Here is a 123,600-nt window from a genome sequence, read left to right as displayed (position 1 = left end):
GGACAAAGGCTCAGGTGTGATGCTGAAGCCCTGCCCTGAGCTGCCCATGGGTTTCCATAAATTGAAGTGAAACCTCCTGGGCTCCAGTTTGTGTCCACTGCCCCATATCCGACCCCTGGGTACCACTGAGAGGAGCCCAGCCCCATCCTCCTGGCCTCCACCCTGTAGATATTCACAGCCACTGCTCAGCTCCCCTCTGGGGCTGCTCTGCTCCAGGCTCTCAGCCCCAGGGCTCTCAGCCTTTGCTCCTCACAGAGCTGCTCCAGGCCCCTCAGCAGCTTTGGAGCCTCCACTGGACTCTCTCCAGCAGTTCCCTGTCTCTCTTGAACTGGAGACTCCAGAACTGGACCCAGTCCTCCAGATGCAGCCTCACTAGGGCAGAGGAGAACCTCCATTGACCTGCTGGTCTCAGACTTTTTAATGAACCCCAGAAAATCACTTTTTGGGGCTTAAAACAAGGGAGCCAGGCTCAGAGCCCGACAGGGAGAGGGCAGCTGCTCTGCTGGGTGCTGGAGCCCCACAATCCTCAGCCAGGACTTGAGCAGTGGGTTCTCTTTGGGTGCTAAAATGCCTCAGTGCACCTCTGGGAAGTGAGGGAGGAGGAAAAAGGGATGGCAGGGGTCTGAGGTTAGGCAAAGGCTGCAGCACTTCAGGGGAAAGTCTTTTGTTCTGCTGTCATCTCCCCCTCAGGCTGTGCCAGGTTTGCCTGGCAGTGAGTGTGGGAGGTGTGAACTGGGGCTGCTGAGGTGGTGACGTCCAGAGAGCTCACCATGATGTTCATCAGGTTCCCTCCTCAACTAAGGTGTGAGCAAGCACAGTGGAAAAAAAAAACCCCAACCCAAAGGGAGATAAATTTGTCTTTCAAGAAAAACAAACCAAACCCCAACCCCAACCCCAGAGCTGGGAGAGGACCTCCTCAGCAGAAGCTGTTTCAGAGCAGGGAGCTTCGCCTCCGCTCGCCCAGGGCAAGTGTTAACCTTTAAAGGCAGCCTTTCCCCTGCCTCCCCTTTCACTTGAGTGCCTTCCTAGCATCAACAGACTGCTGGGGGTTGGAAGGGACCTCACTGAGTGCAGCCCACCCCGCTGCCAAAGCAGCTCACACAGGAATGCATCCAGAGGAGTCTGAAAGCCTCCAGAGAAGGAGACTCCACTGCCTCCCTGGGCAGCCTGCTGCAGGGCTCCAGCAGCCTCACACCAAAGATGTTTCTCCTCCTGTTGAGGTGAAATTTCCTGGGTTCCAGTTTGTATTCATGGCCCCTGCTCCTATCACAGAGAAGAGCCTGGCCCCCTCTTCTTGACACCCACCCCTCAGACAGTTGCAAACATTGCTCAGATCCCCTCTGGGGCTGCTCTTGTCCAGGCTCGACAGCCCCAGGGCTCTCAGCCTTTCCTCCTCACAGAGATGCTCCAGTCTCTTCCTCATCCTTGTAGCCTCTGTTGGACTCTCTCTGGTACATCCTTGTCCCTCCTGAACTGCAGAGCTCAGGTCTGGACACAATACCCCAGCTGCAGTCTCACCAGCACCGAGTAGAGGGGGAGGAGAACCTCCCTTGCCCTGCTGGCCACACTCTTCTCAACGCACCCCAGGAGCCCATTGGCCTTCCTGGCCACAAGGGCACATTGCTGTCCCAAGGAGAACTTACTCATCCCACTCAGCAGAGCAGAAAACAAACACAGGAAGAGGTAAACCTGAAGATGAAATGGGACCTCGAGTTTCTATCACCCAGAGCCTCCTCTAGGGTGCTTGGCATCCCACCCCTGGTGTTCTCATGCAGTGATGTGGTTAACAGGGGGGATTTCTCCTGTTCAGAAGGAGACAGACACCCATGCACAATCACAGCCCTCCTCACACCTCTTCTCATGGTGCAACTTGTTGAACTGCAAGCAAGAAACCCTCTCTCAGGCTTCTCCTCTGCCTAGGCAGCACTTCCCTCACACCCAGGGTGCAGAATCATGGAATGCTTTGGGTTGGAAGGGACCTTGAGGACCACCTAGTTCCTTCCAGGTGGAGGGACACCTTCCACTGGATCAGGACAAGGAGAAATCAGATGGAGGTGCCTGGTTTAGTTCCTGCCAGAGGTTTTGGGACTGAGGCTGACTTTGGGGACAGGTTTTAGTTAGCTGCTGTTTTACTTACACCCAGCCCTAACCCATCACAACTGCGAAGACTTTCAACGTCTGAACCTCCCCCTTCCCCCCAAAAAAAAAGGGGAAAAAATAAGAGTGAGGGAAGGTTTCATTCCCCTAGAGTGTTGCTATTTGAGTAGTTTCTTTGAGGTCAAGGAGTTGTCAAACCTCCCTGGGTCCCTCTGATCTTTGAAGACTCTTATCAAGTAGGAGCAAGGCTACGTGCGAGCGCTGAGAGATTGCGGTCTCCAGAGGAACTGATATCAGAGAGGCAGAGCAGGGCTGAGGAGCTTCGTGCACTCACACTTCTCAGTGGGGTTTGCCTCATCGTATTTACAGCCTCCCAGGAGGGTCTGGCTTCTTTTGGTCTTCTTTCTGTTGTTTGGGGTTGATTTTTTTCCCCTCTTCATAGTTAGGCACGAATTTCAGAGCCTGGGCCTCCCGTAAGAGAGAGAGAGGAGCTGGAAGGCAGCTACACAAACACTGGCTCCACACACCCGAGACACAGCACCACTGAATGCAGCAGGTTGGAAGGGACCCTCCAAGGTCATCTTGTCCAGCACCCCTGTGGTCAGCAGGGACACCTCTAACTAGAGCAGGTTGCTCAGGACCACATCAAGTCTGAGCTTGAGTATGAACACCCCCAGAGCTCCCTCAGCTGCTCCTCCCCAGCCCTGTTCTCCAGACCCTTCCCCACCTTTGTTGCTCTTCTCTGGACCCACTCCAGCCCCTCAATGTCCTTCTTGGAGTGAGGGGCCCAAAACTGAACCCAGGACTCAAGGTGTGGCCTCACCAGTGCTGAGTGCTGGGGGACGATCTCTGTCCTGGTCCTGCTGGCCACACCATTGCTGACCCAGGCCAGGATGCTGGTGGCCACCAGGGCACACCGTGGCTCATCTTCAGCTGCTGCTGACCAACACCCCCAAGTCCTTTTCTTCTGGGCAGCTTTTCCAGCCCCTCTGCCCCCTGCTTAGAGCCTTCAGGGGGTTGTTGAGACCCATGCTACAGAGCAAGGTGAGCTGACCTAGCCCCAGCTCTGCCATCAGGCTGCTGCCTGCACCCACATCACTCACAGCCACTTGCTGTGTCCTGCCCAGGGGTGACAAAAGCTGCTCCAGCAGTGACAGGGAAGGGCAGGAGCACAAGGGAAGCAATTTCTTGTGGAGAAATAATTTCTAAGCCACTTTCTCACTATGGGCTGTCCTTGCCTGTTCTGAAGGGAAGAGGACAGAGGGAAGAGGACAGGAAATCGAAGCTCTTGTGGTTTCTTTGAATCTGAAAGCAGCACTGCCTCAAGTTTCACACCTGAAGAGTGGTTGCCACGCTCTGGTTTCCCTTCATGCCAGTGAGTACAGTAGAGCTGACCTCCTCACACTGCACCCCAGGAGCTTCTCTGCCTGCAAGCATCATGCTCTGTCCCTGCCTCTGCACGGAGATCACTGACTGCCAGGTTAAAAGGGACCCCACAGATCATCTGCTCCAACCTTTCTAGGTCACAGTGCAGCTGGAATGAGCTGGCCCAGCACCCTGGCAAGCTGAGTCTGAGAACTGTCCAGCGGAGAGGACTCCCCTGCTTCCCTCGGGAGTTGATTCCAATGTCCTGCTCTCCTGGGGAAACATTTTCTTCTGGAGTCCATCAGGAATCTCTCCAGCAGTAACTTGTCCCCATCAGCCCTTGTCTTTTCCATCTGACCCCTTCTAGAAAGGGCCATTTCCCTCCCACCCTATCCTGCACAAGCCTCCATGTCCCACAGTGGCTTCCTCAGTGGGAGTCCAGGCTGCTCTCCTCCAAGCCACTGAGGGCTTTGGTCTTAATCCGCAGCTTGTGAGGTAGGGCCACGGAGCTTCGCCCCTTCAGGTGCTCTTCTGGAGGGCAGGGCAGGCTGCCTGGGGGCAAAGGAGAAGCTTTAGGCACTTGTTGCTCATCATCTTCATCCGAGGCAGCACCGAGGCCTTCTTTGCTCACCTCGGCTGGGCGAGGGGAAGGGCACAAGAAGCAGGCACCGTCTGGCAAGGACGGACGGAGAGCACAGCTGGCTGGGCAGCGGCCATCGAGGAGCGGAGAGCAAACCGGGGGGCTGAAGGACGCCTCCAGCCCCTTGGGCTGCTGCAGGCCAGGCGTGCCCACGGGAGCCGGCTTGGAGGCACAGCCCAGGATGTTTCTGGCAGGGCAAAAGGTTTTGCAGGAAAAGCCTCCCGGCTCCAGCACCTCTGGCACAAAGCTCTCGCTGGCGAGCAAGCAGGAGTCCCCCCCAAAGGGCTCCGCCTCCAGGAGCGGGGAGGCCGCTCCGTGCCCCCCGAAGTAAGCCCCCAGCAGGTGCCACAGGGCCTGCCCCTGGTAGGGGTCTCCGCCGGGGCCGAGGAGCCCGAAGCGCAGCTTGAGGGCCAGCAGCTCGGTGCGCAGGAGCGCGTTCTCCCGGCGGAGCGCAGCCAGCTGGCTCTCCATGGCGCAGTCGTTGAGCCTCCTCTTCTCCCGCGAGCGCTTGGCCGCCTCGTTGTTCCTGCGCCGCTTCTCCCAGTACCTGGTGTCCTTCTTCTCGGCCGGCATGAACCTGCGCTGCCGCCGGCAGGCTCTGCCCGGCCGGCAGCCCTCGCCCCGCGGCGCCTCGCAGCCCAGCGGCGCCAGGAAGCTCTCCATGCCGGCCAGCTCGGCTGGGTCCTGCCTGGTGGATGGAGAGGAGGGGAGAGGAGGGTCGTAGGATCACAGAGTCATTGGATCACAAAGTCATAGAATTGTCAGGGCTGGAAGGGACCTCAAGGCTCAGCCAGTTCCACTCCCCCTGCCATGGGCAGGGACACCTCACACCACAGCAGGTTGTTCACAGCCACCTCCAGCCTGGCTGCAAACACCTCCAGGCAGGAGGCTTCCACCACCTCCCTGGGCAACCTGTGCCAGGCTCTCACCACCCTCCTGGGGAACAATTTCTTCCTAACATCCAATCTCAATCTCCCCACTTCTAGTTTTGCTCCATCCCCCCCAGTCCTATCACTCCCTGACACCCTCAAAAGTCCCTCCCCAGCTTTCCTGTAGCCCCCTGCAGAACCTGGAAGGCCACAATGAGGTCTCCTCTGAGTCTTCTCTTCTCCAGACTGAACAGCCCCAGCTCCCTCAGCCTGTGATGTTGTGTGCTGGAGAGGTCTAATTGGGATAGAGACTTCTCTGCCTTGGAGGTTCTCCAGCTCTTGGCTGACTACCTCCAGGGATTCATAGGATCATAGAATAGTTTGGGTTGGAAAAGACCTTTAAGATCATCATTTGAAACTGAAATTTTTGAGGCTGGAGATCACAGCATCACAGAATGTTAGGGGTTGGAATGGACCTCGAGAGGTCATCCAGTCCAACTCCCCCTGCCAGAGCAGGGTGACCTATACCAGGGCACACAGGAACACACCCAGGTGGGTCTTGAAGATCTCCAGAGAGGAAAACTCCACAGCCCTGCTTCAGTAGTGGGTTTGGACCCAATGATCTCCAGAGGTCCCTTCCAACCCCTACCACTCACAGAATGTTAGAGGCCTGCAGAGATCATCAAGGCTCCTTCTGTGGCTCTGTGACTATGTCAAGGTTCTGGGAGCAAGCAAAGACCAAAACAAAGAACATCCCTCAGCAGCAAGAGGTTTTGGGGCAATTCCTCTGGCTTGTGATCAAAACTGCTTCTGATCTGCCAGCATCAAAGAGTGAATGTGAAGTGAGCGCTGCTGTGGTTTCTGACAGCGTCAAGAGGCAGAAATTTGTGATCACTTCAGGGCTTAATCACTTACCAGGAATTTCTCAGGTCCCTGTCTGACGTGACTGCTCTGCTGAATGAGTCAAAGATCAACAGGTGGCTTTTTCACTCTGTGAACTCAAAACCCACACCAGGCACAGCAGTCCTCCTCTGGCTCCCTCTGCCCTGTCAGAAGGAGATCCCGTAAGGAGTTTCAAGCTTTACTGTAACCAACATTCAGGGCTTGATGCAGCTGGGAAGGGCAGGAAGGGAAAAGAACCCCAAAAATAGGCATTTGGGAAGACAGAGCAAAGAAGAAACCAAGGACCTGACTGCAGACTCCTTCAGCACATTGGTTTAACCTCTCCCACGCTGATCCCCCACGCCTGAATCCACTCTGCCAAGGTGGGAACCTCCTTCAAGACCCCCACTTAGTGCTGTGTGGGTCGAAGCAGGTGGAAGTGAAACAGTGAGAGGGGAGGGCTGAGTCCGGGAGAAGAGGCAGGAGTCAAACCAGAGGGAGGGCACAGCTCCAGCTCCTTACTTGGAGGAGGGGAAGATCTGGAAGGTGCAAAGCAGGAGGCAGGGGAAGCTCTTTTCGGAGGCAGGCTCTGGCCTTTTAAGGGCAAGGATGAAGATTTAGCTGGGCCAACACGTGAAAGCATCAAGTTTTAGGCCACAGGGTCTAAACTATACCTGGTATTTACATCTGCAGCCCACAAAGTCACACCTAAGCTCACACATTTGTCTTGAGGCTCTTGAGTGCAGGCTGCAGCAGGCAAGCAGAGAATGTGAGACCCAGCGTGTACCCACAAGGGGAAGCATCAAAGGCAGCAGTGACAGGTGAGCTGTGTTGGTCAAATTATGCAACTGCCACTTCCTAAGCTGCTTTGCTCTCTGCTTTTCTGCAGCTAGAAGTGTAGAAGGCAATTGCTAGCCTCTTGCCAGCGCATCAGCCACGCTCTGCTCACACCTCTCTGACAAGTGGGAGATGTTCTGCTGAGGTTTCTGTCCAGGCACTTTATCTACCTGGCCAAAAGGTCTTCGTTTCTGCTAAAGCTGATTGCCTTCCACTAACTGAAGACCAGCTCAGTGTTCAGAGATGTGGTTCAGACCTACCTTCCCTTCTTTCTCTTCTCTCCACCCAGAGCAGCAAATCAGAGCAGGCTCTGGTGAATTGTACTTTCCAGCAGCCCTCCAAGAAAAAGTTTGTACCTGACAGGAACTGATTCACTGCAGATCTCGGGGATGATAGCCACTTGGCTTTAATCAAAGCACCAAACAGTTGCTGAGTCTCACTTCACTCTGATTGCAATCAGCCTCTCAACCCTGAGATTATTCTCTTTCTTCCCCCCCTGCCCAGGATCCTCCCCTCCCTCAGCATTCCATCTCTGCCTGTTTTCAACACCTCCAGGGATGGGGATCCAGCCACCTCCCTGGGCAGCCTGTGCCAGGCGCTGAGAACCTTTGCAGTGAAGAAGTTTCTTCATGCCTCTCTTTTCACAATCCCTTCCCCAGCAAATGCCAATCACCTCCTCTCTTGGATCTTCCCGATTCCTTTCTCCCTCTTCTCACACCTTTTCAACACTCCCAGCCCAAAGCATTTTGTTGAGCCACTAAGACCTCCAGGAACTTCTTCATTCCTTATTCTCCCACTTGTTGTGGCACCACCTCCAGCAGCAGCCCCAAATTCCTCCTCATTAGGCCCTCAGCTCATTGCTGAGCCAGAGACACAGCAGAGCCCTGTGGGGTTGTGCTAACCCAGCAGGGAAATCACCCAGCCCTTAGAAATCACTTTGCTTGAAGGAGGCAAACCAAAGCCAAGCTCTCCCACTCTTTGTCCCAACCCTTTCCTGCTCCTGGCTCCAGCACAAGCGCTTCCAGAATGCAGGATGTGGATCAGAGCATCCCACTGGGGAGTAAAGAAGTTTTCCTTCGTGATCCTCGTGCCGGTGTGGGTTCATCCATGTGTGCTGGCAGGTGTGGCAGGGAGGAGTGTGGAATGGGAGAAGCTCAGAGGAAGAGGTAAAGTCAGGGACAGAGCAGGGGGAAGCACTGAGATAACACACAGGAGAAAGTGAAACAGGAAGGAGGAAAAGGAGAAAGGGGAAGGAGGGAAAGGGGAAGGAGGGAAAGGGGAAGGAGGGAAAGGGGAAAGAAGAAAGAGGAAAGGGGAAAGGAAAAGGAAAACCAGAAAAAGACTAAAGGAGAAGAAAAAAAGTAAGAGAGAGGGAAAGGATGAAGAAAGGAGGGGGAAAAGGAGAAGAACAAATGAAGAGGGGGAAAAATGGATCCATTTTCTCAGGCAAAGCCATCCCCTTGCCAGGCAAGCTAGCAGGGGCACAGGGACAAGCACAGACATGGCCTTCTGCTAAGGTGTTGCTGCCTTCTCTAACCCCTGAAGAAGCCCCAGAGCCATCCCCTCCCTGTCACCAGGGACTTACCTTCAGCCTGGCCACGACACCTGCAGCCCCTCCACGTCAGCTCCTGGCCCGAGAGCCACCCGGGCAGGGCGCGAGGCTGGCGACGAACTCCTGCCCGACGCTGCCTCACCACACAGCCACTTGTGACAGCCCTGCACCAGGACATGTGGCTGTGGGTCACTCAGGATGCTTATTTTTTTGCCTCTGTGTGTGTGTGTGTGTTCACAAGCAGGTCCCAGGAAAGCTGGAGTCATGTAGTGATTACGTAAGAGGCGGTGACATGTGGTGGCAGAGAAGGCAGCATCACAGGGGGTGTTCAGGTGGCTCCCACCCAGCACCACAGCTGCTTTTGAGCTGCCCTTTAGCAGTTACACTTGAAAAGTGCAGCAGGAGGGAGGGAAGGGGGTGGCCTCCCTCCTGAGCTTGAGGTTTATAAAAGCTGTTGTAGGTGTTGAGTCACTCAGAGAGCCAGGCAACAAGTGCTGTGAGAGGTGGAAGCAGTGGCTGGAGGTGGCACAGGGCAGCCCCATGGGGAAATGGGCACCAGTGTGACATGGAGAGGAGGAGGAGGAGGAGGGCTCCTGGATCAGCCAGAGAAACCTTGGGTTAAATAAGAGGCAAAGCAAGTCAGTACAGCAGGGATAAAGAGGGAGATGTAGGGCTGTGTCTCCCCTGCCTCCAGGCACTGCTGTCAGAGCCCTCTGCACTGGCACTGCCCCCACACCCAGCAGCCAGCTGCTCCCACTACCTCACCTCTTAGAAGCACATCCTGGTTTGGGTTGGAAGGCACCTTCAAGATCATCCAGATCCAACCCCCTGCCATGGGCAGGGACAGCTCCAGCAGCCCAGGTGGCTCAAGGCTTCATCCAGCCTGGCCTCGAACACCTCCAGGGAGGGATCATCCACGACCTACCCAGGCAACCTGTTCCAGTGTCTCTCCACCCTCACTGTCAAGAATTTCTTTCTCATCTCCAGTCTCAATCTGCTCCTCATCCTGTCACCACAGAGCTGGATGCAGCACTCCAGGTGGGTCTCACGCTCTCGGGTGGCAGATTTTATGATGCACCTATGGGACCCACTGCAGCTGCCCAGACAGCCTTAGGGCCTTAGTTGTGCCTTTGTGGTCTGTTGCAACACAGAGGTGAAACCCTGCTGGCGCAGGTGTAAGACTCCGGGTGCACACCCTGAGGACAGACAACCAAGGCAGGAGCTCAGCTGCTGCAGTCCAGCAGCGCAGCAGTGACGCTTGTGGCCTCCTGCCTCATTGCCTGCCTGCGGTCCCGCCCGGAGACTGCGCCGCCTGCTGGACACCGCCGGGAAGACACCGAACTGCTCTGCAGCGAAAGCAATCAAGAGGGCTCCGGTTGGAACGGACCTCAGAGCTCATCTACTCGAGCCCCTCTGCCACGGGCGGGGATGGCTCTCAGCTGGACCCGGATGCTCAAGACCTCGTCCAGCCTGGCCTAGAACACATCCAGGGAGGAGCCATCCACAACCTCCCTGGGCAGCCTGTGCCAGAGTGTCATCACCCTCCTACTGAGGAACTTCTACCTCAGCTCCACTCTAACCCTGCTCTCCCTCAGCTTCAAACCATTCCCCCTTGTCCTGTCTCTAGACACCCTCACGAAAAGCCCCTCTGCAGCCTTCCTGTAGGATCCCTTCAGCTATTAGAAGGCAGGTCCCCCCAGAATCTTCTCTTCAGGCTGAACACCCCCAGCTCCCTCAGCCTGTCCTCATAGCAGAGCTGCTGCAGCCCTGAAAGGTCTCTCCCAGCCCTGAAAGGTCTCTCCCAGCCGTGAAAGGTCTCTCCCAGCCCTGAAAGGTCTCCCCCAGCCCAAATTCTTCTGTGATTCTGTGACCAACTCCATTTCAGCTCTGCAGAGCTCAGGTAAGTTCAGCCCATGGCTCCTCTCTCCCCATCTGCCCTGCATGCCAAGGGCTCTGGGAAGTGTTTTGTCCAAACCACCTTTTCCACAGAGCTTTGTGTTGTCATCAAGGAGAAGTTTTCCACAGCAAATATCAATTTTCAGTTCAATTTGAACTTTCCTAATAGCCACTTGGAAAGCTCTCTTCTTTCTTCTGCCTCTCCCCAGCGGGTTTTCAGCTTGGACAATCAAAACCTTGCAGCCAAAAGATCTCCAAATAGATTTTTTTCTTTGCAATGTTTTTGTTGTTGGGTTTTTTTCCCCCCCCACACTTTTCAGCCATGGAGTTCTGAGGATGCCTCCAAAGAAAAAAGCTTCTCAACAACCCAGCCCAGCCCTTTCTTTTTTGGCTTGTTTGTTTGCTTTCTGCTTTCTGTTGTCGAAGTCACTGCCAGGAAGAGCAAATTTGCCAACAGCTCTGAATCCGCAGTCATGGGACCACAGGGCAGTGGCAAGGACAAGATCTGCCCAGCTTCCCCCGGGGGCTCTTTTGTGTCTCTCAGACTTGCAGTCCCTCACTCTTTCATGGTCTCTCAGTATCACTTAGGTTGGAAAGGACCTCGAGGATCATCGAGTCCAGCCTATCAACACAGACCCCATGACTAGACCATGGCACCAAGTGCCACGTCCAATCTCCCCTTGAACGCCTCCAGGGTGCCCTCCTTGACTCGTGGCAGAGCTCAGCATGCTTGGTGCTGGCACCAGGAGCAGGGACCCTGCCCCCCCCCACGCCAGGTGACACCCTGCCTGCTGAGAGGCTGTATCTGAACCTCATCTTCAAACCTCAGCCGTGCACCCACACAGGCAACCACAGCGTTCCTGCCCTGCACTCGAGGCTGGGGCCTTGCCTCCCTGCTGCCTTCTTTGTGCTCTGCCCCTGAATGCCAGCAAACAAATCACTGCTCTGCCCCCACCTTCCCTCCAGGCTTTACCTGCAGGGAGGTTTCACTGGCCTCAGGAGGGATCCCTGCTGCGCTGGCAGCAGAGGGGGAGAGGGAGCAGCAAGGGCCGCAGCAGCATTTGTTTTAGGGCATAGCTGCCTTCAGTGGACATTCACCCAGGCTACCAAGAAGAATAGACTCTGTCTGCAGCTCCTCAAACGGTTCTGCCAATTGCTCCAGGGACCTAACGAGGAGACACTGCACATTGTAGCCTAAAATGAAGGACAAACCTTCACAGAAGAGTAAGTCCTGGAGTGGGCTGACACAGGAGGGAAGGAAACTCAGCCAGGAGGGGAGAAGGGATGGGTGGTGGTGATTTGGATGTGGACTGCAAGGGTGAGAACACTTAGCTGGGTTCTCACTACTCTGGGCTTGCAGACTGCTGGAATTGGGATGGATTTTGCTTCCCTCACTGCAGTCCTGTGCATTCAGTCAAAGGTTTTGGCAGGAATTATCCCTGGGAAGTAGTTGGCCTGAGGGACTGGAAAGCTCCTTGGTCCCTTCTGTCATGCCTGAGCCATTGTTTAAGAGCTGGCAGCAGCTCCTGGTATTAAACCACTCTGCCATCTGTAGTGTCAGCGCTGTCACTGTGGGACCAGGCTCTGCTCTGGGGCCTCGTTGCACCCTTTTGCTGCTGGGCTAAAGGATGAGGCTGTTTGGACCACTCAGGATGAACTCAGGGGCAGCACAAGAGGCCTGGAGCAGACAGGGGACACTTTGCTGGATTACTCATGCCCACAGGACACCCAAAGGAGGTTTCCACTTTGGGTAGCTAACAGCTGCTGTGTGAGCAGTGCAAACCAAAGAGCAGGCTTTGCCCTCATGTGCATGGAAACACAGAGCTGCACAGGGGTGTCCCTGTGTCCCTCTGTGCATGGACACACACCAGAACCTCATCTGCACCTGCCATGGGCCCTGCTGAGCTCTGCATGGGCAGGAGGTGCCACAGAGAGGCTGGGCTGCAGTCTGAAGGGTCAAAACTACAGAACTCAGAAAGGGAAAAGGAAGATCAGCCTTGATCTGACTGCAAGTCACACTGGCCTTTGGAAACTCCTCAGAAGGAACATTTGCATCCTGCTTCCACTGCCTTGCTGGGAAGAATGAGCTCCACAAATCCCAACCACTTCATTCCCTCTTCATTTGAACTCTGCTTCTGAAATCTCTTTTCCCTTACTCCTCCAGAGCCTGCCACAGGGGGAGGACTATGGGAGCTGTGTCCTTCTCCAGTCAGTGTCAGAGTGAGCTCCCATTTCCACCTTGCCAAGCTGGTTGTCTCCATCCTCATCATCTCACCCCTGCACAGAGAAGGGGCAAACCAGGCTGAGCACGGGAAGCAAAGGAGGTCCCTTTCAGGAGCCTTTGCTTGCTTTGCTGCCTGCTTTGCTGCCTGCTTTGCTGCCTCCATGCAGAGAAGCAAGGCAGAGAATCCCTGACTGCCAGTGCAGAGAGCAGGAGCCCTGGAGGAGGGGAAGCTGCAATCAGGGAGGGTGATGGACTTAGAAAACACCACAGAGAAAAGCCAGGGGAGAGATCTTTCTGCTCATTCCTGAAGTCACATGAAGGGAGACAAGAGAGGTGAGTGGACAGGAGAGGGGAGCTTTGCTGCAGGGATGAAGTGAGCTGTGCCCTGCTGGGGAGCAGCAGAGGCAGAGGGATAGCTGAGAGGCAGAGCTGGATGTCCACACGCTGCTCCGTGCCTGGACAGGATTTCCTCTCCACTTCATTTCCAGGGCTCTTCCCTGTTTGTCATTCCATCCCTGTTTCCCAAACCTCCCTGGCATGTGGCCAGAATCCATTTGCTGTTTGTCCAGGCTGCCCCAGCTCGCTGGGGCTGCAGGCCTCGGGGGGAGCTGGTCCTCCGTCACCTCTGACACCGCATTTACGTCACGCCAAAGGATGTGGCAACTGCTGCAGCTCTGACATGGCCATGCCTTACACCCACACCACACTCATCTGTCCCAGGAGTAAATGACTTCAGCTGGATGGAAATTTTCCTCCAGAAGAGTTTTGCTTCTGAAAATGCTGAGCAGGCTGAACCCAGGGGTTCCGTGGAAAGGTTTTGGTTGCGTCAAAGCTTTCGGTGGAAACGAAGCAAACCTTGGCCAGGATGTCTGATGGGCAGCCCTGCCTCGGGATCCTGCCAGCTCACCCAGCTGCCTACATGGCCCTGGACTTGCTGGCTGCGAGGTTTGGGATGGAGTTACCCAGCAGAAAAGGACCTGGGGGTGCTGGCTGGCAGCTGGCTGAACAGGAGCCAGCGTGTGCCCAGTTGGCTAAGGAGGTCAAGAGCATCCTGGCCTGGAGCTGGCACCCTCACAGCAAAGGAGTTTCTCCTCCTGGTCAGATGGAACCTCCTAGCTTCCAGTTTGTGCCCCTTGCCCCTTGCCTTGTCATCTGCATCATGAAGAGCCTGGCCCAATCCTCCTGCCCCCCACCTTTTAGCCCCTGCTGAGCATTGATCAGATCCCCTCTGGGGCTGCTCTTCTCCAGGGCTCTCAGCCTTTCCTCCTCACAGAGATGCCCCAGGCCCCTCAGCATCTTCCCAGCCTCCACTGGACTCTCTCCAGTAGTTCCCTATCTCTCTTGACCTGGTGAGTCCAGACCTGGACCCAGTGGCCTAACAGATGTGCCTCAGCACCTCGATGTCCTTCTTGGAGCAAGGGGCCCAAACCTGAGCCAGCACTGCAGGTGTGACCCCACCAGTGCTGAGGACAGGGGGACAGTCGCTCCCTCTTGCCTTGGGGGGAGGAGGAATCCCCCAGCAGCAGGTTTGAAACCACTTTGGGCTGGCTGAGGAGCTGGCTGAGGGCTGTGATTCCCAGGTCAGTGAGCATAGAGCTGGTGCTGTGCGGCTGAACAGAGCCGAAGCCCCGAGATAGCTGAGGGAGATAGAAGGTCAGCGTGGCCTTGTGATCTGAGCAGCTGATAAGCAGGCGTGCACTGGTGATCAGAGCTTCTTGGTGATAAGATAGCCTGGAAGGAGATAGATCTGGGGGGAGGAGGGAGTGTTCCACGGTGCTGATCAGACCCCAGCACCACCACCTCATCCTGTCTCACCTTATCGTTCTGCCTCTGACGTTCATCTGCGAGAGGCAGGGAGCAAAAAGCAGAGGAGCTTTAAAGGCTCAGCTAAGCCAGAGGGGAATGAGTGAGAGGAGAGAAGGAGATAAAGAGAGGTCAGCAAGGAAAGAGAGGATTTGAGGAAATTGGCCTGAAGAAAAGGAGGCTGAGAGGAGATCTCCTTGCTCTTTACAGCTACCTGCAAGGAGGTTGGAGGGAGGCTGGTGCTGGCCTCTTCTCCCAAGTAACTGAGGACAGGACAAGAGGTGGTGGCCTCAAGCTGCTCCAGGGGAGGCTTAGGCTGGAGATTAGGAAGGATTTGTTTGCTGCAGGAGGGGTCAGGCACTGGAACAGGCTGCCCAGGGGGGTGGGGGTGGAGTCCCCATCCCTGGAGGTGTTCAAACAAACAGTAGATGTGGCACTTTGGGATGGGGTTTAGTCATCAAGGAGGCAGAAGGTTGCACCTGATGACCTTAGAGGGCTTTTCCAACCTTAGTGGTTCTATGAGTCCAAGTTTAGGGGAGAGCAGAAGGCAGCAAAGAGCGCTGAGCTCGGAGCCCCTGCTGCCAACCGCCTCTGCCTTTATCTTATCAGTGCCACAGCTCTTGCTCCAACACCCACAGCCTCTGGGAGCAGTCAGCAACAGCTCTCAAACGTCCTGCAGAAGTGTTTCATCATTTGGAGCTGCCAGCAGTGGGTGAGGAGAGAGGACAGAGCTGGATGTAGCCCTGCTGTAGATCTGGGAGCAGAGAGACTTCTGCTCTGTGCTGTGGGGCCTGGGGCTGTGCATTACGGGGTGGGGGCTAAGCCCCTGCTGTGGTGGCAGACTGGGAATGCCCTGGAGGGAAGGACAAGGAATGACCATCAGAGCCTGCACACACCAAAAGCAGGAGCCACAGACATGAGTCTCAGAGCCCTGTGACCCCAGACCCTGCTTGTCTCACTCCCAGCAACTCCTGACATTTTGTGATGCTCTTGGAGCAGCATCCACAGCCCAGGCAGCTTCCCTGAGGAGCAGTCCCTGCCCCTTACTCTTCTGCCACGATCTCAGGGGATTCATGTCCTGTCTGCCAGGGTGTGGACACTCAACAGTCACTTGAAATGGTCCCCACTGAAACCAGCAGCTCCTCTGGGCACACAACCTCTCTGGTGCTTCCCTTCCCCCCTGGAGCAAACAGCAGCAAGCAGTGAGCTGAGAATCTAAGCTGAGAAATCACTTCAGACCAGAAAGCTCCAAACAAAATGTGCTGGCAGTGGTTTGCAAGTGGAAAGCAACACCAAACCTCCTCCTTTCCAGCAGAGGAGCTGCTTTCTCTGGGAGGAAAAGATGACAGAGGGGATAACTCTGGGTTTTTTCCCTGTCTCTGCCACTGGCTTGCTGAACAAACAGGAACAAGGCTCTGGCTCCTCTGAGGTCTCTGCTTCCCCCTCTCCTGGTAGGGGTCAGAAATCCATAGCTCCTAAGCATGCAGGACAGGCTGATGTGACTGAGAGAGAAAACGCTCTGGTGAGCAAATAGTTGGTGTCAGTGGAGGCTGGGGGGGCTGGGAGGGACCTCAAGGCTCAGCCAGCTCCAAGCCCCCTGCCATGGGCAGGGACACCTCACACCACAGCAGGTTGCTCACAGCCACCTCCAGCCTGGCTGCAAACACCTCCAGGGATGAGGCTTCCTCCACCTCCCTGGGCAGCCTGTGCCAGGCTCTCACCACCCTCCTGGGGAACAACTTCTTCCTGACATCCAATCTGAATCTCCCCACCTCTGTGTTTGCTTGCTGTCTAAGCAAGGAAGGGGAACACCTTGATTGCCATCAGACCTCAGCTCTCTGACTGCTTGCAGAGGCTACACCAGGAGGTTAATCTTGGCATCGTCCCTGATGCTCCCCAGAGCTGCTGTCTTCAGATCAAATCCACCTCCCATCAAGCTTCTAGATAAGGGCTGTGCCCTGGCCTGGCCTGTAGCTGTTTATTTTACCTCTGTGAGCTAGTGGGTGGCTTTCAGATAGCAGCAGATGGTGCCTGATAAGCTTTGCTACTCACTGTATCTCAGAGCTCTGATCTTCTGCTTCCCCCCACTCCCCCTCAGCCTTCACAGCCAGCCCTGTTCTCTGCAACAGTGAAGACCACAGTCCCACCAGCATGGGGGGGACCACTGCAGGCCTTGCAGATGGGCTCAACTGAGCATGTGGCATCAGCTGCAGGCAAGCCCCAGCTCTGCAGGGGAGCCAGCCCAGGGCTGACCAGGCTGGTGACTCTGCAGGGCTCTGGGGAGCACCAGGGAGCTGTGGAGTCTTCCTCTCTGGAGATATTCAAGACCCATCTGGATGTGTTGCAGTGTGATCTGCTCCAGGTGATGCTGCTCTGGCAGGGGGGTTGGACTGGAGGAGCTTTGGAGGTCCCTTCCAGCCCTTAGCATTCTGTGAGGGAAACTCTGAGCTACTTGCAGCTCCTTTCTTGTCAGCCTGAAGCAGCTGCAAACGTTTGTGCTGGTTTCAAGAGCCTGAGCCACAGGTATGTTAAAAAAATAGAATGGTTTATTTACAGGAGAGTGGATTTTCAGGCCTGAAAAGCAAGGTATCTACTCCATTAGCACAGAGGGACCAGATGGGATCCAGGAGCCTTAACCACCACGCTCTGTGCTGAGCAGACACATGGCAGTGCCCTGGGATTTAAGAGCTGTGGCTGGCAGGGTGGTCAGAGGACAAAGCAGCAGCGCCATGGGGCTCTGCTCCACTGCTTCTCCCCAGACCCAGCAGTGCACCAACTGCTTCTTGCCCCAGGGCAAGGAGCAGGGCACTCAGAGGCTCCCTCTCCCTTGTCACAGCCCATGGGAAGCTCAGCAGAGAAGTGCACTTGGTGGTTCCCTGTGGAAGGGAGCTGGGGACATCCAGGTCTGCTGGAGCCAGCTCATCCTTCCTGAGCCTGGCTGAGGGCCTGAGAGCTTTGGAAGTGGGTAAGAAGGAGCCAGAATGCTGTGTGTGCTGTGTCCTGTGCTGCAGCTTGACCTCATGGGCAGCTGCCTGGCACAGCTGAGTGCCCCTGGCTGCTGGGGCAGCCTTCACCTCCCAGGGTCTTAGCTCTGGAACCGCTTGAGGCACAAATCCTGCGCTGGAGAGGTCAAAGCAAACTTCACAAAGAGCCTTCCCCGGTGCAGGAAGGCTGTGTGCTGAGGAGCAGAGAGGGAAGCTCAGGGCAGAGCTGCCTTGGGCTTGTCCTCTGGCTCTGCCCCATTCTCTGTCTTGGTGGCAATGCTGTAGTAGTAGGAGCGGATGAGGGTCTCCACAGCCACAAACCCTGGGCGCTCCTCCCACCTGCCAGGGCAGAAAGGGCAAAGAGAGAGAGGATCAAAGGGGATTGACCCAAGGAGGACATAGAACCTGGGGGAGAAGGGCAGCACAGCTGTGCCAGGGCTTAGGAATGCAGCTGGGACTGGGGAGGGTCCAAGGCACAGAGCCTGTGGCATCTTTGCTACAAGTCCTAAACCTCCACAGCTCCCTGAAAGGAGGTTGGAGTGAGGTGGGGTTTAGGTTTCTTCTCCCTTGTATCAGGTGATAGGAGAGGAAATGGCCTGAAACTGTGCCAGGGGAGGGTTAGGTTGGAGATGAGGAACAATTTGTTTGCTGCAAGAGTGGTCAGGGACTGGCAGAGGCTGCCCAGGGAGGTGGTGGAGTCCCCAGCCCTGGAGGTGCTCAGCAAACCTGTGGCCGTGGCAGCTGGGGCCAGGCTTTGATGGCTGTGGTGGGGTTGGGTTGCTGCTTGGGCTGGATGAGCTTTTTCCAACAGCCCAGACCCTAGAGGCCTCTTCCAACCCAAACAGTTCTGTGGTTCTCTATCTTCCAGGACTGCCAGAGGCAAAGGCAAGGCTGTGACGCTGAAGCAGCAGAGGCATCACTCACCATGGAGTGGGGGATGAGGGCAAGGCATTTGCTTTGTGTTGCCACCACCCAGGCAGGCTGTGCTGCTCTGGTGGAGCTGCTGCCCAGCAAGCAGCTGAAGAGGGGCAAGCCTCACCTGTAGGTCCAGCACTGCTGCATCAGGCTGTACATCTCTGCTGGGCAGCCTGGGGGGCACTCCATGCGCTTCCCCTGCTCGATGAAGCTGGTGACCTCTGGGCCTTTCATTTTCTAGGGCAAGTGGGAAATGCTTTAATGGTTTGGGAGCTGGCAGCAGGCTTAGGAGAGAGAGAGAGATGAGAGCTGGGCCTGGGTTCTCAGCCACTGGAACAGGCTGCCCAGGGAGGTGGTGGAGTCATCAGCCCTGGAGGGGTTTTGAAGGGCTGGGAGCATTGCCTCAAGCCATGCCAGGGGAGGTTCAGGTTGGGTATGAGGAACAATTTCTTCCCAGCAAGAGCTCTCAGGCACTGCCCCAGGCTGCCAGGGAGGTGGTGGAATCCCCACCCCTGGAGGGGTTTAAAAGCTGCATGGATGTGGTGCTGAGGGAGGTGGTTTAGTGGCAGTGGCTTAGCAGCACTGGTGGCACTGTGAGCTCTGGGTGAGCTTGGACTTGGTGCTCTCCAAGGTCTCTTCCAACCTCAACCTCAGCACTTCTCTGATCTCCTCCCCCCTCTGCTCAGAGGAGCACCCAGCCAAGGAAGCAGAAATTGCAGTTCCAGTGTGTCTCAGCCTGTTAGGGAGGGGAGACTCTGCTGGGGGAGGCTCTGCTGGGGGAGACTCTGCTGGGGGAGGCTCTGCTGGGAGAGGCTCTGCTGAGGGAGGCTCTGCTGGGGGAGGCTCTGCTGGGGGAGACTCTGCTGGGGGAGGCTCTGCTGTGGCATCCAACCCCCACGGCCCCCAGCTCTGCCTCACCTTGTATGGTTTCTGCCCATAGCTGAAGGCCTCCCACATGGTCACACCATAGCTCCACACATCACTCTTGCTGGAGAACTTGTGGTAGAGGATGCACTCTGGGGCATACCACTTCAGGGGCCACTTGCCTGCTGTCCTGGCCTGCAGCAAAGCAGAGAAGGTCATTTCCACCCTGAGACACAGCCAGCCTGGAGCTGAACCTGAGTTCTGCCAGGCTCTGCTGTCTTGGTGGCTCTGCTCAGCCAGCCTTGGGTGCAGGACACTGTCCCACGGTGCCACCTTCCTCTGACACCCCAGGGCTCAGTGCAGGTCTGTACACAGCTGCAAAGCTCAGCCCTGGCTTGCTCTTCATCCCCTCCTCCCTGCCCCCTGCTCTGGCTCCTCTCCTCTCTCCTGTCACCCTTGCACTGCATCCCCCTCTGCCTTCATCTGAGCTTCCACCTTGCCACCCAGAGCTCTGCAGAGCCCCTTGCCATGGCTCAGCACTGATGCCAGCCTGAGTGGGATGTGGTCATGCAGCAGGGAAGAGCCCAGCCCCCCCTCTGGGGAGCCCAGCCCCCCCAGAGCCAGGAGGGCTCCTGCCAGCTGCAGACCCTCTGCCCTGCTGACACTCACCTTGTAGTAGCTGTCATCAGCACCCAGAGCCTTGGAGAGGCCAAAGTCACTGATCTTAGCATAGTGCTGGTTGACCAGCAGCACATTTCTGGCTGCCAGGTCCCTGTGGACAAAGTTTTTTTCCTCCAGGTACTTCATGCCCATGGACACTTGGTGCATCAGCTCCACGATGTTGCTGACTGCAATCTCATCCCTGGGCAAGAGGAAAGGGCAATGCAGGACCTGCCTCTGCATCAGGGTGCCCTCCAAGGTGGGCATCCCTCCTCCAGAAGCATCAGTCCCTGTTGTCTCACATGAACAGACATCTGCCTGCTGCCCCCAGCTGCTGTTAGCAGCTTCTCTCCACCTACAGAGCTGCACCTCCTGGCAGCAGGGAGCCTGAGAAGCCACAGATGACACCGAGGTGTGAGGGGATATTGATCTGCCTGAGGGGAGGCAGGCTCTGCAGAGGGGTCTGGCCAGGCTGGAGCTGTGAGCTGAAGCCAACAGGCTGAGGTTCAGCAAGGCCAAGGGCCAGGTCCTGCACTTGGGTCACAACAAGCCCAGGACCATCTGGCTCTCTACAACTCCCTGAGAGGAGGCTGGAGTGAGGTGGGGGTTGGGCTCTTCTCCCAAGTTAAAAACGAGAGGACAAGAGGAGATGGCCTGAAGTTGCCCCAGGGCAGGTTCAGGTTGGACATGAGGAAGAGTTTCTTCCCCAGAAGGGTTGTCAGGGGCTGGCCCAGGCTGCCCAGGGCAGTGGTGGAGTCTCCATCCCTGGAGCTGTGGCGCTGGGGGCCGTGGCTCCACAGCAGGCTTGGGAGTGTTGGCTCAGTGGCTGGACTTCAGAATCTCAAAGGCCTTTGCCAGCCTCAGCTATTCTGAGATGCTGAGTGCAGATTCTCAGCCAGCCACATTTCATTCACTCACTTCTTGGAAGCCAAGAACTTGTTGAGGGGCCCTCCAGAAGCCATCTCCATGACGAGCATCAGGGACTCTGCCTCGCAGACCCCGATCATGCGGACGATGTAGGGGTTGTCCAGCTGGTGCATGATCTGAGCTTCCTTCATCATCTCATCCTTCACTGTCCTCTCGTTGTTGTTCTTCAGCACCTTTATGGCCACATCAATCTGCTTCCTGCACGGGGCACAGAGGATGGAGTCAGCAGCAGCAGTTCATGGGCCCCAGCCTGCGAGGGGAACGCTGCCCAGGGGATGCTCTGTCATCTCCTAGTGCTGATCTCAGGAGCCTCTTGGGGTGGAGCTCTGTGCTGTGCTGGGGTCCCAGGCCTGCTAGAAGGTCACAGAGGAAAGGATCTCCTCACCCTTACAAGTGCAGGCCAGTGCTTGGCATCTGCAGGTCTGAAGGTGCTTCCCCCCCCCCGAGGGCTGCTTCCCCCCCCCGAGGGCTGCTTCCCCCCCCCGAGACCATCTCTGTGAGCTCACAGACAGCCAAGGATGGCTCCCCAGTCTCACTCCCTTGCCCTGACACAGAGCAAGATGACCTCAGAAGCCTGGAGCTCCGAGCCCAGCAAATGCCTTCAGAGGTGGCAGGCAGGGCCAGGAGCATGCAGTGCAGATCACAGCCTCAGGCCGATGCAGCTGCCCCTGAGAGTCCATGGAAAGCCATCTCTGACCTTCCAGAGCATCTCTCACACCTCCACCCCAGGAGCACTTTAGGGTCCATCTAGCAAGGGCCCCCTCTGAGCTCAGCCTGGAGCATTCTCCTCCAGCACCCTTCAGGGCACCACTCACTTCCTCATTTTGTAGACTCCTTTCTTGACAGAGCCAAAGTTTCCTGCTCCCAGTTCCACCTCATCCATCAGCAGGTGGTCCCTCTTCAGGAACAGTTTCTTATCCTTCAGTTCCTCAGGGTCACTGTAGGGGCTCTCATAGACGCTGGAGTCCATGGGGAGCAGCTGGGAGCTCCCTGCACCTTGCCAGGAGGAGCAGTTGTCAAGGACAGAGAAATGACAGAGCCTTCCCCATCCCCCTCTCCCTCACTGCCTGGGAAGCTTTCCTCTAGTCTCTTGGCCAATTCTCCTTCAAGTTCCTGCATCCAAGCCTCCCTCCTGGGCATCTCCCTTCCTTTCACACCCCACAGCCTCTCCTGCTGCAGGAGTCAGGATGGGCTGAGGTGTCTGAGCACTCCCAGTGCACACAGCAGGACCTCAGGAGCTCAGCCCTGGATGCAGTGGGTGTGGGGTGGGAGATGGAGAGCAGGGCAGGGCTTGGTTTGCTGAGTAACATGGGGCAGAGTGAGAGTGCCTGGGAGCTGAGGATGGGCAAACAGCTTTGCTGTGTTCTTGTCTCAGGACCCTGGGATGATTGGGGTGCTCCTGGGTGCCTGCAGTGCTGGAACCAGCTCTGGAGTCCTCAGCAAGGACATGGAGCAGGTCCAGAGGAGGCCACAGCAAGGCTGGGAGGGCTGGAAGCTCTGTTTGCAGATGTCCCTGCTGACTGCAGGGGGGTTGGACTGCAGGAGCCTTAAAGATCCCTTCCCACCCAAACCAGCCTGGGATTCTGTGGCTCGTGAGGGATTTGTGGCACAGCTCCCTGACCAGGATGTGGCCACACAGAGGTGTCAGGTAGCCCCCGTGTGGCATCAGCAGGTCCTGTGTGCTCTCAGGAGCTGAGGGCTTCCAACGGTGCTCACCCACAGGGTCTGGTGTGTATCCATCTGCATTGAGAGGGCCAAGGTTTCTCTGCAAAAGAAGCAGGGCTCGAGTGGACAAAGGAGCCAGGGGAAGCTGCTTCAGCTTGAAATGGGGAAGGAGAGGGCTGAGGAGACTCTGCAGCTCAGCTGCTGGTCCCCTCTAACAGGCACAAGAGACTGGAGTGGTATCAAGGTGACTTTTCTCTTCCAGACCTGGCTGGCAGCTCCCTCCCCTGCAGCTGCCCAGCAGGGATCAGTGCCTGGGGGGTTCAGTGCCACAGAGCCTGAATGCAGCATCGCCCTCCAGCTGCCCAGGCTGTGCAGCATCAGCTGCTAAGGACTCTGTGGTTTCCTCAGCAGGGAGAGGATACTTCAGAGCTGCCTGGATGTGATCCTGGCCAACCTGTTCTGGGTGACCTTGCTCTAGCAGGGGGGCTGGAGGCTGGTGTTGGCCTCTTCTCCAAGTAAGTTCCAACAGGTCAAGAGGAAATGGCCTCAAGCTGTGCCAGGGGAGGCTTAGGTTGGAGATGAGGGAAAATGTCTCTGCTGCAAGAGTGGCCAGGGACTGGCACAGGCTGCTGAGGGAGGTGGTGGAGTCCCCAGCCCTGGGGGGCTTGGAAAAATGAGTAGAGGTGGCACTTGGGGCCATGGTTTAGTGGTCATGGAGGTGGTAGAAGGTTGGACTGGATGATCCCAGAGGGCTTTTCCAACCTTCCTGATGGTATGACAGGCACCCACTTGTCCAGCAGAGCTTTGAACAGCAGCACTGCTTGCTGCAGAGCCCCCATGGCATGGGAGCCCAGCACAGATTGTGAAAGCTCTCTGAGGAGATGGCTGAATGCTCCAAACCTTGCTGTAGCCTCCCCTGGGCTCTGGGCTGGGCCACTCCAGTCTCCCAAACCAGTTGGTTTCAACACTGCTCAGCACTGGGAGCAGTGACTGAGCCCAGACACAGCCCCAGGGCAGGGAGGTGGAGGGAGCACAAAGAGCTGGCTGGGGGCCAGCAGCCAGGCTGAGTGTTCCCAGAATCCGACTGTGCCTTCCTTGCTCCTGCCTGGCAAAGCAGGGCAGGGAGGAGAAGGCTCCCCTGGGACAGGCCCACATGTTGCAAGGAGCTCAGTATGAATGGAAACCATTTGCAGATCTAATGGTAGCTGTGCCCAGCTATTCCTTGGCCCCATCCAAGCTGGAAGGGGGACAGCATTGCAGCTGGCCTTAATGTGTTCCAGTTGAGTTATTGAGTTGTAGAGAGCAGCAGAGTTGGAGCAGCAGAGTTGGAGCAGCAAGCTTGAAATGCAGGAGTATGAAGCCACTGAAGCACCAAACAGCCCCAACCCCTCCCCAAAACTTACACTGATGGAGGGGTGGGTTGGTGGGACTGGTGCTGCAGATGCTGTGAAGGAGGGGAGAGAAGTTATTGAGAGCCTGCCCCAAGGAGGGTCAGAGATCAGTCCTTGAAGAACTCTGTGGTCACCTGTGGCTGATCCTCCCCCCCCAAGGGCAGGTTTTCCACAGCTTTAGCTAAAACAGGGTGTGAGAAGTGCCTGGGTGTGGGTGGTGCTCCCAGGTGAGCCCTCAGGGCAGAGGCAGCCCCACTGCAGCACTGCTCTGCACTGCTCCCAGGGCAGGCACTGGCTGAGCTGTGCCCCAGCAGAGCAAGGGCCCCATGGGCAGGCTCTGCAGTGATGCTGGTGACACCTGGACTGGGACAGAGGCACCCATGGCTTCGAGTGTCCAGCTCCAGAGCCCCCAGCAGCCAGCCTTGCAGGGCATCTCATTCCCAGGTCACCTTTCAGAAGCCACCTGTTTGGCACCAGAAGCCTCTAATCCATTTGGAGCACCGATTCTCCTCCTGCCTCTGGGCTGCCCTAGGACAAGCCTGGACCAGAGTGGCCACTTTCAGCAGACAGCACCATGTGGGACCTGCCCAGAGGAGCTCACTGATCCCTCAGCACCAAGGTCTGAGCAAGGTGAGACACGGGGAAGGAAACTTGGGCTGGTGTCGCTCCTCTAGGTGGTAAAGTGAGGCCAGGGTTGGCTTTCAGAGCTGTCAGCTCACCTGGCATGTTGGGGTTGGGGCAGGCTTCCCTCAGGGAGAAAATCAGCCCATCTGATTTGAGCTTTAGGTACTCCACCAACTGGGAAAGGAATTGGAGGAGAAAGAGATGGTTGTGAGGAGAAGAGCAGCTCCTTTCCCTGCAGCCAGCTCGTGTGCCAAAGGTTTCTCTCAGATTTATGGCACACAGGGACCAGAATTTTCCTTCCAGTTCCAACCCCCTGCCATGGGCAGGGACACCCTCCCACCAGCCCAGGATGCTCAAGGTCTCATCCAGCCTGGCCTTGGACACCTCCAGGGAGAGGGCAGCCACAGCCTCCCTGGGCAGCCTGCTCCAGGCTCTCCCCACCCTCACTCCCAGGAACTTCTTCCTCATCTTCAGTCTCAGTCTCCCCTCTCCCAGCTCAAAGACATTCCCCTCATCCTGGCACTCCCAGCCTTGTCCAAAGTCCCTCCCCAGCTCTCCTGGAGCCCCCTGGAAGGCTGCTCTGAGGTCTCCCTGGAGCCTTCTCTTCTCCAGGCTGCCCACCCCCAGCTCTTGCAGCCTGCTCCCGGGCAGCATTTCACACACATCCCAGAAGGGGTTGGGTTGGAAGGGAGCTTCAAGAGCATCACGTTCCAAACCAGCTGCCATGGGCAAAGTGCCTTCTCTTGCTGAGGACTCCAGGGGTCAGCATCCCAGCGTGGTACCTGCCAGAGGGTGTCGAACTTGGTGCCCTCAGGGATGGAGTACTTGCCGGACTTGTCCTGGTCGATGCGGTAGTGGTAGACGGTCTTGCCGTAGACCAGGGACAGGGCATAGGCACTGCTCTCCTTCCTTTCTCTCAGCCTGGGAGGAAGCAGAACTCTTAAAACCAGCTCCAGGCTCTTTTCCTGCAGGCTCTCATGGCTGCAGTGGTGGTGGGTGAGCACCTGGGGCCGTGTCATAGAATCATTGAATCACAGAATCATCAGAATCATGGAATCATTGAGTCATTGAATCCAGCAGGCTGGGAGAAACCTCAGAGGTCATCAAGTCCAACCTGCCAACTGACACCTAACCCCTCCTGACAACTAAACCATGGCTCACAGTATCACCAAGGCTGGAAGAGACCTCGAAGATCATCAAGTCCAAGCTGTCACCACAGACCCCATGACCAGACCATGGCACCAAGTGCCACATCCAATCCCCTCTTGAACCCCTCCAGGGATGGGGACTGCACCACCTCCCTGGGCAGCACATCCCAGTGGCCAGTTCCTCTTTCTGGGAAGAACAGCTTAAACTTCCCCTGGCACAGCTTGAGACTGTGTCCTCTTGTTCTGGTGCTGCTTGTCTGGGAGAAGAGACCAACCCCCAGCTGGCTACAACCTCCCTTCCAAGTCTCCTGTGCCACTTGCCCCAGAAGGTGCTGTGCTGCAGCTGTGCAGCAGGCTGGACCCTCTGCAGCCCCTCTCCCCTGGTGCATCAACAAACATCCTTCAGGGAGACATTGAAAAGTGAGAAGCAAGTAAAGCTCAAGGCTGGATCCTTATGGAGGCCAGAGGCACTGGCTGGGCACTACCAGGCCTGGGCTTTCAGACCTTGTCTTGGATAGATCTCTAACCACAGGCTGCCCAACCTCCTCCCAGCAGCATGAAACCAGCACCCACAGGGCAGGTAGCAAGCCCAGGAGCACACAGCACTGCCAGGCTTGGGCACACTCACAGGAATTTGCCATCAGGCTGTGCCCCTGAGTAGAGTCTCCTCTCGGCCTCGTCCCGGGCGATGCTGCCGTGGTACCAGGGCATCCTCTCGTGGGCTGTGGTGGCGATGAGCTTCTCCACCTGTGGGGCTTGGCTTATGATGGCCTGTTCCAGGGCATCCCCCTGCAACAGAGGGAGAAATGAGACCTCCTGGCAGCCTGCAGAGCAGGGCTCCTTGCTTATCTAAACTGGCCCCATCCTGAGCATCCAGCTGCAGTCCACTGGCTGGAAGTGAGGGAAGAGAGAAGTCACCAGGCTCATGTGAGGGACCTTCCCACCAGGCTCATGTGAAGGTGCAGGTACAAAGGAGGCTCAGTTGGTAGCACATAAGACCCTTAATGGGAAGGTTGTGAGTTCAAGCCTGCAGTGGGCAGTAGTGTCCTCCCTACTCTAGTGGTGAGGTCTGTGGTGACTCGATGATCTTTGAGGTCCCTTCCAACCTTAGGAATACTTAATACCTTCCCACCAGGCTCATGGAGTGTCCCCCAGCCTGGGAGGGAATCCACTCCTGCAGGGGTAGGACCTCCTTGCAGTGCTTCTGCCCTACCCTGGCTGCTCCCTGTCCCCAGACACTACAAGTTGTCACTCTGGAAACCGGGGGGAGCTCTAAATTAAGGTCCCTGGCCCTGCACATCTGCTCAACAGCTCTGCCTCTGGCTTTGCCAGTAGATGGCAATGTCCTGTGGGTTATCTACCAGCGTCCCCAGATCAGCCTCACGGAGCCGCCCTGGAGAACATCTCCTTCACCTCAGCACCTTTGGGCCAGAACAGGGCAAACTGGGAGATCTCTCCTAGAAAAGCTCCCTAAGGAGAAGGTCTGAGCTGTCCTTCTGCCAGGACGTGGAAGTGGCTGAGAAGCCAGAGCCAAGGATTGAACAAATGTTTAGCAGTATCTGAGGGCTGAGGGTCAGGAGGGAGGGGACAGGCTCTGCTCAGTCACACCCTGTGGTAGGACAAGGGACAATGGATGGAAACTGCAGCACAGGAGGCTCCACCTCACCATGAGGAGGAACTTCTGCACTGTGAGGCTCACAGAGCCCTGGAGCAGGCTGCCCAGGGAGGTTGTGGAGTCTCCTCCTCTGGAGCCTTTCCAGCCCCTGTGTGACCTGAGCTGGATTCTCAGGTCCTGCTCTGGCAGGGGGCTTGGACTGGATGACCTCCAGAAGTCCCTTCCAGCCCCTAGCATCCTGTGAGCCGGTGAAGGTGGCAGCAAATCCATGCTGTGGCTGGCTGGCAGTGTGGCCACTGGCAGAGCTTCCATAGATTCCACACATGGTTTAGGTTGGAAGAGACCTCCCAGAGCACCCAGATGCCACGGGCAGGGACACCTCCCACCAGCCCCACGGGGCAGCACTCCTCCCAGAGCCCTCCTTGGGGGCCACATCCAGTACCTCCAGCCTCCAGGTCTGCCGGACGTACTCTCGCACCATGCTGTCCCTGATGCTGTCGAAGACGCCAGGCCGGGGCTCCACGCCCGCGGGGCGGTTGCAGGGCTTGCGGAGGCTGCAGCAGAGTCCATCAGCATCCTTGGAGTAGAACTCGCAGAGCTCCTCGGGGCCGCAGTGCGCTTTGCCCCCGGCGATGGCGTAGGTGCCGTTCAGCTGCCGCTCGATGGCGTAGTGATAGAACTGCAGGTCGCAGACCATGGAGAGGACGTAGCCCCCCAGGCTGCGCAGGCACTGCCGCAGCAGGAACAGCCCATCCGACATCCCCCCCAGCTTCAGGTGCTCCTCTGCCTCCGACCTGCCGATGCTGCCGTAGTAGAAGGGCAGGTGAGCCGCAGCGTCTGGCATCCCTGGGCACAGGCTGGGCTGCCTTGGCTCAGCTTGCAGGGTGCTGGGGCTTGGGCTGGAGAAGAGAAGCAAAAGAAACCTCTGCAGTCATAGAATCATCAGGGTTGGAGGGGAGCTCAAGGCTCAGCCAGTTCCAAGCCCCCTGCCATGGGCAGGGACACTTCACACCGCAGCAGGTTGCTCACAGCCACCTCCAGCCTGGCTGCAAACACCTCCAGGCAGGAGGCTTCCACCACCTCCCTGGGCAGCCTGTGCCAGGCTCTCACCACCCTCCTGGGGAACAACTTCTTCCTAACATCCAATCTCAATCTCCCCACTTCTAGTTTTGCTCCATCCCCCCCCCCCCCAGTCCTATCCCTCCCTGACACCCTCAAAAGTCCCTTCCCAGCTTTCTTGTAGCCCCCTGCAGATCCTGGAAGGCCACAATGAGGTCTCCTCTGAGTCTTCTCTTCTCCAGACTGTACAACCCCAACTCCCTCAGCCTGTGATGTTGTGTGGTGGAAAGGTCTAATTGAGATAGAGACTTCTCTGCCTTGGAGGTTCTCCAGCTCTTGGCTGACTACCTCCAGGGTGGTTTCTGGCACTGCATGGAGAGTAGCAGGGGAGTCATAGGATCATAGAATAGCTTGGGTTGGAAAAGACCTTTAAGATCATCAACTCCAACCATTCTCTAACTCTACCAGGGCTGGGGCTGAACCATGGCCCTCAGCACCACAGCTCTGTGGCTTTTAAACCCCTCCAGGGATAGGGATTCCACCACCTCCCTGGGCAGCCTGTGCCAGTGTGTGAGAATCCTCTCAGTGAAGAAGTTGCTTCTAATATCCAACCCAAACCTCCCCTGGTGGAACTTGAGGCCATATCCTCCTGCCCTATCACTTGTTCCTTGGGTGAAGAGACCAACTCCCACCTGGCTCCAACCTCCTTCCAGGGATTTGGGTTGCAGAGAGCCAGAAGGTCTCCCCTCAGCCTCCTTTTCTCCAGGCCATCACTGCCAGGTGAGTTTAACCTCAGCCTCTCTGTCAAGCTACATCAACCAGACCCCCCCCAGCTCAGAGCAGCCTCAAATCAGAAACCACCCAACCTACCTCTGTGCTGCTGGGCACCAGTTTGGGTGGGAATCCAGCAAGCACTGGAGCTTTGTCTGTTGGCTGAGTCAGCACAGAGCCCCTCCTGCCAGCGGGCTGCAGGTCTTGCATCAAATCACCTCCGGGGCTGCCCACAGAGAGGAGCCAATTTCCGCTGATCAGAGGGGAGATTGGCAGAGGGCAAGGCACTCAGTTGTTCCCTGGGACCTGCTCTTTGCTTGAGCAGGAGCTGACCCCAACAAGATCTGACTCTCTGTCTGCAGCCTGCTCTTGCTCTCTCCCCCTGTGTCGGTCACCCGCAGCGCAAAGGCAGCAGGAGCTCTCCGGGCAGGGTGCTGGAGCTGATCCCTCCCAGTCTAACTCATCTCTGCACACAGAAACAGAGAGCCACAGAGCAGTTGTGGCTGGAAGAGACCTCCAAGGTTGTGAAGGCCAAGCCAGCACTGCCAGGACACCACTAGACCATGGCCCTCAGCACCACATCCCCATAGCTTTCATTCCTTCCAGGGATGGAGACTCCATCACTGCTCTGGGCAGCCTGGGCCAGGGCTTGACAACCCTTCTTGTTTCCTCATGTCCATCCTAAATCTCCCCTGACACAACTGGAGAAGAGAAGGCTCTCCAGGGAGATCTTCTGGTGGCTTTTCAGGACTTCAAGGGGTGAGCAGAAAGCTGGGGACAGGCATTTGAGCAGGGCCTGCTGGGACAGGACAAGGGGGGTGGTTTGAAACTCATAGTGGGAGATGTAGATCAGACACAAGGAAGCAATTTGTGATGCTAAGGCTGGTGAGACCCTGGCCCAGGTTTCCCAGAGATGCCCAATCCCTGGCATCACTCCAGGTCAGGTTGTTTGTGGCTCTGAGCAGCCTGCTCTGACTGGGGATGTCCCTGCTGACCACAGGGGGGTTGGACTGGCTGATGTCTGAGAGCCTCTCCCATCCCCAACCATTCTATGATTCTGTTTATTTGGTGCCTTCATGAAGCCCCAGGGTGGCTCTGATGAGAGCAGGAAGGGAGAGCAGGCTCTGCTGAGGGGGGGTTTAGTTGAGGCAGGAAACCACAGCAGGAAGCTGTCAGTGGAGTCTGCAGCTTGGGCAGGGGACTGGTGTAACCCAGGCCAGGCACAGCACAGAGCAGCCTGGGCTGTGAAGCCACTTCCATCAAATTCATCAAAAGAAGCCAAGTGGGGGCTTGGCAGAGCTGCCAGCCTGGGATACAGGAGGCAAATGAAACCACTCTGTAGCTCAGGCCCTAACTGGAGGCAGTGCTTGGAACCAAAGCAGCTTGGAACCAAAGCAGCTGAGCTAATCCCTTGATGCCACCAGCAGCAAAACAGCCCAGACACTGGGCAGGTGGCTGCCCCAGGCTCAGCTCCTGAGCTGAGCTGACTTCCAGGTCTCCCTCACCCAGGGGAAGAGCAAGTCCCAAGGAGGTGAGCTGAAGGATGTGAGGGGATGAGGATGGGCAGCTCCTGGCTGTAACTGCAGAATCAGCCTCATGAGTCACGTTCATGAGTGAAGGAAGAGGAAGCACTGAGTGGGCAGTGGAAGCTCTGTGGCCTTCTTGACGTGCTCCTGCTTTCCACAGGCTGCCTGAGATAAACAGTGATGAGGACCCTGCACCCAAACCTGCTGGCTCCCTGCTGTGGAAAGTCCAGGAGCAGAAGGTGACAGCAGATGGAACACATCTGACAGTTGTTGAGCCAGGTGAAAATGAGAGGGCAGAAGCCATTGATCACCACCAAGCTCCCACAAAGTTTCCAGCTGCCCACACAGGCAGCTCTGTAACAAACAGCCTGGGTTTCCTCTCTGAGCACAGGGCTGGGAGGCAAGAAAGCCTCAGGGAGGTGTGAGAGCAAAGCCAGGGCTCAGAGGCTGGTTCAGGCAATGCCTCCCATTTCACCCAAGCTTTGCTACCACAGGGGAGCCCTGCCAGAAGATTATTCTGTGTAGAGAAGGCTGCAAAGTCCCCAGCCAGGAGGGAAAGTCACCTCCTGGGCTCTGAGAGCAGACATGAAGAGGCCAATTTGCAGCCCCTAGAAAGCACTTGCTCTACTAAAGTTTCCCCTACCACCCTGGCTCCCTTCTGGGTGTAGCTCAGCTGCTCTTCCCCACTGCAGCTCTGTTCCTTAGCACAACCTCTGAGCAGCCCTGACACAGCCTCAAGAGAGCTGCCCAAACCTCAGCCAAGCCTCTGTAAGGTGCAGATGAAAACAAGAACCAATCTCATGAGTTGCTTTCCTGAGCAGCAACTGGTGCCTGGAAGAAGCTGTGCCAGGGACCCTCCACCACCATTCATTTCAAGCTACAGGACCTGATGGTTGGATTTGATGTCCTTGGAGGTCTTTTCTGACCCAAACAATTCTGTGATTCGATGGTTTTTCCAGCATTGGATTCATCTCTGTCCCTTGGCTTGTACCAACCCAGGCTCTGGGTGTTCTGGTTGGCAATAGCACCCAGGGAGAACGGAGCATGAGTGCAGGGCTGGGGTGGTAATGGCCAGGTCTGCAAGTTGGTGTCATGAGGCAAAGATGCACTGAAAACAGCAACACCCAGGTGGGAAGGAGTCAGATCTGTGCCCCATGCAACACAGGAAAGTCAGGCAGGGAGCTGTTGAGATGTCAGTCAGTCAGCTCTAAAGGTAGCTGCCCACCTGCTTGTGCTGAGATCAGAGAACCACCAGGACCTGGCATCCCCATCCCTTGCCCTGGGCTCCCTTCTGTTCCTGATGTGATCTGAGATGGAGCTGTGCCGTGCAGAGCTTGCTGCAGGGTGTGAAGGGCTGGAAAGTGGCTGCAGTGCCCAAGGTCCCTTCCCAGCAGGTTCCCCTTTGCCCTTGGGCAAGAGGCTGAGCTGAAGAGCTGAGCCCTGGAGCTCAGGCGTCAGGTCTCTGAAAAGCTTTAAACAGCAAAAGCTTTGACCTAAGTTTGACTCAACTTGAAATGTTTCTTAGGTCAGAGAAAAGAACTGGGGGGGGGGGGGGGGGGGGGGGGGAGGAGGAGGAGGAGGAAAGCCTCAACCCTGACCTTCTAATTGCCCCTTGATTAACATTTAATTGTTGTCTTTGCACCCCGTGGCAGCTCTTCCCAAGGCTTCCTCACGGGCACTTGGATCCCTGCTCTCCTCACCTCGCTGCTGCCTGCTCGGTAGAGCCTCAGCTCCCCAATCAACTCCCCACGAGTGGGAGTTAATGAAAGTGTGAGCCCAGTGCTGTTTGCCCTCATTACCAGCAGTGCCTTCTGCTTGCCTGGGAAGATAATCATCTCCTCTGCTTCTCGGGGAGGGTCCCTGACTCAGTCCTGCCTGCCCTGGTGGTGTTTACAGGAACTCCACAGACAAAGCTGCCTCATTTCCACCAAGGACCTGCTCTGCCCTTGCTGACCTTGCAGCAAGCAGGTGAGTCCAAACTGCAACTCCTCTGCCTGTGGATTCCAGGCCAGGTGTGGAAGTGCTTCATGTACCTCCTCCCACTTCGAGGTGGGACACAGGAGCCACGTGGGGACAATCCACCCTGCCTCTTGGAAGGCAGAAGGCTGTTAAGTGCCCCAGCAGCACCTGCAGTGCCCAGGGAGGGACCTGCTGCTCTGTGATCCACTGGGTGTGGAGGCTCCTGGCAGGGACAGGACTGTACCAGACACAGGCTCTGAGAGCAGCTGGCTCTGTGGAGCTCAGTCCCCATCCCTCCCCCTTCTGAACCCTTGGCCAGAGACCCAGTGCCAGCCCACCACAGCGCTGGAGAGAGAGGATGGTGCTGCTCAGAGGCTGCTGGCCTTGGGCTTGTGGTGTGTGTATGCTGGAAGCAGGCAGTGCTGACCCAGGGGCAGGGCATGGGTGGCTGGTTCCCTGTCCCTCTGTCCCCCCAGCCTCCAAGCTGGGCAGGCTGCCTTGGGTCCCCTCAGCTCTGCTCAAACAATTCATTCCCAGGAGCCAGTGCCCTCCAGCAGTTAAGTGAGGGTCAGTGCCTGAGCTGCCTCCAACCCTTCCTGCAGAGCCAGCCTGGCACTCACATCGTGCCCAGAGGCTCCAGAGCTGCCATGTGTCACCTTGCAGCTCTCAGAGGCTTCCTTCTTGCCTCTCCGTTTTGCCTTGGCCCCTCTGAGCCTGCCCTGGTGAGGCTGAGGGTGCTCCTCCCGATCCCGAAGGGAGCAAGGGGGCAACAGAGCATGGAAAATCGGTGACATGCTTGCTTGGTGCAGTCAGCTGGCACGAAAGGCCTGAGCTCATTCAGCCCCTGCTGGGGACTTGTTTGCCCTCGGTGCTTATTTGTCAGATGCTAATGAGCGGAAGCAATTTGCTCCCTCAGCTCCGAGAGCAGGAGATGGGGAGGGGGCAGGGCAGGGAGAAGGCCACCTGCCTGAGCTCCTGGCGGGTATAAGCCTCTGCTTTTTCGTTGTTGTTGTCGTTCGAGCCGTTGCTGCAACGGCTGGGATCACCTTGTTCCCAGAGAGCAGCTTTCTGCTGCTTCCTCTGACTCTGGCACTGGTGGTGCTGAGCCTGCAGTGCAGCTGCATCAGGAGCAGCCTGGGGCAGGGCTGGCTGCCTTCCCCCAGGAGCCTGGGGCAGGTTTGCCTGCAGTGCCACAGCAAAGAAGTCAAACAGGCTGAGAGGAGTCCCCTGAGCCAAAGCACGGTGAGAAAGTTTGAGCTCCCAGCCCAGAGCCAGCTTGCCCTGGGCAGGAGGGGCAAGGAGGGGATCCTGCCCCTGTGGTGCTGGGGCAGCTCTGGGATCCTGCCCCTGCGGTGCTGGGGCAGCTCTGGAGTCCTCAGCACAGCCAGGGACCTGTTGGAGCAGGGCTAGAGGAGACCACAGCAATGCTGGCAGGGCTGGAAGCCCTCTGCTGTGAGGCCAGGCTGAGAGAGCTGGGGCTGCTCAGCCTGGGGAAGGGAGGAGATCCCTTCCAACCCAACCCATTCCATGATTCTGATGGTGCTGAGCAGGTGCCATGTCTGGAAGGACTGAAGCTTGCTGAAGAAGGTGGCCTGCTCTCCCCACCCCCTCTCCCTGCTTCAGGTGGTGGGGTGGCTGACAGCTCTATTTCCAACCACAAACTGGGGATGTTTGTGCTACAGAAACATCTGCAGTTGTGCTTTTGCTTTTGCCACTTGAGAATAAATCCAATAGCTGAGCTGCAGGGTTCAGCAGAGCTGCTTTTTGAGAAGCCTGGAGGCTCCCTGGAAGACCTCAGCCACCCAGGAGTGTGCAGTCCTGGTCCTGAAAAGCCCAGGAAGAAGAAAGGACTAAAGGAGAAAGGAATAGAGGTCAATTGAGGAAGGGAGAACTTGGGTTCAGTTTTGGGGCTTTCACTCCCAGAAGGACATTGAGAGGCTGGAAGAGGTCTAGAGAAGGACAACTAAGCTGGGGAAGGGTCTGGAGAGCAGGGCTGGGGAGGAGCAGCTGAGGGAGCTGGGGGGGGGGGGTGTTCAGCCTGAGGAAGAGGAGGCTGAGGGGAGACCTCATTGCTCTCTACAGCTCCCTGAAAGGAGGTTGCAGTGAGGTGGAGTTGGGCTCTTCCCACATGCAACAAGTGACAGGACAAGGGGAAGTGGCCTCAGGCTGTGCCAGGGGAGGTTTAAGTTGGATATTAGGAATCATTTCTTCCCAGAAAGGGTTCTCAGGCACTGGCAGAGGCTGCCCAGGGAGGTGGTGGAGTCCCCATCCCTGGAGGTGTTCAGGAACCCTGTGGCCATGGTGGGGTTGGGTTGCTGGTTGGGCTGGGTGAGCTTGGAGGCCTTTTCCAAGCCAAACAGTTCTCTGATTCTGTGACTCATCAGGGGGTGGAAGAGGGGAAGCAGTGGAAGTGCCATTGCCAGTCACTGAGAAACTGCAGTGCAGGGAACAGTCCTCTGCAGGCAGGGAGAAGTGGATGAGCTAATTGGACTTTCCCCTGGCTGAGTTCTGCTATTCCAGGTTCCATTAGGGAAAGTGAAGCTCTCAGTTTCTTTCTCTGGCCAGTGCAGTTTCCAGGTCAGTCAATGTTCCACAGAGAGCTGAAGGACACTGAGTGCAGAAGCATTTCTGGTGGTCTTGTGGCTGCAAGGAGGGGGAAGCCCTCTCCTCACAGGCTGGGGTTAGCTGCACAGCAGTAAAGATTCTCTGGCACATTTTGATACCTCCTGACCCATCAGGCTGCCATGGGAGGTTGTGGAGTCTCCCTCCCTGGGGATACTCCAGCCCCACCTGGATGCATTCCAGTGTGACCTGCCCTAGGTGACCCTGCTCTGGCAGGGGGGGTTGGACTGGATGACCTCTGGAGGTCCCTTCCAGCCCCTAACCTTCTATGATTCTGTACAGCCCCAGCTCCACACAAGTGATGATGCCAACCTCAGAGAGAGCCCCACAGCCCCTAACCCACACCAGATTCCTCCTGAAGCTGGCAGAAAAGCCAAACTGGTGCTGTGGTGAAGCAATCCAGATCTGTCCACACCAGGACCCCCCAGGTTCTCCTCTCCCACCACCAAACCCTCGATGCCACCAGGGCTGTGCAGAGAGAAGTGATCCAGACCTGTCCACACCAGCACCCCCAGGTTCTCCTCTCCCACCACCAAACCCTCGATGCCACCAGGCTGTGCAGAGAGGTACAAGACAAGGAACAAAGCAGCCATGACACCCAGCAGCCACCTCCAGCACCCACAGCCAACAAACTTCCTCTTACCTGCTCTGAGCTCCTCCTGGGGCTTCGTTTGCAGCAGTTTGGGAGAAAGGAAGGAGAAATGAAGGGAAATGTTCTCCAGGGAGTGAGAAATGAGTTGATTTGGGGGAGAGCAGATGAGGCCACAGCACCCAGTGAGCTGTCTGGCATTTGCCCACCCCTGCTTCTTTGCAATGTGACCTATTTCCTTTGTGCACAGGAAAGGAAAGAAGAGAAAACAAAAGCTGTGTAGAGTTGGAAGAGCTCTGAGACCTTCTCAGAGCCAGGGTCTTCCCTGGAAGAAAACAAATCAGAGGTGGTAGAGACCTCTTGTTCCATGAACAGCTGAGTTTGAGTGAAGAGATCTCTCCTCTTGCCCGTTGAAGAGAGGTGGGTGGGGAAGTGTGTGGCCACCTTTGTCCTTTGGAAGCCACAGGGTGGGTAAGAAGAGCTTTGTTCCTTTGGATCTTCCACACCCAGGCTTTGGAGTTGTGATGGTCAAAACCTCAGCTCTATGGAGGGCTGCTTTGGAGTTGTGATGGTCAAAACCTCAGCTCCATGGAGGGCTGCTTTGGAGTTGTGATGGTCAAGACCTCAGCTGAGTAACCCAAAAGGCCCCAAGAGCTGGGCTGGGAACCATCCTGCACCAGTGCCCCCAAATGGTGCTTGCTTCTGGCAGGACTTCCAGGTGCTCCTCAGGGCCACGTCTGCCCTAACAGCAGGGAGAAATCTCCCTGGGTCATCCCCAGCCATGGTCAGCAGGGCACAGCTGGTGGTGGCTTGGGAGAAAGGCTTTGGCACCAGGAATTCTGCTGTCCCAAGGACTCCTCTTCCCAATGGGAATCCCAAAGTGTCTCCCTGCCCTGGGCAGAGGGCTCTGAACTGCAGAAGAAGTTTGGGCTAGGGCTTTAATGGTGGCCTGGGGCTAGGGCTTTAATGGTGGCCTGGGGCTAGGGCTTTAATGCTGACTTAGGGCTAGGGCTTTAATGGTGACTTAGGGCTAGGGCTTTAATGGTGGCCCGGGGCTAGGGCTTTAATGCTGACTTAGGGCTAGGGCTTTAATGGTGGCCTGGGGCTAGGGCTTTAATGGTGGCCTGGGGCTAGGGCTTTAATGGTGGCAGGCTGAGCTTGCTGGTGATTTCTTTTCTCTTTAATTAAAAGAGGGAAATTCAGGTGAGAGAGAAGGAAGAAAAATTTGGTGCTGAGGTTGGTGAGAGCCTGGCCCAGGCTGCCCAGAGCGATGGGAGAGGTCCCATCCCTAGAACCGTTGCAGGTCAGGTGCTGAGCCTGGCCCGGGCAGGATGTGAGCACACAGCCTCTGCCTGTAGCCACAGGAGGGTGCAGTGTCACCAGGCTCTGAGCTCCCAGGACTAGGTCCTGGTGCTGAGCTGAGCACAGGGCCCCCTCCATCCCAGGAGGGAGTGAGCATGCAGGGCAGCTGGAGGGAGAGGATATCAAGTGCCTCCTGGAAGTGTATCCTCATCTCCCCACCTCGGAAAGAGGAAGCAAATGGTTAGCACTGACTGATGAAGAAAGGCTGAGGGAGTTGGGGTGGTTCAGCCTGGAGAACAGTAGGTTCCAGGGAGACCTTCTGGTGGCCTTTCAGTGCTTAAAGGGGCAGAGAAGGAAGCTGGGGACAGACATCTGAGCAGGGCCTGTTGGAACAGGACAAGGAGGGATGGTTTGAAACTGGAAGAGGGAGATTCAGGCTGGAGAGAAGGAGAAAACTGTTCCAGGCTGCCCAGAGAGGTGAGAGCTGCCCCATCCCTGGAACTATTCCAGCTGAGGTTGTTTGGGGCTCTGAGCAACCTGCTCAGCATATTTACCATCCACGAGGGGCTGGAGACCCTGCAAGGCAGGGAAAAGCAAACTGCCCTGGGAAAGGAGAGGGACAGGGAAGGCAGAGGGACAGGCAGGGCCAAGCTGCTCTCTGCTGAGCGGGGCAGATGTCTGCAGGGTGTGCTTGGAGCCAAGCTGCAGCAGGCAGAAAGCCTCTGGCATGGCTCTGGGCCACGCTTCCAGCAGCTCTTTCTTCCCTGGCCCCAAGTGGCACCGTTCAGTTAAACCCCAAACTGCTCAGCTGCTCCTTTGTGTCTGTGCTGGGGGGAGCTCGGGTGGTGGCCAGCACGGCCTGGGGAGGAAGGAAACCTCTCTTTCCACCCAGGCAGGGAAGCAGCCAACAGTCCAGCCCAGCAGCTGCTGAGGTCCCTTTGAATTGGGTGTTCAAGTGGAGAGAGCCTTCCCTGTCTGAGGGTCTGGAGGGAAGAGCGGCTCCTGTGCTTGTGTTGGGATTCCCAGGGGTGGGGGCTGTGCTCCCACCACCTCCTGGGAGCAGTGGATGCTTTCCCCTCTTTGCTCAGGGCTGTTAGGACAAGCACCCCTACCAGACTACACCAAATAGCTCAGGAGGTCCTTCCTGGGCACCTCCTGCTCAGGGCACGCTGCTCCTTCTCCAAGGAGTGGAGTTCAGAGGGCTTCAGTGGGGGTCCAGACAAACTCATGGAAGAAAACTCATTGTGGCTGTGAAATGCAAAGATGCAGCTCCTGGCTTGGGAGCAGCCCTGCACTTGGTGTGCTGCTGGTGGAGGATCCAGCAGGATGCACCACAAGAAGCACCACAGCTTCTTACTCTTCTTTTAATCCCTTTTCTCAGGCTCACCACGAGCAGCATCCGACCAGGGTGCTGAGCTGGCCAGGCCTTTGTGGCTTTTCTTTTCTCCCTTCTCATCTAATGGTCAGATGGTTACAGACTAAGTGCTAGGTCAGCCTGGGTGGCACCCAGGAGCACTGCCAAGAGCCCTGGCTGCTCAGGCCTGCCAGGCTGGATCCTGTGGCTTTGGCAGTGACCGCAGCTGGAAGGGCCACGGCAGGACACGCAGTCTGGAGGAGCTGGCTGCCCTCCAGACCTGGCATCCATGCCATGCTTCACAGGGCTGCAAAGCCTTCAGCTGCCTCCCAGAGCCTCCCCTTGCAGTCTGCTCCTGGACAGAGCCATCTCACACTCAGGGAGCTTAGTCAAAGACTTAGCTGACACCTTCCCCCAGTGCCCCACTTAGTCTGCACTCAGCTCCTCCTAAAGCAAAGCCACTGACGGCAGAGGAGCTCCATCAGGTGAGCTTTGAATGTCCCTCCCAGCTCAAAGCTTTCTATGGTTCTAAGAGGCTCCTTCAGGATGGTTTTGGAGTCTCCCTGTCCCCAGGGGTGGGCTCAGGCTGGAGGTCCTGGTGCTGTTGTCCTTTCTCCCCTCTCTGTCTGCAGGGGAGAGCCAAGCACTGCAGGGCAGTTTGGGAGGGCTCCTTCTGGTACCAGCTTCCTAATCTCAAGAAGGTGACTTCAGAAGGAAGAAGGAAATGAGCTCCTGCCCTTTCTTGGTGCTGATTGTTTTTTATGTATCCTGAGAGGGCTTTGTTTCTCAGCAAGCAGCATTTGATCCCTTGCAGTGTTTATTCTCTGCTTGAGCAGTGCATTGTCCTCGGTGGGACGCTGCAGGGTGGCAGCAGAACAGCTCCATGGTGGAGCAGTTGTGGCATCCCAAGAGCCAGCAGGGCAAAAGTGATAGAACTGGGGAGGGAAGGCACTTAGAGAACCATGGAGTTGGAACAGACCTCCAAGATCATCGAGTCCAAGCATCAACCTAACACCACCATGGCCACTGAACCACGTCCCCAGCTGCCATGGCCACAGGGCTCTTGGACACCCCCAGGGATGGTGACTCCCCCGCCTCCCTGGGCAGCCTCTTCCTAACATCAGTGAACTCTTGAGAGCCTTTTCAGCTGGAAAGCCAACACCTGGCAGTGGAGCTCAGCTGCCTTTCATCAAAGCATTCTGAAGGCTGGGGTTAAAATGAAGGCTGGGAGGGGCAGTAGTGGTTGTTAGGGGTAAACTTCCCTCATCCCAGTTTGCCTTTGACTGGCAGCAGCAGTGTGACCTCTCTGCTTTCTCTCTTCCCTTGGGCTGTTTGATCAGCCAGGGGCATCTCCTCTGGGCTCTGCCTGCTCCTCTCTGTTTTATCTCTTCCCTTGGGCTGTTTGATCAGCCAGGGGCATCTCCTCAGGGCTCTGCCTGCTCCTCTCTGCTTTCTCTCTTCCCTTTGGGTGTTTGATCAGCCAGGGGCATCTCCTCAGGGCTCTGCCTGCTCCTCTCTGCTTTGTCTCTTCCCTTTGGGTGTTTGATCAGCCAGGGGCATCTCCTCTGGGCTCTGCCTGCTCCTCTCTGCTTTCTCTCTTCCCTTTGGGTGTTTGATCAGCCAGGGGCATCTCCTCTGGGCTCTGCCTGCTCCTCTCTGTTTTATCTCTTCCCTTGGGCTGTTTGATCAGCCAGGGGCATCTTCTCTGGGCTCTGCCTGCTCCTCTCTGCTTTCTCTCTTTCCTTGGGGCTGTTTGATCAGCCAGGGGTTTATCTCTTCCCTTGGGCTGTTTGATCAGCCAGGGGCATCTCCTCAGGGCTCTGCCTGCTTCTCTCTGCTTTCTTTCTTTCCTTGGGGCACTTGATCAGCCAGGGGCATCTCCTCTGGGCTCTGCCTGCTCCTCTCTGCTTTCTCTCTTTCCTTGGGGCTGTTTGATCAGCCAGGGGCATCTCCTCTGGGCTCTGCCTGCTCCTCTCTGTTTTATCTCTTTCCTTGGGGCTGTTTAATCCCCCAGGGGCATCTCCTCAGGGCTCTGCCTGCTCCTCTCTGTTTTATCTCTTTCCTTGGGGCTGTTTGATCAGCCAGGGGCATCTCCTCTGGGCTCTGCCTGCTCCTCTCTGTTTTATCTCTTTCCTTGGGGCTGTTTAATCCCCCAGGGGCATCTCCTCTGGGCTCTGCCTGCTCCTCTCTGTTTTATCTCTTTCCTTGGGGCTGTTTGATCAGCCAGGGGCATCTCCTCTGGGCTCTGCCTGCTCCTCTCTGTTTTATCTCTTTCCTTGGGGCTGTTTAATCCCCCAGGGGCATCTCCTCAGGGCTCTGCCTGCTCCTCTCTGCTTTATCTCTTCCCTTGGGGCTGTTTGATCAGCCAGGGGCATCTCCTCTGGGCTCTGCCTGCTCCTCTCTGCTTTCTCTCTTCCCTTTGGGTGTTTGATCAGCCAGGGGCATCTCCTCTGGGCTCTGCCTGCTCCTCTCTGCTTTATCTCTTCCCTTGGGGCACTTGATCAGCCAGGGGCATCTCCTCTGGGCTCTGCCTGCTCCTCTCTGCTTTGTCTCTTCCCTTGGGGCACTTGATCAGCCAGGGGCATCTCCTCTGGGCTCTGCCTGCTCCTCTCTGCTTTATCTCTTCCCTTGGGGCTGTTTGATCAGCCAGGGGCATCTCCTCTGGGCTCTGCCTGCTCCTCTCTGCTTTATCTCTTCCCTTGGGGCTGTTTGATCAGCCAGGGGCATCTCCTCTGGGCTCTGCCTGCTCCTCTCTGCTTTATCTCTTCCCTTGGGGCTGTTTGATCAGCCAGGGGCATCTCCTCTGGGCTCTGCCTGCTCCTCTCTGTTTTATCTCTTCCCTTGGGGCTGTTTGATCAGCCAGGGGCATCTCCTCTGGGCTCTGCCTGCTCCTCTCTGCTTTGTCTCTTCCCTTGGGGCTGTTTGATCAGCCAGGGGCATCTCCTCAGGGCTCTGCCTGCTCCTCTCTGCTTTCTCTCTTCCCCTGGGGCTGTTTGATCAGCCAGGGGCATCTCCTCTGGGCTCTGCCTGCTCCTCTCTGCTTTATCTCTTTCCTTGGGGCTGTTTGATCAGCCAGGGGCATCTCCTCTGGGCTCTGCCTGCTCCTCTCTGCTTTATCTCTTCCCTTGGGGCTGTTTGATCAGCCAGGGGCATCTCCTCTGGGCTCTGCCTGCTCCTCTCTGCTTTATCTCTTTCCTTGGAGCTGTTTGATCAGCCAGGGGCATCTCCTCAGGGCTCTGCCTGCTCCTCTCTGTTTTATCTGTTTCCTTGGGGCTGTTTGATCAGCCAGGGGCATCTCCTCAGGGCTCTGCCTGCTCCTCTCTGCTTTGTCTCTTCCCTTGGGGCACTTGATCAGCCAGGGGCATCTCCTCTGGGCTCTGCCTGCTCCTCTCTGCTTTATCTCTTTCCTTGGGGCTGTTTAATCCCCCAGGGGCATCTCCTCTGGGCTCTGCCTGCTCCTCTCTGCTTTATCTCTTCCCTTGGGGCTGTTTGATCAGCCAGGGGCATCTCCTCTGGGCTCTGCCTGCTCCTCTCTGCTTTATCTCTTCCCTTGGGGCTGTTTGATCAGCCAGGGGCATCTCCTCTGGGCTCTGCCTGCTCCTTCTTTTTCCACCCATGAGCTTTATACTGGTGCAGGCAAGACCTGCCTCCTGCCCTGATGTCAGCAGTCAGGGCGGGGACTTCTGCAGCCCTCTGGCTTTGGGGATTTTTATGATTATTTTTTTTTTCCCTTTTCTTTTATTATTTTTCTTTTTAATTTATTTTCTTTTTTTCTGGCTAATCCTGGCCAAAAAAAAAAATAAATTCCTGAGCACAGAGAGTTTTGTTTTGTTTTGTTTGCTTGTTTTGGGGTTGGGATTTTTTTTTTGCCTTTGGGTTTGGGTTTTGGTTTTTCTTCTCTCTCTCTCTCTGTCTTTTTTTTCCCTTCCTCTCTCTCTCTCTTTTTTTTTTTCCCCCTCCTCTCTCTCTTTTATTTTTTTTTCTTTTCTTTTCTCTCTCTCTCTCTCTTTTTTTTTCTCTGAGCTGCCCCTATACATGCTGCCTCCGAGCTGCTCTCTTATTACTGCTCACTTCCTGAAAGGAGACCTCTTTTAAAGCAAAGCCCTTGAGCTCCAGCGCTGCCTGGGTCTGACAGAAGAAGGTTATTGAGGAAGGCGACAGAAAACCCTCAGCCTTGGAAACTTTCTGACACGCAGAGGACTGAGAGAGAAGAGAGAGAGAGAGAGAAAGAGAGAGAGTTTATTATTTTTGGTGGAGTTTTTTGGCTGCTGCTGGGGAAAGAAGAAGAAGAAGAAGAAGGGGGGAAAAAAGGAAACAACAACAACAACAGCAACAAAAAGAAGCTGAAGGAATTAAAAGGGGAGGGGGGGAGAAAAAAAAAACCCACCCAAACTCAAAAGTAAATAAAAAAGGAAGAAGAAGAAAGAAGGCAAAACACTAGAAAAGGTAAAACACTCTTTAAAACAACTTCTCTTTTTTTTTTCCTTTCCAGAGAAGGCTCTTGGAAGTGGGGTGGTCTGAGGTGGAGGGAAAGGGGAAATGTTCTTTGAAATCAGAACCTTCTCCCCCGGAGGAGGAATGAGCCCGGAGAGCACTGCACGCTGGAAAAACATTTCTGAGAATGAAAACCATGTTCACCCCGCTCCAACATTCAGAGTTTCCATTAAAAACCCCAGGGTTGTGTTTCAAGAGCGGCGGCAGGCAGCGGCGGGCGGGCAGGCAGGCAGGCAGCGGCGGGCAGGCAGGCAGCGGCGCTCGCCCTCCCGCCCGCCTCGCCTGTCCCCCAGCCCCGCTCCGCTTCGCCTCTCGCACTCAGGCACCGGAGCCCCATGTTTGCTGCTCTGAAAACCTCCTTCTCCCCTGCACGACCGCTGCAGGCACAGCTCTCGATTACGAAAGGCAGCAGCTTTAATCTCTCCTTGCAGATCCAGACGTTCCTGGCTGTCCTCACTCCCGAGGATAAACACAGCTTCTGCTCCCTCTCCTCCTTTTCCCTGCCTCTCCCCATCTCCGGGAGCTGCCAGTGCCTCTTCTTCTCTCTCTCCCTCCCTCCCTCCCTCCCGTCTTGATGTGCTCAGAGGATCGTAAGCTGCCTGCTCTGCAGAAGTTGCAATGTCATTAACTCTGTGTGCATCAGCAGGCATCCAGCCCCGTGGCTCCCAGCGTTTGCTCCTTTGCTTCGGTTCTGGTTTACAGGCTGGGGTTTGGGGTTGTTCGGGGTGGGTTTCGCTGTTTTGTTTTGTTTTGAAAGGATCAATCCCTTTGAACGTGTTGTTTTAAACATCAAAGTAAATATTAACGAGGGGGGGGGGGGGGGGGGGGACACGCCAGCAGATTATCTCATTAGAGCTGAAGGAGCTGTGCTATAAATAGAGAGGAGTTTATAAACCAACCTTGGCAAACGACTGCCAGGGGGGGAGAGAAATCAACCGAGAAGGGAGTGGGGGGAGAGCCAAGGCGGTCAGGGCTGCTCTCACAGAATTGTCAGGGTTGGAAGGGACCTCAAAGATCCCCCAGTCCCAACCCCCCTGCCACGGCCAGGGACACCTCGCACTAGATCAGCTCTCTCCAGGGCATGGACCCTGTTTTGGGGCCAGCCACAGCTTTCAGGCAACATTTCCCATGGAGACTGACTTTTTTTCATCTCTCTTGGGGTGGGGGGAGGGGACACGCACGACACTTCTCTGCTCAAACCATCCCCAGGGCTGTTTTGTTTTTCCTGTTTCGCTCCATGCCAGTCCCCGCGGTGGCTGGAGGGAGCTCAGCCCCCCCAGGGCTCTGCTCCCCTGCTCTCTTCATTAATGCTCTCGTTAGCAGAGCTCACGTGGTGACAGCGTGCAGCCTGGCGATGGTCTACTGCCTGATGGGTGAGAGAGCAAGAAGAATTTTGCAGTCTTTTGTTCATTTCTGGTCTTCCTTCCCCCACCCCACCCCCCGCCCCAGAAGACGTTTCCCAAGGGGAAATGCTTTGTCGGGCGCCCAGGTAATTCCCCAGCCGGAGCAGGGCTGTTCCCCCGGCTCCGCTCGCCACAGCCTTGCCCGGACTAGTCTGAAATGCCTCTTGTCAGGGAGGCTTCCTCCGGTTCTCTGGGAGGTTGTTCCAGTGTCACCAAGTTTCTCCATATATGGAACGTGCCGAGCGCTCGGCTTGCTCCATCCTCGGCTTCCCCTCGCTCTTGCTTTGCCCCCCGGCAGCAGCCTCTCCTTCCCTTCTCCTCCTCCTCCTCCTCGGCTCCCCAAAGCATCCAGCGCTCGGCGGTGTGTCTCCACTTGCATTCCTCAGGCAGCTGCTTGTTGGGTGGAATGGGAAAGGTCCTGTCATCCCCTGTAAATCAGCCTTGTCCCAGATAAGACCCTGAGGGCTGAACTGTTTCACTTGGCAGAGGACGACCCCCGATAAGCCTCAACCCAGCGAGCGGTGGTTGGGGCTGAAGTGGAGCCCTCGGGGGAGAGTCTGCCAGTCACGGCAGAGGCCTTTTAACCACTGACACCCAAACCTGTAACGTGAGAGGCTCTGTTATCTCGGAGTGAGAGGTCTTTGTTATCTCTGATGGCCACCCAGAGAGGAGTGAGTGTGTTCATCATCATCATCATCATCACATCAAGCCCTGCTCCAGGGGCAGCGTGGGCTCAGCTGCCCACAGGACCCAGCTCCACCGAGAGCTTTTCAACACAGGTTGCATCAGGCCCACCCAGGGGGATGGTTCTATCCAAACACTTCTCTAAAGCTTATCTTGAAACCCCCCACTCCAAAAGCCTACTTTTCTTGCCAAGTTTCCAGCAATTAGTTCATTCTAAGCCAGAAGCACCACAGGATGTGTTTGTCACGTCCTGTCCTGCCTAGATCTCAAGCTAGCACGAATGAACTTCCAAACAAACAGAATTTGGACCAAATTTGTCCAGTTTTCAGCAAGAGTTCCCTAGGGAGTCAGCTGATGTCACCTCAGATGGGCTGGGAGGGAAAGAAATGCCAGGCAGAAAGGTCTCTTGCCCCCAGCACTGTGGGAAAGGTTTGCAGGGGGAGCAGTTACAACATTTCCTGGGAAACTCTAAGCAGGTGAAGTCTCCTTGGGGAGTGGGAAGCATGGAAAACCACCTGGGTCCAGGCTCCTTCTCCAGCACTGAAGGAGGTGTTTGAAGGGACACCTTTAAAGCAGAGCAAATATTCCCTTTCGGGTTACTGGGAGAGCCTTCAGTTAAGGTCTGCCCCCAGCTCAAGAGCTGGGAGGATTCTCCACTGAGAACTTCTGCCAGGGAGAGTTTAGCTCCATCTGGGTTGGCCTGGCAGTGGGGTGGGTTTGGCAGTTGGACTTAATGCTCTTCAAGGTCTCTTCCAGCCCAAATGGTTCTGTGATTCTCTGACTTCAGTGGAACAAGGTCAGGATCTGTGGTGAGGGCAGGGCCTCCATCCAGCTGCTCCCTTGCTGCTGCTCTCTCATGTTCTCCACTCACCCAGGCTGGGAAAAGACTGCTTGGGATGTGTCCTGTCTGCCTCTTCAGTGTCTGCCCCTTCTGGTCATCACCTCCAACCACTGCTACTGCTGCTGTGTTTCCTACTCTTCCACTGTAGCTTAGTTTTTCATGGGCAAGTTGAGTTAGGATCAGTTTATTCCTGGGCAGTTCTGCAAATCCTTCTGAAGTCAGAAGTTCCTGAGGGTGGGCTCCAGCTGAGCTGAGCTCAGCAGCTGAAAGCAGGACAGTGAGGTGCTGGAGCACACCCAAAGAGCAGCAACCAAGCTGGTGAAGGGCCTTGAACACAAGGCTGATGAGGAATGGCTGAGGGGCCTGGGGCTGCTTAATCTTCAGAAGAAAAGGCTGAGGGGAGACCTCATCACCCTCTACAACTGCCCCAAAGGAGGCTGGAGCCAGGGGGGGTTGATCTCTTCTCACATGCAACAAGTGACTGAACAAGAGGGAACAGTCTCAAGCTGTGCCAGGGGAGGTTCAGATTGGATATTAGGAAGGATTTCTTCCCAGCAAGGGTTCTCAGGCATTGGCCCAGGCTGCCCAGGGAGGTGGTGGAGTCCTCATCCCTGGAGGTGATTAAAAGCTGCATGGATGTGGTGCTGAGGGATGTGCTTTAGTGGCAGTGGCTTAGCAGCAGTGGAGGGCTGTGAGCTCGGGGTGAGTGCTTGGATGATCTCCAAGGTCTCTTCCAACCTCACCAGTTCTCTGATTCCATGACATGGAAGCTCCCTGCTGTGTGACTGTGCCACTGACCTCAGCAGAGCTAAGACTTCAGCCCAGAGCAGCTTCAGTCAAACCCAAAGATGAGTTCAGTCCAACCCAAAGATGAGTTCAGTCCTGCCAGGGTCAGCAGCTCTGCATTCTCTGGCCATGAGCTGAGGCAGCTCCTCCACAGCTAGGCACAGGGCAATGGACTTGGTGGCTTCTGGGCTGCAGCCTCCTTGTTAGGGGAGGCCACATGTGCTTGGGAGTCGGCAGAGTTCTGCCATGCCCCACCAAATCCAAAGCAGCTGGGCCATCTGTTTCCTTGAACAGAAAACCTGCAGGGAGGGGAAGGAGGGCTCATAAACCCTCTGCACAGATCTCACTGAGCTTGCTTGAGGGAGCTGCAGCCTGGAAACCATCTGCAGATCTTCCAGGTCCTTAAGGGCTGGAGGGAGTCCACAGCTCCATGTGGTCTGCAAGACTTCATCACCCTGCAGAGCTTCCCTGGTATGTTCCTCCAGATGCCTTGGGGTCTGTAGGTGTCTTTGGGGTCTTCTAACATGTTTGGAGGTCTGTGAGTGCTCTCTGTAGTGTGGTCATGCTGCCTTGCAAGAAGGGGTCATTAGGGTGACTGCATGGTGGGGTCCCCATGCTCTTGCTTGGCTGTCACCAAATCCCTTCTTCACTCAGCTGGGTTTGCCCTGCTCTGAAACAAAGCCAGGAGCTTTCAGGGAAGCTGCAAAGAGCCAGGAGGCTTCAGGGGTGCCAGAGGCTGGGCTGGAGGGTTTGTTCTCGTGCTCTGGGTGCTGCCCCCATGTCTGAAGAGGCCTTGTCTCAACCCCAAGGTGCTGGAAGCATGCAACCAAGAGGCAGGTAGGGCAAACCAGGACAAGCCACCTCTCTGGCCAGCCAGGGCTGCTCTCTCTTGCTCTGTGTCACCATGATGCAGCCACTTCCCTGAAGGACAACATAGTCCCAACAGACTCTGATGCTTTGGGGTCCTGCTCCACAGCTCACTGCCTGAGACAGCCTGGGGTGTATGATCCAAACCTGATCCAGTGTCAGAGTGAATCCTCTTCTGAGTGAGATGGACCCAGAGATCCTCTAACCTCAGGTATTCTTTGATTCCATCTGGCAGGACCAAATCAGCAATGGGTGCTGGAAACAGGCAATGCTGTGGGTCCCACAGAATCCCAGACTGGTCTGGAAGGGACCTTTAAGACTCATCCAGTCCAACCCCCTGCAGCCAGCAGGGACATCTGCAAGCAGAGCAGGTTGCCCCAGACAACCTGACCTGGAATGGTTCCAGGGATGAGACATCTCCCACAGCTCTGGGCAACCTGGGCCAGAGTCTCACCAGCCTCAGTGCAGAAAATGTCATCCTTCCCTTCAGTCTGAGCCTCCCTGGTTTAGTTTAAAACAAAAGGGGCAGTGGTTTGAAGCTGGAGCAGAGTAGCTTTGGGTTGGACATCAGGAGGAAGTTCTGCACAGTGAGGCTGGGGAGACACTGGAACAGGTTGCCCAGGGCTGTGGTTGAGGCCCCATCCCTGGAGGCATTCAAGGCCAAGCTTGATGTGTCCCTGAGCACCCTGCTCCAGTTGGAGATGTCCCTGCTGACTGCAGGGGGCTTGGGCTAGATGAGCTTTGAGAATCCCTTCCAACCTGATGCATTCTCTGATTCTATGAAGGCAGCCACACAGATGTGGAGCTGCCAACATGAAGCCAGCATCCCTGCCTGGCATAACCAAAGGTGTTGGTGGTGCATGATGGCGTGGAGGGGAAGGTGTGGGTCCCCACCACAGAGGGGCCTGCAGGGCTGTGCACAGCCACACAGAGAGCTGCAGTCCTGGTCTGCACACCTGTGGCTGAGTTGTGTCCTCAGGCACACGGTGCCTGCCTGCCTGCCTGCAGCTGACAGGGGCACTTCCTCACTTTGAGGCTGGCAGAGCTGCCCAGAGAGGTGGTGGAGCCTTCTGTCTCTGGCGAGATTCCAGTCTTGCCTGGATGTGTTCCTGTGTGGCCTGCCCGAGGTGACCCTGCTCTAGCAGCAGGGGGGGAGGCAGGAGGAGCTGATCCTCAGAGGTCCCTTCCAAGCCCTGCCATTCTGTGTGTGCCTGCATGGCAGGCCAGAGGAACTTGCTTTTAATGACTGCTTGGTCCTCCTTTTAATTCCAGTGTTTTGTGCTATGGCTGAAGCCAGCAAGGAGAGCAGTGGCAGGGGGCCAGCAAGTCTGGGTCACATGGAGCAGCTCCAAGCTATTGCATAAGTCCTGTCTGAAAGCAGACCTGCTTGGTGGAGTCATCTCCTTAAAGCAGAAGAAGTCCAAGGCCTGGGAGCATTGGGTGGCTCAGTGGCCACCTTACATCTGGCTGAGGTGGTGCTGGTCCAGCAGCTTGGGCTTGGGCACTGCCCCTTGCTGAGCAGCCTTCCCTTGCTCCTGCTACCAGCTGGCTCTTCTCTCCTGCTCTCCTGCTGAGGACCTCTCCGAGCAGTTTACCACGCTTGGAGCAGTGCAGTGACCCCAGCTGCCCAGATAGGGCCAGATCCTTATGTAACACAGAGATAGGATTTCCAGAGAGCAAAGCAGCTGGTGTCAGAGAGAGGTCGGAGCTCCCAGCTCTCCCCTCTCCCTCACTGCCTCGTGGGCTCCTTTTGGACCCCACTGGATCATTGGAGAGGAGCTGAGGGGGGATGAATTCAGTCCTTTCCTCACCACCATGGCACTGAACAGGCTCAGCTGTAAAACAATTCTTGTGTTTTGGATTAAAAAAAAAAAAAGAAAGAAAGAAAAAGAAAAGAAAGGGGGAAAAAGGCAAAACCCAAACGTAGTCCACTCCCACGCAGTCCTGGAGGGAGCCCAAAGCCCTCTGAAGTTGCTTGCACAAAGGGCTGGAGGGTGTGCCCGGCTCCAGCGCTGCGTGGAGCGCGGCAGCCAGCTGGGCAGAGGGCAGTGAGGGTGAGCCCTGCTCGCCCAGGCTGCTGCCAGGGGCACGATGGAGACCTGGGCTCAGCCTCCCTGCCTCTCAGGTTCAGCCTGGCAGCAGCGGTCTGCATTTCCCACGTTGCCCTGGGACTGGGGATGGGTTTGGTGCCGACAGGGTGACAGCAGCAGCGTCCCCTCCCCGCGGGCGAGCTCTGAACCGGACCCCGCAGGCGCTGGGCTGGGTGGCTGCGAGAGAACCGCTCAGAGGGTGAGCTGGGAACAGCCCTTCCGAGCAGGGTGGGCTGCTGTCACAAGTCCCCCCTCAGCCTGGGGAGAGGAAACAGCTCCTTGTCCTTCCTCCAGAAGCAGCCGGAGGGATGGCAAAGGGATCCGAAAGGGTTGCTGGGGAGCAGCGCGGGCAGGAAGCATCCCGCGGCTGGAGGCTGCTGTGTTCTGGTGAGCAGTGATAACTACGTGCTTCTAATTCCTTGCTTGCCGTGCCCCCAGAGAGGCCAGGCTCGGAGCAGCAAAGCAGATTGAAGGTTCAAGTTCTTGTTTTCAGTTCTGCAGAGCAGGGACTTTAACCCTTTTATTCCCCACACACACTCTCTGCAGCTGATGCTGATCGTCCTTCTTTTTCCTGGGTTCAACCCATCCTGCTGCTCCAAGAGCTGAGAGCTGACTTCCCAGTGGGAATCCTGTCCTGCTGGCAGGATGGCTGCGAACCCCAACCCCCCACACCCCCAAACTTCTACCATCTGCAGCTCAGTGGGGTTCCAACTTGGCAACCCAGCCAAATATTTGCTCAGGACTATCAGGACAGCCTCTTGCTGAAAGCTGAGGAGGTCTCAGGAAGCTTTGCATCCCCCAGCACGCTCATCACCCACTGCAGCAGGCTGAGGGGGAGCAGCCACTGTGTGCTCTTGGCCTCAGGAACGTGCAGGAACCTGCTGGGAGCTGGGGGGTGGTGACTCTGCACACCTGGAACAGCCCCCAGAAGCCCCCAGCTGCCTCCCTGGGCAACCCAGAGGGAAGGAACCTGGGTTGAGGTGGTGAGAAGGAGGGAGGTAGCAACGATGAGAAGTGATCTGGGAGGATTTCAAAGAGAGGAGGCAGGAGTGGCAGTTGGTGGCTCTGTGCTGTCCATGTCCCCCCCCTCCCCCAGCTCAGCCTGAGAAGGACATGGACCTGCTGGAGCAGGGCTAGAGGAGGCTACAACAACGATTGACCCCTCTGGACCCCTCTGCTGTGAGGCCAGGCTGGGAGAGTTGGGGTTGTTCAGCCTGGAGAAGAGAAGGCTCCAGGGAGACCTTCTGGTGGCCTTTCAGTGCTTAAAGGGGCAGAGAAGAAAGCTGGGGACAGACTTCTGAGCAGGGCCTGTTGGGACAGGACAAGTTGGGGATGGTCTGAACTGGAAGAGGGAGACTGAGAGTGGAGAGAAGGAAGAAATGTTATGCCGAGGGTGGTGACACAGAGGTGGGAGCTGCCCCATCCCTGCAACCATTCTAGGTCAAGCTGTTTGGCAGCCTGCCCTTGCTAATGGCACCTCCCAGGAGCGCTGCTGGGATGCAGCGCTGCAGCCACGGGACGCTGCTCACAGGCTCTGCACGGAAGGGAGATGTCAGTGGAAGGGTTGGGGGCTGGGGGGAAGGCGGTGGGGGGTGGTGCCCTGCGGGCATTTCCTCCCACCAGGGAAAGCTGGGAGCCGCAGGCTCTGTTTGTATTTATTCCTCTCCAACCCAAAACCAACCCAAAACCAGCCCAGACCCCTCCAGAACCCAGGGAAAGGGACACCTGAGCTCCTAATTTGCAAAAGTTGGACGAGAAACCTGGAAGCTGCCGGGGCCCTGCATCTTTAAAAGCAGTTAAATTCCTTTTCTTTGCACTAGGAGGCACCTTGAACCTTCCTCTTGGCCCCAAGTCGAGCCCATCTGCTTCCTATTACCTTCCCATAAAGCTTTCTCTCCGGCCAAGCCTGGCTTTCAGGGAATTCTGTCTGCAGCCCCGATGTTGAAATTAGTAACAGTTGTCATCTGCTTTGCTTTTTTGCTTCTCTCCTCCTTTTGCTTTATTCCAGCTCGAATTTTAACCTCCCAGCCCTCCTCTTTCTCCTGCGGGTTTGCATTTTTGGGGTGGGTTCTTTGCTGCTGCTGTTGTTGTTGGGTGGGTTTTTCTCTGTCGGGTTGGTTTGGGGGTGGTGGTTTTGTCGTTGTTTTTAGTGCAGGAAGGTGTGACCTCGCAGCCGCACCGCTGGGGCATCCTCATCCCCTTTGCTCCCCTCAGCCTCGTCCCCTGCTGCCCGCGGGGTTCGCGGCGGCGAGAGCCACCCCTGGCGCGGGGAGCCGGCAGCGGCGGCCGCCCGCCGGCTCCTGCCAAGGACAACGAATTCCTTGGGAAGGAGCAAGCTGGAAGGAGCCCAGGCGAGGGAGGCACGAGACCAGAGAGGTCACCTCATGCCCCCAGGCCTCTCCCGCGGTCCCGTCCATCCCCACCGCCCTCGGCGTGGGCTCGGGCTCCCCGGGGCACGTCCGCGCCTGCCCGGTCGCTGCCGCAGGGGGAAAGGGGGAAAAAGCCTGCAGGGAGAGGTGGTGGAAAAGTTTGTGAGGAGCTGTGGAGGCTGAGCTGCTGCAGCCTCTCTGCTCCAACTCGTGGGGTCCTGCTCCTGCGGGAGATGGGGCCGGTGGGGGTCCCGGGAGTGGAGCCCTGCTGGGAAGGGGCCGTGTTCGCCTTGCTGCAGGGAGGACTCGCAGCCCGGCCCTTCCCCCAGCCCTGCTGACAGGAATTTTGCAGCTGTAATTCCTGACTTTGTGCTGTTCCAGGCGTCCCTCCTTCCCTCCAGGCTTGGGGCTGAGGGGTCCTGGTGCCCGCAGCCCCCTCCCAGCCCTTCTTCTGGGGGGATGCTGAGGAGCTGGGACCGAAGGGGAAGGTCAGAGGATGGGAGACAAGGGCACCAACCATGCCTGCCACAGCTCAGGGTCGTGGAGAGGCTGAGGAAGGATGGGAAATGAGGAGAGCCCTGAGAAAGCTGAGTTCAACAGCTGGAAAACAAGGAAAATTAGTAGTGTGAAGCCCAGGAGAAAATACACTTCAGCTGAGCAGCTTTCTGTCCACAGACCTTGGAGCCCTGACAGGATTTAAAAGCTGGAATCTCAGACTTTAATAGATGCTGAAAAATGCTGACTGAGGAGAGGGCTGCTGCAGGCCTGGCTGGCAGGTCACCTTCTTCCTCTTCCAGTTGACTTCCCACAGCCCTGCGGGGAGCAGGCATGGAGCAGCTGGGCTGTGCATTGCTGTGGGCCTGCCTCTGACCCCTCCGTGCCCCACTCAGGGGTGAGGCTGCAGAAGATGCTGTCCCCAGGCAGACCTAGCCTGAGAGAGCCACGGTGCTGGTCTCAGCATCCTCATGTCGTGAGAGAGCTGGGGCTGCTCAGCCTGGAGAAGAGAAGGCTCCAGGGAGAGCTTAGAGCTGCATTGCAACATCTGAAGGGGACCTGCAGGAGGGACTGGTCAGAAGGGCCTGTGGGGATAGCCCCAGGGGCAAGGGTTTGAAACTGCAGCAGGGCAGATTTAGGTTGGACATCAGGAGGAAGTTCTGCACAGTGAGGGTTGGGGAGACTCTGGAACAGGTTGCCCAGGGCTGTGGTGGAGGCTCCATCCCTGGAGACATTCAAGATCAGACTTGATGTGTCCCTGAGCCTGTCCCTGGGCACCACTGAGAAGAGTCTGGCTCCAGCTGAGCATTGCTCAGCTCCCCTCTGGGGCTGCTCTGCTCCAGGCTCTCAGCTCCAGGGCTCTCAGCCTTCGCTGCTCCCAGAGCTGCTCCAGGCCCCTCGGCAGCCTTGCAGCCTCTGCTGGACTCTGTCCAGGAGCTCCTTGGTATCACTGCTCAGATGTTTGGTAGTTCCTTGGCATCCCTGCTCAGACGTTGGGGATTCTCCAGGCTGTGGTTAGGTTTGTGCCATCCTCATCTCATCCATCATCTGCTCTCTGGATAGGAACGAACCCCACAGGCTTTCTCCAGCACTCTGTGAGTTCTGTGTAATTGTCTCAGCCTTGAGTGGAAATTCCCTCCAGCCAACAATCTTTCACTGGAGCAATTAGCAAATCATTTAAAGTAACAAATACAATTGGAGTCTCCCGATCTGTCTGGGGATGGGGCTGAGGAGCAGGGGTGAGTCCCCTGAATGGTTCCTTTGTTCCCGGGCGCTGGGGTGGGTTTAGCCAAGGCGCTCCGGGGGTGAGCGCCTGTCTCCACGCAGGGACTGTCATTAAAGGGGGTTTTAACACCAGGGAAACTGGAGCAGGGAGGATTTTGAGGCTGCTGCTCACTACCTCCCTCCTGGTGCTTTGGTTTCCTGCTCTCCTTTAAGGGATCAGGTAACCGAGACCAGGTCACTCTTCGGTCCGTGCTTCCTCATGGCCGTTCCCGCAGGACAAAGGGCTCCCCTTTGCTGTCAGCTCCTTCCCTCAGGTGCAAGGTAAATTGCAGCCCCTCAGTGCCGCTGTGGGAGCGGAGCAGGGACTGGACTGGGAGCAGAGCTCTCCCCCGGGAGAGCAGCTGGGTGTGCAGCGGCCCAGGGGCAGTTCCCATGCCGTGAGCTGCTTCGCTGCCTTTGCAATCGCTTCCCATCCTGTTCTCCCCTTTTCCTTTCTTTCCTTTCTCCAGGCTCAGGCTTTCCTCCTTCCCCCTGCCCACCGCTTTCTCCCTCACCTCCTTCTCCTCCATCCTTTGTTTCCCACCCCTCCACTCACTCACCCCCACCCTCTCCTGTGCAGGGGCGATGCCACCGAGAGCCTGCGCTTCCGACTAGCCCAGGCTGAGCCCAGGCTGTGCTGGCCCGGGCACGGCACCCAGCACCCACACCACCAGCCTGGGCACAGCACCCAGCACCTGCACCACTGGCCTGGGCCTGGGCACAGCAGCCAGCAGCCGCACCAGCAGCCTCGGTGCTTTGGGGACACCGCGGAGCAGCCGAGGATGCCTGCGGAGGGCCCGAGGACTCCTGTCCCTACATAAGCCGTGGCCAAGGGAGAGACATGTTGGGACAGTGCCCTTCCAGCTGGCACAAGACTCCCTGCACTGAGACAAGCAGCACCAACCATGGCAATAGCTTGGAGGCTTCTCACCTGGACTGTCACCTTCACTGCGGCTCTGTGCGGCTCTCCTGGCTACATGTTCCAGTCACAAGGTAGGGATCAAGGGCTGGGGGGTGGGTCAGGGGAGCTGGATCCACCCAGAAACCACAATGCTGGCCCCGAGGGAGGTGTTAGGAGGATGTTGTGCTGAGAAGTAGGTGGAGACACCTCAGACTGCTCGCTGCAGGGCTCCTCCTCACCCCTGAATTTGCACCTCCAAGGGGAAGATGTGGAGTGGGACAGGATGGAGAGTTGGGTGAATGGGAGCTGCTGTGGGTGCTCTGCTTTAGCAGGGGGGTTGGACTGGGTGATCTCCAGAGGTCCAACCTCCACCCTGCTGGGATTCTGGGATGTGTTTAGCTCTCAAAAGTTCCCTTCCTTGACTTTTGACATCAGAGCAGTGTGGTCTGTGTAAGAAACGAGCTGCAGGCAGGCAGGGAAGGTGCAGGAGATGTGGCAGCAGTAGAGGAAGCTTCCCTTCCCGTGCTGTGGAGCTGCTCATCCTCAGCTGAATAGAGGCTTTGTTCTGTGGAGGGCTGCCTGTGTGCAGCCACTCCTCTGTGCCTGCAGGGATGGACACTGCTGGAGCAGAGGAGGCTGCTGGAGGAGCAGGGTTAGCTCCTGCACAACCTTCTGCAAGGGCTACCTCTGGTGAGAGGAGCAGCAGGATACCTCTCCCCACATCCCTCCTCTCCTGCTTCCCAGCTTCCTCCCTTGCCTTCTCCTGGCAGCTTTGTGATCCTGCAGAGGTGCCCAGAGTCCCACAGAGCCACGAGGAGGTTTTCCTGGAGAAAGGCTTTTTATAGCCTCTCTTCCCAAGCAGTCTGACAGCTCTCTGCAGACACCAAGGCTGCTTATCACGGGCACAAACCCCACTGATACCATGGGTGCAGCACTGCACGTTGCAGACCCAGGGCTATTAATACAGCCTGAGGTGGCTGAGGGGTCAGAGGAGACTTGGTGGCTTCTGGAAGGAAGGAAGGAAGGGCTAAGCAGTGCTGCTCTTGCTGTTGGGAGCTCCTAGTATGGTCTGGAATAGAAGGCAAGGATGAGTTAAAGGAGGGAAGGAGGGAGGAGCTGGGATGCTGGGTGGAGCACACAGCTTCAGGGAGCAGAAGAGCCAAATCTCTTCAAGCCTAATCTAACCTTTGGCATCTCCAGAGGAGCAGAAGGAGTCATTGTGACACTGGAGGAGGATTCTGCTGCTTCCCTGGGTGGGCAGTCCCCCAAGGGTGTTCATCCTTCATTCTGCTGTGAGCACAGGCTGAGGGAGTTGGGATTGCTCAGCCTGGAGGAGAGAAGACTCCAGGGGAACCTTAGAGCTGAAGGGATCCTACAGGAAGGCTGCAGAGAGACTTTTCCTGAGGGTGCCTGGAGACAGAACAGGAAGGAATGGTTTGAAGCTGAGGCAGAGCAGGGTTAGGCTGGAGCTGAGGGTGAAGCTCTTCAGTAGGAGGGTGGTGAGACCCTGGCACAGGCTGCCCAGGGAGGCTGTGGATACCTCCTCCCTGGGTGTGTTCAAGGCCAGGTTGGATGAGGCCTGGAGCAAGCTGGGCTGGTGAGAGGTGTCCCTGCCCATGGCAGGGGGGCTGGAACTGGATGATCTCTGAGCTCCCTTCCAACCTAGGCCATTCTGTGATTATTTTACCCATGCCTGGCATCCCCCATCCAGAGCTTCACTTCCTAACTCTTCCAAGTGATGCAGGGCACTGCCCTTAGATCTTTCTTCCTGTGCCTCAGCTTCTAGAGTGAGCTCCCTGGGAGGTGACCAGCACCCCAGCAGAAGCAGCTTCTCACACACCACCTCTCCCCCAGGCTCTGGGCACTTTTTTATCCTCCTGGAGGTACCTCAGGGTCAGAGATTGCAGCCCAAGGTCCCAGCTCCTTTCTAAGCTGCTGCTTACCTAAACCTCCTTCCAGTTCAGTGTTTTGCAAGCCCCTGTGGGCTGCAGAGAAGGAAAAAGAAAACCCCAGACACTTCTGAGAGCAAATCTTTCCAAGCCTGAGCTCATGGCTAAGGGCAAATAGTGGCTGCTGTTTGCCTGGCTGCTTGGGGTGATGCAGGGGAAGCTGAAGCACAGGGAGGTGCAGAACTCATCATCATTTCTGGCTTGTGGAGGCAACAGAGAGGTGCCAGAAGTGCTTTGGGTTTGGAAGGATGGGAGCTAACCCCTAACCCCAGCTGGTGGGAGGCTCTGTCCCATTGCTGGTGGCCAAGCAAATCACTCCTCAGGCTCCCACACTGGAAAAGACACCAGAGGAAAAAGGAAACCTTCCAGGGCTGCCATGTGGGAAGGGTGAGCCCAGAGAGGTGATGGCTGGGGAGGGTTTGAGGGTGGGTGCTGTGGAGCCAGGTGAAATGCAGCCACAGCAGAGCAGCTCAGCCTCTCCCAGCTGCTTAGGGAACAGCTGCAAATCATCATAGAATCAGCAAGGTTGGAAAAGACCTCAAAGATCATCAGGTCCAAGCTGTCACCCAACACCTCCTGACACCCAAACCATGGCTCCAAGTGCCACATCCAGTCCCCTCTTGAACACCTCCAGGGATGGGGACTCCACCACCTCCCTGGGCAGCACATCCCAATGGCCAATTCCTCTTTCTGGGAAGAACTTTCTCCTCACCTCCAGCCTAAACCTCCCCTGGCACAGCTTGAGACTGTGTCCTCTTGTTCTAGTGCTGCTTGCCTGGGAAAAGGACATTGAGAGGCTGGAGAAAGTCCAGAGAAGGGCAACCAAGCTGGGGAAGGGTCTGGAGAACAGGGCTGGGGAGGAGCAGCTGAGGGAGCTGGGGGGCTTCAGCCTGGAGGAGGCTGAGGGAGACCTCAGTGCTCTCTGCAGCTCCCTGGAAGGAGGCTGAAGCCAGGTGGGGTTGGGCTCTTCTCTCAAGTAACAAATGATTAGACCAGAGGGGATGGACCCAGGCTGCACCAGGGCAAGTTTAGGCTGGACTTTAGAAGCAACTTCTTCACTCAAATGGTTCTCAGACACTGGCCCAGACTCCCCAGGGAGGTGGTGGAATCCCCATCCCTGGAGGGGTTTCAAAGCCCTGCAGATGTGGTGCTGAGGGCCATGGCTCAGCCCCAGCCCTGGCAGAGCTAGAGAGTGGTTGGAGTGGATGCCCTGCACGGTGGCTTCCCACCAGAATGATTCTGTGAGCAAACCTCCAGCCGGGAGGGGCTCAGAAGGACACCCCAAAGATGGGGGCAGCTCTCCTGCCCAGGCCATGGGAGCTTTTGCATCCTCTGCTGGAGGCTTTGGTGCTGCCAGGAAGAGGCAGAGCTGCAGCCACATCCAGCCTGGCAGCCCCTGAGCCATTTGTGCTTGGACAAGGAGCCCTTGCTGCCGAGGCTGCAGAGTGCCAGTTTCTTTGACAGCCTGAAGTGTTGGCTTGCTGGGTGAGTGCAGGCAGACAGCTCTGACAGTGCCCCTGTCAGAGCACAGCTCCTGAGTGGTATGAGGCAGGCTCAGAAGCTCAAGTGCCCCAGGAGAAGGTGCTAAGCCAGGCTGATATGCTAAAGAGCACCAAGCTGGGGAGCTGGGAAGGCAGGATGGTGTCACAGAGAGACCTGGCTGGGGAGCTGGGCTCTCTGCCTTCTCTTCTTGCTGCCTTGTCAGCACAGCTGGGGAGCTCTGCTGACCTCCTTTCTTGTTTGGACTGCAAGATTGGAGCTGCAGAGATGATTTTGTGCCTCTCTGCAGGATGCTCAGGACCTAAACACAGAATGGGGGCAGCCACAACCTCCCTGGGAGACCTGCTCCAGTGTCTCCCCACTCTCACTGGCAAGAATTTCTTCCCCATCTCCAGTCTCAATCTCCCTTCCTCCAGCTCAAAGCCACTGTTCCTGGTCCTGTCACTCCCAGGCCTTGTCAAAAGTCCCTCCCCAGCTCTCCTATAGCCCCTTCAGGTACTGGAAGGCTTCTCTTAAGTCTCCCTGGAGCCTTCTCCAGGCTGAACAGCCACAACCCCTAAGGGGAAGTGCTCCCCTGTGGCAGAGATGGGGAGAGGAAGTGGCCTGAAATTGTGCCAGGGGAGGGTGAGGCTGGAGATGAGGAGAAGTTTCTTTGCTGCCAGAGTGCCCTGGGAACCATGGTTGAGTTGTCAGGAGGTGCTGGGTGGCAGGTTGGACTGGATGATCTCTGAGGTCTTTTCCAACCTTATTGATCCTATGATAGAATAGAATAGAATAGAATAGAATAGAATAGAATAGAATAGAATAGACCAGACCAGGTTGGAAGAGAACCTTCAAGACCATCATGTCCAACCTATCCAAACCTAATCAACTCACCCATGGCACCAAGCACCCTATCAAGTCTCCTCCTGAACACCCCCAGGGATGGGGACTCCACCACCTCCCTGGGCAGCACATCCCAAGGGCCAATCTCTCTCTCTGGGAAGAACTTTCTCCTCACCTCCAGCCTAAACCTCCCCTGGCACAGCTTGAGACTGTGTCCTCTTGCTCTGGTGCTGGCTGCCTGGGAGAAGAGACCAACCCCCAGCTGGCTACAGCCTCCATTCAGGGAGCTGTAGAGAGCAAGAAGGTCTCCCCTGAGCCTCCTCTTCTCCAGGCTAAGCAACCCCAGCTCCCTCAGCCTCTCCTCCCAGGGCTGTGCTCCAAGCCCCTCCCCAGCTCTGTTGCCCTGTGTTGATCCTGTGGTGATTCTGCTTGCCCCCCCCAGAGGAGTTCCTCTCCAGCCTGGATCACTATGAGATTGCCTTCCCCATCCAAGTGGACCAGAACGGAGACTTCCTGACCTTCGACATGAGGAGGCAGCAGCTGAAGCCGCGGCCGCGGCGCAGCCTGGGCGCCCTGCCCCCCCAGCCCCCCGAGCGGCAGCTCTTCTACAAGGTCTCTGCCCACCGCACCCAGTTCCTGCTCAACCTGACCCTGCACTCCAACCTGCTGGCCGAGCACTTCACCGTGGAGTACTGGAAGCGCGACGGAGTGGACTGGCAGCACGACTTCCACGAGGACTGCCACTACGCCGGCCACCTGCAGGACCAGCACCTCAGCTCCAAGGTGGCCATCAGCAACTGCAACGGGCTGGTGAGTGCCTGGCGTGGCAAGCACACCCCCCAGAGTGCCCAGCCCCACTCTCTGGGGCGGGCTGGGGGAGGGGCTGGGGGCATGGTGGTTCTGCGACCTGAGAGAGGACCAAGCGGGTGGGAGTGCGGTGGGGGAGTGAGGGCTGAGCTGGGAGAGCACCCAGGAGTCTCAGCTGCAGTCCTGTGTCCAGTTCTGGGCCCCTCAGCTTAGGAAGGAGGTTGAGCTGCTGGAAGGTGTCCAGAGAAGGGCAACAGAGCTGGGGAGGGGTCTGGAGCACAGCCCTGGGAGGAGAGGCTGAGGGAGCTGGGGTTGCTTAGCCTGGAGAAGAGGAGGCTCAGGGGAGACCTTCTTGGTCTCTACAACTACCTCAAGGTAGGTTGTAGCCAGGTGGGGGTTGGTCTCTTCTCCCAGGCAAGCAGCACCAGAACAAGAGGACACAGTCTCAAGCTGTGCCAGGGGAGGTTTAGGCTGGAGGTGAGGAGAAAGTTCTTCCCAGCAAGAGGAATTTGCCATTGGAATGTGCTGCCCTGGGAGGTGGTGGAGTCCCCATCCCTGGGGGTGCTCAAGAAGCTGGAGATGTGGTGCTTCAGGACACAGTTTAGTGGTCATGGGAGCTGGGCTATGGTTGGACTGGATGATCTTAAAAGCTTTTTCCAACCTTGGTCTATGAGCCTGTGAGAAGGTGTTCAAAAAAGGCTTGGCTGTGGCTCTTGGAGCCATGGTTTAGTTGTCAGCAGGTATTAGGTTGGACTTGATGATCTCTGAGGTCTTTTCCAACCTGGTTGATGATTCCATGACAAAGAACACAGCCAAGGTCAGCAAAGCCAAGCAGGAGGCAGAGCCTAGAACCTGCTAGAGAGAGGAAACTGAAAAGAGAGAAAGAAAGTTACTCTGAACCAACTTTGTTAGCAGCCTCTATCCAGTGGGATTGTTCAGACCTTATCCTCATCTTCCTTTTCACATCCAGGGCTGATTTATTTACAGTCCACCACTTTCTGTTCAACATCTGTGGAATACTTTCAAGGCACAGCCTGAAACCACCACACCAGCCAAGGGCAGGAGCAAAGTGGAGCTGCCCACAGAGCAGAGCTGGTTGCAGCCTCTTTGAGCTTTAGTTTGGGACCTGGTTTGGGTCCCCAGTGGGTCCACAGTGGTGGGAAAGGCTTGGGGTTGGTGTCAGATTATTGCATGGTGCTATGGAACCTCATGGTTGGGGCCACAGTATTGCCTGGTGACCTCAAAGCTCAGCTGGACCTCATGCCTGGGGTCACAATATTGCCTGGTGACCTCAAACCTCAGCATCATGGTTTTAAATATCAGCAAGAAAGCTCAGTGGTGGATGTCAGTGGTGAGGAAGCTGAGCTCTGGGCTGGGGGTGCTTGGAGGGCACCTGGGCCCTGCATCACTGGAGAGCTTACAGTGAGGGTGGGGAGACCCTGGCACAGGCTGCCCAGGGAGGCTGTGGCTGTCCCCTCCCTGGAGGTGTTCCAGGCCAGGCTGGATGAGCCTTGAGCAGCCTGTGCTGGTGGGAGGTGTCCCTGCCCATGGCAGGGGGGGTTGGAACTGGATGATCTTCCAACCCAACCCCTTCTGTGGTCTTTAAGAGGGCAGGCAAAAGCCTTTCAAAGCCACTCCAGGTATGATCCATGAGCTCTTCCAGCACTGGGCACAGGCTAAGGGCTTCCATCCTGACTCTTGTGTGATTTCTTCCTGCCATTTCTGGCTCACCACAGACATTTCCTGCCATGCCAGATGGAGGCATGGAGCAAACCTACCCCACTGGCAGACCCCGAGGGGGCTGGCTCCCTTGGAGGGCTGACATGGGGCAAAAACCTGAGAGGCCAGCTGCCTGTTTCTGCTACAGCTCCACCTCCCTGCAGCCTTCTGGCAGGGTGGAAGAGCTTCCAAGTGGGAATGGATTCCTGTTTGATTTATGGCTCCCTTGCAGTGCCAGAAGAGTGCTGAGGGTTATTAAGAGGAATGAGAATCTGACTCATTATATCACAGGCTCTAACGTTTCCACCTCAGCGCCAAAACCCAGAGCTCCATCAGCTCTCCAGTCCCCACTGAGCTCTTTGTTTAGACATGGGAGCTCTGCTGCAGCCCAGGATGATTTCCTGGTGCTCACAAAAGCACTGAAGGGTGAGCTGGAGGTTGAGGTCTTCTGGGTTAGTGAACATCCCCAGCTGCTCCTCACCAGCCCTGTTCCCCAGGCTGCTCAGGGCAGTGGCAGAGTCCCCATCCCTGGAGGGGTTTCCAGCGGTGTGGATGTGGTGCTGGGGGCCATGGTTTGGTGCTGACCTGGCAGTGCTGAGTCAACTGTTGGACTTGATGATCTTAAAGGTATTTCCCTACCCAGATGACTCTGTGATCCTGTGAGAGTCACCCAGGCTTTGGCTGTTGGAGGCAGAGGGTGAAATGGTCCAGGCAGGACAGACAGAGCTGGGAGCTGCCAGCAGAGCCCAGCTGGAGCCTGCAGGGAGCAGCCCAGGGGCAGCTTTGCCTCAGCCTGGCCAGGAGCTGAAATTCCTGGCAGAGCAAAGGCAGGTTTCATCCCTTTGCCTGCAGAAGATCCTCAGGACCTGTGTCCTACCAGTGTTAAAAACCAACAAGAAATCCCAGCAAGGAGAAAAGCAACTTCAGGGCGGAAATGCCACTGCCTCTTCTCTTGTGTCAGAGCTCACCAGAGGACAGGTCAAAGGGCAGGATTTCAGCCCCTTGTGTCTCTGCTGGGATGGTGCTCTCACCTGAGAAGCCCTCCTGAAGCCAGCATGGACCTGGAGCAAGGCAGCTGGCCCTGGTGTGCCTGCAGGAGGAGGAGGAGGAACTGAGCTGCAGCCTGTGGCTGTGCTGCTCTTACGTGCGGTCCTGAGCTAATAGCATGAAGCATCCTTGCTCTGCAGATGACCTGGGTGAATCACAGACAGGATATCCAGCTGAGCTCCCCCACAAACCACAGGGATCTCTCCAAGGGCCTCTCACCACCCCCTTTCAACAGCCTTCTGTCAACGTCCAGCGCCTGGACCTCAGCGCTTGGTCTGTGAGGGTCAGCGCTGGGGCAGCTTCCAGGCTCCTCTGATAGCTGAAGGACGTCAGACAAGCAGAGGAGCCTCCTGCTTGGGGGGTGGTGAAGCAAGGATGACCCTTTTCCATCCACACAGGGGTTTGGGGGGGGGCAGGGGGGCAGGATTTGCTCTGCCCCAAGCTGGTGGTGACCTCCTTCTCCCCGTCCCAGCACGCCGGCAGCCAGCTGGCTCCGCAGGCTGCCGCTCGGCAGCCCTCGCCAGGCTCACCTCACAGTACCTCACTTGTGCTTGGAACACTGGAGCTGAGCCAAGAGCAACAGAGCCTGGTGCAGGAGGAAATCCCCCAGCACTCCTGAGATGGGGACTTTGCTGAGCACACACTGCCCCGATTCAGCTGTTGGGGCAGGGAGGCAGAGGGGCAGAGAGCTGTGGTGGAGGCAGCGTCTGCCCCGGAGGGGCTGTCCCCCACCAGCACCCTCCATGCAAGGTGGTGCCTTCCAGGCAAGGACCTCGAGGTGTTTTACAGAGATCTGCTTCCTCCACTCCCTGTCCTGCCAGACCAGGGCTTCTGTGCCCCTTGCACAGAGAGGAGCTGGTGGCATCCAAAGGACAGCACCAGCAGAGAGCTGTCAGTGGTGCCCCATGGCAGGACCAGGGGCAACTGGCACAAGCTTGCCCACGATGTGATGCCCATCCACTTCTCTGCAGCTCTGAGCCTGAGCTTCCCAGCTGGTGGGGATGGTCCTGAGCTGCTTCCAAAGGTGCTTTGGTGAGGCTGAGAAGCAGGGGAGGTAGCTCTCACTGCTGAGTGGTGCTGCTAGCTGTAGGGATGGGATTCAGGATCCCACTCGGGCTGAGTGGGTGGGGTAGGAAGCAACTCATTCATAGCTCTGCAAGGAGAAATGGTCATTCCCAGAGGACTTCAGGGAGCACAGCTGGCCCAGGGCACCCACAACCACCTGGCTCAGTTTGCTCTGCTCTGCCCTCCAGGTTCCTCCAGGGAGGATCCCTTCACATCCTCCAAAGCGTTTGTCAGGCCTCAGCTATTTGCTGCTTCATCATCTGGAAGCTGGCTAGGAGGAGCCACCAGCAGGTCACCCCAGCTCTCCTCCACCTCTTTCATTGCCTTTCCATCCCTTCCCTCCTGCAGCATGGGGTGATTGTGGCGGATGAGGAGGAATACTTCATCGAGCCGCTGAGCCCGGGGGCCAACGTCAGCGCAGGCAGCGAGGGCAAGGGCAGCCCCCACGTCGTCTACAAGAGGTCATCTCTGCAGTACCCACACATGGATGCAGCCTGTGGCGTGCTAGGTACCTCCACCCCCACCCAACACAGCCTCAGTGCAGCCTGGGAGGGTCCCAGTGGCTCTGATGAGCAACACTGCTCTGCCTGGCGAGGCAACAAACCTGAGCCACAGCAGCCCACAATGAGGGGGATCAGGAGGGGGATTTGGAGGTCACCCAGGACACCCCCACTGCTAAAACACTCCCTCAGGCTGGCCCCTGGGCAGTTCCCCTGCAACCAGGCAGGGGCTTCAGGGCAGATGTTGTCCTCCTGTGTCTTCCCTCCCCCTCTGTTGGGCTCTGGAGGAGTTGAGTTTGCAGCCACAGCTCTTGGTGCACCCAGAGCCAGTGGTGCAGGGAGTGCTGTGGAGCTGGGGATGTCCAGCAAGCCAGGCTGGAGCTGTGGAGCATCCTACTGAAATGGAGAGTCCCATCCCACATCTGCACCTGCCTGGATGCCTTCCTGTGTGCTCTGCTCTGGGTGATCCTGCTCTGGCAGGGGGGTTGGACTGCAGGAGCTTTTGAGACCCCTTCCAGCCCTTAACATCCCATGATTCCATCATCCACCCTTGCTGGGAACGGTGGAGGATACAAGTGGAGATCTTACAGTGGGGAGGGGCTGTAAGAGCTGGGGAGGGACTTTTGACCAGGGCCTGGAGTGACAGGACAGGGGTGATGGCTTTGAGCTGGAAAAGAGGAGATGGAGACTGGAGATGAGGAAGCAATCCTTGCCAGTGAGGGTGGGGAGACACTGGAGCAGGCTGCCCAGGAAGGCTGTGGCTGCCTCCTCCCTGCAGGTGCCCAAGGCCAGCTTGGAGGAGCAACCATGGGCTGGTGGGAGGTGTCCCATGGCAGTGGGGGGTTGGAACTGGATGACCTTTGGGGGGGTTGGAACTGGATGACCTTTGGAGGGGTTGGAACTGGATGACCTTTGGGGGTTTGGAACTGGATGACCTTTGGGGTCCCTCCCGACCCAACGGTTTGGTGAATCTCTTTCCCTCCTCAGACGAGAAGCCGTGGAAGGGGAGGCACTGGTGGCTGAGGTCACTGAAGCCCTCCCCCCTGAAGCCATCAGGCAACCACAGCCAGCGGGGGCAGCTGCCCCTCAAGCGCTCTGTGAGCACGGAGCGCTACGTGGAGACGCTGGTGGTGGCCGACAAGATGATGGTTGGGTACCACGGGCGCAGGGACATCGAGCAGTACATCCTGGCCATCATGAATATTGTAAGTGTTATAACCACAGCATGAGCCAGGGGGGCAGGGGGCACCCCGGGCAGCAGGCAGGGATTCAATCCTGCCCATCCCCACTCTCTGGGGCGGGCTGGGGGAGGGGCTGGGGGCATGGTGGTTCTGCGACCTGAGAGAGGACGAAGCGGGTGGGAGTGCGGTGGGGGAGTGAGGGCTGAGCTGGGAGAGCACCCAGGAGTCTCAGCTGCAGTCCTGTGTCCCAGTTCTGGGCCCCTCAGCTTAGGAAAGAGGTTGAGATCACAGTATCACAGTATCACTTAGGTTGGAAAGGACCTCGAGATGCTGGAAGGTGTCCAGAGAAGGGCAACAAAGCTGGGGGGGGGTCTGGAGCACAGCCCTGGGAGGAGAGGCTGAGGGAGCTGGGGTTGCTTAGCCTGCAGAAGAGGAGGCTCAGGGGAGACCTTCTTGCTCTCTACAACTCCCTGAAGGGAGGTTGTAGCCAGGTGGGGGTTGGTCTCTTCTCCCAGGCAAGCAGCACCAGAACAAGAGGACACAGTCTCAAGCTGTGCCAGGGGAGGTTTAGGCTGGAGGTGAGGAAGAAATTCTTCCCAGCAAGAGAGATTGGCCCTTGGGATGTGCTGCCCAGGGAGGTGGTGGAGTCCCCATCCCTGGAGGTGTTCAAGAGGGGACTGGATGAGGCCCTTGGTGCCATGGTTTAGCTGATCAGATGGTGTTGGGTGACAGCTTGGACTTGATGATCTCTGAGGTAATTTCCAACCTGGTTAATTCTATTCTATTCTACTGGGTTCAGCTTTGGGAGCCTCACTCCAAGAAGGACATTGAGGTGGTGGAAGTGGGTCCACAGAAGGGCAAGGAAGCTGGGGAAGGGTCTGGAGAACAGGGCTGGGGAGGAGCAGCTGAGGGAGCTGGGGGGGTTGAGCCTGGAGAAGAAGAGGCTGAGGGAGACCTCATTGCTCTCTGCAGCTCCCTGCAAGGAGTCTGGAGCTAGCTGGGGGTTGGTCTCTTCTCCCTAGTATCAGTTTATAGGACAGGAGGAAATGGCCTCAGGTTGCCCCAGGGGAGGTTTAGGTTGGACAAGAGGAACAATTTCTTCCCCAAAAGGGTTGTCAAAGCCTGGCCCAGGCTGCCCAGGGCCGTGGTGGAGTGCCCATGCCTGCAGTTGTGCAGATGTGGTGCTGAGGGGCATGGTTTAGCAGCAGACTTGGTAGTGTTGAGTTAATGCTTGGACTTAATGATCCTGAAGGTCCTTTCCAGCCTGAAGGATTCCATGATTCTGTGGCAGTGGTTTCTCCCCATCCCCATCCAGAGCAAGAGGCTTGGGTCAAAAGTCCCAGGCTGCTGCTGCTGGTGAGCCAGGGACGCTCTAGAGCCTGGAGGGATGGGTTGGGTAGGGAAGGCTCTGCAGGAGAGGTAAAGCCTGGGCTGCCTGGCCATGCTGCAGGCCAGAGCTGCAGAACAAAGCCCTTTCTTTGAGCAGCATCTCTCATCTCGAATTAGCATTGCAAATGGGGCAGCGGGGCTGAGGAACACATGGGAAAGCAGAAGGCCTCGGAGCTCTCACGCCTGGGGGGCTGATGGGTGTGATGGGGAGGCAGTGATAGCCTCCTGCTCCCCAGCCCGCCGCTGAGGAGCTTCCTCTGATGATCTGATGAGTTGGGTCACTGCTGGTGGCAGGATACCAGGCTGGATGCATTAACAGCCTGAATCGGCCGTGCTGAGTCCTCCTGTGAGGTGAGATGGGTTTGGAAGTTATCCATCAGCCGCTGAAAGCCCCTCTGTGATGGTTCTTTGTCCTGGCCTCGGCAGGAGCTCTTTTCACGGGCTGCTCTGTTTGCATTTCTAAAGCAAGATGCCAGATTTCAAACCATTCCCTTCCTGGCTCTCAGCTGCTCTGAAGCAGCCGCGGGCTGGGGGCAGAGCTCTGGGGGATGCTCTGTGTGTCCTTCCCTGCCGACGGGCAGCCAGCAAAGCTTCCTCCAGGACCAGGAGGCTTCCCCTTCGCCACCTCAGCCCCAGGCAAGGAGCAGGTGTGGTGAGATCACAGAACCACAGAGTGGTAGGGGCTGGAGGGGACCTCTGGAGACCATCCAGTCCAACCCCCTGATGACACAGGAGTGCCTGGATCAGGTTGCTCAGGATCATGTCCAAGCAGGTTTTGGAAGCTCTGCAGAGAAGGAGACTCCACAACCTCTCTGGGCAGCCTGCTCCAGGGCTCCAGCAGCCTCACACCAAAGCAGTTTCTCCTCCTGCTCAGATGGAACCTCCTGGGCTCCAGTTTGTGTCCACTGCCCCATATCCTACCCCTGGGTACCACTGAGAGGAGCCCAGCCCCATCCTCATGGCCTCCACCCTGTAGATATTCACAGCCACTGCTCAGCTCCCCCTGGGGCTGCTCTGCTCCAGGCTCTCAGCCCCAGGGCTCTCAGCCTTTGCTCCTCACAGAGCTGCTCCAGGCCCCTCAGCAGCTTTGCAGCCTCCTCTGGACTCTCTCCAGCAGTTCTCTGTCCCTCCTGAGCTGGGGAGATGCTGGCTTCACTGCTTCAGTCTCCCCAGAAGGAGACAGTGAGGTCTGAGCATGGTTTGGGAGGTTCTGCAGTCCAGGGGCTGCCATGGAGCCCCACACTCAGCTCTGCTTCCTGACAGGATTGTGCCCAGAGCCTGCAGCCCGGTTGCCCTCCCCTGGGTGCCCAGCAGATGCCAGCTCCCTGCCTGCCCACAGCACTGCCCAGCCAGGGAGCTCATTTTTAAGACTCCTCTTTTCTTGTTTCTTGGAGGTCAGGTTGCCAAACTTTTCCAGGACTCGAGTCTGGGCAATATTGTCAACATCCTGGTGACCAGGCTGATCCTCCTCACCGAGGACCAGGTAAGGTGACCTTGGCTGAGCTGCTGCCATGGGGCTGTGTCACCCTTGGGTGCACCACACCCTTCCCATGGCAGCTGGGCACTGGCTCCAGGGGCTGGGCTGAGGAGACCTCTGGGACTCTGAGCAGTGTGATGAGATGGCTTTAGGGAGGTTTAAGTGGGAGGGAGCTGGAGGTGCTGGAAGGTGTCCAGAGAAGGGCCACGAGGAGGAGCAGAGGGCTGGAGCTGCTCTGCTGTGAGGACAGAGTGAGAGAGTTAGGATTGTGCAGGCTGGAGAGGAGAAGGCTCTGAGGAGACCTAATTGTGGCCTTCCAGGATCTGCAGGGGGCTACAGGAAAGCTGGGGAGGGACTTCTGAGGGTGTCAGGGAGTGATAGGACTGGGGGGAGATGGAGCAAAACCAGAAGTGGGTAGATTCAGATTGGCTGTCAGGAAGAAGTTGTTCCCCATGAGGGTGGTGAGAGCCTGGCACAGGCTGCCCAGGGAGGTGGTGGAAGCCTCCTGCCTGGAGGTGTTTGCAGCCAGGCTGGAGGTGGCTGTGAGCAACCTGCTGTGGTGTGAGGTGTCCCTGCCCATGGCAGGGGAGTTGGAGCTGGCTGAGCCTTGAGCTCCCTTCCAACCCTGACAGTTCCATGATTCTAAGTAGCTTTAGTGCTCTCTGGGTCCTGCTTTCTCCTGGCCTCCAGGCGAGGGGAGGGCAGCTGGCGTGGTGCTGGCACGGGGACAGGCAGTGCCTTCGCCTCAGAGCTGTCCTGGGGGCACACAATGTCCTGCTGCTTCCATTCCAGCCCACACTGGAGATCAACCACCACGCTGGGAAATCCCTGGACAGCTTCTGCAAGTGGCAGAAATCCATTGTGAACAGGAATGGCAACGGGAATGCCATTCCCGAGAACGGGATCGCCAACCACGACACCGCCGTGCTCATCACCAGGTGAGGGCTGGCCTCACCCTGCAGCCCTGGGGGGGTTAGGAAGAGCCTGGGTGGGCTGCTTGGTGCCAGGGTTGAGTTGATCAGATGGTGTTGGGTGAGAGGTTGGACTCCCTGATCTCAAAGGTCTCTTCCAACCTGCTTAATTCTACTCTGTTCTACTCCTGCTCTGCTCTGCTCTACTCTGCTGCTCTGCTCTACTCTGCTGCTCTGCTCTCCTTCTCTTCTTCCCTTCCCCTTCCCTTCTCCTTCCCTTCTCCTTCCCTTCTCCTTCCCTTCTCCTTCCCTTCTCCTTCCCTTCTCCTTCCCTTCTCCTTCCCTTCTCCTTCCCTTCTCCTTCCCTTCTCCTTCCCTTCTCCTTCCCTTCTCCTTCCCTTCTCCTTCCCTTCTCCTTCCCTTCTCCTTCCCTTCTCCTTCCCTTCTCCTTCCCTTCTCCTTCCCTTCTCCTTCCCTTCTCCTTCCCTTCTCCTTCCCTTCTCCTTCCCTTCTCCTTCCCTTCTCCTTCCCTTCTCCTTCCCTTCTCCTTCCCTTCTCCTTCCCTTCTCCTTCCCTTCTCCTTCCCTTCTCCTTCCCTTCTCCTTCCCTTCTCCTTCCCTTCTCCTTCCCTTCTCCTTCCCTTCTCCTTCCCTTCTCCTTCCCTTCTCCTTCCCTTCTCCTTCCCTTCTCCTTCCCTTCTCCTTCCCTTCTCCATTATCCCCTCTGTGCAGCTGCCTTCCATCTGCCTGAGGGCTTCATCTTGCCCATGCCACCAGCTGCCTGGCAGTGGTTGTTCCCTCAGGCTGGCCCCTGGGCAGCTCCCCTGGGTGCTAGGTACCTCCACCCCCACCCAACACATCTTCAGTGCAGCCTGGGAGGGTCCCAGTGGCTCTGATGAGCAACACTGCTCTGCCTGGTGAGGCAACAAACCTGAGCCACAGCAGCCCAGCACGAGGTGGATCAGAAGGGGGATTTGGAGGTCACCCAGGGCACCCCCACTGCTAAAACACTCCCTCAGGCTGGCCCCTGGGCAGCTCCCCTGCAGCCAGCCAGGGGCTTCAGGGCAGATGTTGTCCTCTGGTGTCTTCCCTCTGCTTTTCCCCCCTCCCAGGGCTGCAGCCTCTGCTTTTCCCCCCTCCCAGGGCTGCAGCCCCTTCCCTCCCAGCACACATATGGGATGTGGATGCCTGCTCCGAGTCCTTCAGCCTCCCACCAGATGTTTGAGCTAACCCAAAGCAGCTCTGCAGGCTTGGACAGCACCAGCACATCCGGTCTCTAATAAATTCCCTGTCTCCAGATAACATCTTGCTGAGCTTTGGGCTTTTTCCTTCCCCACACCCCCGCTCCTTGCAGGGCTGTGTCAGACCCAGAGCCTCCAAAGGCTTCAGCAGAATTTGCTCAAAAAACAAAGCAACAAATGGTTTGCACTCAGCTGGGTCTCCTGCCAGGGGTGAGAGCTTTGGACACTTCCAGGGGCCAAAAGGACAGCAGCAAGGATGCTGTGCTTAACCCATCGTGTGCCCTCAGCTTGCTGCTTGCCCACTCTTGCCCCCTGGGTGCCACCAGGGTGAGCAGTGCTGGGTGTCCCCCAAAACCCACACCACGGTTGGCATCTCAGGTTAATTCCTGCTCTTGTGTCCTGGGTGTCCCCCCAAGCCCACACCAGTGGTGGAGTCTCCATCCTTGGAGTGGTGTAGAGGTGGTGCTGAGGGCCATGGCTCAGTGGTGTCCTGGCTGCTGGTTGGACCTGGTGGTCTTCAAAGCCTTCTGCAGCCAAATCCGTTCCAGGATGCTGTGATTCAAGGAGGAGCCTCAGCCTTGTGCTGGACCAGAGGTGCCTCACCTCTTGCACTTGGCACTTTCCACCCCAAAAGTGTTGCAGGGAGCTGTGGGCTGCTCTGGGGGTGGTTTAGGTGTGGTTCAGGTGTGGTCTGGGTGTGACCACACCAGTGGGATGGAGCTGTGCTAGTTGGGAGCCTTGGCAACGCCCTTTAAGGTCCCTTCCAACCCAAAGCATTCAATGATTCTTAACTGCTGCCTTCTCTTCCTTGCAGATACGACATCTGCATCTACAAGAACAAACCCTGTGGCACTCTGGGTAGGTGCTGGGGACCTTGCAGGCACCTGGGGAGGTGCTGGGGACCTTGCAGGCACCTGGGGAGGTGGTGTAGGGAGCTGGCAGGCACCTCCTGGGTAGGTGGTAGGGACCTTGCAGGCACCTCCTGGGTAGGTGTGGTGCTGAGGGCTGTAGTTCAGTGGTGCTGGGTTAAGGGTTAGACTGGGTGATCTTGAAGGTCTCTTCCACCCAAACCAATTCTGTGAGCCTCTGGTGACTGCCAAGAGAGCATCCCAAAGCTCCCTGCTGCTGCTGGGAAGAAGCCAGCAGGCTCTGCTCAAGGTGCCAGTGAGCAAGGAGGGGATCAGATAGTGCCCAAACGCCGCCTGTGCCCCCGACAGCTGCTCTGTGCTGACCTCCTGTGGCATCCCTGGGGCCTTTGTGACAATCTCTGCCTGGCTTCCCTAGGCCTGGCCCCCGTGGGTGGGATGTGTGAGCGAGAGAGGAGCTGCAGCATCAATGAGGACATTGGGCTGGCCACAGCCTTCACCATCGCCCACGAGATCGGCCACACGTGAGTGCGGGGCCGGCCGGCGCAGGGCAGGGCTCCTCTGCCTCTGTCCCTGCCCACAGGAGCTGAAACCTCCTTCCTGGGGACGACCCAGAGGTGCCCAGGGCAGCACAGCTGAGCTCTCTCTCTTGCCTTGGTGATGCTCTCAGGTTTGGCATGAACCACGACGGGGTCGGCAACAGCTGCGGCTCCCGCGGGCAGGAGACAGCCAAGCTGATGGCTGCTCACATCACCATGAAAACCAACCCCTTTGTCTGGTCCACCTGCAGCAGGGACTACATCACCAGCTTCCTGGAGTAAGGATCCTTCCCACCTTGCCCTCCCTCCTACCTTGCAGCCAGCAGACCTCTCCCAGCCTCTCGCGGAGGTGGTAGAGCCCAAGCCAAGCCCCCGAAGCGCAGGGCCCCAGCACCTCCTGCCCTGCCTGCCAGCACCCATCCTGCCCCCAGAGCCAGCTGCTTTCCTTCCTTCCTGGAGGTGCTTCCATGATTTGCTTGCCTGCAGAAGGCACCAATCCCACCTGCCTGGCACCTAGGAGACCTTGGGTTAGCTTTCCCACTCCCAGAAGCTTCACAAACAGATCCTAGGAACCTTCCTTCACCTCCTCCTGTAGGACACTCTCCTAGGAACCTTCCTTCACCTCCACTTGTAGGACACCCTCCTACAACCTCTCACCTCCTCTTGTAGGGCACTCACCTATGAACCTTCCTTCTCCTCCTGTAGGACACTCTCCTACAACCCTTCCTACCACCTCCACTTGTAGAACACTCTCCTATGAACCTTCCTTCACCTCCTCCTGTAGGACACTCTCCTACAACCCTTCTTGTCACCTCCACTTGTAGAACACTCTCCTATGAACCTTCCTTCTCCTCCTGTAGGACACTCTCCTACAACCCTTCTTGTCACCTCCACTTGTAGAACACTCTCCTATGAACCTTCCTTCACCTCCTCCTGTAGGACACCCTCCTACAACCTCTCACCTCCTCCTGTAGGACACTCTCCTAGGAACCTTCCTTCACCTCCACTTGTAGGACACCCTCCTACAACCTCTCACCTCCACTTGTAGGACACTCTCCTATGAACCTTCCCTCACCTCTACTTGCAGGACACTTTCCTCCAACCCTCCCTCCCCCCTCCACCTGTAGGATGCCCTCCTGTGAGCCTTCCCCTGCCTCCTTTTGTGGGACACTCAGCTATGAACCTTCCTTCACCTCCGCCTGTAGGACACTCTCCTAGCAGGACGCTCTCCTCCAGCCCTTCCTGCCACCTCCACCCGTAGGACACTCTCCTCCAGGCCAAGCCTTCCTGAGCTCTGCTTTCTCCTCTCTCTCCCACGTGCAGCTCAGGGATGGGACTGTGCCTGAACAATGCTCCTCCCAAGCAGGACTTCCTCTACCCGACGGTGGCGCCGGGGCAGGCGTACGACGCGGACGAGCAGTGCCGCTTCCAGTACGGAGTCAAATCTCGCCAGTGTAAATACGGGGTAGAGAGCCTTCCTGCTTTACTATGGTTCCCAGGGGCTGGAGGAAGGGGGGAAGGACAAAGGACACGAGTGCCAGCAGCAGTGTGGCCAGCAGGAGCAGGGAGGTCATCCTGCCCCTGCACTCGGCGCTGGTGAGGCCACAGCTCGAGGGCTGTGTCCGGCTCTGGGCTCCTCAGGTCAAGAAAGAGGTTGAGATGCTGGAATGTGGCCAGAGAAGGGCAGCAGGGCCTGGGAGGGGGCTGGAGCACAAGGCCTGGGAGGGGGCTGGAGCACAAGGCCTGGGAGGGGGCTGGAGCACAAGGCTGGGGAGGGGGCTGGAGCACAAGGCCTGGGAGGGGGCTGGAGCACAAGGCTGGGGAGGGGGCTGGAGCACAGCCCTGTGAAGAGCAGCTGAAGGAGCTGGGGGTGTTTAGCCTGGAGAAGAGGAGGCTCAGGGGAGACCTTCTTGCTCTCTACAGCTACCTGAAGGGAGGCTGTAGCCAGCTGGGGGTTGGTCTCTTCTCCCAGGCACCCAGCACCAGAACAAGAGGACACAGTCTCAAGCTGTGCCAGGGGAGGTTTAGGCTTGACCTTAGCAAGAAGCTCTTCCCAGCAAGAGAGATTGGCCCTTGGGATGTGCTGCCCAGGGAGGTGTGGGGTCAACGTCCCTGGGGGTGTTTAAGAAGAGCCTGGATGAGGCACTCAGTGCCATGGTCTGGTTGATTAGATAGGGTTGGGTGATCAGTTGGACTTGGTGATCTTGGAGGTCTCCTCCAGCCTGGCTGATTGTGTGAAAGGGCTCCTGGGGGGCTGCCCACACAGCTTTGCTGTCCTGCTGCAGGTGAAGGGCTCCAGCCTGTCCCCCCCTGAGCTCGTTCACGTTGCTCCCCCATGAGAGCTCACAGGAGGTTGGTTGCTGTCCACTGTGGTTGGCCTCAGCTCACTTTGGATCAGATTAGGCCTGAAGCTGTGCCAGGGGAGGCTGAGGTTGGAGATTAGGGGAAATGGCTTTGCTGCCAGAGTGGCCAGGGCCTGGCACAGGCTGCTCAGGGAGGTGGTGGAGTCCCCAGCCCTGGAGGTCTCAAGGAACCTGTGGCCATGGCACTCGGGGCCAGGGTTTGGTGGCCATGGAGGTGTTGGGCTGCTGGCTGGACTGGGTGACCTCAGAGGGCTTTTCCAACCCAGACAATTCTCTGACTCTGTAAGAGATCTCTTGCCTCTGTCTAACACCTTGGCTGCTGCTGGTCTCCCAAGGTGGCAGCTGACAGCCAAGCTGCAGCCCCTCAGCCAGGCCCCCCTGGGCTGCTGTGGTGTCTGATGCCAGCTGCTACCCCCTGCAGCCTGTGCCTCCCCTCAGCTGAGCCAGAGGCAGTGGAATGGGAGCTCCCCACCTCGCCCTGCCTCTTTCCCAGCTCATTTTTAGCTGGGACAGACACTTCCTGTATGTAGCCAAGGCTCACAACGGCACAAGGTGTCCTTGTGATGACCCTTCCAGCCCAGCCAGCCTTGCTTGCTGCTTGGGAGGAACCCAGAGGCTGGAAGGGCTCAAGTGTGTGTGGATAAACCTGGGCAGATGTCTAGGGCCACCCATCCTGTGCTCAGGGTGAGGACACAGACACAGCAGGGTCCTTTCCTCCATGGAGTTCCAGACTGGCCTGGCTTGGAAGGGAGCTTTAAAGCTCATCTAGACCTACCCCCTGCAGTCAGCAACCAGAGCAGGTTGCTCAGAGCCCCAGAGAGCCTGACCTGGAGTGGTTCCAGGCATGGGGCATCTGGCACCTCTCCGGGCAACCTGCTGGTACTGAGCAGGTAATGAATAGGGATAACGAAGACAGAGGAAGCAGAAGTCACTGGGCAAGGCTTGGAAGACCTCTCTCTTGGTGACACAGAGGGAAGAGACCTCAGAGGAGCTCCAGTCAGGCTGGCTCTGCAAGAGCAGTGAGGGGGTAGATGCCTTCTGAAGACTGAAGAGACCTTCTGCTCTGCTTTGGCAGAGGAGCTGGGACCCCAAATCCTTCATGTCTCAGAGCTGCTCTCCTTGGCCCAGACCCTGGGGGGGTTTCCTTGCCCTGTGGCACTCTGCCCTAGGACCAGGAGGGGAGCAGGGAAGTCCTGAGCTCATCCTTTCACCCTTCTTGGTAGCAGTGAGGAGGATTCCCAGTGGCTGCCAGCTGAGCTGCAGGGCTGTCAGTGGCTGGGGAGAGCCCAGCCCTGGGCAGGCTGCAGCAGTGCCTGGCTGGAAGGCTGGGGCCAGGCTGCAGGGGTGGGGAGCAGGCTGCAGGGGGGGGAGCAGGCTGCAGTGTGAGGGCTGCAGTGTGGGGAGCAGGCTGCAGGGGTGGGGAGCAGGCTGCAGGGGTGGGGAGCAGGCTGCAGTGAGGGGAGCAGGCTGCAGGGGGGGGAGCAGGCTGCAGTGTGGGGAGCAGGCTGCAGGGGTGGGGAGCAGGCTGCAGGGGGGGGAGCAGGCTGCAGTGTGAGGGCTGCAGTGTGGGGAGCAGGCTGCAGTGTGGGGAGCAGGCTGCAGGGGTGGGGAGCAGGCTGCAGGGGGGGGGAGCAGGCTGCAGTGTGAGGAGCAGGCTGCAGTGTGAGGAGCAGGCTGCAGGGGGGGGAGCAGGCTGCAGGGGGGGAGCAGGCTGCTGCCTGGCTGGAAGGCTGGGGCAAGGCTGCAGGGGGGGGGAGCAGGCTGCAGTGTGAGGAGCAGGCTGCAGTGGGGGGGAGCAGGCTGCAGTGTGGGGAGCAGGCTGCAGTGGGGGGAGCAGGCTGCAGTGTGAGGAGCAGGCTGCAGTGAGGGGAGCAGGCTGCAGTGGGGGGAGCAGGCTGCAGTGGGGGGAGCAGGCTGCAGGGGGGGGGAGCAGGCTGCTCCCTGGCTGGCAGCTGCCCTGTGGGGGACACTGCCACAGGGGCAGGCAGGAGGTCACTGTCCCAGCACCCCACAGCAGGTCCCTCAGCCCACCCTGGTTGGAGTGGGGCCAGCAGAGGCTACAGCAATGATCAGAGGGTGGAAGCCCTCTGCTGTGAGGCCAGGCTGAGAGAGTTGGGGTTGTGCAGCCTGGAGAGGAGAAGGCTCCAGGGAGACCTCCTGGTGGCCTTTCAGAGCTTAAGGGGCTGAGCAGAAAGCTGGGGACAGGGCCTTTGAGCAGGGCCTTTGTGACAGGACAAGGGGGGATGGCTTGGAACTCAATGAGGGAGATTTAAGCTAGAGAGAAGGAAGAAATTCTGCACACTGAGGGTGGTGAGAGCCTGCCCCAGGGTGCCCAGGGAGCTGGGGGACTGCAGCTGGCTACACCTTGCAAGATCTGATCCTGCTTTTCCCCTACCCCCATGCTGAACCCCCCCTGTCCCCCCATGTCCCAGCCCAGCTGGTGCTCCTCAAGCTGCCCCAGCCTCACAGCCCCTTGCCCAAGCCAATCCTAATCCCAGCTGTGTTTCTTTGTCTCTTTCTCCCTCTTTCCCTCTCCCCTCTCTCTGCTCCCACCCCAAAATCTCTCTTTCAGGAGGTCTGCAGCGAGCTGTGGTGTCTGAGCAAGAGCAATCGCTGCATAACCAACAGCATCCCTGCTGCTGAGGGCACCATCTGCCAGACCAACACCATTGACAAGGGGGTAAGGAAGCCTGGGGGCACCACAGCCAGTGGGCAGGGAGGGCCTGAATCCCTCTGCCACTCACAGCCAGCAGTGTTGGTCCTGGTAGTGAGCGTGGAAGTGATTTAAGGGCATGCCAGCAGCCTCTGCTTCTGGCTCCCAAAGCACCAGGGGGACCTGATCTCCCTGAGGATGCCTCTGCTGGCTGCAGGGGGGCTGGACTGGATGACCCTTGAGGTCCCTTCTGACCAGGGTGATTCTATGACACCAGCAGGGCTGTGCCTGGGGAGCATCTGCTCTGCATGGCATCCCACATGGCTCAGGGGGCACTGGCTGGGTGTCCTGGGAGCCCAGGCCGCCTCTCTCCCTGCTGGCTGCGCTGCCCATGGAGAGCCTGGCTGGGGAGGAGCTGGGAGAGGCTGTGCCAGCAGCTCCAGGGTGGGTTATCAGCCCCTGGAAGGAGCACACAGCAGTTTCTTCCTTCCTGGGATTATCTCAGCCCCCGAGGTCTGGTGTCCGGCACCGTGCCCGGAGAACGGCAGCAGGTCTGGCACTGTCCTGCTCCTTGCATCACCACTGACTCCAGGGGTGCAGGACTCTTGCCAGCTCCAAGGGAACTCTTTCAGAGGCGAGTTTCCATCAGCATCTGTCACTCAGCAGGACAGGGACAGGCAGGTTCTTGAAGGATCCTTGGCAGAGCAAAGGGCACAGCAACGCTGCTGCCACAGCCAAGACTTCATCTTTTTAACCTGGAGCCTTTGCAGATTTGGGGCATTTTTAACTCATTCAGCACAGCCTGAGCTCCCAGGAACACTCCCCCCAGAGTCCTGGGAGGGGGCAGATGCTGCTGAAGGTGTCCATGCCCCCCGGGGGGGATCCCTGGCCCTGCTGCCCAGCAAGCAGCAGCCGCAGCCCCCCCGCGGGAGGCTGGGAGGGTGCCCGGGGGGGGGTTAAAGCTCTGTCTTCCCACAGTGGTGCTACAAGAGGGAGTGTGTGCCCTTCGGCACCCGGCCAGAGGGTGTGGATGGTGCCTGGGGAACTTGGTCCTCCTGGGGAGAGTGCAGCAGGACCTGCGGTGGAGGAGTCTCCTCGTCCGTCCGCCACTGCGACAGCCCACGGTGGGTGGCCGTCAGCGGGGCCCTGGCTGCAGGGAAGGGCTGCTGGGGATCAGTGGGGAAGGCAGCAGCTGTCTGGGCAGCTCCATCTTCAGTTCCCAGCAGGATCTTGGCTCCTGCATGGAAATCCCTTCCCCTGCTTTCCCGGCGGCCTGGTGCCCTTGCTTCGGTGTTGGGTCTGCAGCTGCTGGGCACAGCTCCGTGTGTGGGGCTGGGGGCTGCTGGGGGCTGCACTGCTGCAGCAGGTGGAGGGAGGGGATTCTGCCTCTCTGCTCTGCTGAGGCCCCCCCTGCAGTGCTGGGGCCAGCTCTGGGGTCCTCAGTGCAGACAGGGACCTGTTGGAGCGGGGCCAGAGGAGGCCACAGCAATGCTGGGGGGGGCTGGAAGCCCTCTGCTGTGAGGCCAGGCAGGGAGAGCTGGGGCTGTTCAGTCTGAAGAAGGCTCCAGGGAGACCTTCTGGTGGCCTTGCAGTGCTTCAAGGAGTGAGCAGGAAGCTGGGGACAGAATGTTGAGCAGAGCCTGTTGGGACAGGACAGGGAGGGATGGTCTGAAACTCAGAGAGGGAGATTCAGACTGGAGAGAAGGGAGAAGAAATGTTTGACACTGAGGGTGGTGAGAGCCTGTTCTGGGCTGCCCAGAGGGGTGGGAGCTGCCCCATGCCTGGCACCGTCCCAGGTCAGGCTGCTGGGGGGCTCTGCTCTGCTTGGGGCTGTCCCTGCCGAGTGCAGCGCGGTCAGGCTGGAGACCACCTCCAAAGGTCCCTGCCCAGCCCCCAGCCAAACCACTCCCTGCCTCTCGGCTTTTCTGGCAAGCCCTGGTGCTGCTGCAGCCTCAGGGCAGGGCAGGCAGCAGAGCTCGGTGCCCTAAGCTGGTGGTGCCCCCCCCTTGCAGGCCAACCATCGGGGGCAAGTACTGCCTGGGCGAGCGCAAGCGCTACCGGTCCTGCAACACCGACGTGAGTACCGCCGGGCACGGGGCGCAGCAGCGGGGCCCGAGCCCCCCCGGCGAGCAGCTGGGCATGGAGCTTCTCCTCCTGGAATTCCTCCCCGGGGCTGTTTGTGTGGAGCTGGGGAGGGGGGAGCTGCGCTGTGCCGTGTGCCCGCAGCAGGGCAGGCTGAGCAGGACGCCGCACGCCTGAGCTGGCTCCGGGGGGGGCTGCCTGGGGAGTGGGTGGCTGGGTGGTGTCTGCCTGCAGGGCTTGCAGCATCGAGAAGGGGCCCAAAAGAAAGATAAGGAGGTGAAGGAGGAGGGAGCAGGGAGTTCCAGCACAGGCATGACAGAGGCTGCCTCTTGCACGCTGCCAGGGCAGGCTGGGCAGGGGAGAGCAGCTCCTGCAGTTCCCAGGGCTGGGGGTTAAGCCTGAAGAGGAGCTGAGGAAAGCACAGGGCTGCAGGGAAGCTCTGGGGAGCTTGGCACCTGGGAATGGGTACCTTGGCATCCACAGTGACAAAAAGATGGCTGCCCACTGCTCCCCCTGGGCTTGGCACCCAGGCTTTTGCTCACCACAGCAAGGGTGGCATCAGCAGACAGCCCAAGGGGGGCCCAAGAGCTCCTGCCAGGAGCCTTCAGCAGTGTCTAGCCGGGCAGGAAGGATGCTCCTGCCATGCTGTGGTGCCCAGCTGCCAGGGCTGGTGCCATCCCCTCACAGGGCTGGGCACTAGGGGTGGCTGGGAGGGCTGTGGCAGCTCCTGCCAGGAGCCTTCAGCAGTGTCTAGCCGGGCAGGAAGGATGCCTCTGCCATGCTGTGGTGCCCAGCTGCCAGGGCCGGTGCCATCCCCTCACAGGGCTGGGCACTAGGGGTGGCTGGGAGGGCTGTGGCAGCTCCTGGTCTCCTGGCAGATGAGGTGGGCTGCTGCCCCCAGCCCTGACCCCTGGCTGTGTGGCACAGGACTGCCCCCCGGGCTCGCAGGACTTCCGGGAGCTGCAGTGCGCCGAGTTCGACAACGTCCCCTTCCGAGGGAAGTACTACAGCTGGAAGACCTACAGGGGAGGTGAGTGCTGGCCTGGGGCCCTCAGCAGCACCACAGCAGGGCTCTGCAGGGGCTTCCACCTCCCCAGCTCTCTGCAGGGCAGGGCTTGTGCCCTCTTGCTCCTGTGAGCTCCCAGTCGCCGTGTCCATAGCCCTGTAGGAAGGGAAAGGACCTTCGAGGTCACCCAGCTCCAGCCCCCTGCCATGGGCAGGGACTCCTCCCACCAGCCCAGGTTGCTCAAGGTCCCATCCAAGCTGGCTCTGAACACCTCCAGGGAGGGGGCAGCCACCACCTCCCTGGGCAGCCTGTGCCAGTGCCTTCCCACCATTGCTGTCAAGGATTTCTTCCTCATCTCCAGCCTCAGTCTGCCCTCTCCCAGCTCAAAGCCATTGTCCCTCATCCTGGCACTCCAAGCCCTTGTCACAAGCCCCTGCTGAAGTGTGTGGTGAGGAGATGGGGCAGGAGGAGGAGGACTCTGGGGCAGAAATCTCTTAATAATGAGGAAGGGCAGCACTACTCCCTGGTGGAGTTAATGAACTTGACTGGGGAAATCCTCCCCAGCTGGGTAAATAACCACAGCTCCCAGCTGCAGCAGATGTGCTGAGGCTGCAGGGGATGCATCAATAAAGCTGGAAGTGATCTGCAAAGCAGGAAAGTCACACAAGCTTCCCAAGGGGGAACACAGCCCCCAGGGCTGGATCTGCCCTTCCTTGGACCTCTCTCCCTCTTTTGAGTCCTGGGGATGTTTGGCCATTTGAACCTCAGCCCTTGAAATGGGCAACCTGGGCTGGGGGGAGGTTGGAACTTGGATGATCTTCCAGGTGCCTTCCAACCCAAACCTCTCTGCATCCTTGTTGGCAGCCTCACTCCTGCCCATTCTGCCCTCCAGCTGGGAGCACATCTGCTCCTTGAGCTGTCTGGGGGCAGGTGTCCCTGCTTTGGGGGTTGGAAAGGACCTCTGGAGATCATCCAGTCCAACCCCCCTGGTAAAGCAGCTTTGTCTAGCTCAGGCTGCCCAGCATCACAATGTCCAGGCAGGTTTTGAAAGCCTCCAGAGGAGGAGACTCCACAACCTCTCTGGGCAGCCTGCTCCAGGCCCCCAGCAGCCTCAAAGTAAAAGTTCACCACCCTGGACCTCTGCTGAGCCTCTTCCCTCTGCTGAGCCTCTTTGTTGCTCAGCTCAGCCACTGCCCCTTGGCACTGCCCCCTCGAGCCCTTCCTTTGCCCAAAGGTGTGGTGGTGCTTGTGCCCTTTGCCCATCAGACATTGTCCCAAATGTGGCTTGGGGAAGTGTGCTGGGCATGGAGGATTGCTCCTCTGGCTTGGATGTGGGAGGAGACAGAGGGGAAGGGAAAGGGGGAAGGGGGGAAAGGGAAAAGGGGAAAGGCAGGGGGAAAGGGGAAGGGAGAGGAGGAAGGGAAAAGGGAAAGGGGAGGGGGGAAAGGGGAGGGGGAAAGGAGAAGGGAACAGGGAAGGGAAAAGGGGGAGGGGGAAAGGAGAAGGGAAAAGGGAAGGGGAAAGGGGGAGGGGAAAGGGAAAAAAGGAAAAGGAGAGAGAAGGAAAAAAAAGGGAAAGGAGTGAAAGGAAGGGAAGTGGCCACCCCCTGAATGCCTGCTGCCAGCCATAGGGTCCCTGGCAAGCTGGGGTTGGCTGCACAGGGCCAGCACAAGGTGTGCTGGGGCTGCTTCCCACCAGTCCTGGAGGCCAGAGCCCAGGAGGGCAGGACACAGCCCCAGTGAGAAGTGCTGAGCTCAGCCTTCCCCAGCTCAGCAGTCAGCAGAGAGCTGCTGGAATGCAGCTTTAATTGTTTGCTTATTTTGCTTTATTCCCTCAGTTCTCTGCTTTGCTCTTGGCAGCTGCCAGAGCTGAGGGAGAGTGGAGTGGCTCAGGGGGCTGGGGCTGGGGTGGGGAGGAGCAGGAGATTGCTGCTCATAAATTATAAGGCACTCTAATTCCTGCCTGGGACAGGGCAGGCAGGAGGAACAGAACATCCTCTGAGGCACCACAGAGCCAGATGAGAGACTCTGCCCTGTCCTGATAGCTCTGCTAGAGATTAAAGAGAGGACCCTTTAGGTGCTGAGCTGGAGAGCTGTGAGCAGGACCAATAGCTCCACACAACCTGCTGCCAGCTGCAAGCTCACTGAGGGGTGGCCTCAAACCCTTTGTCCTGAAAGAGAACTGCCCCAAACCTGAGCCCTGGGGAGCACCACTGGTGACCAGCCAGCAGCTGGAGCTGCCTCCATTCCTCACCACCCCTGGGGCCCAGCTGTCAGCCAGGCTTTTACCCAGCAAAGTCTCCCCCCAGCCAAGCCATGAGCAGCCAGTCTCTCCAGGAGGATGCTGTGGGGAGACAGTGGCAAATGCTTCACTAAAGCCCAGGCCTTCACTGCCCCCCTGGGGGGCCCTGGAGCTCCCTCCCTAGGCAGGAGAGAGCCTGGGATGCTGTGGAGGGGCTTGGCTCTCCAGAGGTGGGCTGGTGGAACACCTTCTGAGGGGGCTTGCCCTGGCATCCTGCTTGGCAGCACGGCTGCAAGCTGCTGAATTCCCCTCTCCTGTCTCCTCCTCTTCCTCTCTCTCCCAGCTCTGCTCTTCCTTCTGCACCAGCTGCATTTGGGAGCTCCCAGGCTGGGCAGGAGGCACAGTGCCCCACCAGGTGTTGGTGCCCAATTCCAGGGTCTTGACTTGGTGCTGATCAATTGGAAGAGCTCCCCTGGGGGTCCCTCTGCTTGCTAGGGACATTCTCCTGGGCACCTGGGGCTGTGCAGTGAGCCAGGCACAGGATGGAGGCCTGGAGAAGCTCCAGGTCTGGCTCTTCACTTCTGTCCTCTCCTGGGGGGCATCATTTGAAGCTCTTCTCCTTGCCCAGGGGGGGTCAAAGCCTGTTCCCTCAACTGCCTGGCCGAGGGCTTCAACTTCTACACGGAACGAGCGGCGGCCGTGGTGGATGGGACGCCCTGCAGGCAGGACTCCAACGACATCTGTGTCAATGGGGAGTGCAAGGTGCTGCCAGGGGAGCCTGGGCTTGGGGGAGGGGAAGGACAGAGCTCTGGGCAGGGAATGCTGCCCTCTGCGGGACATGGGCATCCCCCTGCCCAGCAGCCAGTGTGGAGCAGGAGCATGTCCCTGAATCCCAGCATGCTGGGGTCGGAAGGGACCTCGGGAGCTCATCCCCCTGCTCCAGCAGGGCTCCCACAGCAGCTTGCCCAGGAGCACAGTGCCCAGGGGGGGTTGGGAGCTCTGCACACCAGGAGACTCCACAACCTCTCTGGGCAGCCTGGTGCAGGCCTCCAGCAGCCTCACACCAAAGGAGTTTCTCCTCCTGTTCAGATGGAACCCCCTGGGTGCCACTTTGTGCCCATCCAGCCCTGGCACAAAGGTGGAGCTGGGCAGGGGAGATGTCCCTGAGCGCTGCCTGGGGGTAGGGTGAGATGGAGGGGGGCGAGGTGGAACCCAGGGGTGGGGTCTGTAATGTACTGCAGGTCAGGTGTGGGGAGCAGAGGGACCCCCCCAGGACCACTAACTCCTTGCTTCTGCCTCGTCCAGCACGTGGGCTGCGACCGTGTCCTGGGCTCCGACTCCAAGGAGGACAAGTGCCGAGTGTGTGGGGGAGATGGCAGCTCCTGTGAGACCATCGAGGGGGTCTTCAACCAGTCCCTGCCTGAGGGAGGTAGGCAGCAAGCAGCCTGGCCCCCAGCAGCCAGAGTCACCCCCCCTCGATGTCACCTGCTCCTGGGGGCAGGCAGGACAAGCAGGGACAGATCCCACAGGGACCCCCCCGCAGCAGCTCCCTGCTCTCCCCCAGCCCAGCAGCACCACTGCCACCCCCAGCTGCAGAGGCCACCAAGCTCCTTCCCTCTTCCCCCAGCTCATGCTGCCCTCAAGCCAGGCTGTGGAGATGCCCATGGAGACCCCAGCCCCACAGCACCTCCAGGCCTGGAAGCTGAGCACCACTGCTGACCAGCTCTGGGTTGTCTCACAGGTTACGAGGAGGTGATCCAGATCCCCAAGGGCTCCGTCCACATCGACATCAGGGAGCTGAACCTCTCCATCAACTACCTAGGTGAGCTGGGGCTGGGGCAGGCTGCAGCTCCTTGCTCTGCCAGCCCCCTGAAGTCTGGGGAAGGACCAGCAAGGGAAACCTCCCTGCCCAGCAGGGAAGGGGGTTGGGGATCTCAGCTTGGGTGTGGAGGCAGTGGGAGGCAGCAGGGCAGTGAGTCCCTGGCCAGCTGTGACCCACACAGCCCTTGTGCCACCACACCATTGCCTCCATCCTGCAGCAGGGCAGTGAGTCCCTGGCCAGCTGTGACCCACACAGCCCTTGTCCTACCACATTGCCTCCATCCTGCACTCACTGCTTGGCAGCATAACCCTGATCCAACCCCACACTTCGTGTTCCTGACCCCCTGTGGTCTTTAGCATCCCCCCTCCACCAGCATCTTGGGTTTTGACCAGCCCTGCTCACACTGTCCTTGGGCTCCAGGTTGCAGCCAGCCTCTGGCTCCCTTTCCCAGCAGGCTGGTTCCCTTCCCCCTGTCCTCTCTCTGTCCTCCAGGTGATGGTCACGCAGGGGTGGGCAGGCTGCTCGCTGCTGCCTTGCTGCTGGGAGCCTCTGCAGCAGCTCCCCAGGAGCAGAAGCCTGGCTAGGAGCTGACACCAGTGGGAGGTCACAGCAGGGTTCTCCTGGTGGCATCTCTCCAGGCCAGGTTCCCTTTGCTGGGTTCAGAGATGTCAGCCTCCCTCCCTGCCCAGCCCACGTGTCCTGGGGGCTCCTGGTGCCCACCCAGGCTGGCTCCCTGTGCTCTGGAGGCACAGCTCAGACAACCGGGCAGCAGTCACTCCAGGATCTGTCCCTACACCCCAGTGGGAGCAGAGAGAGAGCATCCTTCCTCCTCAGCCACCTGGCCGTGGCGGTGAGGCTGGCAGCAGCGGTGCAGAGCTCCAGCGCCCTGCTGGCGGCAGGGAGCGAGCAGGGAGGGTGTGGGAGCCGGAGCAGGAGCCCAGGAGCTGATCCCCCTCTAGTGCCTCGCTCGGGCAAGCACAGCCAGGCTGCCGGGGCCGGCCTCCTGCGGGAGCCGCAGCGGCACAGCCCCAGGCTGGGTTTGAGCTCGGCGTCGTGGGCACAGCCTGTCCCACCGCCAGCTGTGCCCCACCACCCCCCCAGGCAGCTGCCCTGCAGCAGCAGCCTCCCACTGCCAGCTGGAGGGCAGGCTGAGAGAGGGTGATGGGGACACTGAGCCATGAGGGGGACACCAACCCCACCTCTGCTAGTGACATCCTGGCTGAGCCTGGCCCAGGCAGCTGCTTTGTTTGCCTCATCTGCTCCCTCCTGATGAGTGGAGGGTGATGTGCTCTTGTCACTCAGTCACAGGGTTGGTTTGCATCGGGAGAGACCTTTTAAGACCATCCAGCCCAACCTTAAACCCAACCTTGTCAGGTTGGTCACCACGTCTCCACAGCTTAGAAACCCCTCCAGGCATGGGAACTCCACCACTGCCCTGGGCAGCCTGGGCCAAGAAGAAATTGTTCCCCAATGTGCAACCTAAACCTCCCCTGGGGCAGCCTGAGAGCCTTTCCTCTCATGGTTTAGTAGTCAGGAGGTCCTGGGTGACAGCTTGGACTTGATGATCTCTGAGGTCTTTTCCAACCTGATTGATTCTGTGATTCTCTTGCTTGTTCCCTGGGAGAAGAGACCAACCCCACCTGGCTCCAGCCTCCTCTCAGGGAGTTGCAGAGAGCAGTGAGGTCTCCCTCAGCCTCCTCTTCTCCAGGCTGAACCCCCCCAGCTCCCTCAGCTGCTCCTCCCCAGCCCTGTTCTCCAGACCCTTCCCCAGCTTGGTTGCCCTGCTCTGGACCCTCTCCTGTGCTGTAACCATGCTCTGGGCCTGGCAGCTGAGATGTGTCCAGCTGAAGCTAGCTCTGGGTGCTGAGTTCAGCAGCTGCCCTTTGCTCTCTCATCCTCACAGCTCTGAGGGGGGAGGGAGGAGAGTTCTACCTCAATGGGAGGCTCTCCATCGACCCTCCGCGCCGCTTCGACGTCGCCGGCACAACCTTCCACTACAGGAGATCCCCAGAGGAGCCTGAGTCCCTGGAAGCCTTGGGCCCCACCAACATCACTCTCTTTGTCATGGTTGGTAACCTGGTGCCCTCACACCCACCCCTGGTATGGGGTCTGCTCTGGGCCAAGGAGCTCCTGCCATGACTGCCTGGGAACTGGAGCTACCCAACCCCTGCCACAGCTCCAGTCCTGCCCTGCTCTCCCTCAGCTCCAAACCATTCCCCCTGGGCTTGGCTCTAGATAGCCTTATGGAAAGTCCCCCTGCAGCCTTCCTGGAGGATCCCTTCAGGTACTGGAAGGCAGCTCTGGGGTCCCCCTGGAGTGCACAGCCCCAGTTCCTTCAGCCTGCCCTCACAGCAGAGCTGCTCCAGCCCTGGCAGCATCTCTGTGGCCTCCTCTGGCCTCTCTGCAGCAGCTCTGTGTCCTTCTCCTGCTGGGGACACCAGAGCTGGAGGCAGGATTGGAGGTGAGGTCTCAGCAGAGCAGAGTCAAGGGGCAGAATCCCCTCTGCTGCCCTGCTGCCCACCCTGCTCTGGCTGCAGCCCAGGGTCTCTGTCTCTGATGGTGCCACCTCCATGGCTGCACCACTGCCAGCACTGCTGGCTCCCACCTCAGTGGTGCAAGGGCCTGGAAAGGGAAGGTGAGGACACTTCAGCTGCCCTGGAGAGCATGCTGAGGCCATGGGGTGGTGACAGTCACCCTCATGATGGGCTTGGGTGGCACTGATGCCTGGGGGGGGTGGCACTGATCCTTGGGGGGTGGCACTGATGCCTGGGGGTGGCACTGATGCCTGGGGGGGTGGCACTGATGCCTTGGTGCTGCCTTTCTCCACAGGTCCTGGTGAGGACAGAGCTGCAGGGGATCCGCTACAAGTTCAATGCTCCTGTGGGGAGGGACAGCTCCAACCTCTACTCCTGGCACTACACCCCATGGACCAAGTGCTCTGTGCTGTGTGCAGGGGGTGAGCCTTGACCCCGTGCTGGCTGGAGAGGGGGGCAGGGAGGGGCCATATCTTCACTCCTGTGCCCCCCACATGCTGTGTCAGGGCCTTGTGGGGGGCAGCACATGGATGTCAGCAGCTGCTGTGCTCCAAAGGGGCACTCAGGCTTCTACATATTCCCACCCTGGGCTCAGCCACATGCAAGCTGGAGGCCATCAGTGTGATCCTGAGGGCAGAGGGGCAGGGCAAGCAACCTGGATCACAGATCACAGGATGTTAGGGGTTGGAAGGCACCTCTGGAGATCCTCCAGTCCAACCCCCCCTGCCAGAGCAGGACCACAGAATCCAGTACAGGTCAAAGCCTCCAGAGAAGGAGACTCCACAACCTCTCTGTTCTTCAGCTGGATCCCAGGTCTGGGTGGTAGAGGTGATGGAGGATGGCATGGCAGGCTTGAAATCCATTTACTTGTGGGATGCAGGACAGGTTTGCCCATCACAACAGCCCCTCTGGCCTTCAGAGCTACCTGCTGGGGAGATGAAACACCTCTGGTGCTTCCCTGCACCCCCTGGGCTGGCTCCCCTGGGGATGGACACAAAGGGTTGCACCATGTGTGAACCTGGCTGTGGGTGGTGGAGCTGGCATTCAGCACAGGCAGTTTCCAAAGCAAGAGCCACTGCCTGGTCTTGTGTAGGCTTCAGCAAGGTGTTGCCACCTCCTCTTCCACCTCCTTCCAGCAGTACTGCCCAGAAGGTGTCACAAGACCAAGGTTAGAAGAAGTTTATTCAGGGATAGGATCCTTGGAAGGCTTTGGCTGGATCCTGGATCCTCTGTCCTGGCTTGGTGAGCCTTCAGGCACCCCAACCATTTTGCTCTGGAGGGGCTAGAGCTGGAGGAGGCCTTGGTTACCTGAAGTGTGCAAAAGAATGGTTGTAAAGAAGTAGGCTCAGGCTTGCTGAGCTGCCCCCAGGGACAAGTGGCTGTCCCCACCGCTCGCCCACATGGGAGCAGGGCTGTGGGGCTCCCACTGCAGCCTGCCTCAGCACAGGACCCTCCTCTCTTTCCCCTCCCTTGCCTCTTTCTCTTGACAGGCAGCCAGGTCCAATCTGTGGTGTGCAAGAAAGCCTCTGATGGCTCAACTGTCCTCAACCACTTCTGCAGCCCCGAGACCAAGCTGCCGGAGCGGCAGCGGCCGTGCAACACCGAGCCCTGCCCCCCGGCGTGAGTGCCAGGGCAAGCCAGGGGGAGTCACACATCCCTGCCACAGGGGCAGCAGGCTGGGAGAGCTGCAGAAGAGAGCTTTGAGCAGCCTCCCAGTATCTGAAGGGGGCTCCAGGAGAGCTGGGGAGGGACTTGGGACAAGGGCTGGGAGTGCCAGGGAAGGGCAATGGCTTTGGGCTGGGAGAGAGGAGATGGAGACTGGAGAGGAGGAAGAAATTCTTGAGAGGCACTGGCACAGGTTGCCCAGGGAGGTTATGGATGAGGCTGGATGAAGCCTTGAGCAGCCTGGGCTGGTGGGAGGTGTCCCTGCCCACGGCAGGGGGCTGGAGCTGGCTGATCCTGAAGGTCTCTCTCGCTCCTCTCCCGACGGAGAAAGGGAGATGTAAAGGAACTCCACGATCCACCCAGAGCTACCTGGGAGAGCTGTGTTAGAGGAGTTATGGGGGCACCCCTGGAGCCCCCCTGCCTCTCAGAACGCTGCTGTTTTGCCTGCCTGCAGCTGGGTGATTGGGAACTGGTCTGAATGCAGCCGGAGCTGCAACGAGGGCGTCCGCAGCCGCAGCGTCCTCTGCCGGCGCAAGATCTCTGCCGCCGAGGAGAAGACCTTGGATGATGCTTCCTGCAGCCAGCCACGGCCCAAGGTGCTGGAGCCTTGCAACAACCAGACCTGCCCTCCAGAGTGGGTGGCTCTGGACTGGTCTGAGGTGAGTGCTCAGCGCTGGGCCTCCCCTGCAGCTCGGGAGGTCAGGGAGCAGGTGCTGGCTGCTGGCCTCGGAGAGCATCCTGTGGGAAAGTGCAGCTCTGGAGTGCTCAGCACAGCACAGGCAGAGACCTGCTGGAGCTGGGCCACAGCCATGAGCAGGGCTGAAAGCCCTCTGCTGTGAGGCCAGGCTGAGAGAGTTGGGGTTGTTCAGCCTGGAGAAGAGGAGGCTCCAGGGAGACCTCCTGGTGGCCTTTCAGTGCTGAAGAGGCTGAGCAGAAGGCTGGGGACAGAGTTTTGAGCAGGGCCTGTTGGGACAGGACAAGGGAGGATGGTTTGGAACTGAAAGAGGGAGATTGAGACTGGATGAAAGGAAGAAATTTGTGATGCTGAGGGTGGGGAGAGCCTTTCCCAGGTTGCCCAGAGGGGTGGGAACTGCCCCATCCCTGGCACCATCCCAGCTCAGGTTGTTTGGGGCTCTGAGCTACCTGCTCTGGTTGGGGCTGTCCCTGCTGAGTGCAGGGGGGTTGGACTGGGTGAGCTTCAGAGGTCCCTTCCAACCCACTCTGTGATTCTGATTCAACACTGTTCTGGTAGCTGAGGGTGGGAGCAGAGGTGGGGGAGGGCAGTGCTGCCTCTCTTTGCTCTACATCCTGACCAGCTGTGTCATGGAACAGTCACAGAACTGTCAGGGCTGGAAGGGACCTCAAGGCTCAGCCAGTCCCAACCCCCTGCCATGGGCAGGGACACCTCACACCACAGCAGGTTGCTCACAGCCACCTCCAGCCTGGCTGCAAACACCTCCAGGGCTGAGGCTTCCACCACCTCCCTGGGCAGCCTGTGCCAGGCTCTCACCACCCTGCTGGGGAAGAGCTTCTTCCTGACATCCCATCTGCATCTCCCCACTCCTGGCTTTGTGTCCTCTCCCTGCAGTGCACCCCCAGCTGTGGGCCAGGCTTCCGTCACCGCATCGTCCTCTGCAAGAGCGGCGACCTCGGGGCCCCCCTGCCCACCGCCCGCTGCAGCCAGGCCGCCAAGCCCCCCACCAGCATCCGCTGCAACCTGCGCCGCTGCCCCCCGCCCCGCTGGGTGCCTGGCGAGTGGGGAGAGGTAGGCACCGGCCTCCGAGGCGAGACCCTCCCTCACCTGCCCCTCCCTCACCTGCCCCTCCCTCACCTGCCCCTCCCTCAAATCCCAGCCCACAGCCAGCTTCCACCTGCCCGGCAGAGCCTCCTGGGGCCGCCGCAGCTGCCTGGGGAAGTGAGGACAGGGAGCAGGAGTTGAGCTGTGGGAGGGTAGGAGAGCTCTGCAGAGGGACATTGCCAGGCTGGGCAGGTGGGCAGAGGCCAAGGGCAGGAGATTGAACACAGCTAAGTGCCAGGTTCTACACATTGGCCACAACAACCCCAGGCAGTGCTGCAGGCTGGGGGCAGAGTGGCTGAGAGCAGCCAGGCAGAGAGGGACCTGGGGGTACTGATTGACAGCTGGCTGAACATGAGCCAGCAGTGTCCCCAGGGGGCCAAGAAGGCCTGCATCAGGAGCAGTGTGGCCAGCAGGAGCAGGGAGGTCATCGTGCCCTGTGCTCAGCACTGGAGTCCTGTGTCCAGTTCTGGGCCCCTCAGTTTAAGAAGGGACATCGAGACTCTTGAAGGTCCAGCCCAAGCTTTTGGGGACGTGAGGCCACAGTGCTCAGCCGAGGTGGTGAGGCCCAGGGCAGCTGCTGGGGAGGAGCAGCTGGGTGCAGAGCCCTTTGGCAGCTGGGTGCAGAGACTTTGAGCAGCTGGGTGCAGAGCCCTTTGGCAGCTGGGTGCAGAGCCCTTGAGCAGCTGGGTGCAGAGCCCTTGGGCAGCTGGGTGCAGAGCCCTTTGGCAGCTGGGTGCAGTGCCTTTGGCAGCTGGGTGCAGAGCCCTTGGGCAGCAGGGTGCAGAGCCCTTTGGCAGCTGGGTGCAGAGCCCTTTGGCAGCTGGGTGCAGTGCCTTTGGCAGCTGGGTGCAGAGCCCTTTGGCAGCTGGGTGCAGAGCCCCTTGAGCAGCTGGGTGCAGAGCCCTTTGGCAGCAGGATGCAGAGCCCTTTGGCAGCTGGGTGCAGAGCCCTTTGGCAGCTGGGTGCAGAGCCCTTGGGCAGCTGGGTGCAGAGCCCTTTGGCAGCTGGGTGCAGAGCCTTTGGCAGCTGGGTGCAGAGCCCTTTGGCAGCAGGATGCAGAGCCCTTTGGCAGCTGGGTGCAGAGCCCTTTGGCAGCTGGGTGCAGAGCCCTTGAGCAGCTGGGTGCAGAGCCAGAGCCCTTTGGCAGCTGGGTGCAGAGCCCTTTGGCAGCTGGGTGCAGAGTCCTTTGGCAGCTGGGTGCAGAGCCCTTTGGCAGCTGGGTGCAGAGCCCTTGAGCAGCTGGGTGCAGAGCCAGAGCCCTTTGGCAGCTGGGTGCAGAGCCCTTTGGCAGCTGGGTGCAGAGCCCTTGGGCAGCTGGGTGCAGAGCCCTTTGGCAGCAGGGTGCAGAGCCCTTTGGCAGCAGGGTGCAGAGCCCCTTGAGCAGCTGGGTGCAGAGCCCTTGGGCAGCTGGGTGCAGAGCCCTTTGGCAGCTGGGTGCAGAGCCCCTTGAGCAGCTGGGTGCAGAGCCCTTGGGCAGCTGGGTGCAGTGCCTTTGGCAGCTGGGTGCAGAGCCCTTTGGCAGCTGGGTGCAGAGCCCCTTGAGCAGCTGGGTGCAGAGCCCTTTGGCAGCAGTATGCAGAGCCCTTTGGCAGCTGGGTGCAGAGCCCTTGGGCAGCTGGGTGCAGAGCCCTTTGGCAGCTGGGTGCAGAGCCCTTTGGCAGCAGGGTGCAGAGCCCCTTGAGCAGCTGGGTGCAGAGCCCTTGGGCAGCTGGGTGCAGAGCCCTTTGGCAGCTGGGTGCAGAGCCCCTTGAGCAGCTGGGTGCAGAGCCCTTGGGCAGCTGGGTGCAGTGCCTTTGGCAGCTGGGTGCAGAGCCCTTTGGCAGCTGGGTGCAGAGCCCTTTGGCAGCTGGGTGCAGAGCCCCTTGAGCAGCTGGGTGCAGAGCCCTTTGGCAGCAGGATGCAGAGCCCTTTGGCAGCTGGGTGCAGAGCCCTTGGGCAGCTGGGTGCAGAGCCCTTTGGCAGCTGGGTGCAGAGCCCCTTGAGCAGCTGGGTGCAGAGCCCTTTGGCAGCAGGGTGCAGAGCCTTTGGCAGCTGGGTGCAGAGCCCTTTGGCAGCAGGGTGCAGAGCCTTTGGCAGCAGGGTGCAGAGCCCTTTGGCAGCAGGGTGCAGAGCCCTTTGGCAGCTGGGTGCAGAGCCCTTTGGCAGCTGGGTGCAGAGCCCTTGGGCAGCAGGGTGCAGAGCGTTTGGCAGCTGGGTGCAGAGCCCTTTGGCAGCTGGGTGCAGAGCCCTTGGGCAGCTGGGTGCAGAGCCCTTGGGCAGCTGGGTGCAGAGCCCCTTGAGCAGCTGGGTGCAGAGCCCTTGGGCAGCTGGGTGCAGAGCCCTTGGGCAGCTGGGTGCAGAGCCCTTGGGCAGCTGGGTGCAGAGCCCTTTGGCAGCAGGGTGCAGAGCCCTTGGGCAGCAGGATGCAGAGCCCTTTGGCAGCAGGGTGCAGAGCCCTTGGGCAGCTGGGTGCAGAGCCCTTGGGCAGCTGGGTGCAGAGCCCTTGGGCAGCTGGGTGCAGAGCCCTTTGGCAGCAGGGTGCAGAGCCTTTGGCAGCTGGGTGCAGAGCCTTTGGCAGCTGGGTGCAGAGCGTTTGGCAGCTGGGTGCAGAGCCCTTGGGCAGCTGGGTGCAGAGCCCTTTGGCAGCAGGGTGCAGAGCCTTTGGCAGCTGGGTGCAGAGCCCTTGGGCAGCTGGGTGCAGAGCCCTTTGGCAGCTGGGTGCAGAGCCCTTGGGCAGCTGGGTGCAGAGCCCTTTGGCAGCAGGGTGCAGAGCCCTTGGGCAGCAGGATGCAGAGCCCTTTGGCAGCAGGGTGCAGAGCCCTTGGGCAGCTGGGTGCAGAGCCCTTTGGCAGCAGGATGCAGAGCCCTTGGGCAGCAGGGTGCAGAGCCCTTGGGCAGCTGGTGCAGCTGGCTGTGCCCTCTCCCACCGCCGGCGGCCGCTGCAGGTCGGTGCTGTGCTGTCTCCCGCAGTGCTCTGCGCAGTGTGGCCTCGGCCAGCAGCGGAGATCCGTCCAGTGCCTGGCTCACACCGGGCAGCCGTCCAGCGACTGCCTGGAGACCCTGCAGCCCCCCAGCATGCAGCAGTGCGAGACCAAGTGTGAATCAGGACCTACAGACAACCCTGAAGGTGAGGTGGGGGGGGCAGGTGGGGGCATGCAGCACTGCCGTGGGGCTGCGTGGCACAGGGGTGCCAGAGCTGCACGGGCAAGGCTCTCCTGGGGACTACTGATGCTGTCCCCTCTGGTCCCAGACCCAGCTGGCATGGTGTGACCCTGCTGAATGAGGTGGCAACATCTCTGTGAGGAGCAAAGGCTGAGAGCCCTGAGGCTGCTGAGCCTGGAGAGGAGCAGCCCCAGAGGGGATCTGAGCAATGCTCAGCAAGGGCTGGAGGGTGGGGGGCAAGAGGCTGGGGCCTGACTCTTCCCAGAGGTGCAAGGAGACTGGAAAAGGGGCAGCAGGAACAAACTGGAAGCCAGGAGGTTCTATGAGGAGAAACTTGTGGGTTTGAAGAGTCCCAGATCCCTGCAGCAGGCTGCCCAGAGGGGTTGTGGAGTCTCCTCCTCTGCAGAGCTTCCACCCCCCCCCAGCCATTGTGCTCCTGGGTATTGTGCTGTGGGTGCCCTGCTGGAGCTGGGTGAGCTCCAGAGGTCCCTTCCAGCCATGCTGGGGTTGTGTGAACTGCACCTTGACAGAGAGAGGCTTTCAGCAGTGAGTTTCTCAGCAGCTTCTCCAGCCTGGCTGCACCTTGCTGCTCCCTGGCCAGGAGCTCCCCCCGCCAGGAGCTGAGCTGTCAGGGTGCAAACCCAGCTTGGGTGGGCAAGGAGGAGAAGTCCCTCGGCCCCTGGGGCAGCTGTAACCCTTCCTTCCCTCTGTGCCCCCCTTGCAGAGTGCAAAGATGTGAACAAGGTGGCCTACTGCCCACTGGTGCTGAAGTTCAAGTTCTGCAGCAGGACCTACTTCCGACAGATGTGCTGTAAAACCTGCCAGGGGCACTAGGGGCAGTGCCACCCCCGTGGGAAAACTGGAAGGCAGAAGCTACACCAGAGGGCTCACCCGGCCATGCCCTCCCTCTCCGCCTCGGGCATCCCCCCTGGCCCCACCACAGACACTGGTTGTGCTTCCAGGGGGAGCTGGTGGCGCCCCCGAGCCCCCTCCCCCCCAGACCCAGCACCCTTTGACACCCCTCCCCCTCCCCACCCCCAGCTTCACAGGAGCAGGTTCCCAGCTCAGCTGCTGCCAGCTGCCCTGGAGACCACCAGAGTGCAGGCTGGCAGAGGCCAGGGGAGGGGTGGTGGCAGGGGGGAAGCTGGGCAGAGCGTGGCAGCAGGGGCAGGACCTGAAATCCTGAAGTTGTTATTTATTAGTAGAGGAAGCCAGGTCCTGCAGGGGCTGAGAGCCACCAGGGAGGCACCACTTGCCCCCCCCTGCCTCCCCCTGCCCCGTGCCCACCTCCCAAGGGCACAGGGGGGCATCGTGGGGGCATCCCCAGGGGAGGCCAAGGGGCTGCTGCCCTTCCCTCGGGGATCCCAGGGGAGACAGGGAGGAGGCTGCAGGTGCCACAGGTGCCAAGGGTGGCCTCTGGCTGCTGGCTGAAGAGGAGCTGCTGTGGGGCTGGGGCAGCAGGAGCTGGGTGCCCTTGGTTTGCTCCCTGGCACCTTGGGCCCTGGAGTGGGGCGCAGGGAGCAGGTGCCCCAGCCAGCAGGGGAGGTGACACCGGTCTGGCTGGGAGGGGGTCACTCAAGCTCTGCTTTGCCTGGGGTCTGCCCTTACTCCCCCTGGCAGCCCTGCTCCCTCTCCTCACCAGAACTCAGCCCAGAGACACCTCCAGGCAGAGCTGAGGTGCAGGCTGAGGGGTGCTCAAGGCTGGGGTCCCCTCATGGGTGCTCAGGGCACGCTGGGCTGCAGGGAGCACAGGAGGATGTGGGTCACAGTGTCCCCACGGCTGAGCCATGGCTCAGGACCAGTTTGCCTGGTGCTGGTGGGGCCCTCCCCAGCGAAGGCCACAGCCTGCAGGGCTGCCTGGCCTCCAAAGGTGCTTTACTTCCAAAGGTGCTTTGCCTCCAGACGGTGCTGTGCCTCCCGGGGCAGGGGGGTGCTGGTCCCGGTGCCACCTCTGCCCCAAGGAGACCTCCAGGGATGGGAACAGAGCAGGCTTGGGCTTCCTCCAGGTCACCTGCTGGCCACACCTGTGGGCCAGGACACATCTTCTCCATGGGGCAGCACAGCCTGCAGGGGAGCCCTGGCTGTCAGCTCCCCACAGCCTGCTTGGCTGTGCTCCTCCTGAGCATTCCCAAGCTTCTCTGCATCACCAAGATGGAGAATCTTGCCCAAAGCCCTGCTGGGTTCCCCCTGGGTGGGGGGGAGCTCATCCCTAGGGTGCAGGGAGGTGGAGAACCCTCTGTCCCTCCAGCAGACCTCTCCACCCTGCCAGCCCTCCCCCAGCTGTGTTGCCTTCCCCCTCCCCCCCTCTCACCAGCCCCAGCACAGCTGCCCTGGTGCTCAGCATAAACCAAACCCCTTCTGGCTGTCGAGTGGGACCTTGCTGTGTGTCCTTGCTGGGGCCATGCTCCAGGCTGAGGTTGTGGGGAGGGGAGGGGATGGGGATGTCCTCACCTTGTTATCTAGATAGCTATATCATGACCAATGTTTAACTTACTAACTCTGAGGAGGAGCGACGTAAACGCCAGCATCTATAATAAAGGAGTAGCTACCACCCCAGCTGCACCTCCTGCTCCCACTCCTCTGCCTCAGGAAGCCAGCCTCAGCCACCTCACTTCACACAGCAGAGTCTCTCACACACACACAGAGCACAGCTGGTTGGAAGAGACCTTCAGGATCATCCACTCCAAGCCCTGAGCTACACCAAACCACAGCCCTAAGGGCCAGGTCCACACAGTGCTCAGTGCTGGAGCACCCCCGGGGGTGGTGACTCCACCACTGCCCCTTGCAGACCATCCCAGAGCCTGGGAACCCTTCCAGAGAACCTTTCCAGTGTTTGGGAACCCTTACAGAGAACCCTTTCAACGTTTGAGAACCCTTTCAATGTTTGGGAGCCCTTCCAGAGAACCTTTCCAGTGCCTGGGAACCCCTCTGGGGCCTGAGCACCCCCAGGGGTGGTGACTCCACCACTGCCCCTTGCAGACCACTCCAGAGCCTGGAAACCCTTCCAGAGAACCTTTCCAATGTTTGGGAACCCTTCCAGAGAACCTTTCCAGTGTTTGGGAACCCTTCCAGAGAACCTTTCCAGTGCCTGGGAACCCTTTTTGTGCCTGAGCACCCCCAGGGGTGGTGGCTCCACCACTGCCCCTTGCAGACCATTCCAGTCTCTGGGAACTCATTCAGTGAAGAAATGTTTCCTGCTATCCAGCCTGGAGCTCCCCTGGCACAGCCTGGGAGCAGTCCCTCCAGTCCTGCTGCCCCCTGCCAGGACCTCCCAAGGAGCTCCTTTTGACTGCACCACCTCCTAGTGAGGTTGGAGCTCCCTTGGGGCCCCTTCCAGCCTGGCATTCTGTGCTGGCATGGAGCTGGGCAGCCCCACACAGCTCCTGGTGCTGCTGCTGAAGGAGGGGGTTGAGGGGCAGGGGTGCTTCTCCCTGCAGCCTGAGCGACCAGAGAAGGTTGGAGCTGCCCCAGAGCTGCTGCCTGGCACAGAGGAAGAGGCTTCTCCTTGGCAGCCCCAAGGGCACACAGCCCCCATGCTGGTAATGCTGCTCTGGGATCCTAGGGGTTGGTGTTTGGAGGTCTGTGACCCTGAAACGCTGCTGGGGAGTCCCTGGATTGCCTTGGGCTGCTTCCCCTGGGGCTGGCACAAAGGTTTGTGCCATGTCAGAGAATCACAGGATGAATCCTCAGGGTTGGAAGGGAGCTCAAGGCTCAGCCAGCTCCAAGCCCCCTGCCATGGGCAGGGACACCTCACACCACAGCAGGCTGCTCACAGCCACCTCCAAGCCTGGCCTTAACCCCCCCAGGGATGAGGCTGATGCCTGGGGAAGCAGAGGGACAGAGAGCTTCAGCAGGACAGGACAAGGGGAGGTGGTTTGGAACAGAGAGAGGCAGATTCAGGCTGGGAGAGGAGGGAGAAATCTTCACCCTGAGGGTGGGGAGAGCCTGCCCCAGGCTGCCCCGAGGGGAGGGAGCTGCCCCATCCCTGGCTCCATCCCAGCTCAGGCTGTCTGGGGCTCTGAGCTGTCCCTGCTGAGTGCAGGGGGGGTGGACTGGGTGAGCTTGAAAGGTCTCTTCCCACCCAACCCATTTTGTGATCCTATTGCTCCCAGGAGCACCTCAGGGCACAGCTGCCCCCAGCACTGCCTGGCTGCTCCTGGAGCCACACCAGGCTCTCACCTTGGGGCACCAAATTGTCACCTCGGGGTGGGGGGGGAGGATTTGTGGCAGCTCTGAGCATCTCTGCCAGGCTCCACCCAGCCCTCACCTGCTCTCCCAGCCCAGCGACCCCCCCCCAGCACCTCTGCAGCAGAGATGGGCAGTGCCACCTCAGTGTCCCCCCCCAGCAGCCACCCTCATCCTCCCCACCCCCCCAAAGCAGCACGAAACGAGGAAGTGGGAGGGGAGAAGCAAAAGAAGAAGGGGACAGCAAATTGAGCAGCAGGTTGCAGCTGCAGCAGAGGCAGAAAGGCAAAGGGATGGCCCTGAGCCCTCGGTGACAGCAGCCCCAGGACACAGGGACACCATGGTGAGTGCGGGGGGGACCCTCGCCGGGCTCCCCCCACCCTGCCCCCCTCGGGCACCCTCTCCTCCTGGCACCTCAGAGCTGGCACTCTCCCCTCCTGCTCCCTTCGTGGTCCTCTGCTGCTCTCTGGGAGGTGCCAGCAGCTCACCCCAGGTCCCCCCTGGGGAGGGCACGGCGGTGGGCAGCAGCTGGGGCTGGGGGCAGGGGGCAGGGGGCAGGGTCGGTGCCCCCCCGGGAGCAGGTGGGGCACATGGGGTGGGGTGAGGCCAGGCTGGCACCCAGAGGGCTTGATGCTGCTGGGAGTGCCCACAGGAGAAACTTGGTGTTCCTCTTGGCCCAGCTTCCCACCAGCACTTCTGGTTTCAGGGCAGGTGGTGCTGGCAGGATGTGGGCAGAGGGCTGCAGGGGGGCAGCAGGAGCCCCCTGCCCAGGCCAGCTCATGCCTGGAAGGACCCTCTGGGTATCAGTGCCAAGGGCTGGACCTTGCAGCCTGGCAGGCACAGGGCACCTGGGAGGGCAGCAGCCGGAGCTGGAGGCTGATGTGGAGGCAGAAGAGGACTCAGAAGCAGCTGAGGCATGGAGTGAGGCTCTGCAGGGGTGGCCACAGCTCTGCCCTCCAGCTCTGGGGCCGATGCTGCCCCCAGCCCCTTCCCCTTCCTGCGGGGGTGGGAGGTGGCCAGGCTGGGACAGAGCCTCCTCCACCCCGTGGCTGTTTGCCACCCCTGAGGAGCTGCCCAGGGGCTGTCCCTGCAGGATGCCAACCCCCCCACCCCTGGAGCTGTTCTGTGGCTCTGTGAAGGGCTCCAGAGCCACAACCTCAGCTGGGAGCCAGCTCTGGGGGCAGCCCCCAGCCCCAGAATGCTGCAGGAACCTTCCCATCCCCAAGCCCTGTGCCTGGGGGGTGGTGGCCAGGATGCAATCCCCTCCCTCCCCCCATGCCTGCTCTTCTCAGGGCTTCCTGTGGTTTGAAGGTGTTGGCTGCCTCGGGCTTGGTCTGTCTCCAGATCAAAAGCTGCCACCTTGGGCTCCCTCTGCTTCCTGCCCAGGGCTTGCAGCCTGCTGGTGAGGGCTCAGGGCTGCAAACCAGATGATGTTTTGTCATCTCTGCCACGGGGCTGCTCCCCTCCCTGCCCCAGCACTCACATGTGGTGGCAGTGATGGTGGCAGCGATGGTGACAGCGATGGTGACAGCCTCCATCCCACAGCCCTGGCCTGGGAGGGCTTAGGTTGGGCATAAGGAAGACTCTTTTGCTTTTTCTTTCACTCTGAGGAGGGTGAGAGCCTGGCCCAGGCTGCCCAGAGGGGTGGGAGATGGCCCTGAGCCCAAGGGCAGGTTGGATGAGGCTCTGAGCAGCCTCACCTAGCAGCAGATGTCCCTGCCCATGGCTGGGTGACCTCTGCAGGTCCCTGCCAACCCAACCTGTTCTGTGGTTTCTGAGGGTCTTGCTGGGGCTCTCCAGGCATGCACCCAGGAGAGCAACAGCACAGCAAAGGCCCTTGGGCAAAGCAGCTGCAAACTGCCCCTGGATGCCCAGGCCAAGGGCAGCTGAACCCTGCTGGGCTCAGCTTGAGCATCAAACTGAGGTGTTTGGCCCAGGCCACCTTCCCTGGGGGTCTCCCCATGGTGCTGCTGCTCTCTGGCTCATCCCTGACCCTGGCCTGGGGCAGAGGAAGGGACAGAGGAGCCACTGCCCCCAACCTCGGGCAGCAAACTCAGGTTGTGGGACCCCTGCCCCCTGCCCCTGTCCTGTGCTTGCTGGGCACTGCTTCTGGGGGAGAATCCTTCCTCCTCATCCTCCTCCCAGCTTAGTGAGCCCCAGCCCCAGGCCCCCCCTCCTGTGCCACCTCCTGGGGCATGCTGAGGGAAGCCAGGCAGCCTTTGTGCTCCCAGGAACCTGGGGGGGACACATCCGGAGAGGACCTTCCCCTACAGCCAAGCACTGAGTGCCCTGCAGCTGGCTGGCACCAGGTGCCCCAGCCCGGGGCAGGAGAGCCCCAAACCTGTGCCCAGAGGAAGAGGAGGTGTGGGGAAGGCCACTGCTGAGAGCTCTGAGGGCACTCACTTGGCTGAAAGAGAAACTCTGGCTGCCAGCTCAGGTGTGGCAGAGCTGACAGCACGGGAAATGCTCTTCTTTGCCTTAATTTGGTGTCCTGAGTGGGCAGCCCAGCCCAGCCCAGCCCAGCCCTGCCCAGCCCAGCCCAGCCCAGCCCTGCCCAGCCCAGCCCAGCCCTGCCCAGCCCAGCCCAGCCCAGCCCAGCCCAGCCCAGCCCAGCCCAGCCCAGCCCAGCCCAGCCCAGCTGCCTGTGCCAGGGGGCTCAGGGGCATGGGGGCAGGGCACAGTGGTGGCTTCTCTGTGGGCTCCTCATGACCTGCTCCTTTCCACCCTCCCCAGGGGTTTGGCCAGGTTGGATTGAAGCTGAGCAGCTCCCTGAGGTCCCCAGCAGCTCCCTGGGGTCCCTAGCAGTTCCCTGAGGTCCCCAGCAGTTCCCTGAGGTCCCCAGCAGCTCTGGGGGTCCCTAGCAGCTCCCTGAGGTCCCTAGCAGCTCCCTGAGGTCCCCAGCAGCTCCCTGGGGTCCCCAGCAGCTTCCTGGGGTCCCCAGCAGCTCTGGGGGTCCCCAGCAGCTCCCTGAGGTCCCCAGCAGCTCCCTGGGGTCCCCAGCAGCTCTGGGGTTCCCCAGCAGCTCCCTGGGTGACCGGATGGTGACCTGAGCCCGGCTGTGCTTTTCCTGCTGGCTTTCCTAGGGGCTTACCAGGGAGGAGGGGAAGGCAAGGGAAAAGCTCACCAGCAAGCAGCAGGAGGAGGAGCACAACCCCCTCACACGGTTCCAGGCTGTGTGAGCAGCCCCCCTGCAGCCTCTGAGCATCCCAAGGGCAGAGGATGGGAAGCCAGCAGCTCCTGCACCAGGGCTTGGGCTGCGCTCGGAGCCAAGAGCCCTCCCAGCTCCCCGGGGGCTTGGGTGGCACTGGGGTCTGGGAGGGGCATGGATGGTGGTCTGGGTTGCAAAGCCCAGCAGGGAAGGAGGCAGGCAGGAGGTGCAGCAGCATCCTGCCCCACGATGGTCCTTCTGCCCCCATGGTGCTGGGGGGGCTGGGCTGAGCCGAGCCCCCGCGGGGCAGGCAGGAGGCTGCCAACAGCTCTGGGGCTGGAGGGCTGAGAGCCAGCAGGAAAATGAAGCAAAAGGGGAAGAGAAGAAAAGGGAAACGGAAAGAGTAAGAGGCTGGGGGTGAGGAGGGGGTGGAGGAGAAGTGAAATCAGTACTGGGAGCAGTGGGGGGAAAGAGGAACAGGGGGGGCCAGGGGCGGCTCCGGCTGGGGTGTCCCCCCCTGGGCACCACGGCTGCCTGCAGCAGGTTTCTTCTGTGGCATCCTGCACAAGGAGCCTTTGAGTTGTTTCCTTCCTCCACCCCCCCTCAGCCCCCCCCAGCCCGGGGCTGTGTGTGCCCCACAAGGGTTAGATCCCAGCCCCCCGAGGATGGAGCCAGGAGAGCTGGGAAGCAGGTCCTGGCATCCTGGTTTGGGGCTGGCTCGCTGTGGCCCTGGGCAGCCTGCAGGAGCTGGGGCTGGAGCTGTCCCTGCTGCCTGCAGGGGGGTGGACAAGAGGGCCCTGGAGGGTCCCTTCCAACCTGCTGCATCCTGGGAAGCTGCTGAGTCAAGGCTTGGACTTGGCCCTCTCAAAGCTCTCCTCCAAGCCAGAGGACTCTGTGACTGTGATCCTCTCTCCTTGGGCAGGGAGGAAGGAGGCCCTGGGGGAAATGGGACACAGGGGTGCAGAGGATGCCCAGTGCCAGGGGTGCTCCCACCTGCTGCATGCTTTGCCCTTCCCCTGGGTTAGTTTTGCTGCCCCTTTGCCTCAGGAGCAGTTTGAGCACCAATTGCTTCAGTAGTCCTTGGACAGCTCCCTAAGGAGCAGGAGGGAGGCTGCAGAGATGCCCCCAGGCTGTCAGAGCTGCTCCTCCCCGGGGTGACAGACACATGGTGAGGCAGGGGCTGGCCAGAGGGATGAGGCAAGGCCTGGCTCTGGGGTTCTGAGCTTCCTTTGCCCCAGGGGTGCCTGTTGGGGAGGCACAGCTTGGGCAGGGACCAGGCAGAGCTGCCAGCAGCTCAGGGGGAGCTTGCCTGGCATCGCTGGCAGCCCTGCTGCAGTGCCTGTGGTCCTCCCCTCCCCACAGGGCAGCAAGGAACGCTTCCACTGGCAGAGCCACAACGTCAAGCAGAGTGGGGTGGATGACATGGTCCTGCTCTCCAAGATCTCTGAGGAGGCCATCGTGGAGAACCTCAGGAAGCGCTTCATGGACGACTACATCTTTGTATCCTCCCTGCAGCAGTGCCCCAGGCTGCAGCAGTGCCCCAGGCTGCAGCAGTGCCTCAGGCAGCAGCAGTGCCTCAGGCAGCAGCAGTGCCCCAGGCTGCAGCAGTGCCCCAGGCTGCAGCAGTGCCTCAGGCAGCAGCAGTGCCTCAGGCAGCAGCAGTGCCCCAGGCTGCAGCAATGCCCCAGGCTGCAGCAGTGCCTCAGGCTGCAGCAGTGCCCCAGCCTGCAGCAGTGCCCCAGGCTGCAGCAGTGCCTCAGGCAGCAGCAGTGCCTCAGGCTGCAGCAGTGCCTCAGGCAGCAGCAGTGCCCCAGGCTGCAGCAGCAGGGCTCTGCCTCCAGGCTTTGCCAGGCTCTGGGCCAAGCTGGGGCTGCCCCAGTGCTTGCAGGGTGTCCCATCCCCATGCTCTGCTGGGACAGGATCAGCTGGGGAATTGCTGCTATCCCCAAGCTGAGGCTCTGCAGCCATCACCTGGGACCCATTTTGGTCCTTCCTTCGTGGCCACAGAGCCCTAAGCAGAGAGGACTAAGCAAAGAGCACTGAGCAGAGCTCTCCATCTGCTGTCCCCCTCTGCTTCTGCACACTGGAGACCCTCCAGGCTGTGCTGAGGGAGCTGGACCCCAGTGGCAGCAGTGACCATCACCCCCTGTTGCTGTCACCCAGCTGCCCCCTCCCCGTGCCCACAGCTGCTCTGCACCCACAGCAGACCCTGGGTGAAGCAGGAGCATCTCAGCAGGAGATGTGGAGGAGGTGCCACCAGTGTCAGGACCCATGGGACACCACCAGGAGAAAGCAGGGTGCAAGGCTCCCACCCTGCTCAGTGCTGTCCCCCCTGCATCATCCCCCAGCCCAGAGACCTTTGCAGCTGCAGGGTTGTCCCTGCTGAGCACCATGCATGAGGCTTGGTGGCTCCCAGGCTCTGTGGGGCAGGTGGGGAAGGTTCTGCTGGCCACAGGTTGAGGTTCAGCAATCACAGGACTGCTTGGCTTGGAAAAGGCCTCTGGGCTCCTCCAGTCCAACCAGCAGCCTCACACCACCTTGGCCATCAGCACATGGCCCCAGGGGCCATGGCCACACAGTTCCAGCAGATGTTGTTGTGACCCAAGTGCAGGAGCTGGCACTTGGCCTTGCTGAACCTCATCCCATGGAATCACAGAGCTGTCAGGGCTGCAAGGGACCTCAGGGCTCAGTCAGCTCCAACCCCCTGTCATGGGCAGGGACACCTCACACCACAGCAGGTTGCTCACAGCCACCTCCAGCCTGGCTGCAAACACCTCCAGGCAGGAGGCTTCCACCACCCCCCTGGGCAACCTGTGCCAGGCTCTCACCACGCTCATGGCCAACAACTTCTTCCTAACATCCAATCTCAATCTCCCCACTTTTGGTTTTGCTCCATCCCCCCCAGTAATATCTCTTCCTGACAGCCTCAAAAGTCCCTCCCCAGCTTTCTTGTAGCCCCCTGCAGATCCTGGAAGGCCACAATGAGGTCTCCTGAGAGCCTTCTCCTCTCCAGCCTGCACAACCCCAGCTCCCTCAGTCTGTCCCCACAGCAGAGCAGCTGCAGCCCCCCATCCAGCTCAGCCTCACCCCTGCCCTGCCCCCTGCCCTGCAGAGCTGGCCAGGCTGGGGCTGTGGTGGCCAGGCTGGGGCTGTGGTGGCCACGGGGCTGAGCTGCCTGCTGAGGGCTGTGGTTTGGCTGGAGATGGTCTCTGTCCTTACAAGGCCATGCTCTGTCCTGGGCTGGTGGTGACACAGGCACACAGCCACCCTCAGAGCTATTTCAGTGCCTGCAGAGCTTTGCCTTTGGGGTTAGACAGCTCTTTTTTTCTTCTCTTCTTTTATTTTTGGAGCTCAGAAAAACCCCAACCCTCCAAAACAACAACCAAAAACCTCTGCCCCAGGCAGCCTCTCTCTTCCTTTTTGTGGTGCTGCTGAGCAGCAGACCCCAGCGAGCTGTGACTCAACACCCCCAAGCTTCTGCATTTCCCAGCAGAGCCCCTTGCTGCCTGCACCTCAGCTGCTCTTCCCCCACCCCCAGCCTCAGGTGGGGCAAAACAGGGCTCAGGGGGAGCCCCTCCACCACCACCCCCAGCACTCTTCTGTCCTCAGCCTCCCTCACCTCAGTACAGCATGGAAGGGGTTGGGGGGGAGCTCAATAGGTCATCCAGTCCAAGCCCCCTGCCCTCAGCAGGGTCACCCAGGGCAGGAACACATCCAGGTGGGCTTTGGATGTCTCCAAACAGGCAGAAGGAGACTCCACAACCTCTCTGGGCAGCCTGCTCCAGGGCTCTGCCACCTTCACAGGTTTCTCCTCCTGTTCCCCTGGCACCTCCTCTGCTCCAGCTTGCCCCCAGTGCCCCTTGGCACTGCCCTTGGGCATCCCTGAGCAGAGCCTGGCTCCCTCCTCCCCACACTGCCCTGCACATCTTTATCCACATGGATGAGGACATCCCTCAGGCTGCTCTGCTCCAGGATAAAGAGTGGTCAGGGGCTGGCACAGGCTGCCCAGGGAGGTGGTGGAGTCCCCAGCCCTGGAGGTGCTCAAGGAACCTCTGGCCATGGTCTGGTGGCTGTGGAGGGCTTGGGCTGCTGGTTGGACTCAATGGTCTCAGAAGGCTTCTCCAGCCACAGCAATTCTGTGATGCTGTGCATTCCAGGACGCTGGAAATGCAGCCAGGGAGCTGGGGGAAGGCTCCTGCTGCACCCTGCTCTGATGGCACCAGGAGGGACACCCCTTGGCCCAGCACCGAGCCGTGGCAGCAGCTCTGCCTGGGAACCCTGCTGCTGTTCCTGCAGGAAGGACCTCCCCAACCACCTTCCTGCCCCTGGGTCAGGAAGGGAGGACAAGAGCAAGGACAGATGGACCTTAACCTGCCTCTCAGACCTACATTGGGCCAGTGCTGATCTCTGTCAACCCCTTCAAGCAGATGCCCTACTTCACCGACCGCGAGGTTGAGCTCTACCAGGGAGCGGTGAGCCTGCCCCTGCCCCCTGCCCTCTGCCCTCTGCCCCCTGCCCTCTGTCCCTTCCCCCTGCCCCCTGCCCCCTGCCCTCTGCCCCTGCCCCCTGCCCCCTGCCCCCTGCCCTCTGCCCCTTCCCCCTGCCCCCTGCCCTCTGCCCTCTGCCCTCTGCCCCTGCCCCCTGCCCCCTGCCCTCTGCCCCTGCCCCCTGCCCCCTGCCCCTGCCCCCTGCCCCCTGCCCCCTGCCCTCTGCCCCTGCCCCCTTCCCTCTGCCCCTGCCCCCTGCCCTCTGCCCCTGCCCCCTGGGCAGCTGGGGGGACACAGCCAAGGCTCCACTGGGCTTCATTTGGGGTGATCTGGGAAAGCCACAGCAGCTGCATGGGGAGGATGAGGCTCAACAGGGCCAAGTGCTGAGTCCTGCACTTGGGTCACAAAAATGCCATGAGTGGAACTGGCCTGAAGTGATTCATAAGGGGAGGGGAGTTAGGTTGGACATGAGGAAGAATTTCTTCCCCAGAAGGGTTGCCAAGGCCTGGCCCAGGCTGCCCAGGGCAGTGGGGGAGTCTCCATCCCTGGAGGGGCTTCAGAGCTGTGTAGATGTGGTGCTGGGGGCCATGGTTCAGTGGTGCCCTGGCAGTGCTGGGCTCAGGGCTGGAGTCCATGATCCTAAAGGTCTCCTCCAACTAAAATGATTCCTTGGAACACCTGGGGGGTGTCCCCTAAGTGTCCCCTGAGTGCCCCCATCCTCCCCAGCCCTTTGGGTGCCACAGGGCTCACTGCTCCCAGATCGATCCATGGGGAGTCACCAAACGAGCCCCAGGAGCAGATCCACCTCCCTGGGAAACTCAGCTCAGACATCCACCCCAAAGCAGCCCCAGAATGGCCCAACCCAGCCCCAGGGAGTAGCTCAGGCTCCCCCCACCAGCTTCCCAAGGAGGAGGGAAGAGTCAACCCCCCCTGGCACACTGCTGCCGACCTCCTGTCTGTGGCAGGAGCTCCGTTCCCCCTCCCTGCTGGGTGCTGCTGCCCTGTGCCACGCACAGGCAGGGCGAAGGGGGCCTGGGGAGGGGGCTGAGGGCAGGGAGCTGCTGGTGGCCCTGGGCTCAGCTGTCCTTGCCCCTGATTTTAGGCTCAGTATGAGAACCCTCCCCACATCTACGCCCTGACGGACGCCATGTACCGCAACATGCTGATCGACGGCGAGAACCAGTGTGCCATCATCAGGTAGGGGCACAGGGCATGCCTGGGGCCCCCTCCCACCACCTCGGGGCTGGCTGCTCCCAGTCACCCCTTGTCCCCACACCTGGGCTCATCCAGCTCATCCAGCAGGAGGTGAAGCCCAGGGGTAGGTCCTGAGGGACTCAATGCATGAGCGTGCCTGGAGGGACCCAAGGCATGGGGGGGCCTGGGGAGACCCAAGGTATGGGGGTGCCTGGGGGGACCCAAGGCATGGGGGGGCCTGGGGGGGACCAAAGGCATGGGGGTGCCTGGGGGGACCCAAGGCATGGGGGTGCCTGGGGAGACCCAGGGCATGGGGTTGTCTGGAGGGACCCAAGGCATGGGGGTGCCTGCAGGGACCCAAGGCATGGGGGGGCCTGAGGGAACCCCCCAGTCTTGTCTGTGAGCACCATGAGGAGCTGCAGGAGGCCTGGGCTGGGCTGGGACCCCAGCCTTGTGCAATGCATCTTTCCGGCTGGGTGTTGCAAGGGGCTGTGGGGCAAGGCCAGAGACTTCCCCTTGGAGCTCCCAAAGTCCTCTTCCTCCCCTCCAAAATCCAGCCACAGGAAACCCAGCATCTTCCCCTGGAGCAGCTCCTCCCCCAGCCCTGCTCTGGCCCCTCTCCTGTCGGGAGTGGTGTGGTCAGCAGGGATGGGGATGGGACTGTGCCCAGCTGCTCAGCACTGGGGGGGTCTGCCGGGGCCGTTCCACACCTCCTCTGCTCTTGGCCTTTGCACAGCGGAGAAAGCGGAGCCGGGAAGACAGTGGCAGCCAAGTACATCATGGGCTACATCTCCAAGGTGTCTGGGGGTGGAGAGAAGGTGCAGGTATGTCCCTGTGTGCCCCCCCCAGCCGCTCCCCATCTGATGGTGGCACCAGGAGCAGCCCCAGGGCCAGACCCCGCAGAGCAGCCCCAGGGGAAGACCACAGAGAGCCCTGGGGCTGACCCCAGCTCTGAGCAGAGCTGCTGCGGGTGGGTAACCCCCACCCCCGCCTCGACCTCCTCCCTCCTCTGCCCCCAGCATGTGAAGGAGATCATCCTGCAGTCCAACCCTCTGCTGGAAGCCTTTGGGAACGCCAAAACCGTGCGGAACAACAACTCCAGCCGCTTCGTGAGTCACCGGGCAGGGGCAGAGCCGCCGCCGGCACCCACCCCAGCCGTGGTCCTAGGGGGCTGGGAGAGAAGGGGAAGGTGCTGAGGGGGCCTGGAGCAGCCCTGGGAGGAGCAAAGGCTGAGAGCCCTGGGGCTGAGAGCCTGGAGCAGAGCAGCCCCAGAGGGGAGCTGAGCAATGCTCAGCAAAGCTGAAGGAGCTGTGGGGGGCAGGAGGCTGGGGCCAGACGATGCCAAGGGACAGGACAAGGGGCAGGGGGCACAAACCGGAACCCGGGAGGAGAAACTCCTTTGGTGTGAGGCTGTTGGGGGCTTGGAGCAGACTACCCAGAGGAGTTGTGGAGTGTCCTCTGCAGAGCTGCCAACCCCCCCTGGACATTGTGCTGCTGGGCAAGCTGCTGTGGCTGCCCTGCTGGAGCAGGGGCTGGGAGTGGGTGAGCTCCAGAGGTCTTTTCCAGCCCTCCCCATGCCGGGATTTGGGGACTCTACAACCCCACGAGAGAAGCCAGGGCTGGAGGGAGGGAAGGGTCCCTGCAGCTGGGGCCGTGGCTCTCAGTGGGAGCTGTGCTGCCGCAGGGGAAGTACTTTGAGATCCAGTTCAGCCGGGGGGGAGAGCCTGACGGAGGGAAGATCTCCAACTTCCTGCTGGAGAAGTCCCGGGTGGTGAGCCAGAACCAGGGCGAGAGGAACTTCCACATCCACTACCAGGTACAGCTCGGGGCGGGGGGCACAGAGCCAGCTGGGCAGGGCAGGGCAGGGGCCCACAGCTCCTGTTTCCCAAGCAGCTCATCGAAGGAGCATCCCAAGAGCAGAGGCAGAACCTGGGCATCATGAGCCCAGACTACTATTACTACCTGAACCAGTCAGACACCTACCAGGTGGAAGGCACCGATGACCGCAGCGACTTCCACGAGACCATGGTGGGCACCCGGGCTGGGGGACCCCCAGAGCCAGCTGCAAGCTGGGCAGGGGCTGATGGGGTCCCCACCCTCCCCCCTGCCCCCAGAATGCCATGCAGGTCATTGGCATCCGTGGGGAGGAGCAGCAGGTGGTGCTGCAGATCGTGGCAGGGATCCTGCACCTGGGCAACATCAGCTTTCGGGAGGAGGGCAACTACGCGCGGGTGGAGAACCCTGACTGTGAGTAGTGACCTTGCTCTGCCCCAGGGAGGCGAGGGGGGGACCCTCACAGAGCCTGGGCAAAGTGCCCACAGCACAACCCCCCCCGGCAGAGAGGAGAGGAGGAGAGCAGCAGCTTAGAAGCATGGAATCGGTTTGCTCAGAAGAGACCTTTAAGAACATTGAGCCCAAGCCTCCCCCCAGCACCGCCAGGGCACCACAGAACCATGGCCCTCAGCACCACACCTCCACAGCTTTACATCCCTCCAGGGTCTGGGACTCCACCACTGCCCTGGGCAGCCTGGGCCAGGCTTTGACAACCCTTTGGGGGCAGAAGTTGTTCCTCATCTCCAACCTGAACCTCCCCTGGGGCAACTTGAGTTCATTTCCTCTTGCCCTGTCCCTCGTTCCTGGGGAGGAGAGACCAATCCCAACCTGGCTCCAGCCTCCTTCCAGGGAGCTGCAGAGAGCAAGGAGGTCTCCCTCAGCCTCCTTTTCTCAAGGCTGAACACCCCCAGCTCCCTCAGCATCTCCTCCCCAGCCCTGTCCTCCAGACCCTTCCCCAAGCTTTGTTGCCCTCCCTTGGACCTGCTCCAGCCCCTCAGTGACCTGCTTGGAGTGAGGAGCACAAAGGTTTGGCCCCCACCAGTGCCCAGTCAGGGTGTCCTGCTCCTGCTGGCCACCAGCATGGCAAAACCTAAGCAGTGAGCAAGCAGCACAATTAATTCATTAGCCCAGAGCTTAATTAGCAAGAGGATGGATGCCAGGAGTCCCTTGCTGTGATTTAGCAGAGGGAGGACCACATCCCCCCCCCGCTGCTGCCCTGGGGCTGGAGGGTCCGGCCGTGGCTGTGGGCAGTGAGCTGGGGGTGCAGGGGGGGAGCAGGCAGCCCTGAGCACCCCTCCTCACTCTGCCCAGCCCTGGCCTTCCCTGCCTACCTGCTGGGCATCGACCAGGAGCGCCTCAACCAGAAGGTGACCAGCAGGAAGATGGACAGCAGGTGGGGAGGGCGCTCCGAGTCCATCACTGTCACCCTCAACGTGGAGCAGGCAGCTTACACCAGGGATGCCCTGGCCAAGGGGCTCTATGCACGAGTCTTCGACTTCCTGGTGGAGGTTGGTGGTCCTGGGGGGGGCTCATGGCATGGAGGGGACCTTCACCACCCCCCCCTGCCCGCAGCTGGCCCCTGCTGCAGCTGGCTCAGCCCATCCCTCTCTGCAGTCCATCAACAGGGCCATGCAGAAGTCCTACGAGGAGTACAGCATCGGGGTGCTGGACATCTATGGCTTTGAAATATTCCAGGTGGGTGCTGCTTGGCTGGAGGAGGTCAGCAGGGGAATGTCCTTCCCTGCTCCTGCAGCAAGGAGGGGGGCTGGAGCAGGGGGCTGGAGCAGGGGGCTGGAGCTCTCCACGGCCCCAAGAAGGGTCCCTGGGGGAGAGGAATAGAATCACAGAATCCCAGCATGGTGCAGGTTGGAAGGGACCTCTGGAGCTCACCCATTCCCCCCACCCTGCTCCAGCAGGGCTCCCACAGCAGCCTGCCCAGCAGCACAGTGCCCAGGGAGGGTTGGAAGCTCTCCATAGGAGACTCCACAACCTCTCTGGGCAGCCTGCTGCAGGCCCCCAGCAGCCTCACACCAAAGAATTTTCTCCTCCTGTTCAGATGGAACCTCCTGGCTTCCAGTTTGTGGCCCTTGCCCCTTCTCCTGTCCCTGGGCACCACTGAGCAGAATCTGATCTGATCCTTTTGACCTTTACCATTTAGCTCCTGCTGAGCATTGCTCAGCTCCCCTCTGGGGCTGCTCTTCTCCAGGCTCTCAGCCCCAGGGCTCTCAGCCTGCCCTCCCCAGGAGCCAGCTCAGCCCCATCTCCTCTTTCACCTTCTGTCCTTTTGCAGAAAAATGGCTTTGAGCAGTTCTGCATCAACTTTGTGAACGAGAAGCTGCAGCAGATCTTCATAGAGCTCACCCTGAAGGCAGAGCAGGTACAGGGCAGGGGAGCTGCAGGGCTGCACCAGCACCCCGAGTCCTGCACCCTGCATCCCTGCTGCCAGGCAGTCCCAGCACCGGGGCAGGAGCAGGGGGGCTGCAGCCTGTCCCAGGGCTGGGGACCCAGCAGCTCTCCCTGCACTTCCCCAGGAGGAATATGTGCAGGAGGGGATCAAGTGGACCCAGATCCAGTACTTCAACAACAAGGTGGTGTGCGACCTGATAGAGAACAAGCTGGTGAGTGAGGTCCTCCCCTGCCTGCGGGCCTCTCTTGGCGAGCTGGGGCACGCAGGGAGGAGGACACTGCATGGGCTGGGTGCTGCCGAGGATGAGGGGCGGCCTTTGGACCCCCATGGCTTCGTTCTCCCTCCCCCAGAACCCCCCCGGGATCATGAGTGTCCTGGATGATGTCTGTGCCACCATGCACGCCACCGGCGAGGGCGCGGACCAGACCCTGCTGCAGAAGCTGCAGGCAGCTGTGGGCACTCACGAGCACTTCAACAGCTGGAGCTCAGGCTTCGTCATCCACCACTATGCAGGCAAGGTACAGCACCCTGCACCCCTCCCCCTGCACCCTGCACCCCTCCTCCTGCACCCTGCACCCTTCCTCCTGCATCCTGCACCCCTTCTCCTGCACCCCTTATCCTGCAACCTTCACCCCTCCTCCTGCACCCTGCACCCCTCCCCCTGCACCCCTCCTCCTGCACCCTGCACCCCTCCCCCTGCACCCTGCACCCCTCCTCCTGCACCCTGCACCCTTCCTCCTGCACCCTGCACCTCTCATCCTGCACCCCTCCTCCTGCACCCTGCACGCCTCCTCCTGCACCCTGCACCTCTCATCCTGCTCCCCTCCTCCTGCACCCTGCACCCCTCCCTCTGCACCCCTCATCCCACAACCTGCACCCCTCCTCCTGCACCCTGCACCCCTCCCTCTGTACCCCTCCTCCTGCACCCTGCACCCCTCCCTCTGCACCCCTCATCCTGCAACCTGCACCCCTCCTCCTGCATCCTGCACCCTTCCTCCTGCACCCTGCACCTCTCATCCTGCATCCTGCACCCCTCCCCCTGCATCCTGCACCCTTCCTCCTGCACCCTGAACCTCTCATCCCGCACCCCTCATCCTGCATCCTGCACCTCTCATCCTGCATCCCACACCCTGCACCCCTCATCCTGCACCCCACAGCCCTGGCCACAGCAGCATGGGGCTGAGGTCCCTCTCCTGTCCCCAGGTCTCCTACGACGTGAGTGGCTTCTGCGAGCGCAACCGGGACGTGCTCTTCACCGACCTGATTGAGCTCATGCAGAGCAGTGAATAGTGAGTCCTGCCACTGCTGGGGTCCCCAGGCCACCCCAAAAGGGCTGGGACAGAGGGTGGCATAAAGCTTTGTTGGTCCTGCCTCTGCTGGAGCCATAGCTGAGGGAGCTCAGCACCCTGCATCTCCCCGCGGGCACCGGCGGCGTCCCCTGGTTGAGCGCCCAGCAGGCAGGGGCTGCAGGGCTGGGGAGAGGGGTCCTGACCCACCAGCACCAATCCTGCTTGGCCTGGGGACAAGGTGGCTCCAGCTCAGCGTGGCAGCTCTCACCTGGGGACTGTCCCCTGCCTTTCAGTGGCTTCATCCAGATGCTTTTCCCAGAAAAGCTTGAGTCTGACAAGAAGGGAAGGCCAACCACTGCGGGCTCCAAGATCAAGGTAGGACCCCGAGGCCGCAGGACAGCAGAGCCAGGGAGTCACAGAAGGATTAAGGCTGCAGAAGACCTCTAAGGTCGTCAAGTCCAACCTGCTACCCAGAACCTCCACGGTCACTAGGCCACATCCTGGTGGTTATGGAGGTGTTGGGTGGAAGGTTGGACTTGGAGCTGTTGCCTGTGGGGTAGGGGCAGGGTGCTGGGCTCCCAGCAGCCGCTGTGATGCTCCACTGGTTGATGCTTGCACCAGAAACAGGCCAACGACCTGGTGAACACCCTCATGAAGTGCACCCCACACTACATCCGCTGCATCAAACCCAACGAGACCAAGAAGCCTCGGGACTGGGAGGAGAGCAGGTAACAGAGCCCCCAGGGAGCCCTCCAGAGCCTGGGCAGTGGCAGCCAGCCATGGAGATGTGGCCAGGAACTGCCTTTCCCCCAACCAACTGCAGCCCTGGGCTGCTCCTTCTGTGCTGCACCCAGACCCAGGGGACTGCCGAGGAGGACCTGGGGACAGGCACACAGAAGGGCTCCGCCTGAGCCCCTGAAGCTCTTGCTCGGTGCAAAGCAATGGCAGAGGGGCTCGAGCAGGCCCTCCCCAGGAGCTGCCAACCCATGGCAGCCTGTCCCCCCCCGGCCCCACAGGGTGAAGCACCAAGTGGAGTACCTGGGCCTGAAGGAGAACATCCGGGTGCGCCGTGCGGGCTTCGCCTACCGCCGCCTCTTCCGCAAGTTCCTGCAGCGGTGAGCAGGATGGGGGGAGGGGAGCATGGGGGAGGGGGGTCCTGCAGCCCAGCAGTGACGCCCAGGCCCCTCTCCCCCACAGCTACGCCATCCTCACCCCCGAGACGTGGCCGTCCTGGCGCGGGGACGAGCGGCAAGGGGTGCAGCACCTGCTGCGCTCTGTCAACATGGAGCCCGAGCAGTACCAGATGGGGCGCAGCAAGGTCTTCGTCAAGAACCCCGAGTCGGTGCGTGGCCAGGGCCCTGCTCCCCCAGCACAGCCTCCACAGACTGCCCCCGGCTCTGGGCAGAGCTGGGGAGCCTTTGGGGGTGCAGGAGAGGCGATGCAGCTGGGGCTTGGTGCTCAGCACCGTGTTCCCTCCCAGCTCTTCCCCCTTGGAGAGGTGTGAGAGCTGAGCACCGATCTGGGCAGAGCTGGGGAGGCTTTGGGGGTGCAGAAGAGGCGATGCAGCTGGGGCTTGGTGCTCAGCACCCTGTGTCCTTGCCAGCTTTTCCTGCTGGAGGAGATGAGGGAGAGGAAGTTCGACAGCTTCGCCAGGGTGATCCAGAAGGCCTGGCGCCGGCATGTGGCCGTCAGGAAGTATCAGCAGATGCGAGAGGAGGGTGAGGACAGCAGCATCTCTGCACCCCTCTGGTACCCCTCCGGCATCCCTCCAGCAGCCTCACACCAAAGAAGTTTCTCCTCCTGTTCAGATGGAACCTCTTAGGGTCCAGTTTGTGGCCATTGCCCCTTGATCCATATGATGCCAGCTGCCATGATCCATATGACAGCCCCCACAGCCCCCACAGCTCCCACATCTTCCACAGCTCCCACATCTTCCACAGCCCCCACAGCCCCCACAGCCCCCACAGCTCCCACATCTTCCACAGCCCTCACACCTCCCACAGCTCCCACATCTTCCACATCTTCCACAGCCCTCACATCTTCCACACCTCCCGCACCTCCTACATCTTCCCCAGCCCCCACACCTCCTCCAGCTCCCACAGCTGCTTTGGGAGGGCAGGCACTGGCCAGGCAGGCAAAGCCTGAAGGCTGAGGCTCAAGTCTCACCAGCATGGCTCTTGGGGTCCTTCACAGCATCCAACATCCTCTACAACTTCAAGGAGCGGAGGAGGAACAGCATCAACAGGAACTTCGTGGGCGACTACCTGGGCATGGAGGAGCGCCCGGAGCTGCGGCAGTTCCTGGCCAAGAGGGAGAGGATCGACTTTGCCGACTCCATCACCAAGTACGACCGAAGGTTCAAGGTACCTGCACCCACCTGGGGCTTGGGGCAGGCCCAGGGGGGCTTGCCCTTGGCTGGGCTCTGTCTGTGTGTGTGCAGGGCTGGTGTCCCCCCTGCAAACCCCTCCTCACCCCCTCCTGCTTCTGCCCCTCTCCCCAGCCCATCAAGAGGGACTTCATCCTCACCCCCAAGTGCTTCTACCTGATTGGGAGGGAGAAGGTGAAGAAAGGTCCTGAGAAGGGGCAGGTCAAGGAGGTGCTCAAGAAGAAAGTGGAGCTGCAGGCGGTGAGCGGCGTCTCGCTGAGGTGTGTCCCTTGGCACAGGCTCTGCACAGGGGGTCCATGGGGTCAGGCTTCACCCAGCAGCTCCACCAAGCTCTGCTGGCTTCAGTGTCCTCAACCCAGGCCCCAGCACCTCACCTGTGGAGGCAGCAGAACGTTGAGCTGTGGAGGGGAGGATCCCCCTTTGGAGGCCAGGGAGCTCCATTTGGCCTGGCAGCGTTGGGTGGATGGTTGGACTTGAGGACCTCAAAGGTCTCCTCCAACCACAGTGACTCTGTGGCTCCACAAACCACCCTCCACCTTTGCTCATAGAACCACACAAGTGTCAGGGCTGGAAGGGACCTCAAGGCTCAGCCAGTTCCAACCCCAGGGACCCCTCACGCTAGCTCAGGTTGCTCACAGCCACATCCAGCCTGGCCGCACAAACCTCCAGAGCCAACGAGGCTCCCAGCTTCCCCTCCTCCCCAGAACTGGCTGGCACCAGCCTTGCCCTCCACTGATGCCCCCTGCCACGGGGTGGGTCCCTCAGCACCAGGCAGGATGACTTCTTCATCCTCCACGAGAGCGACTGCGACAGCTTCCTGGAGTCCATCTTCAAGACGGAGCTGCTCAGCCTGCTCTGCAAACGCTACGAGGAGCTCACCCGCACCAAGCTCTGCCTCTCCTTCAAGGACACGTGAGGATGGGCGCCAGGGGAGGTGGCACAGCAGGGCAGGGCACCGCCCCCGAGGCCTCACAGCCTCTCCCTCTCTCCCAGACTACAGTTTCGGGTGAAGAAGGAGGGCTGGGGCGGCGGCGGCACCCGCAGCGTCACCTTCGTCAGGGGCCAGGGGGATGTGGCTGCCCTCAAGGCTGGAGGCAAAACCCTCACGGTCAGCATCGGGGATGGGCTCCCCAGGAATGCCAGTGAGTGCCAGGGGGCTTGGGGGGCTACCAAGGAGGGGTGGGACAGGACTGCTGGGGCCACAGCTGGAGGCCTGGGAACATCTGGGTGAGCCAACGTGTGGCCTGGCCCCGCGTTTCAGCCCGGGGGGACCTGCTCCTGCTCGGGTGGTTGGGCAGCTGGGCGCCAGCTTCGGGGACACCCCTCCCAGCCAGCTGGCTCTGAGGACCATCATGTCCCCCCAGAGCCCACGAGGAAGGCAGTGGCGCAGAGCAGAGGTGGCAGCAGGTGGCCAGCACCGTCCCGAAGCGCCCCTCCGGCACCCAGAGGTGAGAGGGGCAGTGCCAGGGTGGGGCGTGGGGGACCCCAGCCTGGCTCCAGCCCACGCTGCGCTCCCAGGGTGGGGGTGCAGGGTGAGCTTGGACCCCCCCCAGTAATGCAGCATGCTGGGGTGGGGTCTCCCAGGTGCCTGCAGGAACGGAGCACCCCAGTTCCCACGTGGGGACCCCCGGGCTCCGAGGGACACCTACACAGCAGCCCAGAAGCAGGCCCGGGGGCCACCGGCCGCGGTGCTTCCCCCCCGCAGCACCGGGCACCAGCCCAGGGCACGGCCACCCTCCGAGCACAACATGGACTTCCTCAGGGTGCCCGACCAGGGGGTGGCTGGGTAGGTCCTCTGCTGCCACCAGCAGCTCCCTCCCTGCCTCCTCTTCCCTTCCCATTGCTCCCAGCCCCAGGAGATGCTCTGTGCCCTCTGAGCAGTTTGGTTGCTCAGAAGTCCAACCAGGGCTGGGCTATCCAGACTTATGGGCATCTCCAGCTCCTCACTGGCATCTCCAATTCCTTACTGGCATTTCCTACTCTTCACTGGCATCTCCAGCTCTTCACTGGCATCTCCAGTTCCTTACTGGCATTTCCAATTCTTCACTGGCATCTCCAATTCCTTACTGGCATTGCCAGTTCCTCTCTGGCATCTGCAATTGCTCTCTGGCATCTCCAAATCCTCTCTGGCATCTCCAACTCCTCTCTGGCATCTCCAATTCCTCACTGGCATCTCCAAGTCCTCACTGGCATCTCCAAGGCCTTACTGGCATCTCCAAGGCCTTACTGGCATCTCCCAAGTCTCTTGCACACCTCAGTTCTCCCAGCCATAGAATCACAAAGGTTGGCAAAGACTTCTGAGATCACCAAGCCCAACCTTCCGCCCAACACCTCCACAACCACCTCAGCCCTGTCCCCAGGTGCCACAGCTACTCCTGGGAGGGTGACTCCACACTCCCCTGGGCATTGCCAGCACATCGAGGGCCCAAAGCACCCCGTTGGGAGGGGAGGGCAGGCTGGGAAGGAGGGCGCAGGACGCCCCCACGACCGCCCTCTGCCCTGCTCCCACAGCATGCAGCGCCGGCAGAGCCTGAGCCAGCGGCCACCCCCTGCGCGGCGCCCCCGGCCCCAGCCCAAGGCCACCCTGCCACGCTGCCAGGCTCTCTACCAGTACATTGGGCAGGACGTGGACGAGCTCAGCTTCAACGTGGGCGACGTCATCGACATCCTCCTGGAAGGTACCCCCGGGGGCCTGCCCTGCCCAGCTCCTCCCGGCCGTGGAGGGCAGCACCGCCCCCGCTCCAGCTCTCCTCTGCTCCCTCCCCAGACATCTCAGGCTGGTGGAAAGGTCGACTGCACGGCAAGGAGGGGCTCTTCCCCGGCAATTACGTGCAGAAGATCTGAGCCGGGCACCGTGGCCGAAGGCAAGGAGGAGGTCACCATCTTCCCACCTGCTGAAGTGATGCCAAAGGCACCGACGGTGACGCTGTGATGGTTCTGCACCGAGGCTGGCACTCAGCAAAGGCTTCCTTGTGAGCCCCCCGGCCCCGTGGGCTTGTGCTGGCTGCTGGGCTGGGCCAGTGCCAGCCAGGGGACTCCAGCGGTGACCTCCCTGCAGTGAGGACAGGCTCCTTGCTTGCTGCTGTTTCATACCCTGGCAGCGGAGCTGCTCTGCTGATCCTGGGCTAGGAGGAGAATGATTGTTAATAATTAGGGGGAATAATCAGGCTCAGAAACCGAGTCCAGAGTTTGTCTTTCACCCTGCTGCTGGCCCATGGCTGCTGCTGGCCCTGTGACAAGAGTCCTGCACCCACATGTCCCCCACCTGGGAGGACACACGGCAGGGGCAGCCCTGCCCACCCCACGCTGAACCTTCCAGAAGATGCTGGACATAGACTCCAGCTCCTCCAGCAACCCAGCTCGGGGGGCTCCACACCCCAGCACGACCCTGGACCACTGGGCACAGCGGAGTGGGGCAGAGCAGGGCCCTAGGGAGCAGCAGGACCAAGGAGCATCCTCCCTTCCCTGCTTCCTCGCTGCAAAAGCTGAGAGGACTCAGCCAGAGCCTCCTGAGCTGCAGCACAGTGCCAGAGGCGATGTGTGGGGTGGAAACCACCACCACTGGTGGCAGCATCACCAGCATTTGGGGGCCCTAACACCCCACGATTCAGGGGGTCCCCTCTCCACTGATCCCTCAGGATTCTGGGGATCCTCTCTGCCCCAGTACCCCAGGATTCAGGAGAATCTTTCTGCCCCAGTTCCCTGGGACTCAGGGGATCCTCTCTGCCCTGACACCCCAGGATTTGGGGGACCCTCTCTGCCCCAGTTCCCTGGGACTCAGGGGATCCTCTCTGCCCTGACACCTCAGGATTTGGGGGACCCTCTCTGCCCCAGTTCCCTGGGACTCAGGGGATCCTCTCTGCCCTGACACCCCAGGATTCAGGGGGCCCTCTGGAATTCCCTGGGATCAGGTGACTCTCTCTGCCCTGACCCCCAGGACAGGGGCATAGCTGGGGCTGGGGGGTGCTGATTCCGACTGGGGGCTGCTGCAGTGGGTTGGCAGCAGGCAGAGGGTCGAACAGTGCCAAGGTGCTGGGTGCCGCCCCCCACCCCCTCCCCCGGCTGCCCCTCGCCGAGCCCTGTGCAGAGCAGATGGAGGAAGTGACGCCAGGCGCCCCTGCGTGGCCTTCCTCAGCCTCTCCTCCCAGCCCTCCTCTTCCTCCCTCCCACAGCAGAGCTTAGCCCCAGGAGGCAAAGCCCTGCCCCGCAGAGGGAGAGGGGCTCGGGGGGGGACCCTGGGGAGGAGGCTGCTGGGAGCCTCACGCTGGGCTGGGCTTCCTCAGGATGGGATTTCAGCTTTGGCAGCCCTGTGGTCCTGGGCAGTGCTTTTCCTGGGAGTCCCAGGACCTAAGGGGTCCTTGCACTGCAGAGTTTGGGAGGGGGGAGCAGACAGAGCCCCTGGTTTCATTTCCATGGGGGGAAAAAAACAGCTTTGCAAACTCCTTCCTCTGCCTTCCAGCTCTTGCCTGGGGTTTGGGGTGGGGGGCAGCACCCTGGCAGTGGCTGCTGTGTAAATGGGATGCTCCCAGTTAGTCCTGCTGGGACAGCTTGGGCACTCATTAGGGTGCTCAGAGGGCTCCCAAAGGCTCAAAGGGGCTCACAAGACCTTGGGGGTCTCTGAGGGGCTCCAGTTGCTCTGAGAGTCCCGGGGGGAGGTCTCTAAGGCACTTGAGTGATCAGAAGGGCCAGGGGTGTTCCCAGGAATCCATGGTGCTCCAAGGAATTTGGGGTGCTCACAGAGGGACCCTGGGATGGTCTGAGAGGTTCAGGGTGTTCTGAGGGCTTTGGGGTGCTGCAAAGGCTTTGGAATGCCCTGGGATGCTCAAGGGGTCCAGGGCTTCCCAAGGGGCTCAGGGCTTCCCAAGGGGCTCAGGGTGATTGGAGGACGCCAGGATGCTCCAAAGGGCCCAGGATGCTCTAAAGACTCCGGGATGCTCCAAAGATCCTGAGATCCTCAAAGGGGTTGGGATGCTCCAAAGCCCCCGAGATGCTCCGAGGCCCCCAGGATGCTCCAAAGCCCCCGAGATGCTCCGAGGCCCCCAGGATGCTCCAAAGCCCCCGAGATGCTCCGAGGCCCCCAGGATGCTCCAAAGACCCACTCCCTAATACTCCACCCCCCCTCGGGATGCTCCGGCAGCCGCCGGCGTGCGGAGCTGCCGCTTCCAGCAGCAGAGATGGCGGCGGCAGGGGGGGAGGCTGCGAATCCCTCCGGTAAAAACAACCGGGGAGCCCCGGGGCGGGGCCTGGCCGAGCCCCCCCTCCCCACAGCCCCCGTTCCCCCTTCCGCAGCGCTTCTTCCTCCCTCCCCCCGGCCCCCCCCCAGCCTCCTCCTCCTCCTCCTCCTCCCCCCTGCTCTCGCGACAGCTCGGCGCAGAAAATGGCCCCGCGGCGCCGCCGCTGCTGATGCGCATCCGGGCGGCACCGGCACCGGCCCCGCCGCGGCCCCGGTACGTGCCGGGACGGCCCCGGCGAGCAGCGCCGGGGGGGACACTGGGGATGACATCAGAGCGACCGGCAGCGGGAAGGAAGGGGGGGCTCCGGCACGGGAAGGGGTGGGGGAGGCGGTGACGGAGCGACACCGACGGTGCGGAGGGGGGGAGGGGTGTTACCGGCACCCGGAGGAGGCTACCGATCGCGGGGGTTAAATGGTACCGAGGAGGCGATCGGTACCGGGACAGGGAAACCGGCACCGGAGGCGGTGCTGGCATCGTAGGGTGGGACCGGCACCGAGGGAGGGGACCGGCACCGGGGATGGGACCGGCACCGGGGGTGTGCTGGCACTGGCAGGAGACCGGCACCGGGAGGGGACCGGCACCGGGGCCGTGCATGGGGGGGTACTGGCATCGCGGGACTGTGTCACCGCCGGGAGGGGGGGCCGGCACTGGCAGTGTACCGGTACCGGAGCGGGTACCCGGCCTGGAGTCCCGGAGCTTCGCCGGGAGCTGGGACGTGCGCCGGGGCTTGCGGGGTCCTGATGGCTGGGGGGGGGCTCCGGGCAAAGCCTCCCTGCCGGGATCCCAGGTGCTGGGGGGGGCACTACATGTGGGGTGACTAAAATGACAGTGCCAGCAGCGGCCCTGGCTGCATGACCCGGGGGGGCTACTGCCCGCAGAAACCACTTGCCATGGGGGGCTGCTAGTCCTGGGGTGCTAACGATGGAGGCTGCTAGCTTTGGGGGGCTGCTAGCCCTGGGGTGCTAACGATGGAGGCTGCTAGCCTTGGGGGGCTGCTAGCCATGGGGGGCTGCTAGCCATGGGTCTGTTGCTATGCACAGGGGCTAGTAGCCATGGGGGGCTAGTAGCCACGGCTGGGGTGCTGGCCACGGGGTTCCTCCCTGTGGGGCTAGCAGCACAGGGACAGTTAGCCGTGGAAGCTGTTAGCACCCAGTCTCTGCAGGCATGTGTGGCCCTTGGGAGCCCCCTGACCCATATTTTTCCCCTCCTACTCCACCCCTGAGCATCCCCAGGCTCTCCCCAGGCTCTCCCCAGGTGGGAGCTGTTTGCTGCTGTCAGGGGCTGGCTGGAGCTCCCACCTTGGCCACGGTGTGAACTTGACCCAGGCCAGGGCTGCCCTCTCAGGAGACAGCTTTGTCCAGGCTCAGGGGGGGAGCTCCATCCTCCCAGGAGGGCTCCTGGAAGGAAGGAGTTTGGTGTCTTCCCAGCTGAGGAGCTGCTGGAGCTCAGTGCTTGGAGCAGTGGTGGGCAGGCAGGTAAAGGTGGGCACCAGGATGGCTCTTCCCTGCTTGCCAGTGGCTTGGAGCAAGCTGGGGAGATGGCAGGGAGCCCAGGGTGGCTGAAAGATGTTCCCCAAGGAACCACTGGCAGGGCTCAGCTGAGCTGTCCCCACACCCACCACGGGGAGGTGGCACAGCGGCTGGGCATAGGCTCAGAGCTCGTCCCCTTGGGTGTTCACGCTGCCCCTGGCAGAAGCTGTGGCAGGGTTCAGGGTGGGCTCCACAGGGGGCTCCAGGCAGATTTTTTCTCCTTTGGAAAGCTGGGAGCTCACCCTTGGAGGAGGTAGAGGAGGCAAATACTGAGCCAGCAGCTTTGCTCCAGCCCAAGGCTGGGCTTAGGGCACCTGGGTTGGAAGTGGCATCGCAAAGCCCAGGGCTGCCAGGTGCCAGAGCTGCTTGGAGCATCTTCCCCAGCTCCTGCAGGGCTCTCTGCTCCAATCTCCTGGCACTCAGGGCATCCTTTCTCTCCTCATCCCCCAGCGTTCAAGGGACTCTTTTTGCCCCAGTCCCCTTGGATTCAGGGGACCCTCTTGACCCTGATCCCGTGGGGTTCAGGGGACCCTCTCTGCCCTCACCCCAAGGGATTCAGGGGACACAATTTTACCCAATCCCATGGGATTCAGGGAGCCCTCTGTTGCCCAAATCCTTGGGGTTCAGGGGACCCTCTCTGCCCTCACCCCAAGGGATTCAGGGGACACAATTTTACCCAATCCCATGGGATTCAGGGAGCCCTCTCTGCCCCAATTCTCTGGGACTGAGGGGAGCCTCTCTACCCTGACCTCTGGGATTCAGGGGGCCCTGTCTTACCCGATCCCATGGGATTCAGGGGACCCCCCCTCGCAGCAGATGCAGAGGGTGGGTTGGCTGCAGGACCAGGGCTTTACCCCCCGAGCAGTGCCAGGCACGGGGCTGGCTGTGCTGCTGTCACAGCCCGGGTCCCTCCCTCCTTCCCTCCCTGGATCCCTCCCTCCGCTCCCACCGCCGGAGCCATCACATGAGCCTCTTGTTCCCAAGCCTTTGTCTCTCATCTCCTGCCCCCGGGAGCTGCCTGTTGGGGAAACCTCCACAACCTCCCGCAGCAGACCGTGGCCAGATGCTCTCCCGCAGGAGTTTCTTTGTCCTGTTGATCCCCCCAGGGTGGCTTTGTGAAGGTTTTCTGTGCCTGGCAAGAGCTAGAAAGACCTTCCCCATCCCTCCCCACCCCCTTGGTTCCTTAGAGGGAGATGAGCTGCATTAATTATTGACTGAATCAGTACCAGAGGCTGCTCTGGGTGACCAGGAGCTGCAAACCCTTCTGCTCCCCCTTGTTGGTGTCAGCAGCCCCCCCTCCACACACACACACAAAAGGATCGTTGCAGGGTCCTTGTTCCCAGCAGGAGCTGGAGTGAGGAGCTCTGGTGCCAAAGGATTCTCAGGGACACTGAAAATCTTCTTGGTGACCCCAAAGTTGAGCTGGCTGCAGGTTTCATGGCAGTGAGACACTGGCACAGGTTGCCAAGGGGGTTGTTGGCTGCCCCCTCCCTGGAGGTGTTGCCAGGTTGGATGAGGCTGTGAGCAGCCTGGGCTGGTTCCCTGCCCATGGCAGGGGGGTTGGATGATCTCTGAGGTCCCTTCCAAGCTGGCAGTGCTGGGTTAAGGGTTGGACTTGATCTTGGAGGTCTCCTCCAACAAAAATGCTTCTGTGATTCGATCCAGTGCTGCCTTTGCCAAGCCCCAGTGGAGCTGGGGGTCTCCTGCCAGCTTGGCCCTGGAGGTCCCACAGCCACAGGGCACTGAGGAGGAGGAGGAGGAGGCAGCTAACAGTGCTTCATGCTGGCATTGAACCTCTCTCCTTGTGCTTGCTGCAGCATCACCAGGAGCAGACACCAGCAGCAGCATTTACCTCACCCTGTGCCCACCACTGGCCAGGCCATGAAGACAGAGAAGGAGGAGGCTGTGCCCAGCTTCTCCATGGGGGGTAAATACGCTGGAGAGGGGGCAGGTGAGTCCTTGGTGCCACAGTGGGGTTGGTGAAAGGAGTTGGAGCAGGGCTGGGGGGAAAAACCCTTCCCTCCTCTTGCTGTGTGGTCCCTTTGGCCAAGTCCCACCCCAGAGGGGTGGCTGGGAGCACCCTGAGGGTCTGTGTGGGCATGAACGTGGCATCACCCAGGTGTTCAGCCATCCAGCAGCTTTGCCTTCATCCCAACAGCCTTTCCCAGAGCAAAGCCTCTCCTGTGGTTAGAAACCCACCCTGGGGGCTCCTGCCTCTCTGGCCCCTTCCAAACCAGACCCCGCCAGAGCCCCCCAGTGTCCTGCACCCCATCTGGAAGGGTTGGAGGGAGGGCAGTGTGGGGGTGGTTGGGGCAGGGCCGAGGCTGGGGGCTGTCTAACAGCCTTTCCCCAGCAGGTTCCAGAGAAGCAGCTCTGCCTGGTGGCCCAGTGACAGGGAGTGGAGGGACCCCAGCCCAGGACCTGCGGCCCCTGAAGCGCAGGGCAGTGCCAGGTGAGCCCCTGCCCTGCCCTGCCCTGCCCTGGGGAGGTGACAGCAGCCACCAGGGCAGGGGTGATGCCAACAGATCTCTGTCCTTCCAGGGAAGCACTACCAGTGCTCGAGCTATGGCTGCAAACTGGCCTTCTCCAGCATGCAGGAGCTGATGGACCACCTGAAGGTCCACTACAGACCCACACAGTCCCTCGAGGGTAAGGCCAGGACCACCCCCACCCCGCTCCAGGGCTGGGAGGTGGCGAAGTGGGGCCTGAAGCTGAGGCCTGTTCCTGCTGCCCTGCACTGGGTGGGAAGTGGGGAGAGCGTGGGAGGTGCTGCAGGCCCACAGGGGGGGCTGCCCCCAGCCCCTGGGGGTGTTGCTGAATCTCTGCCCTGTTTCTCTGCTCAGGCAAAACCTTCCAGTGCCCCACGCTGGGCTGCACAGAGACCTTCCCCAGCATGCAGGACCTCATGGCCCACATGAAGGTGCACTACAAACCAAATCGCTACTTCAAGTGAGTGCCACTGGTCCCTGTGCCCAGCTTGTGCCACCCTGGGGGCACCTGGCAGCTCCCAGACAGCCCTGAGGATGTGGTGGGCTCCCAGCTCTGCAGACCTCGGAGGGGAGGGTGGGAGGGTGACATGGAGGGGCTCACCACCTCTGATGCCAGGGTAGAGGTTGATGGGGAGGGGATCACCACCACTGATTCCAGGGCAAAGGTGGATGTGGGTAGGATCTCCACTGCTCATGCCAAGGTGAAGGCTGATGTGGAGGGGATCATCACTACTCTTGTCAGGACTGGAGGGTGCTGTGGAGGGCT

The 123,600-nt window shown here is 59.6% G+C and overlaps 5 protein-coding genes across 11 annotated transcripts in view; 3 read left to right on the top strand and 2 right to left on the bottom strand.

Annotated features, from left to right (window-relative positions):
• Positions 1 to 3,889: 3,889 nt before the first annotated feature.
• On the bottom strand, positions 3,890 to 4,765 carry NFILZ (NFIL3 like basic leucine zipper). The gene has a single exon (XM_068164789.1). It carries the CDS (start codon positions 4,763 to 4,765, stop codon positions 3,890 to 3,892), a length of 876 nt encoding a protein of 291 aa, XP_068020890.1.
• An 11,926-nt stretch (positions 4,766 to 16,691) lies between these two features.
• Positions 16,692 to 35,626, bottom strand: LOC137454709 (tyrosine-protein kinase ZAP-70-like). The gene is made up of 13 exons (XM_068164902.1): positions 35,539 to 35,626; positions 27,401 to 27,857; positions 25,972 to 26,132; positions 24,978 to 25,116; positions 24,291 to 24,369; positions 23,584 to 23,624; positions 22,232 to 22,280; positions 21,331 to 21,511; positions 20,507 to 20,713; positions 19,598 to 19,790; positions 18,983 to 19,123; positions 18,189 to 18,301; positions 16,692 to 17,488 (listed from the first exon to the last, which is right to left on the bottom strand). The coding sequence occupies exons 2-13, from the start codon at positions 27,800 to 27,802 to the stop codon at positions 17,365 to 17,367; spliced, it is 1,830 nt and encodes a 609-aa protein (XP_068021003.1). The 5' UTR covers positions 27,803 to 27,857; positions 35,539 to 35,626; the 3' UTR covers positions 16,692 to 17,364.
• A 6,484-nt stretch (positions 35,627 to 42,110) lies between these two features.
• On the top strand, positions 42,111 to 95,209 carry ADAMTS10 (ADAM metallopeptidase with thrombospondin type 1 motif 10). The gene is made up of 25 exons (XM_068165085.1): positions 42,111 to 42,586; positions 54,013 to 54,425; positions 59,050 to 59,417; positions 63,594 to 63,753; positions 64,733 to 64,950; positions 67,715 to 67,798; positions 68,585 to 68,730; positions 70,758 to 70,801; positions 71,228 to 71,333; positions 71,480 to 71,626; positions 72,672 to 72,813; positions 76,284 to 76,391; positions 77,343 to 77,488; positions 78,377 to 78,440; positions 79,374 to 79,476; positions 82,322 to 82,455; positions 82,999 to 83,122; positions 83,435 to 83,515; positions 85,419 to 85,582; positions 86,345 to 86,471; positions 87,540 to 87,669; positions 88,169 to 88,373; positions 89,303 to 89,479; positions 92,462 to 92,618; positions 93,378 to 95,209. Exons 2-25 carry the CDS (start codon positions 54,338 to 54,340, stop codon positions 93,485 to 93,487), a joined length of 3,333 nt encoding a protein of 1,110 aa, XP_068021186.1. The 5' UTR covers positions 42,111 to 42,586; positions 54,013 to 54,337; the 3' UTR covers positions 93,488 to 95,209.
• Positions 95,210 to 97,047: 1,838 nt separating this feature from the next.
• Positions 97,048 to 116,750, top strand: MYO1F (myosin IF). 3 transcript variants are annotated; one of them, XM_068164766.1, is made up of 28 exons: positions 97,048 to 97,181; positions 101,354 to 101,486; positions 104,369 to 104,458; positions 105,576 to 105,670; positions 106,404 to 106,491; positions 106,687 to 106,776; positions 107,352 to 107,483; positions 107,558 to 107,695; positions 107,782 to 107,914; positions 108,812 to 109,008; positions 109,115 to 109,195; positions 109,791 to 109,877; positions 110,032 to 110,118; positions 110,258 to 110,425; positions 111,111 to 111,196; positions 111,490 to 111,571; positions 111,818 to 111,924; positions 112,213 to 112,311; positions 112,394 to 112,538; positions 112,800 to 112,914; positions 113,390 to 113,559; positions 113,697 to 113,842; positions 114,348 to 114,494; positions 114,576 to 114,724; positions 114,947 to 115,030; positions 115,167 to 115,368; positions 116,094 to 116,260; positions 116,350 to 116,750. In XM_068164766.1, exons 2-28 carry the CDS (start codon positions 101,409 to 101,411, stop codon positions 116,424 to 116,426), a joined length of 3,240 nt encoding a protein of 1,079 aa, XP_068020867.1. In that variant the 5' UTR covers positions 97,048 to 97,181; positions 101,354 to 101,408; the 3' UTR covers positions 116,427 to 116,750. The 3 variants fall into 3 exon arrangements, with proteins under 3 accessions (XP_068020867.1, XP_068020866.1, XP_068020868.1); XM_068164765.1 differs by having other exon boundaries at positions 101,349 to 101,486; positions 107,561 to 107,695; XM_068164767.1 differs by lacking the exons at positions 97,048 to 97,181; positions 101,354 to 101,486; positions 104,369 to 104,458 and adding an exon at positions 105,773 to 105,866 and having other exon boundaries at positions 105,604 to 105,670.
• A 2,195-nt stretch (positions 116,751 to 118,945) lies between these two features.
• Positions 118,946 to 123,600, top strand: part of ZNF414 (zinc finger protein 414) — an 8,184-nt gene continuing 3,529 nt past the window's right edge. For 3 of the 5 annotated variants that reach the window (XR_010990652.1, XM_068164750.1, XM_068164748.1), the window contains exons 1-5: positions 118,946 to 119,029; positions 122,163 to 122,296; positions 122,699 to 122,797; positions 122,887 to 122,994; positions 123,189 to 123,294. Coding sequence is in view for 4 of the 5 variants with exons in the window: in XM_068164750.1 (XP_068020851.1) it covers positions 118,986 to 119,029; positions 122,163 to 122,296; positions 122,699 to 122,797; positions 122,887 to 122,994; positions 123,189 to 123,294 (491 nt within the window). In the remaining variant the exon portion in view is untranslated. Of the gene's footprint in view, positions 119,030 to 119,189; positions 119,231 to 122,162; positions 122,297 to 122,698; positions 122,798 to 122,886; positions 122,995 to 123,188; positions 123,295 to 123,600 lie in introns of those variants that run through there. The other 2 variants (XM_068164749.1, XM_068164751.1) reach the window with 2 other exon arrangements.

Source organism: Melanerpes formicivorus, unplaced genomic scaffold (genome assembly GCF_026170545.1).
Source record: "Melanerpes formicivorus ecotype bairdi unplaced genomic scaffold, bMelFor1.0.p_v2 SCAF_83, whole genome shotgun sequence".
NCBI lineage: Eukaryota > Metazoa > Chordata > Aves > Piciformes > Picidae > Melanerpes > Melanerpes formicivorus.
This window is presented reverse-complemented; position numbering and strand designations above follow the sequence as displayed.

Coding starts and splice junctions, on each gene's coding strand:
- NFILZ (XM_068164789.1), bottom strand. CDS start 4,765: ATGGAGAGCTTCCTGGCGCCGCTGGGCTGCGAGGCGCCGCGGGGCGAG.
- LOC137454709 (XM_068164902.1), bottom strand. CDS start 27,802: ATGCCAGACGCTGCGGCTCACCTGCCCTTCTACTACGGCAGCATCGGC. Junction 20,714..21,330: donor GGAGTCTACAAAATGAGGAA/GTGAGTGGTGCC, acceptor TGCCCCGTGCAG/GAAGCAGATTGATGTGGCCA. Junction 18,302..18,982: donor ATGGGCAGAAACCATACAAG/GTGAGGCAGAGC, acceptor CACTTGCCCTAG/AAAATGAAAGGCCCAGAGGT.
- ADAMTS10 (XM_068165085.1), top strand. CDS start 54,338: ATGGCAATAGCTTGGAGGCTTCTCACCTGGACTGTCACCTTCACTGCG. Junction 54,426..59,049: donor CTACATGTTCCAGTCACAAG/GTAGGGATCAAG, acceptor TGCCCCCCCCAG/AGGAGTTCCTCTCCAGCCTG. Junction 59,418..63,593: donor TCAGCAACTGCAACGGGCTG/GTGAGTGCCTGG, acceptor TCCCTCCTGCAG/CATGGGGTGATTGTGGCGGA.
- MYO1F (XM_068164765.1), top strand. Junction 101,487..104,368: donor TCATGGACGACTACATCTTT/GTATCCTCCCTG, acceptor CCTGCCTCTCAG/ACCTACATTGGGCCAGTGCT. Junction 114,495..114,575: donor TGCCTCTCCTTCAAGGACAC/GTGAGGATGGGC, acceptor CCTCTCTCCCAG/ACTACAGTTTCGGGTGAAGA.